Source organism: Oncorhynchus mykiss, chromosome 31, assembly GCF_013265735.2.
Source record: "Oncorhynchus mykiss isolate Arlee chromosome 31, USDA_OmykA_1.1, whole genome shotgun sequence".
Lineage (NCBI taxonomy): Eukaryota > Metazoa > Chordata > Actinopteri > Salmoniformes > Salmonidae > Oncorhynchus > Oncorhynchus mykiss.
The window spans coordinates 34387584-34531021 of record NC_050571.1 but is presented as its reverse complement, the minus strand read 5'-3'; the positions used below and the strand labels follow the sequence as shown (position 1 = coordinate 34531021).

The 143438-nt window shown below is 43.3% G+C and overlaps 1 protein-coding gene across 1 annotated transcript; it reads left to right on the top strand.

The window, feature by feature from the left end:
• The first annotated feature begins 38299 nt into the window (after positions 1-38299).
• Positions 38300-136577, top strand: LOC110505081 (protocadherin Fat 4). Its single transcript, XM_021584041.2, has 17 exons — positions 38300-43910; positions 91428-91559; positions 95179-95440; positions 95777-96127; positions 100052-100974; positions 101745-101919; positions 116465-116645; positions 117647-117897; positions 118125-122471; positions 123660-123764; positions 124037-124344; positions 126622-126707; positions 127257-127436; positions 127829-127953; positions 128062-128279; positions 129622-129883; positions 131061-136577. The coding sequence occupies exons 1-17, from the start codon at positions 38805-38807 to the stop codon at positions 132959-132961; spliced, it is 14913 nt and encodes a 4970-aa protein (XP_021439716.2). The 5' UTR covers positions 38300-38804; the 3' UTR covers positions 132962-136577.
• Positions 136578-143438: the final 6861 nt, after the last annotated feature.

The window sequence follows — 143438 nt, the reverse complement described above, 5'->3', positions numbered from 1 at the left end:
GTTGACCATTGAAATAAAGGCAAAAAAAATAATTACTTTGCAGTTCCAACACATGCTTGCACATTGTGATTAAAACAGTGTTGCTTGTGCCCGGTACATTTTCTCTTGCAGATCACACAGAGTCTAAATTAGTGTTTAAATTTCCTAGTAAATACCTTTCCTTCGTGTAAAAGCGTTGCCTGACTCTCACCACCTGGGGAATGTATGTTTATAGAGATGCCCCCAGCGAACGCGCCAGAGAGAGATAAGCAAATCTATATATTGAACCCAGCCTTTCTCCCATGATCACACATACACGCTCATCTCTCCTCTGTCTATTCCTCCAGTGCTGTCAACCTCTCATTAAAACAGTATGCCATGCAGTTTCTCCGCAGAGAAGTAGGAATCTGCGTATCATCTGGCTGTTCACACAAAAATGACAAACACAATCAAATCCAAAAACACCATTCACTCCATAGAATCAACATCTGCATGGCGCTATTGTGAGAGAACGGGGTTCTTAATGTGCACTGCACTCCATTCCAATGTCAGCTGGAGTTTGTGTGTTACGAGTTCATTCCCTTAAGGTGTGGTAAAGCTGCAGGTTGCTGTTCATACCATTCACAAAGTGCTCAGTGGGGGTATCCAACAATGGAGCCAAGCCAATCTGCGAAATTTGGGTAATTGCAGTGATTTCCCCTCTCTGTGCCAGTTAAATACCAACGGGTTAATTTTTGCCCAAAACACAGGCTTTGGCAGTCATTGTGTGCCATAATAATGATTATCCTTTGTAAATATGTCAAACATATTCAGATGTGGCCTCAACAGTGTAACCCACTTGGTGTGTACTGGTTGGCAGCGGGTTATTTGTTTAGGGAAATTGATGTAGAGCGAGAGCGTCCATGTCTTTGCCATTTTGTATTTCTTACGGAAATGTTAGCGGATGCTCTACTGCCCTGTAAAAAGGTTGTGGGTATATAGGTATCTTAAACACACACTGAGCCCTTCAGGGCCTGAGAGGGTAGGTTAATGGGTTACTGCTGGCTCTTCATATTGTGCCTTCTTGCCTTGCAATGTAAGGCATAAATAATGGGACCTTTAAAATGGCAATGAAAACAAAAAGATATTGGTAATTTGCTGATGCAGAATGCAGATCTAACATTTGTAATATAATGAATCTAAATTACGAAAGATAACAAACAAAGCCCAGTGGACTCCAATTTGCATCCTACATTTGAGTGAATCCACTTCAAGCTTATTCCACTCAAATACTACAGCATGCTTTCCAAAATATATGTTTTTTGCACAATCATGCATTCAAATGTATGTATTTCACAGTAACAATGATGAACAGTAAGGGCATTGAGGGATTTTTTTTACATGCAATATCGCTCGCACTCTCTGAACAGTCTCTGTCTAAAATGCAATTGACAATCAATCCCAGCAGCAGGTCAGCATGTGAATAATAATTTGCAATCACTCGATGTGGCTCCTTGATTTGAGCATGGTCCAAGAACAAGTACTCTTTTTAAGGTGTGTGTGTGTGTGTATATTTATTACCATATTTACCAAATGAGAATATCCCATTAAAGGGACATATTTAGAGACTAATGACATTTGGGTTGACGCTAGCGACATTTAGAGCGTTTGCATAGAAAATAGATGCAACAATTGCCTTTCCATTGAACTGTCTCGTGTCGATAAAAACAGCTGGACGTAATGACACAAAAAAAGGACAAAAAATGCAGTGTTTCCATTATCCATTTAGGCAAATTGTGCGTTAATAAATAGTTGATAGTCTGTGCCATGGTGAAACTCTCCTGCAGCCTAGAGCTGAAATAATTGAATGGTTAAAACATGAATCTGCCAACCAAAAAAGTATGGCGAAGCAATTCAGGCATTCTTGAAAGTCAAGACAATCCTTGGCTTGTCCTGCAAAGAAACACGATTTGTTATAGATGAAAAATGGACTTTCTAAGCAGTGGGTATTTTAGAATAAACTGTGGAGTGGAGCTTTATAGTTACGTGATGATATCACGTGACCCCGCGTACCTTAAAAATGATTTGGCAATCATTTATTCTAAAAACACAGTTTCCATTAACATTTTTCTCAATAAAGAAATTGAGACAAAATAAAAATCCAGCCCTGTCGAATGGATAAAAACTGTGTCAATCTTTAAAACATTTCTCCTATAGCTGACAGTTCCATTACACATATTTTTTTTGCAACATTGCTTTTGTCTAATATACCCGGGTCAATGGAAACCTGCCTATTGACATGACCTTCTCGCATCTTCTCTAATTGTAAATATGAAAAACACTTAGATACACGCATGTGTTTTAACTAACATTTGATCTTCTAAAGCCTTGACATGTTGATGTTGAAATGTTGATGATATGTCGATGATATGTTGACACTAATTCCTTGCTGTTGGACCATTATTGGAGCTAAACATGTTTCACGTGTTACGCTTTCCTCTCAATGTCAGTTAGACAAATCCTTGGAAGAGGAAAGTCCTCAGGGCTACAGAAACCAGTTGAGAGGAAAACTCAAGCGGCATGATTCAACGGAGTCCTACGACCCCTCAAACAATGAGGGCAGTTGGCATTTTCAAGGTGAGCTCCACTCGGTTAAATATCATTGTCTTTCGAGGACCATGATGAATTAGCTGCCATCAGGACAGGGAATTCAAATGCAATAGGCCTACTTTTTGTTGTTCTACGTTGTGAATTCACCTCAACTGACATTATTTCGTTAGACAGGATGTCAGAAATCACACCAAGGCCAAGCCAGGCAATTAATACAACATTTAATAGCATAAACCTATTTGGTTCACATTCATCAGTCTACCTATAGTGAATTTAGTTTTCTCATGGAAAATAAGCTTTTGTTCCTTGCCGTCATTTTGTTTCTGAAAACAAATAACCATCGCTGCCCCAAAGAAATCTGGAATTGGAGAATAATGCTGTCCCACTTGGCACACACTGGTTGACTCAACATTGTTTCCACGTCGTTTCAATGAAATTGAACCGATGTGGAATAGAAGATGAATTGACGTGTGTGCCCCGTGGGGTCTATCACTTTATAAGACAGATTCACCCACTCTTGGACCAAGTTGACTCTTTGTACAAGGTTGTCCAGCAGACTGGAACTAACAACTATTCTCTGAAATATTAATATCCATGGAGTGCGAGTGTGTCGTGGCCATCAGTGGAAAACTGGCACAACATTCAGGCAAACATGTGTGATGCATTACTAGAGGGGGAAGTCTTCTGTCTCTCTCTGTGCCTCCAGGCTACATCTCCCACTATCGATGCTAAATATCCTGTGACTTCCCAGAGCTACTATTTGTCCCACAAAGGCCCTGTTTACTGTGTACAAAATATATCCACTCTTCGTCCCGCTCTTGGAGTAATCAATGATCCGACAGGTTTGATTGGTCAAAGCAAGGGGATGGAAACTACACAATCCATCCACGTACAGATCAGTGATGACTTCAAGGAAGGATACATTTAAAAAGTATTGAAAGGCACTACATTTCATGCATCCCACAGTGGACAATGAATAGAAGGTTAATTCACTGAGGTAATGCTTTTAATGGAGACTTTTAATGCATTTCTGAGTGTGGTTTTAAAATCAGTATTGCAATTTAACAGTCATCCATCATTCTTATTCTTTCCCTATGAGACACAACGTGTGGTAATTACAATGGCTATGTCATTGAAATTGGAGCAAGGGTTGTACGAGTCAACACTCATGTAAAGGTACCCTCATAACAAACAAAACCAAATAGTTTACAGGGATTCTAACACAGCTCTACTCCCAAATGGCGTACCCAAATTCTCATTGTAAATTCATAACCCCTTGAGTGCTGAATTATTAACTCTAAAATAACAGAAGAAGACATCAAACAATAACATGTCATCTTCAGAAATCTAGGACGTGGAAATTGGATCGTGAGAATTGTAAAACAATGCAGATTTTAATCATTTATGAAGACTTGGTGGAATCGAAGGCCTAGTGATAGGCCAACTGACTGGCCTAGTGAAAGGCCAACTGACTGCGGTGGATACTCATAACAGAGTATTAGTTGTCTGTTTCTATGTCTCTCTGACTCCTTTGAAAAAAATAACTGATTTGTCCCTGTGCATTTTGCTTACCTAACCGGCTCATCCAAGAGCTACAAGTTTCACACCTCTCTTTACTTCCGTACTTTCCCCTTATTAGATCTATGAGATCGAGCGCCTGTGGAGGAAAAATATATTGTGCAATGACTCTTTTTCATCAGAGTGCACTAGCATGTCCCTTGAGACAAACCCAAAGAAGGAAAAAATGAAAGAGCACCGCATTCTCTCTGGGTGCAGAGTGATGCCCTCATGCAATCTTTCTGGGTGCAGGGTGATGACATCATACAGAGAGAATAAACTCTTGGTGCTTCACTACACCGTGACACCATTGTTTGCATGGTAATTGACACCATTAGGATTCCTCACATTGCACAAAGGACTAGAACTCATTTAAGTAGTGGTTAGAATATGTAAGACATTCTAGTTGCAAAATGGATCTGAATGGAGGCCAACAGGTTGCGGGTTGAGACCTTTGTTGGCCAAAAACATACAGTAATTACTCATATATTACTAGTAATTATAAATGCATTATGAGCGTTAATGTAACATTAATCATTTGGGCCACAAGGTCTGCAGCACTGCTGGTTTGCATTCTTCCCCACTAATCAGGGGTTGATTCAGACCTATGGCACCAGCAGATTAGACTTTCTGGCCTGCTGGTGATATAAATAAATCAAACCAGGGAGAAATGAGGCATAATAAGTCATTTGATTAGAACTCTTAGAACTGCAGAAGTGATTAGGGGCGGATGGATACCATAGCTGCTTCTCCGTCCAGACAGTCCCACTTCCTTCCCCTTGCAGTGACCTCCAACTGACCTGGAGGTGACATGGCTATCTGTTGTGTTGCCACACTGCTGTCCAGTTTAACGACTGGTTCAGCTCCCAGCACGTTGTGTTTGTGCAGGCCATAAAGTCTGAGGTCGCGAGCTGCCTATTTTTATAGTTTTCCTGGGACATTTAAAAAGGAGAAGGATGCTGGGAAGGATCTTCACTATAAGAGAGAACATTCAAAAATGTGTGAGAAGACAGGCGACAAAGGTTTTAATGTCTCTTGCATTTGTCTTATTAGCATAGTCTGACTATCAAGGTTAGTGATGGCTGGAGAGAGACCACCAGGGATACCTGCACCATGGTGACCCTCTCAACAAATGGTCCAGTTACCGGAGAGGCCTTGGTTGTACCAGGCGTCATGCATTCTCTGATTAACCACACACGCGCACACGCACACGCACACACACACACACACACACACAAACACGCACGCGCACGCACACGCACACGCACACACACACACACACACACACACACACACACACACACACACACACACACACACACACACACACACACACACACACACACACACACCAAGAGGTCAAAGGTTGCCACACTTGCAGAAGTCTTAATATGTTTAACAGAACCTGTGACTAATTTGATGGTTTAACAACCATTGCCTTGCCCTCCACTGGGAGTGAAACTTAAGCATGCCAAATGCCTCTGCAATAAAATTTACATGATAGACATAAAGCAATGAAAAATGTTTAGATTCAGTTGTTGATTTGCAATGTTATGTGTATAACACTTCAATTACACCTCAACAATGTAGACTTATCCTCACACTGTTAGGGTATGGAGTGTTTATTTATCACTACCTTAATGGATAGCATAATTCTACCCTCTACGATTCCAAGGCTCCGCACTAGTGTTGTCGGTGTTTTCAGAAACATACAATTATGCCTACATCGCTTCTCTGTCGTTAACCATGTTTCAACATACCTTCAACAGTGGTTTCAGTATTGCTGAGGAGATTACACTGTCAGGCCCTCGTAAGGTAGCCATTCACAGGGTGGCATTTGATTTCCCTTCCTCACTATGCAATTACTGCCTAAACTGGGCTCTGTCTGAAGCCTTACCAGGTGCTGTTGGAAATTGTGTGTTTGGCAAGAATTCCATCCGTTCAGGCAATACCAACATTATCGTCTCCCTTCCAGGCCTTTTATGGATCTCTGTCATTGATAAAGGTTACGAAACACAGCTGAAGCCATTGAAAAAGGGTCATATTGAATATTCTAAATGCACTGTTAGACCATGGATGAACATACTGTATATCGTCATGAATGTGGCCATGAATCCATGCCATTTTATCTCAGTAGATCCAAACTGCATTCACAGTGTAGGCTACCCATCTGGCCCAGGCACAATACTTCACTGTACAGTGGCGTCAAGAATGGCGTGTTGACAAATGGACCAGGTCTACTGGAGCTCTTCCGTCACTTATTTACCTCCCCCTCAAAAGGGGCAAAAGCATGTTGGCTACAGAAAAGCTCGCTTCATGTCCAGATGGCCATGCCATGTCGTTGAATGGTCTCCATTGAGAGTGAAAGAAGGGTGGTTTCTGTCATCTTTCTTGTGTGAGGAAAATTTCTAATTATAAAATGTTGTGTACTCAACAAAACAGTGTTCACCACGTAAAACAGAAAGAGTCATTTTAATTCAAACATGCTTTTCTTTATTATTCATTTAGTCTTATTGCAGAACCGATCACCCTCATTTATATGAACCGTCCATTCTGAGTGGGAGAGGACGACAAGGGATAGGGGGGCCTCAAAGCTGTGGAACATAACATGACTACGTGGAAGCCAGAAGAAGTGGCAGAGGAAGTGAGGTCCTAGATCCATGTTGTTCTCTGGACCATCTGGAGATACATGGAAGCCAGACGTATGGCTGTGCTCTGCTGCATAGGTGGAAGAAAGAGAACATATGGCTTGTGAACCTCACCAATGGGGGTCTATGAATGCTGCGATGTCAGGCGTTCAAGCCTACTCAAACATGTTCTCCTGCTCGTTAAAAGAGAGAAGAGGTGGAAAATAGGGTTAACGAAGGATTTGTCACCGTTGTTTTGTTCTCTGTGGTGCTGTGAAGAGTTAACAAATGCAAATCGTGTTCATGGATCACTTGATTTCCAGGCTTCATCTAGCTACAAGCCAACAAAATTCCCGGAAAATAGTTAATGTGGCCGAATCTATGTCAAATGCTTCAACTGAAGATCATTTTCATGTTTTGCCACACGATGACCGTTCAATAACGTCATTGTATCTTAAGCAAGCCTAGACGTTTTCCCGGTGTCCACACGTCATTACTAGTTGGCAACATTGTGTCACATGAATGTGGAGCAAGAGGTCGCCTCGACTGGAGGAGTGCGTTAGCGCCAGCGCTGAATATTGACACAGTACAAAAGAAGCCAAGTTTCACCAGCTATCCGTCACATCTCGGAGGCATGTGAACTATGCATGACGAAGTAGGGATCTGTAGGGAGCCGTAAGTGGACGCCGAGCTCACAAGTGTGTATTGTTTAACCACAGCCCAAGTGTGGATGATGGAGTCAGAGGATGTTTGTTTGACTGAGTAGCCAGAGGACAGTTTGGAATAGCATGACCTTTTCAGCATTGCCAATTATGTTAATGTGTTTTTGTCTATCTGCTTGTTGTATAATTCGGTGTTATATCATGCTTGTTACTAACATCAAAAAGCAGTTTTCCGACGTTGTTTGTAACAGTTGTGAAATTTGATTGAGTCTGTTATTTTTTGTTGTTGTTGAGTATAGAAATACATCCTGGAATTGAGACAGATACACAACAGATCCAACAAATGTTTGATAGTAGCCTCAGGGTTGCCTGTGAGCTGTCCTTGTCAGCGCCGGTCGAGGTTAGAAACTTAACGCTTTCACACTTATTTAGTCTGTTGTCACTTTGTTGTTTACTTTACAGCATGCATACTGATATGAGAAAAACAAATCCTTGATGCTAAGAAGCATATCTAGCACTCTACATCATAAAATGTGACAATTTGTCAAATTAAAAGGTTATCTCCTATTTTTGACAAAACCACGTTTGGAGAAAATGCGTTATTTATAGAATTGAGTTTGAATTTCTGAGGCATTCTCAGTTCAATTATGAATTGAGCCCAACCCTGACGCACGCACACAGGCCGTCCCTGTCACAACAAACATACTCGCCCACTGGTAGTGCAATAGGTCAGGCTTCACCTGAGACTGTCCCCTGTGTTACAAAGCGTGGCGAGGGTATGGAATCACCATAATGCACATATATAGATTTTTTCTAAAATGTTTTGCCAGCTACAGCCCAATAATGTTACACTAAGCAGTACCAGTCAAAGTTTGGACACACCTACTCATTCAAGGGTTTTTCTTAATGTTTTACTATTTTCTAACCTGTAGGATAATAGTGAAGACATCAAAACTATGAAACAACACATATGGATGTAGTAATGGATGTAGTAACCAAAAAAGTGTTACACAAATCCAAATATATGTTATATTTGAGATTCTTCAAAGTAGCCACCCTTTGCTTCTACACCTGCATTGCTTGCTGTTTGGGGTTTTAGGCTGGGTTTCTGTACAGCACTTTGAGATATCAGCTGATGTACGAAGGGCTATATAAATACATTTGATTTGATTTGATTTGATGTACCTTGCTCACAGAATGGAACCGCCGAGTGCTGAAGCGTGTAGCGCGTAGAAATCCCCTGTCCTCTGTTGCAACACTCACTACCAAGTTCTAAACTTCCCCTGGAAGCAACGTCAGCACAAGAACTGTTCGCCAGGAGCTTCTTGAAATGGGTTTCCATAGCCGAGCAGCCGCACACAAGCCTATGATCTCCATACGCAATGTCAAGCGTCGGCTCAAGTGGTGTAAAGCTCGCCGCCATTGGACTCTATGTTCTCTGGAGTGATGAATCACACTTCACCATCTGGCAGGCCGACGGAGGAATCTGAGTTTGCGGATGCCAGGAGAACCGTACCTGCCCCAATGCATAGTGCCAACTGTAAAGTTTGGTGGATGAGGAATAATTGTCTGGGGCTGTTTTTCATGGTTCGTGCTAGGCCCCTTAGTTCCAGTGAAGGGAAATCTTAATGCTACAGCATACAATGACATTCTAGACAATTCTGTGCTTCCAACTTTGTGGCAACAGTTTGGGGAAGTCACTTTTCTGTTTCAGCATGACAATGCCTCTGTGCACAAAGCGAGGTCCATACAGAAATGGTTTGTTGAGATTGGTATGGAAGAACTTGACTGGCCTGCACAGAGCCCTGACATCAACCCCATCGAACACCTTTCAGATGAATCGGAACGGCGACTGCGAGCCAGGCCTAATCACCCAACATCAGTGCCTGGCCACACTAATGCTCTTGTGGCTGAATGGAAGTAAGTCCCCTCAGCAATGTTTCGACATCTAGTGGAAAGCCTTCCCAGAAGAGTGGAGGCTATGATAGCAGCAAAGGGGGTACCAACTCCATATTAATTACCATGATTTTGAAATGAGATGTTCGACGAGCCCACATACTTTTGGTCATGTAGTTTATCTGCCTCCCACTTCACAATTAGTGTCCTTTTTCTCTATATTTCCTACATACAGTATTTATAAAATTCTTCAGTATGCAGGTATAAAAGTAGTCTTCAGGTGGTCTCTGGATACATGCCCATCAACCGTAGACAGCAATGAAGCATGTCATTGGCTCACTAATAGGGGGATCATGGATGGCTGTATAATGAGAGCAGAGCCCTGTCAGTGGCCGTCTGCAGGCGTCCTTCCCAACCTGGCTTGCAGCAGTACCACCCAGCGCTGTCGAAGGCTCTAAATCTCGTCTGCTGCTCTGCTGATGAGCCAAAGGCGTCCATCTCCCACAGACAAAAGCTATTAGGTTTCCACTGAATCCCCAGTATACTGGAGGACAGGAGTTTGCCTCTCTCCATCCAGCTCTGAATCAAACTCCATCCTGTCAGGCAAAGGGTGGTGTGTTTGTGTGTGTATGTGTGTGTGTGTGTGTGCGCGTGCGCGCGCTAAGTTCATAGCCATTAAGGGCATTCTCTGTGTTCTGTCATTTCACTATTACGGACAGTAGACAGAAGTAGGGCAACAGGAAGCAAAACATTTTTGGCCAAAAACACTGGTCTGGCTTACAGGCAGAAGTAACGTTTTTGGTTTGGTCCAAAATCTGAAATGATGTATCTCCGAGAGTATTTTCTAGGCCAGTACTCTAAGCCAGAGTCATAGCAAAACACACTAGGCCTGTAAGGAAGCAAATCCATCTTGGCATTTCTCTTCCTGCAACACCAGCACAAAGCCTTACTCTATATGTTCTTGTCCACTCTAATTCTTGCATGTCTAATCGGTTCCAGAAGTTCAGAAACGTCTGCTCTCAGAAGTTAGCTTGTGTCAAACTAGGCTGGCTGCAGTGAGTATCAAACAAAACGTCCGAGTCGAGATAAGCATGGTGCTGGGAAATGAAGAGCAGTAGAGGTCCACCAGCTGACACATTCTCGATCAGAAGGACTGGGCTGTAAACAGGGGTTAACTAATTCAGATCTACTGATAGTGCCCATGAGAAACGCTGCAGCTGCCTCCTCATTGAGGTTGTTCAGAGGGAGAAAAAACATGTCTCTTAACGTTAGACGCTAATATTTGTTGAACATACTATTTTTACATGGTACGGGCAATGCATCACATAGATAACATAATACAACATATGGGCAGCACACCAGAAAGTAATGGACCAGCTTGCATTTAATTAAAACCTCTACAGGATCAGTGGGACAGTTGAGCTAATGTAGGCTAATGCGATTAGCATGAGGTTGTAAGTAACAAGAACATTTCCCAGGTCATAGACAAAACTGATATTGGCAGAAAGCTTACATTCTTGTTAATCTAACTGCACTGTCCAATTTACAGTAGCTATTACGGTGAAAAAATACCATGCTATTGTTTGAGGAGAATGCACAGTTAGGAACTTGAAAAGTTATAAATAAACCAATTAGACACATTTGGGCATTCTTGATACAACATTTTGAACAGAAATGCAATGGTTCATTGGATGAGTCTAAAACTTTGCACATACACTGCTGCCCTCTTGGGGCCAAAATCTAAATTGTGCCTGGGCTGGAATAATACATTATGGCGTTTCTGTTGCATTTCAAAGATGATGGTACAAAAAAACACAAACATAAGGTCACAGTTATGAAAACTTAGGACACTAAAGAGGCCTTTCTAGTGACTCTCAAAAAAACTAAAAGAAAGATGCACAGGGTCCTTGCTCATCTGCGTGAACGTGCCTTAGGCATGCTGCAAGGAGGCATGAGGACTGCAGATGTGGCCAGGGCAATAAATTACAATGTCCGTACTGTAGACGCCTAAGGCAGCGCTACAGGGAGACAGGACGGACAGCTGATCATCCTCCCTGTTGTAAGGCAGGTCCTCACCAGATATCACCGGCAACAACGCCGCCTATGGGCACAAATCCATCGTCGCTGGACCAGACAGGACTGGCAAAAAGTGCTCTTCACTGACTATTCACGTTTTTGTCTCACCAGGGGTGATAGTCGGATTCGCGTTTATCGTCGAAGGAATGCCCATTACACCGAGGCCTGTACTCTGGAGTGGGATTGATTTGGAGGTGAAGGGTCCGTCATGGTCTGGGGCGGTGTGTCACAGCATCATCGGACTGAGCTTGTTGTCATTGCAGGCATTCTCAACGCTGTGCGTTACAGGGAAGACATCCTCCTCCCTCATGTGGTACCCTTCCTGCAGGTACTTAATGCAGCTGGTGGCCACACCAGATACTGACAGTTTTTTAAATATTTTGACCCCCCTTTATTCAGGAATACATTTCTGTTAGTCACATGTCTGTGGAACTTGTTCAGTTTATGTCTCAGTTGTTGAGTATTATTATGTTCATACAGATGTTAAGTTTGCTGAAAATAAACGCAGTTGACAGTGAGAGGACGTTTCATTTTTTGCTGAGTTTATTATCTTTTACCAGATCTAATATGTTATATTCTTCTACATTAATTTCACATTTCCACAAACTTCAAAGTGTTTTCTTTCAAATGGTATCAAGAATATGCATTTCCTTGCTTCAGGTCCTGAGCTACAGGCAGTTAGATTTGGGTATGTCATTTTGGTCGAACATTTTAAAAAAAGGGGCGGATCCTTAAGAAGTTTTTAAGCTAGCTAGCTACCTATCCCGCCTGCTGTGCACCTGAGTCCTATCTTGCTCACTAGCTAGGTAGAACTCAGTGTCCTAAAAGCCTGCCAAACTACTGCCCTCACCAACAGCGGGAGCGAAGAACACTGTTTACCGTTGTCCTAGCTAGCTAGTTATCGTTGTCGCCCCGCCTCTTCTTGTGTGGGATTTATCATGGTTGGTATCCAATGTTATGGTGCATTACCACCACCTACTGTACTTGAGCACCCCTGCCTCTAGCCTGAGTCCTAGCTTAAAAATGGACCAATAGTGTATGAAGAGGGGCTCCTGCAGATGCAGGAATGCGCAAAATTGCTGCAGGCAATTGCACACTTCTCAAATTTCTAGGCAGGACGTCAAAATTGGCATATCGCAATCCCATGTATCCTTTGCCGATTAGGCTATCCCATAACACCTGGCGGCGCAGCAAAAATGCTGAAATATTTTCCAGAAGAATAAGGAATAACTTTGTGAAATGTAAGCAGAATGCGTATTTGTTCACCAAATTATGTTCAAATTACTTTTGTATGAAATTTGAATTCAAATGTTGAGCAAATGGTGTTAATCAGTCCGTTCCCAAGCTAGCTAGCTAAGGCAATCTCATCGTGAAAATTGGCTTTTTGCAGATGAACAACTAAACTAACTAATCAGAGTTTCTGCAATGTGTCAATTGTCAAGATCCGGACAGTTTTTAAATCATGAATTAGTGAACTTGCTAGCCAGCTAAAGACATATAGCAAATAGTTTTTTCCCCATTTGTTTTCAGGGACTAAAGTCGGCACCTGATCGCCTTTCACTCTATTGCATTGGCTTGGTGGGAGAAAACAGTCCTACCCCACTCATTGTTTTAGGTAATGCATTTAAACAACATCTGATGAAAAGCTTAGGAAATGCAGGCAGCTGTGTTCTGTTCAATCTAGGCTTACTAGCCAAGTTATTATTTGTGCATTCTGTTGATGTGTCTGTTTTACTAGCTGCATGCAGTATCTGTTTACCTAGCTAACGTTAGCTAACTTTCTCTTGCCACTTTCCCTTCCCCTATTGTGTTGCAAATCAAATCAAACTTTATTTGCCACATGCACCGAATACAAGTGTAGACTTTACCGTGAAATACTTACTTACAAGCCCTTAACCAACAGTGCAGTTAAAGAAGAAGAAAATATTTACCAAGTAGGCTGAAATAAAAAGTAATAATAAAAAGTAACACAATAAAAGTAACAATAACGAGGCTATATACAGGGGGCAGCGGTACCGAGTCATTGTGCAGGGGTACAGGCTAGTTGAGGTAATCTGTACATGTAGGTGGGGGTAAAGTGACTATGCATAGGTAACAAACAAACAGCGAGTAGCAGCAGTGTACAAGAGGGGGAGGGGGTGTCAATGTAAATGGTCAGGTGGTGATTTTTATGAATTGTTCAGCAGTCTAATGGCTTGGGTGTAGAAGCTGTTGAGAAGCTTTTTGGTCCTAGCTTGGCGCTCCTGTACCGCTTGCCTTGTGGTAGCAGAGAAAACAATCTATATATTCTGTGACTGGAGTCTCTGACAATTTTATGGGCTTTCCTCTTACACCGCCTATTACATAGATCCTGGATGGCAGGAAGCTTGGCCCCAGTGATGTACTGGGCCATTCGCACTACCCTCTGTAGCGCCTTACGGTCAGATGCTGAGCAGTTGCCATACCAGGCGGTGATGCAACCGGGTAGGATGCTCTCCTTGGTGTAGCTGTAGAACCTTTTGAGTATCTGGGGACCCATGACAAATCTTTTCAGTCTCCTGAGGGGGAAAAGGTTTTGAGGTGCCCTCTTCACAACTGTCTTGGTATGTTTGAACCATGGATAGTTCGTTGGTGATGTGGACACCAAGGAACTTGAAACTCTCGACCTGCTCCACTACAGCACCGTCGATGTTAATGGTGGGCCTGTTCGGCCCGCCTTTTCCTGAAGTCCATGATCAGCTCCTTTGTCTTGCTCACATTGAGGGAGAGGTTGTCGTCCTGGCATCACACTGCCAGTTCTCTGACCTCCTCCCTATAGGCCGTCTCATCGCTGTCGGTGATCAGGCCTATCACTGTTGTGTCATCAGCAAGCTTAATGATGTTAAGAATCAGCATGGCAGATGTGTTGTTGCCTACTCTTTCTTACCAACTGGGGGCGGCCCGTCAGGAAGTCCAGGATCCAGTTTCAGAGGGAGGTGTTTAGTCCCAGAGTCTTTAGCTTATTGATGAGCTTCGTGGACACTATGGTGCTGATCGCTGAGCTGTAGTCAATGAACAGCATTCTCACATAGGTGTTCCTTTTGTCCAGGTGAGAAAGGGCAGTGTAGAGTGAGATTGAGATTGCGTCATCTGTGGATCTGTTGGGGCGGTATGCAAATTGGAGTGGGTCTAGGGTTTCCGGGAGGACGCTGTTGATGTGAGCCATGACCAGCCTTTCAAAGCACTTCATGGCTACTGACGTGAGTGCCACAGGGGGGGTAATCCTTTAGGTAGGTTACCTTTGCTTTCTTGGGCACAGGGACTACGGGTGTCTGCTTGAAACATGTATGTATTTCAGACTCGGTCAGGGAGAGGTTGAAAATGTCAGTGAAGACACTTGACAGTTGGTCTGCGCATGCTTTGAGGACACGCCCTGGTAATCCGTCTGGCCCAGCGGATTTGTGAATGTTGACCTGTTTAAAGGTTTTGTTCACATCGGCTACCGAGAGCGTTATAACACAGTCATCCAGAACAGCTGGTGCTCTCGTGCATGTTTCAGTGTTGATTGCCTTAACGCGAGCATAAAAGGCATTCAGCTCATCTGGTAGGCTCGCGTCACTGGGCAGCTTGCGTCTGGGTTTCCCTTTGTAGTCCGTAATAGTTTTCAAGCCCTGCCACATCTGATGAGCGTCAGAGCCGGTGTAGTAGGATTCAATCTTTATCCTGTATTGAGGCTTTGCTTGCTTGATGGTTCGTCTAAGGGCATAGCAGGATTTCTTATAAGCGTCCGGATTAGTCTCCCGCTCCTTGAAAGCGGCAGCTCTAGCCTTTAGCTCGATGCGGATGTTGCATGTAATCCATGGCTTCTTGTTGGGATATGTACGTACAATCACTGTGGGGACGACATCATCGATGCACTTATTGATGAAGCCAATGACTGAGGTGATGTATTCCTCAATGCCATTGGATGAATACCGGAGCATATTCCAGTCTGTGCTAGCAAAACATCATCTGACCACTTCCGTATTGAGCGAGTCACAGATACTTCCTGCTTTAATTTTTGCTTGTAAGCAGGAATCAGGAGGATAGAATTATGGTCAGATTTGCTAAATCAAGGGCAGGGGAAAGCTTTCTTTGCATCTCTTTGCGTGGAGTTAAGGTGGTCTAGGATTTTTTTCCCCCTGGTTGCACATGTGACTTGCTGGTAAAAATTTGGTAAAACTGATTTAAGTTTGTCTGCATTAAAGTCCCCAGCCACTAGGAGAGCCGCTTCTGGATGAGCATTGTCTTCTTTACTTATGGCCTTATAGAGTTGGTTGAGAGCGGTCTTAGTGCCAGCTTCGCTTTGTGGTGGTAAATAGATGGCTACGAATAATACAGATCAGAACTCTCTTGGTAGACAGTGTGGTCAACAGCTTATCATAAGGTACTCTACCGAGCAATACCTTGACACTTCTCTAATATTAGACATTGCGCACCAGCTGCTATTGACAAAATACACACCCCCACCCTTCGTCTTACCAGGGGTAGCGTCTCTGTTCTGCCGGTGCATGGAAAATCCAGCCAGGTCTTTTTGTCTATATTGCACCATTCAAGTTGGTGTTACTAGTTCAAATTAGAGGCTAAATTTTTTTACTCTTACTGTAAACAACTTGACCAAGCCTAAAAATATGCAAAACTGATAACAAAACGATTGAAACTTAGTAAAGGTAGTTGTGGCTTCAGCAACTTCAACCAGCACTGAAATTTGAGCAGTGAAGTGAATTTCTCTCCCCTTGTCTCCGCTTGTTCCAGGTAGAAGGACGTCCCACCCTGACACCCTGTAGATGTAAACAACTTGTTGTGAATCTCGCCGCCACCAGGATAATCCCAGGATATTACTCAGGAATGTGCACCAACATCACAAAGTTAGATAGAAATAGATTCACCCATGTTATTGTTTATCATGCAGATTTGTCAGGACATTGTAACTTATTAAACTCATTCTAAAATACTGACATTATTTCTGTCCCAGGGATTGCACGGTGTGCAAGTCTTCAATTTTAACCACAATTAGTTTAATTGGGTGTTAGTGAAGGGCTAGAACAAATACCTGTTAACTCCTTTCTAGTCTATTAAAAGAAAACTGCTGGTCATGATAAAATTGTGCCTCATGTACCGAGCAAGCTTATGAATGTTCGAGGTTGATCTCCTTGATATACCTCACTTGGGAATTACTTTTTTTGTGCAATGGACTGTGTTTTAAGGACTAATGCACAGATACAGGAAAATCAGTTCAATTATTTTAATTTCTAAAATAGTTGATGTCTCCACATTTTTCTGGTTTTGAGGCTTGGGTATCTGGTGACTGCAGTTCCGAAGCGTGCTGCTCAGACCGATACACTGTGGCAGTTCACAATGCTCTTGCAAGCCACGAGAATACTTGATGACACCTGATGGTATGAGGTCGGTTGGTTTGCAGAGCCTTCCCCAAACCATAGCCCCCTAAGGAGGATACTGCATTGTATAGCCCACAAACACTGCTTCCAGCTGCTCCCTGGCAGCGATTCTAAATATTAAAATGAATTCTCCTGCTGCAGGACTATTTTCCTTCTGCAATGAAATGGGTCATATTAAGATCCAACATCTGTAATGCGTGACTCATGCCTCTTTGATGTCTATTTATGCAGATCATGATCTGGTCTTGCCAGTCTGTGTGATCTATATTTCCATGCCTAGAATTGTATAATTGCAGGCTATGCTGTTTCTATTTTAGATGCCTCTTTAAGCCGTGATGTCCCAGGGAGAACAAATGTAGACCATGCTGTAAAGAACCACCCAAACTGACTGAATAGGGAATATACGGAAATTACTGTACATCAAAACACAGCTTCAACATAGAAATGTGAGAGTGCTTTATAGTGATTGAAATCTTTGTTGGCTGCCATACATTCTAAATCCTTTCAGTATTGCCATTCAACCTTGGATGTGCCTCAGCACGATGTTTGTTTGGACTACAGGGGAGAGTGTTTTGATGTTTGTCTTGACTACAGGGGAGAGCATTTTTAATGGTTTACCCACTTGGCACAGACATAATTTCCATATCTAGTTTTGATTTACATTTGGTTGAGTTGTCAACTAACATGAATTCAAATACTTATGGTAATATATATATATATATTTTTATATACATGTAAATAGAAGTTTACATGTATATAAAGTAGCTATGTCAAGAATCAACGAACATCAGTGTAGTGGTAGTAATACATTTCATCTATAATCATTTTAGCAACAGCATATGTGTGTGGGGGAGCAGTAGTTCTTAGCCAACAGTCTTATGGCCAGGGTTAAGAGTCTGTTGGTCTGAGCCTTGATGCACCGGTACCGCCTGCAGGATGGGAGCATGGAGAGCAATCCATGTCTCGGATGGCTGGAAATGTTGTGATTTTTCTGTCTTTCTCAGACACGGCCTGAGAAAGAACGTCCTGGATGGCTGGTAGATCACCCCCAGTGACGCGCTGGGCCATCTGCACCACCCTCTGTAGGACCATCGAGGGCTGTGCAGTTGCCATACTAGACGGTGATACAACCAGTTAGGATGCTTTCCATGGTGCAGTTGTAAAAGTTCCTAAGGATCTGACAGGACATGCCAAATTGTTTCAGCCTTCTAAGGGAGAAGAGGCACTGCTGTGCCTTCCTCACGAGTGTGCTGGTGTGAGAAGACCATGTTAAGTCCTCAGTGATTTAGGCACTAAGGAACTTGAAGCGCTTGATCCTCTCCACTGCAGCCCTGTCAATGTGGATGATGGTGTGCACCTGCCCCTTTTTCCAGTGGTCCACAATCAGCTCCTTGATCAGCTCCATGGTCTTGAGGGAGAGGTTGTTGTCCTGGCACCACACTGCCAGGTCTCTGACCTCCCCCCTGTCTCATCGCCGTTGTCATGTCATCAATAAACTTGATGATGGATTTGAAGTTGTGCATGGCACATCATCTTATGTGAATAGGGAGTACAGGAGGGTGCTAAGCACACACCCCTGGGGGGGCCCCGTTAGGAAGTCCAGGATCCAGTTGCAGAGGGAGGTGTTCAGTTCCAGGGTCGTAGCGGGACTTTTTGTATGCTTTTGTGTCCACAGCCGTAGCCCAGGGGTTGGCTGCGATTGCCCTGTGATTGGTATCTCTGTCCTTCAGCTAAGCGCGTACCTCTGACTTCAATTGTATATGAACACATGTCTACAGCCAATTGCTGGCTTCCAATACAGGACGTTAGTATGAGCCTCCATATCAACATTGCCTCCGGTTGTACTCTATATAGAGAATAAAACGTTGGCAGTATCCCGTTTTTTTTTTCAGACACCGTGCTATAACTCTTGTTATGATAAACAGTCTTGGTGTGTCATTGTCAGGGAAGATTTCATTCAGCTCCAAATCTCCCCTGGGACCAAAACAAATCTTCATCTTTAGATTTCTACTATTCAGCAAGTTGTTTGTGTTTTCCACCACAAACGGATCCAGTTCTTCTCAGAAAACCGCTCCAGGGCATTTGTCAGATGAACATTCAGGAATCCCATTGTTGCAATGACATAAAACAAAATTCAAATGCCGTAATGTAAATACATGGCACTTGATCTATGTATTATGTATTATTCCCCTTTGTAATGAGCCATAAAGTCAACAGCATCTAGTGAAAAGCCATTGGAATACTAAGGGAACCGGGTTTGTATTCCAGAGCCTACACCTGCTGCTCTTTGCTGAGCTCCATCATGACTGAGCCGGACTCAGACACCACAGGACCAGGCACGTACTGTAGAGATGAATGTACATCTCACACAGTGCATTATCAAGGCCAGACCTCACTCGATTGAATTTCAACTCGGCACTCGCTGATAGTGTCTGTCAGTTTTAATTGAGTTGTTTAGTATCTTCAAAATGGCAATTTAATCCTGGTCTGGATGTGAAAGGCTCGAAATGAGGAGCCTGGCCTAACTCACCGATTAGGAAATGAGGTATCTCAGCTATGTTTTAATTGGATATAATTATAATTACGGGCTGAACTCTTAGGGGGGTCAGGGGATTAACATTTTTGTTGAGCATTTAATTGAAATGGTCACTCTTCGTACGTTCACACAGAGAATAAGTCTAAATTGATTGTGGAAAACAAACAGAACCTTAATCCTTCTTAATTATACAATACTTCTAAATAAGATATTGGCCAGTCAATTTGATTCAGGGCAGTTGCTTCATGCGGTGTTATTCTCTGTGACAGAACCACAAGGCTTTTCCTTTCAAACTGGATTGCTGGTGCAGGATGTTAGCCATCTTATTAACGTGGCGTGTCCAAGCAAACAGTGAATTGATCCCACCACTGCAACCTCCCCAACACCCCACCGACACCCTCTCCCTCTCCCTCACCTCTGGGAAATGTAATTGGCTGGGTGTCAGGTTTGCTTACACTCCTCTGTGGGCTGTGGTAGGTGTATATCAGCTGAGAATTAATAGCACACGGAGGTCAGCCCATAATCACCCTGATGAATATGGAAGAGGACCCTTTGGGTTTACACAGGATGGCTGCCAAAAATGATAATGACCCCCTTTGTGCCTCTTCTGGGGTCTATATGTCCTCATCTCAAGGTTGGGACTGACACACAGCCACTGGCTTAAGAGGAATGGACACTGTTGCCTTTTTAGTAATCTGTTGGTCGCCATTTTGTTAATTTGCTAAGAAAATGAAAGATACCTACCTGTAACAGAATGTGTTCATAAAAGTATTAGCCTTGCAAATCTAATGACTATCTCATGGTCGGATGAGCGAAGTGTAACAGTCTATACATCTCTCATCACAGGTTGGGAGGAAAACTGTAGCATACCAAAGTGGTATGATCAGGGGTCATCCATTTTTCGGTTGATTTTGCCTAGCTAGCGGTAAAGTAGGCGGCTGTGCCAGATCAACTGTGAGTTATACGGGCTAATTAATGTGGGCGGCGTGCTGTGACAGGCTGAGCGATGGTGTCTCTGGGCCCAGTCATTTCCCCTTATCTCCATCAGCCACTCCTGGCCACTCATCAACTTCAGCCTGCTTATTCATGCACCCAGATGAGAGATATATTAGGCTGGGTGAAAGCGGTCACAGCTGTCCCAAATAGCTCCATCAAGATACTACTTAGCTGCTACCATGCCGTCCCTCTGTCAGCCATTTTGAGACGTTGACTTGTTGGAAACTAGAGGGCTGGTCAAACTGGCTAGACTTCTCCTGACCGGGTAAACGGTTCATTTCCTTCCAATTCTGCAACTTCATGAGGTGAATTAGAATTCAGTTTGCTTGCTAGCCATATTCACATATTAAATTGCCTTCACTCTGCTCCAGACTATCAAGAGAAACATTAAAGATGTCGAGGTCAGCACCTGCATGACCCACGTCACTTTCCATTTGAAAAGTATTCTCAAGGAGAATGTACCAAGCTTCAAAGTCCTACAGATGAGACTCTGATGGGAGAACTCATCACCTTCCACTCTGATTAGGGAATGAACTTTATGAAGTATATGGCTGCCAATGTCAATAAATGATGCACCGAGGAATATGACTGTGATCAATATTATTAGCTGATGGAAATGGAGGGTTTGAAGGGCTAAGGTAGCACAGTATGTGCACCAGTGGATTTACTCTAGGATAGCTTCGAGCCAATATTGTGCCAGGGAGGAAGGTTATAGACACAGGAGAATAATTTTGCAGTAGTTGACATAACGTCAAAGCAGTTAGGTGACATGCTGCAAAAGTCCCCATGCTCTTTTGCCTAAGAAAAACATGCATTGGGACCATCTTCTTTGTTTGTGTCTGGTCGGAACATATTCTCACTGTGCTTTCGGGGGTGTCCCATCTGACTACTATCACATGGCTTGGTATGTAATTAGCTCTGAGGAAATGAAAAGGCCTGGCCCCCATCAACAGATGAGATGCCCTGTCAGGGTCGACCACACACAGGCCTCCACCACCCCACCCAAAACAAGCCCTAGTCACACTAACCAGGGTGGTTTTTTGCTTATGTCTCCCTGTTGTGATATTTCAAAACACTTACTCTGTCAATTATTAACTGAAGTGTCCTTGTTGCTGACTATACTGAACAAAAATATAAACTCAACATGTAATGTGTTGGTCCCATGTTTCATGAGCCGAAATAAAAGATCCCCAAAATGATCCATACACACAAAAAGCTTACTCTAAAACTGTTAGTGAGCATTTCTCCTTTTCCAAGATAAACAGTCCACCTGAGAGGTGTGGCACATCAAGAAGCTGATTAAACAGCATGATCATTACACAGGTGCAACTTGTGCTGGGGACAATAAATGTGCAGTTTTGTCACACAACACGATGCCACAGATGTCTCAACATTTGTGGGAGCGCACAATTGCCATGCTGACTGCCAGAGAATTTAATGTTATTTCATAAGTCTCCTCCATTGTTTTCTTTTGAGAATGTGTACGTCGAACTGGCCTCACAACCGCAGATCAAGTGTAACCACTCCAGCCCAAGACCTCCACATCCGGCTTCTTCACCTGCGGGATCGTCTGAGAGCTGATGAAACTGTGGGTTTGCACAACCAAAGAATTTCTGCACAAACAGAAAACATCTCAGGGAAGCTCATCTGCGTGCTCGACATCCTCACCCGGGTCTTGACCTGACTGCAGTTCGGCATCATAACCAACTTCAGTGGGCAAATGCTCACCTTCGTTGGCCACTGGCACGCTGGAGAAGTGCGCTCTTCACGGTTTCAACTCTACCGGGCAGATGGCAGACGTCGTGTGGGCTGATGTCAACATTGTGAAGAGAGTGCCCCGTGGTGGCGATGAGGTTACGGTATGGGCAGGCATAAGCTAGGGACAACGAACACAATTGCATTTAATCAATGTCAATTTGAATGCACAGAGAGATCGTGACGAGATCCTGAGGTCCATTGTCGTGCCATTCATCCGCCACCATCCTCTCATGTTTCAGCATGGTAATGCACGACACCATGTCACAAGGATCTGTACACATTTCCTGGAAGCTGAAAATGTCCCAGATCTTGCCTGCATACACACCAGACATGTCACTGGATCCATGCGCTAGATTGATGTGTGTGACAGCGTGTTCCAGTTCCCGCCAATATCCAGCAACTTCGCACAGCCATTGAAAAGGAGTGGGACAACATTCCACAAGCCACAATCAACAGCCTGATCAACTCTATGCGAAGAAGATGGGTCATACTGCATGAGACAAATGGTGGTCACACCCGATACTGACTGTTTTTCTTATCCACGTCCCTACCTTTTTTTCTAAGGTACTGTATCTGTGACCAACAGATGCATATCTGTATTCCCAAATCAAATCAAATCTTATTGGTCACATACACGTGATTAGCAGATGTTACTGCGAGTGTAGCGAAATGCTTGTGCTTCTTGCTCTGACAGTGCAGTAATATCTAACAAATTAAACAACATATACCCAATACACACAAATCTAAGAAGGAATGAATTAAGACTATATGCATATGGACGAGCGATGTCAGAGCGGAACGGACATAGATGCAGTAGAATAGTATAGAAAACAGTATATACATATGAGATGAGTAATGCCAGATACTGTATGTAAACATTATTAAAGTGACTATTGTTCCGTCCCTTAAAGTGGCCAGTGATTCCTAGTCTATTCCTATAGGCAGCAGCCTCTAATATGCTAGTGATGGCTGTTTAGCAGTCTGACGGCATTGAGATAGTAGATGTTTTTCAGTCTCTCGGCCCCTGCTTTGATGCACCTGTACTGACCTCACCTTCTGGGTGATAGCGGGGTGAACAGGCAGTGGGTCTGGTGGTTGTAGTCCTTGATGATATTTTTGGCCTTCCTGTGACATCGGGTGCTGTATGTTTCCTGGAGGGCGGGTAGTTTGCCCCCGGTAATGAGTTGTGCAGACCGCACCACCCTCTGGAGAGACTTGCAGTTGCCATACCAGGAGGTTATACAACCCGACAGGATGCTTTCATTTGTGCACCTGTAAAAGTTTGTGAGGGTTTTAGTTAGCCTCCTGAGATTGAAGAAGCTCTGTTGCATCTTCTTCACCACACTGTCTGTGTGGGTGGCCCATTTCAGTTTGTCAGTGATGTGTACGCCAAGGAACTTGAAGTTTTCCACCTTCTCCACTGTTGTCCCGTCAATGTAGATAGGGGGGTGGGGTGCACCCTCTGCGGTTTCCTGAAGTCCCGGATCATCTCCTTTGTTTTGTCGACGTTGAGTGAGAGGTTGTTTTCCCAGGCACCACAATCCCAGAGCCCTCACCTCCTCCCTGTAGACTGTCTCATCATCGTTGGTAATCAAGCCTACGTGACTTCCCAGTCATGTGAAACCCGTAGATCAGGGCCCAATACATTTATTTCAATTGATGTATTTCCTATGAACCGTAACTCAGTCACATCTTTGAAATTGTTGCACGTTGCGTTCATAGTTTTGCTCAGTGTAAATTATCATCTGTTTATTTTCACAGCAATGAAACAACCCACAAAGGAAGCCAACTGATCCTGAGAGCATAGGAAATGAATCTGACATCTGTAAATGATCAAATAAAAGTTATACATATGATAACCATGTCATGTCTCCATGTTTGATTATGCAATATTTATGTTGCAGGGTGGATCATTATTCAGCTACTCCAGTAACAACCAGATCGGCACAGCTGTCCTTTTCACGCAATTATCTATTCGACCGCTGTTCAACTGTTCGAAGTCTCACCTGCTCTCCAGTGGCTATAGCACCTGGTATCTTCTTTCATCATGCTACACAACTTGGTATACCCCTCCAACTCACCGTCATTGTGTTGTACAGGAACAATTAACTTGAACGCAAAACCGCCTTTTTCCACGCAAGCCCATTTTAGGGCTCGAAAAATGCCTTAATTCTTAGTGTCATTAATGACTATTTCATCAACCTATGGATCAAATATATTTTACAAGCAGTTCTCTTTGCTCTAAGAAGTCATGTGTCCTCAACAAAATGTATTTATTCAAGTATCTAGAGTCAAAATCCTTTAGCGTGTTTAGTAGGCTGAACGTAAACATATCAGACATACAGCTCCTTTGAGATAGGAAAAAGAGCCATTCCAATAAATCACTCATCTGTATCCTCTCCTCGTCCCTACCCCCCATATGCACAGAGCCCACAGTAGCCTTCCTCTGGGAAATAAAGGAAATGCTAGGAAAATGAAGACGTCATCAGGTGTGCTCTCTGTAGATCAGGCCAGTACCATTGCTTTGGCATTATTTGTACAAATATGTATCTCCCCCCCCCCCCCCCCCCCCCCCAGCTCATTCTACAGTGCCCTCAGAAAGTATTCTTACCCCTGGATTTATTACACATTTTGTTGACCTGAATCAAAAATTGAAAAAATTGATTTTGTCTCTCTCACGCATCTACACACAATACCCCATTATGAACAAGTGAAAACATGTTTATAGAAATATTTACAAATGTATTGAAAATGAAATACAAAAATATCTCGTTTACATACAGTAAATGGACACACCTACTCATCTTTATTTTTAATATGTTCTACATTGTAGAATAATAGTGAAGACATCAAAACTATGAAATATGGAATCATGTAGTATCCAAAAAAGTGTTAAACAAATCAAAATATATTTGAGATTCTTCAAAGTAGACACCATTTGCCTTGGTGAAAGCTTTGCACACTCTTCGCATCCTCTCAACCAGCTTCATGATGTAGTCACCTGGAATGCATTTCAATTAACAGGTATGTCCTGTAAAAAGTTCATTTGTGGAATGTCTTTCCTTCTTAATGCATTTGAGCCAATCAATTGTGTTGTGACAAAGTAGGGGTGGTGTACAGAAGATAGCCCTATTTGGTAAAAGACCAAGTCCATATTATGCCAAGAACAGCTCAAATAAGCGAAGAGAACAGATAGTCCATCATTAATTTAAGACATGAAGATCAGAAAATAGGGAACATTTCAAGAACTTTGAAAGTTTCTTCAAGTGCAGTCGCAAAAACCATCAAGTGCCATGATGAAACTGTCTCTCATGAGGACCGCCACAGGAAGGGAAGACTCAGAGTTAACTTTGTTGCAGGGGAGAAGTTCATTAGAGTTACCAGCCTCTGAAATTGCAGAAATTGCAGCCCAAATAGATGCTTCACAGAGTTCAAGTTACAGACACATCTCAACTTCAACTGTTGAGACTGTGTGAATCAGGCCTTCATGGTCGAATTCATGCAAAGAAACCACTACTAAAGGACACCAAAAATAAGAAGAGACTTGCTTGGGCCAAGAAACATGAGCAATGGAAATCTGTCCTTCGGTCTGATGAGTCAAAATATGGAATTTTTGCTTCCAATCACAGTGTCTTTGATAGACACAGACTTGGTGAACAGATGATCTCTGCATGTGTGGTTCCTACCGTGAAGCATGGAGGAAGTGTGATGGTGTGCTTTGCTGGTGACACTGTCTGTGATTTATTTCAAATTCAAGGCACACTTAACCAACATGGCTACCACAGCATTTTTCATTGATACGCCATCCCATCTGGTTTGCTTTTTATTGATTCATTTTACCTTTATTTAACTAGGCAAGTTAGTTAAGAACAAATTCTTATTCACAATGACGGCCTACACCGGCTCAACCCGGATGATGCTGGGCCAATTGAGCCCCGCCCTATGTGACTCCCAATCACAGCTGGTTGTGATACAGCCTGGAGTGGAACCAGGGTGTCTGTAGTGACACCTCAAGCATTGAGATGCTCAAGCACTGAGACCGCTGCGCCACTCTGGAGCAGCTTAGTGTGACTGTCATTTATTTTTCAACAGGACAATGACCCAACACACCTTCAGGCTGTGTAATGGCTATTTGACCAAGAAGGAGAGTGATGGAGTGCTGCATCAGATGACCTGGCCTCCACAATCACCCGACCTCAACCCAATTGAGGTTTGGTATAAGTTGGACCGCAGAGTGAAGGAAAAGTAGCCAACAAGTGCTCAGTATATGTGGGAACTCCTTCAAGACTGTTGGAAAAGCATTCCAGGTGAAGCTGGTTGAGAGAATGCCATGAGTGTGCAACGCTTTCATCAAGGCAAATGGTGTCTAGTTTGAAGAATCTCAAATATGAAATACATTTAGATTTGTTTAACACTTTTTTGGTTACTACGTGATTCCATGTGTGTTATTTAATATATTTTGATGTCTTCACTATTATTCTACAATGTAGAAAACAGTAAAAAAACAAAAAAAACAACAACAACCTTTGAATGAGAAAGTCTCTAAGAGATTCCCACACCTGGATTGTGCAACATTTGCACATTATTTTTTTCAAAATCCTTCAAGCTCTGTCAAATTGGTTGTTGATCATTACTAGACAACCATTTTCAGGTCTTGCCATGTATTTTCAAGTAGATTTTTGTCAAAACTGTCTTTTTGTTAAGCAACTCCAGTGTACATTTGGCCTTATGTTTAAGGTTATTGTCCTACTGAAAGGTGAATTCATCTTCCATTGTCAAGTGGAAAGCAAACTGAACCAGGTTTTCCTCTAGGATTTTGTCTGTACTTAGCTCCATTCTGTTTCTTTTTTATCCTGAAAAACTCCCCAGTCCTTAACAATTGCAAGCATACCCATATAATGATGCAGCCACTACTATGCTTGAAAATATGGAGAGTGGTACTCAGAAATGTGTTGTATTGGATTTGCCCCAAACATAAAACGTTGTATTCAGGACAAAAATGTTAATTGCTTGTCCAATTTTTATTGTAGCATTACTTAAGTTCCTTGTTGCAAACAGGATGCATGTTTTGGAACATTTTTTATTCTGCATAGTCTTCCTCTTTTACACTCAATTTGGGTTAGTATGGTGGAGTAATTATGCCTAACTATGCCTAGCTAAATAAAGGTTACAAAACAAATACAAAAACAATACAACTAAAATTTTGTTGATCCATTCTCAGTTTTCTCCTCTCACAGTCTTTAAACTCTAACTCACGTAAATGTGAAAGTCACCCAGTAAAATGACCTGGGATGCCCAGGAATATTCTCTTGATAAGTGCGTGAATTCAACAATTTTCTTGTCCTGCTAAGCATTCAAAATGTAACGGGTACTTTTGGGTGTCAGGGAAAATGTATGGAGTAAAAAGTACATTATTTTCATTAGGAATGTAGAGGCGTAAAAGTAAAAGTTGTCATAAATAGTAAAGTACAGATATCCCCCCAAAAAACAACTTAAGTAGTACATTACAGTACTTTTACTTAAGTACCTTACACCCCTCCATCTACCAATAGGCGTCCTTCTTTGAGAGACATTGGAAAACCTCCCTGGTCTTTGTGATTGAATCTGTGTTTGAAATTCACTGCTCGAATGAGCAGCATGTGTGGGGTACAGAGATGAGGTAGTCATTAAAATATCAAGGTAAATGCTATTATTGCACACAGAGTGAGTCCATGCAACTTACTATGTGACTTGTTAAGAACATTTCTACTCCTGAACTTATTTAGGCTTGCCATAACAACGGGGTTGAATACTTACTGACTCAAAACATTTCAGCTTTTCATTTTCAATTATTTAGTAAAAATTCCAGTTTGACATTATGGGGTATTGTGTGTAGGCCAATGGATTCTTAAAATATTTGTTATTCATTTTAAATTCAGTCCTGTAACACAAAAATGTCAAGTGTGCATACTTCCTGCGTTCTACACTATCGACCGAGCTTCTAGAACATCTGAGTTGATATCATAGTAAATCTCACGAAAAATACTGTTGACAAATGACAACATCAAGTTTCAATTAGCTCACAGTTTCCACGTATCATATCATCATATGTTTCGGTGCATTTATGAAGTATGTGTAAACCCCAAACTATGAGACAACTGCAACCGCAACATGTCAAGGATGTTTAATGGATGATTGGTGAATTATGAGATAAAACATTTTTTTTTAAATAATAACTTAACATTTCTAGGATTGTAAAATGGTACCCAATAAAGGGAACTGTAATTTTATTTCCAGCAGTCGACGTTCTGATTTCCTCCCTCTATGAGTTAACGAGGAGGGCGGTCTATCGAGGCAGTTTCTACTACTGCACTTACGTATTGATCCTCTTCAATAAGTACTTAAAGATGTGTCTTTGAGGCAAGATGGACTCAGGTAGCTGTGGGTTTGACATGGACGGGCGGAACTATTTGCTGTGACTGATGAGACATGCTAGCGAATTAAATAACTGCTGGGAGAGATTCGATAGATTGGTGGCAGCTAGGTCAGATGAGAGTAAAACAACGTCTGTCCGTATTAATGTCTTTTAGGATGTGTGTACAGGTGTGTGTGAGAGAAGCATAGCTGGTGACGTTAGCAAACGTGATTTCACTGACAAGTGTATTAACTGGAATATTGCAGAATTGATCAAAGGAGACATTCGTTATTGGTAAAGAGGCAAGAGAAGGCCTTAACATCATAGGAGCATGTACAGCATCCTTAGTCATTTTATTCCCTGTGAATCGACTCCTTGACAAGACAGTTGGTGTTATAGCTGAGTGTCAGTTATAAAATGGGCTCTGTTCTGATCAAATCCAGCTGTTTGCTCGTCTCTAGTAACAGGCGTGCGACATCAATCTTGCGAAAGGACTGAAAAATCGGATGCCGTTAGGGGCTGATTTAAGAAGGGAAGTCTTTGAGCAGCTGTCTTGCCCGAGGTACGTGCTGCTGAGTACTGGATGGGCAATCCTTGACAAATGAATAAAGGATTTGTGCATCTCTCTGTACGCAGCAGTCGGGAAGCCTTTGCATATACAAACTGACACACAAGTGTCCACAATGAAGCACCGCAAGAGAGAAATGGTGGATGCTGTGTTGTCCTAGTCAACCACCACACACACACACACACACACACACACACACACACACACACACACACACACACACACACACACACACACACACACACACACACACACACACACACCATCCACTTCATTTAGACCACTCTCCATCACTCTGAAAGAGGAATGCTTTTGGCAGCTGTTTGAGTAGGCTTGAATCTGAACATTCGACATCTAGTGAGATAAGAGACAAAGGGAATGTATGTGCTGTTGTTTTGAAATGAGCACTTTGTGTTTTCTCTGCCATTGAGTAGATTATTGCTAACACTCTACAATGTAGGCCTGTAGTGTGGGCCTGCACAATGCCAATGTGAAATTGTTCTCTTCAGATAAGGAACAAAATAATACATTCTGTGTGAAACAGAAGGGAGTTTGCTAATATGGTAGTCCAGTCCAAATGTATGTCCTTTTTAATCAAGACATATAGCCCACCTATAGCGCAGAAGGAATATCAATGTTGCTTTCCCCCTACACCTGTTAACTGTGTTTGATTCCTCCAATGTTTGAGGATGTTAAAAAGGAACATGAGCAGGATAAAAGGTGCACTGTTCGATATCTGAATAGTTACCTCTGTTCACGCTGCCTCCGGGCATATGCACCTGGCATTTCATTACACTCGTTTAATAGATGGGCTGCGTTTTCTCTCTCAACCTTAGGTGTTGCTGCCATGCTAGCAGAAGTGCAGAGGTGTCACATTGTTGCGCTGAGGGCAGAAATGATCTCTACACCGGGTTCCAGAGACCACACAGTCTTGTTAACCACATTCCACTTGCAGCGAAGCTGGTTTTGATTGACACCTGAACCTAGTGAGTCACAGGTAGCCCGGGTCTCCCTTGGTCGTCCACACAAAGACTCAGACTCAGACTGCGGTAAGGTAATCCGACAGACATCTACCCAGCCTCCCCTTCTCTCCTCCTTGCGTCACCACCAGCCGGCTCACCTGGGCTGCCAGCTGACCTCAGGCTATCTTAGTCACGGAGGGCTGACAAACACACACACACACACACACACACACACACACACACACACACACACAGAGGCAACTGCGAGTCATACACTTCAGACAACGCGTGTCTCTCATCGCTCCTCTTGACAACACGAGAGATGCAGGAGACTTGTCTTTCTGAGTCCTCAATCAAAAAGCTCTAACAAATGTTGATGCCTAAGGACCCGCACAACGGCCTTAGGGATGAAAGAACACTTTCCTGCTATTCACAGGGGCCATTGTTCCTGAATACTTTATCATGTTTTGTGTAAACAATGGGAAAATCTCTCCTTTAATTAGCAAAGGAGCCTGATTTGCCTTGATGACAGTTGGCTCAATGGACCTAATTGTGAGTAATTTCACAGAGGAAAAATGAGTTGCTTGGCTGATGGCCCGAATGCGTCTATTTTACACAATTATGAACTCTCTGTTCTCTGTAATGGAAAAATGATAATACAATAGTGTTTCTCCGGAGTACACCATCTTGATAATAACCCACATCCTTCTTTCACAGAGAGAAGAAAACAATGCCATGCCATGAGTTCAACGCTAGTCACTTAAACAGTGATTAAGTCACTTAATCGACTCCCAAAGGCAAATGTTATAGAATGGCAACACTGTATCAGAAGATATGCTTTGAAGGACATATTTTTAGCCATTTCATTTGTGTGGTCTTCTTCAGATTGCAATTGCTAAAATCCATGTGTGGGGTAACAAGAAAAATGCTGACTATAAATGTCACGGTATAAAATCAATAAAGAGAGTCACACACACACTATATATATACATACATAGAAACTCCTAGTAATTTATTGAGTAAAACACCAACGTTTCGGCATCACTGTGCCTTCTTCAGGGCTATGTCATGAATGCTTGAACCACAATAGTGAGGGGCGTGTCAAGGTATAAATGTCACGGCAACAACCTAATAAACAGGTAACAACCTAATAAACATAATACTAGGATTACATTTCACCAGTAATTACATACTACACATACTGTACAATATTGGCATTAACCTACGCTGACATATAATGCTACACAAACCCTAGTCCCTCAAAAGAAGTTTAATAAACAAGGGATAATTTACTGAGACTCCATCGGAGCAAATATGATAAACGTCCTTGTTTCAAGAACAATAGCTGAAAATCAAATGTATTTATAAAGCCCTTCTTACATCAGCTGATGTCTTAAAGTGCTGTACAGAAACCCAGCATAAAACCCCCAAACAGCAAGCAATGCAGGTGTAGAAGCACGGTGGCTAGGAAAAACTCCCTAGAAAGGCCAGAACCTAGGAAGAAACCTAGAGAAGAACCAGGCTATGTGGGGTGGCCAGTCCTCTTCTGGCTGTGCCGGGTGGAGATTATAACAGAACATGACCAAGATGTTCAAATGTTCATAGATGGCATTGATATTTCCCAACAGTTCATAATGCACACACTAATGTAGCTACATATTACTATGCAGATGTTTCTCAAAGACGCGCAACAAGAACTTACATCCGATACTTAGTACTATTGAAGCGGGACATGAAAGCTGGAACACTATGGACAGCGCTTTTCTTCAACAGCTTTATTATTACAAGATTACAGCTGTATGAAATGAACTATGAAAATAGTGCAGCGAGGTAAGATATCTTGCTGCATCACTGAGGCGCGAAGAAGCATCTGATAGAGCACAGCTGTTTTCACATTGTTGGACATGAAGAATGGGACTGGAGATACACTCAAGGCAAGAGGGTCTACACCTTTGATCAAAGAGATTCTGCACAAGCAATGCATTCAAGTGATTAGAGGGTTTTGTGTTTGTACAGTGACATTGAATCGCAGTTTAGGGATTTTTCCAAGGAATGTGAGAGAGATAAAATGAGATTTGTTACATGATACCCATCTGCGTTATGGTGGGAGTATTGCATATTATTGCCCCCAAACCAAATGCATTTCTTTCACAGACAGGGGTGGAAATGTGTCTTTAAAATTCTTATCTGTTTTCCAAACGAAACAAAACAGGCTGTCATTAGCATTGAATTATATTCACCCAAATTCACCTTCTGAACCTGTTCTGAGTCACAGTGTTCTCCATTAGCTAGTGAAGTCAGTCTGTCAACGTCATTTAGTTCAGAATAGACATGAGGTTGTTCAACTAAGCATTCAGCCTTATAGCCCGCACTCTACAGTATATAGCTTTTGGCAGTCGTAGAGACAGATTTTGTGCACATAAGTTCTCTATGTCCAGGGGTTTGTCCCTATGTCGACAAACATAAAGTGAAGCTAAAGAGGAGGAGGCCCTCACAGAGGCCATTATTGCACCTTACCCAGTGACTTCTGTGGAGCATGTATTTAATTAGAGACACGACAAGGAGGACATGAGGGAGTTCAAATGCACAAGTTTGTCATCTGAAGTGGAAATCACACCCTCACCACAGGGCAGGCTGAACACATTAGCCGGGGGTCGGAAATTACAGAACATCTCCCAACCTCAATGGAACTCTGCATGCGCTTGCCAAACTCCTGGACCCACTTCCTGGACTCACTGAAACTCCTGTTTCCTTCACATTTGGGTAAATAGAGGGCTTTGTCCAGACATTATTATTGGCTTATTGACCAGAAATGTGATATTTATTTTGCTTCGTACAGTAGCATGCCAAATTTGATTGTATTAATTGATTTCTATCCTAATGGCACTTTTAAAGTTCATGGGATGTTGGCAGAATGTCCCGTTCATTCTATATTTTAAAAAATGTGTTGGGTTGCAGTACATTTGACACCGGTGAAACTCCAAAAATGCTTACGTGGTTGAACATGGCTCAGTGGAGTGCCTCAGGGATCAGTTCTTAGCCCAGCGCTTTTTCACTCTGCCACCAGTGAGGATATGTGATCACTGAATCAGGGGAGACAGATCAAAGGATCCTTTCTTTCCTATGAGACTTGTGTGCTTGCCCCCACAGTCAGCACATTAAAATAAGGCTCTTGGGCACAGATTTTCCATGGGTGTAATATTATCAAAGATATTATATTCCTCCTCGAGAAATATGTAATGCATTTGTTGGGTGATTGTAGAACTGTGGGACATTATGAAAAGGAAAAATGGTGGAATAAAATGAAGCACAAAATAACATGAGGCAATATTTGAATTAGGTGAAGGCTTTTAACCACCATAACACCCACATAGAAAAATACGAATTGCACATTTGAATACGGAAAAGGTGGAAATATGGACACAAACAACACAGCGCTTCCATCTGGGAGAGAATGAAATATTTCAAGCTCACTGCCGTTGATGAATAAAAAGTGCTGTAAACACCAAAGGTGCTGTACTTCTACCATCAACAGTTGAATTGTAGACATAATTGCTCAGAATTATACACTATAACTATAGCAGCCCTGCCACATTTCAATCAGAAACTAAACGCAGCGTTAAGATTACAATCAAAGATTTGCATGTGTCATTAAACAGCCCTAAAAGAAATCCCCTTAATGCAATATCTTTATGGCTTGCAAAATGATGCCCTCGACTTGGCATACTACAGGTCCACTGCAGTTTTCTTCATATCAAATATATGTGGTAGTGGAGGGTAAGGGTGGTGGTTTATGACACCAAGAACTAATTTGTATTCCTGCAAAGTAAAGCATTTACGAGCTGCGACGAAGCCTGAAACCTACTTACAGATGGGGGGAAAAAAAAGACCCTTAAAAATCGATTTACATGTCTCCTGCGATCACTCAACATCTCCAACAACTGATTCAATTTGCAGATACTATCCTCAAACAAAATGAATACACATTAAAGGAAGCATTATCACGCTCTCAACTGGATTGAGAATACTGGGAAGACAATGTCTCTCCGTGTACAAGCTCTCCGTGTACAGTTTCTCGTCTGTAGCGCCTACTGTGAGGTGCCTTTGAAAATGTTACTTTCTCCTTCTTTTTCTGTCCCATTGACTTTGTAATACAATTCCCATTCGTCTCATTATCAAGCCACTATCCCCGTTCATACCTGCCCGCTAACGTGCGTCCTTCATTCTGATCTTGTCCCGATTATGTCCTGATCGTGCCCGTTTTTACATCAAAATCAGTTCACAGTGTGTCTCTCTCAAGTGTCTACACCTGTCTAAAAATGTGGGCACAATCAAAATGTGGGACAGGATCAGGACAAAGGACATATTTAGAACGTGTGCCTGGTCACTGGAGCTGCACACATTAGAACTTGAACATGACAGTCGGTAAAGCTAATCCCTACGCTGCACCTCAGGTTTTTTTTAAACTGAAGTTCTACTCGGGGTTTGAAGTTTGAAAGGACATCCGAGGAGTCCATATTATCCACCCCCCCCAACATGAGTGTGAAAGGGATACGTGCTTAAAGAACAGAACCCCACTCCAACTGAAGCAATTTGTCACTGTCCTCCTAAATCCTTTGAGGCTGGCTTTAAAGTTTCAGATGATTGATTATTCAAAGGGATAACATACTGTGATCTGTATAATCGTTGTCATTATCTTATCTGGAAATGTGATCATTCTTGTGAACGGAGCAATTCAAATTACATTTCTGTGCATGGATGGAGGCCTGATAAAGACGACAAAAACGTTCCAAGCACACCACCCTCTCCGTTATTGTTTGTGGAAGCATGAAGTTTGATTTGCATGGTGATACAATGGTGACATCTGGTGGGTAAATGCAGACATGGTGATTTAAAAAAATACATATGCATTGACCTAGGCAAGTCAGGTAGGAACAAATTCGTATTTACAATGACGGCCTATGAACAGTGGGTTAGGGGCAGAACAACATATTATTAAATTGTCAGCTCTGGGATTCAATCAAGCATCCTTTCGGTTACTGGCCCAGGGCTCTAACCACTGCCGATGTTGGTACGATATGGATTTTCTTTAAGATATGTAAGCCTACATCAAGGGAGATCTACTAATCAATAACATGTATATATGAATGGACACTAAGGCTCTTGCAACAAACACAAAATATCGACACATTTCCATATCTCCTCCAGTCCACAGAACAAATGTCTGTGCAATGTTAGACAACACAAGTGGGATATCTCTCCAAAATATGACCACGATATTGTGGCTGATGATCTCTTATACCTGTAACGCACATGTATTCCACCGAGTTGGCTGATTGACATTCACACGTACAGTATATCCCGGTGCTGAGACCCGCTAAGCACAACCGGCCAGGGAGATGGAAATTCATGGTCGTGCATACGCAACGGGAGAAACCGAGCTTGTTGGGTAACAGAAGGCCCTTACATTCTACTTAGCAACGAGGGGTCCGGGGAAAATCCCTGATAGAGCCTGGATGACAATTTAAAACCTGGAGGCATGGTAAACAAATACAGACACGCAATAGATCCACTGTCAGCGTTAGATCCTTGCCATTCACAAACGGATTTGAAAAGAGGGACTGCTGTTTCACTGGCTCGCACTTCCTGGTTGTACAACAATCTTTTTTTTTGTCATACAGTGCTTCAAAAAGTCAATTAAAAGGACTTTCACTTGAATTTATTCGGCCCTTGCCTGAATAATAAAATAGATTATTCTACTGTGCAACGACTGTGTCTACTTAAAGACTGAGTTGAAAGAAAGCCTTGAAACTATGTTCCATTCATTTGAATGGAAATACTGTGAATAGAATCTTATGAACAACACATTTGCACTGTATGTGTCGTTCTCCCATTGAGTTAACTCCTCGCTTTCATTCCCGTTCTGTCTGCAGTTTTCAATGAGGCACATGTCTGTTTTGGATTACGGCACTCTTTCATCCTCTCATTGACTGCTGCATTTGATCTTTATTACTGGGCCTTGGCTTTACAGTATGTTGACAGATTTTACGATTACATGTACTGCAGGGTTGTGCTCATGCACTTTTTTTTAAAGGGAACAGGCTACAGTATTCCAGTCCTTGAGGGGGTCCAAGGTAATCAGATTAAGGGATTTCACTTTTGATTCTGAGACGATAGCTGGAGAAACATCTGTTTTAAGATGTCTACAAATATGGTGGTAATGTGTTTAGATTCAATAGCCATAACGATCAAACAAATTATCACTGTGATAAGATGATATTGCCAGTGCTTTTACAAAAAGTACACAATAAATTGTGCACATTTGGATTGAAAAGTCACAGAAGCCAAAGTCAACGCTCAAATAATAATGTTGCTGAGGTGTTTAAAAGCATTTAGCTGCCAAGAAATGTAGCCAAATAGTAATATATATTGTCGAAGGAGTACATTTTTGTTGGTTTGTTTGGGTCTTTGAACACTGAGCCATCTGAAGCATTTCTGCTAGGCCGGATTTCCAATTCTACTATGTTCCATTGAGGTCTCAACCATTTTGGATTGAGATGTATTTTACATTAAGAAGGAGGATCACACATTTTTGCGTTTGGAGTCTTTTTTTTGATCGTGGACTAGACTCTGATTGGATTTTAGACTAACTTATTTATTTTAGATTTGAACTTTATGAACTTTATTTTGGACTCTAATTTTTAATTGCATGTTTTACTTGTCTGAAACTCTGATTGGTGACAATATGCTTATTTTGCTCTTCATAACACTTTGTCTGTTTTGTTTTTGTTGCTCTAATATTGACACAGTATTTCCTTGAACTTTAAACTTGTAACTCAGTTTGAGATCCAATCTGATTGTTACAAGAGGTAAGACTTGGGTCAATTGGTCATCTGGTTTTGAAGACCCATATGGATTGAAAACCGGCAACTCTGAAGTAAAAGATGAACACATCAATCCGAGCTAAAAATGTTTTGCAATAAACACAATAATAAGATGATTTTTTTTTAAATATAAAAAGCATCCTGCAAGCTTCAGGTTTAGCATAATCAAGTTAACTGGCTGGCTGGCAGGCAGGAAAGACAGCGTGGGAAGCTAATCTGCCTTGATACGGTTAGTCTCTGTCTGTTAGGCTACTGGAACATTGAATGGGTGCGTGCATTGGCTGTCAGTCCATGCTGTCTGTGCCAACCTTCCCCTGTCTGTAATTCAATTAAGATGGTTGAGTCATGTCCTTTCTGATTCTGCTGCACAGCGATGTCCTGATCACGACCTCATTGTGCAAATGGTCATTGGTCACATACGACTGCCACGATTGAGCAGACAGTTATGGTTCAAAATTAAATGTTTTAGATGTCATTCAGACATTTTGAAGATATATTTAGTCACTGACAAGCTCATTTTTTAAATTAATTAAAAAATCGGTTACACATCATTTACGTGTTGGAGTCATTGCAGTCATTAATCTATTGGAGACATCTATTCCGTCACTTAAGAATACAATTTGAACGTTATTAACCTGCAGTATATGCTATATTTTATCTGCATTTTGCCTTGTATCATCACCCATAGGTGGAGTATCATTGTCCAAAACATTAAGGCTGCTTGATGATTAAATTAAGACACTAGAGGGCGCAACGTACCCACATGTAAAATACACATCATAAGAAGACACATGACACTGATACATTTCCAAATTGCAATCCTGTTTCGCATTTTCATCGTTAGGAGTAACAACAAACATAAAACCGTTTGCGATGCATTACGAACATCTCTGTTTAAAACGTGTGACAATGAGAAAGGCTATTGGTAATCTTTCTATTCAGAGTTTTAAACTAGATACCTTTCTAATCAACCTGGCCTATGGGATTTAGGTGGGTAAATACATTCCAGATTGAAACCTTATAGGCTGCATTTGTTATCAAGTTACCGGAACGTGATAAAGTCAGAACAATGTAAGAAAATGTCGGCCTACATTTAGGCTACTTTGATGAATGACCACATTTTGAAGTAACTATATTAAAAGGAAATACATTTTTTTTTAAGACAATACTTCTACAACACATTTTAAGTAGACCTGTGTTGCAGTTATCCTAAACCTGTCACCTGTCTCACATGCCACAATGACTGATATTTGCTTTGATTGACGTTCTCATCCACAAGCCACGACAAGGGCTCCGGTTTACAATAGAAAGGAATGGCAAGTAGGGCGAGCAGAAGCACTGTTATCCAATGGGATTACAGGTGGGAGGGAGTTTGCCTAACTCTAGTTTTGTTCTAAATTACTAGGGACCTAAGCGTATGGCTGAAGCTCCTGCACCGTTATTCCATGGGACCATGCATTGGTAGCCTACAGCTGAGCTGAGCTTTCCGTATTCTATCAATACAATTATTGAATTACTTTAAACTGTTGGATACACTTTTGACAACTGAGAGGAGATATTCACATGTATGTTTCACTTTTGTATTTCCTATGCATCGGGAACTTTATTGCGCAAATTAACCATCACGAATTGCCGCTAACAGATGCGTTTTGCTACAGGGGAGCGCAGTGGTGAAACTTCATTGACAAGCAAGGGGACAGAGCACTGCAGATTCAATTACTACATCAAGATATTCTAACACGGGACAAAATAAGAGTCCTACTTCAGGGTACTCAAACTGTGGAAATATCCTTAATCATCGCTGGAATTATGAATAATTAGTGAATTTTTGGAATACAATGCTTTAGTGTTGGCCAAACTCGAATAAAGTTGATGCATCTTCGTCATGGACTTTTTCTAATAAAGGTGGACTGGGATTTTGACCATGGCGTTTACAGGTAGGGGCTTAGGCCGGTTCCATTTGATTTTATTAATGCTATGGACTTTGTCGCAATATTCTTCATCCAGTCAAATCCGTCAAGAGTTTCGGGTGTTGGAGGAGCAACCGATTGGTACCTACGTGGGGACGATAGAGACGAAGCCCAGCTTCGCCTATCGCTTCAGTGAAAACCACAAACTTTTTGCAATTAATGGCACCACTGGAGTCATTTACACCTCCTCTGTGATTGACAGGGAAATTTTGCAAAGTAATGTCATCAATGTGGTGGTCCTCTCCAGCCAACCTACTTATCCTACCGAAGTTAGGATTGTTGTACTGGATATAAATGATAATTCGCCAGTGTTTCCCGACTCATCAATTGTAGTTTCGTTCAAAGAGGACGCCAGCAGTGGCAGACAAGTGATTCTGGACACCGCCACAGATTCAGACATTGGGAGTAATGGAGTGGATCACACCACCTACAGAATAGTGAATGGCAACGAGCAAAGGAAATTCCGTTTGGATATTACAGTCAATCCTAGTGGAGAGGGGGCATTCTGTCACCTCGTTTCAACTGGAGGCTTGGACAGGGAAGTAACTCCCTTCTTCCAACTCTTGATTGAAGTAGAGGACAAAGGAGACCCTAAGAAGTTTGGGTACATGCAAGTAAATGTAACTATCCAAGATATCAATGACAACCCCCCTATGTTTGATCATGATCAATATCAAACAAGTGTTTTTGAAGACACAGCAGTTGGTTCTAGTGTTCTGCAAATAACAGCATCAGACCGAGATGAGGGCGCAAATGCAGACATCAGGTACTTTTTAGACGAGGGAACACCTTTTCAAATCGACCCCAAAGCAGGGACCGTCATTATAAAAGAAAGTTTGGATTATGAGCGTAAGAAAGAATACTCTTTGACTATTCATGCTATGGACAACGGGGCACCTTCTCTGTCAGGTAGGTCAGAGGCCACTATCAAACTACTGGATGTCAATGATAATGACCCAGTTGTGAAGTTTAGATATTTCCCCACCACGTCTAAGTTTGCCTCTGTTGACGAAAATGCTCAGATTGGTACAGTGGTAGCCTTATTGACAGTCTCCGATTCAGACTCGCCCACAGCTAATGGCAATATATCTGTCTCAATATTGGGGGGCAATGAGCAGAGACACTTTGAAGTGCACACTTCCCCAGTTCCCAACCTAAGCTTAATCAAAGTGGCTAGTGTTCTAGACAGGGAGCGCATTTCCTCCTACAACCTGACTGTGTCGGTATCAGACAATGGCAAACCCATGGCCAGGTCCTCTTTTGCCAGCCTGGTTATTTTTGTGAATGATATCAATGACCACCCGCCCATATTCCAGGAAGCCCTGTACAGAGTAGATATCAGTGAAGACATTCCAAAAGGCAGCTACATTAAAGGGGTCTCTGCAACAGATGGCGACTCCGGGCAGAATGCCAACCTTCGCTACTCCCTGGTGTCTGGAAACAGTTTGGGCTGGTTTGCCATCAGTGAAAACAGTGGTCTGGTTACCAGCGCCGCTTTGTTGGATCGGGAAGTAGCATCTGAAATAGTGCTCAACATCAGTGCAAAAGACCAGGGGCTGCAACCCAAAATGTCCTACACTAAATTGATAGTCAACATAACTGACGTGAATGACCAAGTGCCCACATTTACACAGAGCACGTATCATGTGTCCCTGGTGGAGCACTCTCCAGCCGGTGCTGAGCTCCTATTGTTGTCAGCGTCAGATGATGACCTTGGAGCCAATGGAACTATCAGGTTCTCTTTTGACCCGGAGACCCCATCTAATGTACAAGAGTTTTTCCGCCTGGATGTTGTATCAGGCAGGTTAAGCACAGCCACAGAACTGGACAGGGAGGACCAGGGGAGTTACTTCCTTTACATCCAGGCTACAGACTCCGGTTGTCCCCCTCTCCACTCCATTGGTAAAGTAAACGTAACTCTGAGCGATATCAATGACAATAGGCCAGTCTTCTACCCAGTCCAGTACTTTGCCAATGTGAAAGAGAACGAGCCCTCTGGCTCATTCGTAACCACTGTATTAGCCACAGACCCTGACCTGGGGAGAAATGGCACTGTAAAGTATATCATAACTGCTGGAGACACATCTAAATTCCACATTAATAGCAACTCAGGTCAAATCACCACCCAGGTGCCGCTGGACAGAGAGGAGAAGACCGCCTACCAGCTGCAGGTGACAGCAGCAGATGGCGGGGGACTCCGTTCACACACCCAGGCCATCGTCACCATTAATGTCATAGACACACAGGACAACCCCCCTACCTTTAGTCAGAACGCCTACAGTTTTGTCATGTTTGAAAATGTAGGCATTGGCACAGTTATTGGCACTGTAGCTGCCACCACTGTCGATCTGAATTCAAACATAACATATTTAATCACCTCAGGGGACCAGAGGGGGCTATTTACTGTCAGTAGTGCAACAGGTCAAATCAAAGCATCCAGTCCGATAGACCGAGAGGAGCAGTCTTTTTATCAACTCAAAGTCATTGCCAGAGGTGGGGAGGTAACAGGCGAGGCCCTCGTCAATGTCACAGTGAAGGATTTAAACGATAACGCGCCCCATTTTATCCACGCCGCCGAGCATGTCAGTGCAGTGGAGAACTGGAGCACAGGGCACCTGATATTCCAGGCCAAAGCCTCAGACCCTGACGAGGGCACCAATGGCATGGTGCTCTATAGCCTCACGCAGAACCCCAAAGGCCTGTTCCACATCCATGAGAAACATGGGCTTATCACACTGACCGGGCCACTGGAGCTCACCACCAGCTCCTACCAGGTGGAGGTCCTGGCCTCTGATCTGGGGGTCCCCCTGCTCACATCCCGTCTACTGCTAACAGTCAGCGTGTACGACGTCAACGACAACTCTCCCGTGTTTGATCAGCTCTCGTACGAGGTCATTATTTTAGAGTCTGAACCTGTCAACAGTCGCTTTTTCAAGGTGGAGGCCACTGACAAAGACTCAGGCCTGAATGGGGAAGTGATGTATGACATAGTTGGCGGGAACACAGGCGATGTATTTGGGATCTTTCCGGATGGGCAGTTGTATATTAAAGCTGAGCTAGACAGAGAGGTCCAGGACAGATATGACTTAGTGCTTGTGGCCACAGACAGGGCAGTGGAGCCACTAAGTGCCAGTGTCAATGTCAGTGTAATTCTAGACGACGTGAATGACAATCGTCCCCTCTTTAACAGCACTAATTATCTGTTCCACTTTGAGGAAGAGCAGAAGAGAGGGTCACTGGTAGGGCGAGTGTTTGCAGTGGATAAGGACTTTGGCCCCAATAGTGAGGTCAGGTACGCGTTTGAGACTCCACAGCCCAACTTTGAGCTGAACGCCATCACGGGGGAGTTGACCAGTACTCTGCAGTTGGACCGCGAGTCTCTCATGAGACAGAGAGGCGCCACAGTGTTCAGCTTTACGGTCATCTCCTCAGACCAGGGGCTCCCCAAGCCCCTGAGAGACCAGGCCAAAGTGCAGGTTTACATCCAAGACATCAATGACAACCCGCCCAAGTTTACCAAAGACATTTACCAGGCCTCCATCTCCGAGTCGGCCCAGAACCTGACGCAGCTACTGAGGGTGTCTGCCGTCGATGTGGATGAGAGCAACAACGGACTGGTCCTCTACCACATAAAGGAGGGCAACGAGGAGAGCCAGTTCACCATCGACCGCAGCTCTGGACAGGTCACACTAGTGGGAAAGCTGGACTATGAGGCGACGTCCACCTACTCGTTAAAAATGATTGCTGTGGACTCTGGAACCGTGCCCCTCTCCTCCTCCTGTATGCTCAGCATTAGCATACAGGATGAGAATGATAACTTTCCCTCTTTCCCCAAATCTGCCATAGCCGTGGATGTTCTGGAGAATATGAGGATTGGAGAGCTGGTGGCCTCTGTGACAGCCACAGACTCTGACTCGGGTCATAACGCTGACATAACATACAGCATCACAGCCACAAACAACCACGGGACATTTAGCATTAGCCCCAACACAGGGAGCATCTTCCTTGTGAAAAAGCTGGATTTTGAAACTCAGTCTTTTTACAAACTGAATATCACTGCAAGAGACAATGGGAGACCACCAAGGTCCTCAACAATTCCTGTGGTCATCCATGTCAGAGATTTCAATGACAATCCTCCTATATTTACCCCCGGTGACATTTTTAAATCCATTCCTGAAAATATGCCCCTCTCTGCATCAGTAATGACAATCACTGCTCATGACACGGATGCAGACATTAACGGACAGCTGGAATACTCCATAGTTCAACAGACACCCAGGGGAGGTCACTTTAGCATTGACCCCAGCAGTGGGCTCATATGCACAAACAAGGAGATTGACAGAGAGTTCTCAAATCTCTTTGAGTTGACAGTTAAAGCCACCGACCAGGCAGTTCCTGTGGAATTCCGGCGCTTTGCCTTGAAGAATGTCACAATATGGGTGACAGATCTGAACGACAATGTCCCCACTTTCATTTCCCAGAATGCTCTGGTCGCAGAGTCCACCATAGTCATCGGCTCCATTCTCACAACGGTGGTGGCGTTCGATCCTGACGAGGGCTCTAATGGCGAGGTGGAGTATGAGCTGGTGAAGGGAGACTCGGACACGTTCATCATGGACCGCTATAGCGGGGATATCCGGTTGGCTTCCCAGCTGGTGCCGTCTTGCCTTATCTACAGCCTGACCGTGTCGGCCACCGACCACGGCTCGGACAGGAAAACCTCCAGGACCGAGCTTACCATAATCCTCCAGGGCGCCGATGGGCCCGTCTTCTCACAACCCAAGTACATCACCATCCTGAAGGAGGGCCAGCCTCCGGGTACCAACGTCATCTCCCTGGACGCTTCCAGCCCCAGAGGCTCCGCTACCAAGGTGGAGTTTTTCATAGTGTCGGTCCGCGGCGGCGGCAAGGCCGTGGGACGCCTGTTCACCATAGGCCGTCATACTGGAGTGATCCAGACCGCAGCCGAGCTGGACCGGGAACTGGGCTCTGACCTCTACCTGGTGGATGTGTACGCCATCGAGACAGACGCCAGTCAGCCCAGGACACAGAGAGCTGAGGTTAGTAGCCTGTTTATTTCTCTTCACTTAATAGAGTTCAATGGCTCCTTCGCATTGTGGTCGATTGCTGCCAGACAGCATAAATTGAACCCGTACAGATGTTGAAGTCGTTTAGTGGGATTAAATGAAATGAGATCAAGTTTTCGACTGGAAAACCCGGGGGTGAAAGGAAAGTGTCCAAGTCACACCTAGTCTACCTAGTGCATTCGTACGCACATTAATTACATTCCTTTTTTTTTTTTTTTTTTTTACTATATTGCTAAAAGTTCTGTGTTACATTACATCTAAATTGCCTTGGACATAAGTAGGCCTTGTTTTTTTGGCAAGATAATTGTATTGTTTCAGTTCCAAAAAGGGCTGGCCATAACAATCCGTCCTGCGTTTTGTCTGTGTTTTCTGGGAAAGGGCCTGCGTATCCTGTGTTGTTGCTGTGCTCGTGCTGTTATGAACTTTGATATTCTAATCAGTGAATAAGAACGACACAAATCCAAATCGAACACTTTTTTTGTTGTTGCTGCTCATTGCTGGCGTTAATCACGCTGGGTTGCTTCTTATGATGGGCTTCCATGATAAATTGTTCTCGGTTTCTATAGATAGTAATAGAACACATCATGAGAAATATCCGGATGACCTAGTGCATGTATACTATACCAGGGTCAGTATTACGTTGGTGTTTGGAGCCTGAGGCAGTTTTGGTTTAAGGATGGTCCTGTTGTACTCTCCGCTACCACTGGGCCAGGCTCTGCAGGAAATAAGTGACCATCAAAATTGGGTGACCTCTTAAGACTGTGAAAAGATTTTTGGGAAGAGGAGAAAGGGGGAAAAATATGGAAGACTGAAACCGAAGCTCTCTATTTCGTATGCATTATGTGATGCTGCACCTCTTGGGCTTCGTTTCGTTGGGGGTGGAGTTAAATCCTCTGAAGTTGAGCGCTGAAACCCGAGACCCAGTTTTGGGTGGCTAAACTCTAGCCACCCCTCAAATGAAAAACAAATGTAATTCTATAGACTGTATATGTGTTTTGGGAAATTTCAACTGGAACCAAGAATTCATGTTATTACAGGCTTGATGACAACCAAAAAGAGTGCAACCAAAAAGGAGCCCACTGCTGCTTTTGACAGTTTTTGTGGATACCATTTCAACCATTACAAATACTGAAATTGAAATCCAATCCAATAATAGGTGATTTGGAGGCAAACTCAGATATGATTCAAATCAGAGATTATTTGCAAAGAATTGCGCTGTCATTTCACTTAATGTTAGTAGGGTCAAATGGGGATGTCATATGCTCTCTCACTTTGCCTGCAACACCACAGATACGAATCTCTTCAATGGAGGGAAATAATACACGTCACATTTCTTAAGTTTACCCTGTACAAATCCTGTTCTCAAAGTCCAGTGAAGTTTTTCACCTTTTCAGTCGCCTGAGCGATGACTTTAACATACCCTATGACTGTCACGCTCTATTGTTCATTCTTATGTGTAATAGCTAAAGCCACTTTGATGGTTTTAAACGGACTTTCCTTTGGGTGAAATGGCCTTTTCGATTTGCCCTACTTTAAAGCAGTCTCAGGTACTGCTCGGCAGTGTGACATAGGAAAGGCTAAGGTTTTGGGCTTAGACTGACACATTTCAAATCAAAACGTAATATTTAAGGGCCCTTTCAAAAGGGTCTTCGTATTGATTGTAAAAAAAATGTTGACCGTCACTTTTCTTGTGCTTTGCACTGTGTACAATGTTTAGGAAAGACTTCAACGGAACAGAATTCTGTTGAGTATGCCTTATCAATGATTGCTATCATAAACAACCTGACATGGCGCTGAGCTTGCTATGAAACAGAAGTTGCCGCTGAAACAGAAGTTGCCGCTGACTTGTTTTGGAAATGCCTCTTGTTATCTGATTTAAGTTAGTATAAATACCATTGATTGTTGATTGGTTTCCGTCTTTTGGGATTTGGAGTTGGCCTTGATAGCAGAACATGATGTAACAACCTGCTCTAGCTCTTAACCTGTCAGCCAATATTGTTCAGGGTGTCTGGCCCGCTCTCTCTTTCTGTCTTTCACTCACTCTCTGAATCTTCCTCCGTCTGCCAACCCCCCCCCCCCCCCCTCTCTGTCTTTCTTTCTTTCTTTCTCTCTGTTTCTTTTCATTCTCTGGCTCTTCCTCTCCCTCCCTTACCCTCTGCCCTCCTCTCTCTCTCTCCACTCCCAAAACCACTCCCTCTCCAGCTCCAGCTCAATTGTTTTATTTTGCTCCTGGTGAAAAATAATGGAGCTTTTAGGAGAGAGCCTGAAGTGCTACATCACTTATTTCCCCTCGAAAGCATTGTTCCTTCTGGAAATAAACATTGCCGACTCACAACAGTCCTTCCTTTGTTTTGCCTTCACAGATATAGTGTTGCTCCCCTCTGGCATTGGTTCAGTGGGCTCTGTTGTCTTATGGTCTGTGCCAGCATCATTCACTGACAGATTTAGGGTTGTGTATGGGACCCCCTCCTTTCTGACAGAGGAATAGGGAAGTGGGAGTTGGAGTGGGGGGGGGGGGGGGGGGACTTGGGAGAAGTTTCGGATCATCTCACAAACTGAGGAGGGGAGCATCAGCCTTCTACCCGCTGGCCTGGTGTTCTTGGACTGGACATAGCAACAGGGAATACAGATGGCTAGATAGATGCCTCTTATTAGTGCTTATCTTACTCTTGACAGCGGAGTTGACCGACTTCTTTCATTTCTCTCTCTCTCTCCCAGCTTTCGCTCCCTCAAACGTTCTGTTCCACCCCCCCCCCCCCCCCCCCCCTGCAAAGTACATTTTGTCCAGAAAACTAGTCACTCCAAAGCAAAATTAAATTGTTGAAAATAACCGTCTACCCTCTTGTAAGCGATGAGACAGTTGGGGAAAGACGGTTTATTTATGTCATGCTGCTGTTTTAAGCAAGCTTATTGGGCGTTGAATGGATTGCGACTCAACCTAAAATGCCTTACCACGGTTGGCGTCACAGAAAAAACTCTTTAGTTTTTTAAAATACTTTAGCTGTGTTCGGTTTGAGGCTGCCTGGCACAATGGAACCAATGGAATAGACCAAAAAGTACAAACCCCGTCCACCTGGCTCTCCCGGCAGGCTTGGTCAAACGCTCAACGTATTTGAAAGAAAACAAACGCTATTTGAACCCATAAACTCCTCTACCTTGAACCCCGAGGAAATGTGAGTAGGGCATTAGTGGCCGGTGGAGTGCTTGATGTAGTGTAGAAGCACTATGAAACACAAAACCTCTACAGGCAGGTCAACAAGGTAGAGCGAGGGCTGCGCTGCCCTGATACCATACGATATGCTTGTTGGCGTGGGGGGGATGAAGGGTTTCTGAGGCGAGCGAGACAGTAAATTCACGGGGTAAATTGGCTGGATATGTGTTTTGTAGCGGCCATCACCAGGGTTCCTCACAGTCTTCATGGAGTTGATGCATATGTTGGTCCTCCCATGGTGGTCCCGTCTGAGGTCAAAGTTCAGACAGGCCAACAGAGGATTCTCTCTAAGTGCCTGTGTCTTTTACGAGACAACCTATAAACCGTTCCTCACATGCATGCAGCGGGAAAAGCAGACACACACACACACACACACACACACACACAGCTGCCCTATTATTTTGTTGTTAATGTTCACAATTAAATAGCTGGATTACAAGGCGCGAGGTCAAGTTCACACACAGTATCTTCCATGCCAGGACAGCAACACTCCAGTTTTCATGCTACCACTTTAAAGCACTTCCCCTGGAAGAATGACTCTAACTGTTACAATATCAAATATCAATGCTGATACAGTGATAGCATCGTGGGGCACGTCCGTGGCTGTCTCTGTACAGAGACCTCACTTGTTTTCTGAAATGTTGAACTTTTTGTTTCTCTATCTCGCCCGGTTTCAAAGCTAACGGCCATCACGGCTCACAATGAGTGTTTGTTTAGCCACGACGACACCCTCGGGGCTCAGGTTGAAAAACAAGGCTGTGGGGTCGTTATCCAGACCATGTGTCACTATGTAGGCAAGTTGTGTCAACTAACGTCATGACACCCCCCCCCCCCCCCCCCCCACTCCCCTCCACAATATTCCCCCTCTTTTCCTATTCTTTCTTCCTCCCTCTCTCCCTCCCGTCTCTCTTTCGCTCTCTCCCTCTTCCTCTACAGTATATACAGCATAACATTTGCAAACAAATCAGCGCATCAAACAAATATATATATATATATTTTTTTTACATAAATTCAATAGTCAATAAAGAAATGTCATTGGTAATGAACGCTCTGAGCACCACATTAGGTCAACTAATGTCGACCAAGAGTCAACCTCAGACGACAGACTGACGACAGACTGACTAATCATTCTCCTTCTCTGTCTGCTGCCTATCTCTGCTGTTTGACTCGGTCGTCTTCCGGAGAGAGAGCACACGTTTTCAGTTGGAATAAGAAATGAATGTGGCGGGAGCTCCAAAGAGCTATCACATGGCCTTTTTTATTTTTAACTTCAGAGATACATTTCTCTGGTTCTGTGGATTTGATTGTCAGGCCTCATCACTCCTCGCATATGTGGTCTGAACACAGAGGCTGAGCTAGTATCAGGCCCACTGGGGGACGCCCTGCTGCTTTGGACTCTGGGACAATTGATCAAACAACAACAGGACCGGAGGCTTAATGAGTTTGTTCTCTTGACCGGAACCTTGATGAGAAATGCTCCTATCGAGTGCACAGGTGGTTGGTGGCACCTTAATATCGGGAGGACGGCTTCTTGGTAACGGCTGGAGTGGAATAGGTGGAATGGTATCAAGTATCCCCCCCCCAGAAGCCTCCACTGATTTGATTGGCCAGCAGTCCAGGAACTCCGGTTTACTGGGTGACTTTGAGTAGAATGTCTTGACTGGCTTTCCGGCGTAGGTGTTACAGGTTGTTAGCATCCAGCCGACATAGAAACGGGTTCAAGCTGATAGGCTGTCGTCGGGTGTTGTTTACTTTATTGACGTTGCATTCACGTTAGTATTGTGTAGTACTAGGATCTACAATATCTAGTCATCTGCAATATAGGTATTGTAATAGCTGTGCTGCTCAAGTCCAGCTAACTTGCCTGGTCTATGAAGGAACGGTTCAAATTTGTTTCCAGCAAAAAGATTCCACTACTTAGGCTAGTAAAAAGTTAGAGGAGTCAGACCCAGAGTGTGCTTGGGAGATTGGGAGGAGGGGAAAGTCGAGAGGGGAGTTGATTTTGGCACATTTTCACTGCAGTAATAATGGATCCCAGCTACGGAATGATTTGTTCTACACGTGACTCACACACACACACACACACATACATAAACACACACACACAACACACACCAAATGTATACAGCTCCCCTGAAGCCTCTATTGTTTTCTCTGGACAAAAGTACACTGCAGCAGTACCTTTAGGCACATCTTCATTTCATCTGGAAAGAAAAACGCTTTCAGGGATTTCGATTGACAGACCCTATATCACCACCCTGTATCATCAGCACCAAGTGCCATTAAAGGAATTGCAGGAAATGGGATGTGCGTTTTTTTTTTTGGCGCCCTCTGCAAAGTCTAAACCCCCTCCTCTTTTCTTTGAGCCTGCGGTTAGCAGAGATGACCCCAAGGCAAGAAGGCTATCTCCCACAGGCAGGCAGATAATTGAGGAGCAGAGAGAGAGAGAGGAGGGAAGGGAGGTGGAGAGGAGGAGGAGGAGGAGGAGGAGGAGGGGGGATTGAGGTTTGAGCTGTGGGAGAGGGTCAGAGCGAGCTTCAGCACCGTCAGGCCTAGAAACAAGGAGGGATAGATTGGCACCAGAGAAGAAAGTTCACGTTATTGTTGTCTTCCCTCTTATTTTATGAGTTTTCCATCAAGAGAGGGGGAAAAAGGGCAGAGCATACTGTATCCTGGCTGGTCAAACGGTTTTGACAGGAAGTGTGACTTATGTTTTACCTGTTTATTTTCAATTATGTATGGCGTAGTGTGTGTGTGTGTGTCTCTCTAGAGTGCCTTGAAGCATCTCTCTAAACTCCGGAGAACACTTTTTTATTAGGTTTCATTATACATGCACACCAGCGTGTAACTGAATAGTTGTGCCTTGTTTGGCACTTGAAAAAAAGAGGAACTTCTCTTGAAAATATGTTGGCCTTTTCATATCATATCTTACATAATGCAGTATTCAAAGTCAACTGAATTGAGCAGGCAACTTTGGCTCATGAGATATTTTCAAATTCCGACAGCTTTTCTCCCAAAACAAGTTTGTGGTGTCCAAGAGTTACTGAAAAGGATTTGCTTGCGTTTTAAGGATGGCAGCACGAGTTCCATTCAAATAGTCTCATCTACATTTTTCTAAATCTAAACAAATGTATTGCATTTGCACGGCAACAAACAAAACTTGCTTTAATAATAAAACAACACTTTTTGTTTACACAATTCCAACAACTGAAGTCTCCAGTTTGAGAGAGAAAAAGAGCTCTCCTCTTTAGCTGGCCATTTCGGTGAGTGCGGCCCCCTCTGGTAGGGCTGCCTAATTGAAAACATCTGGGTGTACATTTTTTTGGGGCAGCGATGTTCTGGCCAGCCAACGTGACTCAAGCTCTCATTTTTGATTGGGTACCTGAGCAGCTCTCTCTGAGCTTTGTTGTCAGGCAAAAGTTCTGCTTTTATTAAACCGGACGATATCTCAAAGAGCAATGGAAAACGTTTAGCTGTTTGTGCTCCGTACATCGGGACACAGAAACAGTTTCTCTGGTTGCCATTACACGCGTTGACATTGTGCAAATGTTACTACTTTTTTTCCCCCTCTCATCTGTTTCTCCTATGCAAATCGCTGGAGTGGCCTAATTAGACCAGCTGTGCTGTATCTGATTCCTTTGGCGTAATTTAGTCTCACGTTGAATGTTGTCATATTTGCCATTTAGCTGTGTGCGTGTGTGCAGTTGTGTGGTTAAGTCAAGATTCCCCTGTATTTTGGCCAAAGGTGCATACAATGTCCAACAAGCAAAATGGAAAATATGCTGGCTACTTCATACTGAAACACTGTGTTCTGATACCCCCCTGGTGATAGGGAGGTCCTCATGAGGTTTGCTCTTTAATGGGAGTAGCTTCCCTGAACATCATGCACTGTAGTCATGCATTAAAAGTATGTACTTATGTACCCATACTGTATGTACTTCGATCTACTCTACAGGTCTGTGCTGAACTTGCTCTGTGGTAGAACACACAGCAAAAACCTACAAGTCCTGGTGCATTGAATTTGTGTCATTTCTCTGCAATGGAGCCGCCTCTCCATTGGAGCCAAGTGATTTATTAAGATCAGGCCAAGAATGGGATTTCCTTCCATATTTGTTCCTCTACCATATAAACAGACACATACTCCCATTGCGGTTGAGTCTTCATTCCGTGTGTTGGCGTGAAATGGATTCCGTAAAACTTTTCACTGACATGATTCTGGTCACGCATAAATGAGAGAGAGATGTATGTGTTGGCTCCGGCTTGGTCTGATAACGAGTTAATTCCCTGAGGGAAGGTGATGAACGTTCACACCGCAAAGGGTCAGGTTGCCAGTGAACGCAGCGACGTTTGACTTGCCCTTGGCAGAGCCTGCAGAATTTGCAGAATTAGCGGAAGCAATGTCCCTTGGCAGCTGAACCACCACACTGTGTGTGTGTGGTCAGTCTTGCATCTGTGTGTATGTGCATCCATTTCATTGCGTGTGTGTGTGTGTGTGACATGGCCCTACAGTGCTGGAGACCCTGACCTCCCCATGGCGTCTTTATGCATCGGAGACGTGTGACAAGGCTGAGACGCTGTTAATAATGATGTGGTTCATCTGTAGGCCGGCCTATGAAACCGCTCCGTGTGCTCCTTTTGTCTCTGATTGGTTGCCCATGGAGCAAGTAACCTTGTCGTACGCACATCACATTATGCTAATACTCAGGCCCAGGTGCTGGGCGGAAACGTTATGAACTTTATAAAGACCTACTCCTTATACATTGACGATGTCACCGTGACATGTGTTTCAACTATGTTGTTTTCTTTAGGGTTTGCCTGTGGAGGCATTTGCAGAAGTTCCCTTTTCGATTGAGTCAAATCACAGGTTTTTACACCTTTCTAAGTCTTCCAACCTTTCAACATTGCATTCTGAGCGTGTGACAACTTAAAGGTATTACAATTGTTTGTGCGTTCTGTAGATTTAATCATTGGAATGTGTGTTACTGCTAGGTTAAATAGTGCACACGCAGTGCGGTGAAAGGCAAGTTATCTCAAAGTTATCCCCAGGTCTCTACTCCATATATCATTCATATTCATTGGCTGTCTATTTCCGAATATGAGGTCTGGCCACAATAGTAAATGCACATCAGGTTCAGATGCATCTTTAAAACCTAATATACCGTCCTACTGTCAAGTTTCTCGTAAGCAGGCCAACAAGTGGTTGCCCTAGCTTGATGTCTTGGCGTTATCGGTCATCTGGAGTCAATCAGAGAAGGCTCGTGTTTTTCCCCCTCTGTCTGTCAAATGCCCTGTCTGACCCCTGCAGTAGGTTTCATAGCAGCTTTAAAGACACTGTGCTGTTTGGCATTAGAGCCATTGGGGACTGTGGTGCTTCTTAAGGTCGGGGATTGTAAACGTGCCTGCCTCTTAAGATTTGCAAAAACTAACACGGGAAATGTTTATCAGTGCTAATCTTGGACATGTGTTTTTGACTATGCTGTTGTCGTGATGTTTTCACCCCGTTCAGTTACGCAACTGAATAGGACTTTAAAAGGAATTGTGACAAAAGCATTCGGTACGAAACTCTGTTGCAATGTAGGCTACTACAATGTTTGGCGAAGTATAAATTATGCAAAGATTATGCAAAGATTATGCAAAGAACAAGCAGTGGATACAGTAGCAACCTTCCACCTCATTTTAGATCCACTTATTTTCAAAAATACTTATTTTTCCTGCTCATTAAGCATGCTAGTCTTCGGATATCCCATTCATATCATTATTACATAAATTAGCCTCTTGGATCATTATCCTGTTGTTGTTGTTGTTGTTGTTGTTGTTGTTGTTGTTGTTTTTCCACTCCGCATACATCATTTCGAGTACCACTTTAATTAATTTCTTACCCGAATCAGCTCTAATAAAATAATCCCAGGATGATTCATTGAGGGTGGTATGATTAGGACAAGCAGCAAAGATCAGAAGCTCTTTTTAATCCTTAGCACCAATGTTAATTCATCCTCCCCCCTCAACCCCCGCCTTTTCTCTCCATAGCTTCATAATAGTCAATTCCGCGGTCTGGTTTTTATTCTTAGCGATCACTAGACCTCCATCGGAGTTGGATGGAAATGAGGCTGGCTCTCTCCGTCGTTGGGGCTTTGCTGGTCGGATGGATGGATGGATAGAGACTCATCTGGAGGTCTCCTCTCCAGGCCTGTGGCTCGTAGGCCATTGAGAGGAGATTACATAGCCCAGCCGGTGGTTGTAAAACGCCGGCCGCCCTGGCAGACACCAAACGGGACTCACAGGAGTCCTTTCAAACATCACTATTGTTAGCCAGGGATTATTCTTTGAGTTGTTATCCCATTAAACACTGTAATGGTAGCTATTTTCTGCTTAGGATCCAGAGATTGTTGGGGAGCAAAAAATTCTGGAATGTTCTTGAATCATTTATATGTCATCGACAATCTGTAAATAAATAGCAGGATTAGATATTCATAAGTAATTATTTTGTTTCCAGTTATAGACCTCAGTATTCCTGCTTGTTTTCCGCCAAATCCAATGAAACATGTTTTATTTGTAATATATGATAATATCGACTGGCAGTTAAACATTGTAGAATTAGCTGTAAGTCTCTTACTTGACATAAGAAGACCTTGTTTATTATTCTTAAAGCAGTGGGAATGGATAATTTGCTTCACTCCAGACTGAAAATGGAATTCCTTGGAAAGTCAAATTCTTGCCATTTTCAGGGTAATCATTTTTTCTCTCTCAAAGTGAGCTATACGACTCTCTTTCTTTCTTTTTTTTTTTATTAAACTCTGCCGTCAACAAGGCTTTTCAAAGTAATGCTCTTAGCAGGTCATTAAGCTTGCCCAAAGTTTGCCCAAACACTAAAACCCTGTGTCTTTCACTTCTGATTAGTGACACTTTAATAAAGTCGTTTAAAGTTCAGTGGACTGAATTTCCCACCTTTTTGGAATGTTTCTATGGTCACAGGGGAACGACCTGCATTCAGGCATCTATGCCATCTTTTAAATGCAAATCCTTAAAAGTAACTGTGTAATTCTGTGTATTGGGAACTCTCCCGACTTGGCTGCGAGAGAAAGTGTTTTTTTTTATATATTTTTTTTTATATAAGGCAACCGCGGCTCTTTTTCTTTCTGTCTTCTTGATCTGACAGCAATTGACTAAACCAGCCCTTAAAGCGTGACAAAAGCTTGGCAAAATCTTTACATTTATTTTCCTTTTTTCACTCTCAACTGCTGCACTTGCCTTGGTCGGCCAAAGGTAGACAAAAGCTGTCTCTCTTCCACTTGATTGGGTCGTAAGGCTGAAGTGAATGTTTGGTTGAAAATCTTCTTAACATTCCCTGCATTTAGTTTTTCCTCTTCTGGGGAAGCCAGGAAGACTATGTCGAATCAGCCACAATCAAATCATTTACGGTGAGCTCACAGAGAAGGAATTAATGCATTTTATATTGGTTCCCTCCGTTGGAAATGATGGCTGTCATCCACTTCACAAGGGGAGCAGGGAAGCAGGTCATTGACTTGATTTTCATGGGAAGGCTGGTTCGGCCATTCAGGGCCTGATAGGTCCAGTATTGACAGCCTCGGAGAGGGGAGGGGAGCACGCCGCCTTCATTGTACCATGGTTTGCTGATGAAAAACAAGAGAGGCCCAGAGACAAAGCGCTCAATGGGAACAGTAGCCCCTGTGTCCCCGCTTCTGACTGCTGCCGGGGCTTGTGTCTCCCATTCGGCTGAAGTGCTACTCTTCCCCCTCTCCCCCCCCCCCTTCCTTTTTCACTCACTCTGTCAAGTGGCTGCAGAGGTGTTGCAGTCGCTCTCCGTGACACTGAGTGTAGAGGTTGTGTTTGCCTTCCTCGTTTATAGGGAACTTGGCATTCTTTAACGAGGTTGTACTGTTCTCTGGCTAGACTAGCCGTATGTGTATCAGTTCTTCTTCTCAGACACTGGCACTAGTTTCCAGCGAGTTACTGTTAGCCACCGCTCACCGTGGCTATATTATAGTTTGGGTTATCAGTTCAGGTTTATCAGGCCAGACTTTGAAGTTAAGTGGTGGCTCTGTTTGCCCTGGATAAATACATTGGTTGGCTCGGGGCTGTGGGGCAGGACTTGCGATACATGAAATACTATCTAGTAAATGTTTTGATGTTTTAGGAAGTATCTTTATCTGATACCAAGATAAGGGTTACATATATTCTCTAATATCTCTAATATATATTGTAGGCAATCAGAATTACTTTATTATTGAAAAATACCTTTTTTTATAATGGCGTACAAACTCGATACAATTGTAAGAAGTTGGTCTACTCTTCTCACAAATGATCGGCTGCATGCCGTTTTCTATTACCAAAGCTGCATCTTTGTTCTTGTCAAACAAAGATTAGGATAATGGTGTTACAGTAAACAAACGGGGAGAGTTCTGAGATTATAAGAGATGATAGGGGATGACAAGAGATCACATTATTTATTTTTTTTGGCGGTGGGGTTTAAACCGAAGGGCTTAAACCTTGTGTTTTTTAACTGAGGAGGATAAATAACCATGACTGTGTGGGATGAACTCTGACCCTCCCTGACAGGGCTTCCGACCTCTCGGGACACTCTTTGACCTTTTTAGTTCTCTGGCCAACCCGGGAAACTGCCCTTCCCACTGACAACCAATCAACACAGACCCTATTCCCTTGCTTCCCTTTCACTCATTTGGTTAAAGTTATTACAACCCAACTGATAGCAATTAGAGGCCATTCAAAAAGTCACATTTTCAAAGAGAAAGAGTTTGGGAGAGAACATACCACATACTATTTCAACATCCTAGGTCCCTGTAAGATTTTTTAGATCTGAGGACCACAGTGGCATTGTGGACTTGAAGGACACTGCCACCCCCCCCCCCCCCCACACACACACACACACATCCCCCCTACCTCCACCTCCCACTCCCACTCTGTCTAAGAAGTGGGTTCTTTTGAAGTGTGGATTTTATGGAGAAGTGTTTCTCACCCCCCAATCTGTCGATTGATGTATTGAGCCTGGCTTTCAAATGGGGATATAGTTCTCTCTATTTGGTCGTGAGCTCTTTATCATAATATACTGTATAAGGGAGTGCTTCCCTCTGGTATGTAAGGATTTGAGAGGGCTGGTCATGTGCTGGACTGATTAAGAAGTTGGTGGTGACCCAAGGTTAAACCCTCCGGGGGGGGGGGGGGGGACACGAAAGCAGAATGAATCAAGCAGTCCGAGGGAGAAGCTAAAAATGGGTCAAACCCAAACTGATCAGGAAGATGTGAAACTTCCCAGGACACGAGGGATTCCTTTTACCTTCCACCTTCACTTTCCTCGCTCTGTCCATTTACTTAGAAAAAAGGGACTCTGTTTTAGATAATACCATTCCAACTAAACCTCAAGCCCCTTTTGAGTTATCAACGAGGCCCATTTTTTCTAAACACTATTACTCTCTTCTTATCAAATTCCATTAATCGAAGATCACCTCTCTTTTTTTGTTATCCCTCCTCCGGCTATGGGTGTAATTCAAGTCACAGCCGGGTTGTGTTCGTAGCTGTTTTATCTCCGCAGACGATTTGGACGTCCTGAATGGTGACAGGTTTGCCAGCCAGGCTGTTGCGGTGCAGTGCGTCTGTATTGAGTCTAGCCTGTTTTTTTTTTTTCTCCCCTTTTCCAGTGTCTGATGGGAGTCAGACGAGCCAGGGCTTGAGTAAGTACAGAGGCCAGCTCTGTGCTCAGGCGCTGCCCGCGCTAGTGGCACAGCCTGGGACGGCCCAGATTATGTGTTACCAGGCCGAGATGTCACAAGGTGATGGGGGCTTTTGTTGCCTTCCAAGGGAAACTTGGTCATTCTTTTGCACTATTCATTATCATCAGCATGAGGCGAACGAACAACAAGGCCAAAGAGAGAGCATCATGGACGTGCAACCTCTGTGCAACTGCAGTTGACATGCTCATTCATTTTTTCCATTCATTTTGTTGTTACTGGCCGTAGACAGGGGCTCAGCTAGGAGCTCTTTTTTTCTTGCAGGATTTCCGCTTTCTTTCTGACAGTTAAATGAGTGCTGCTGTCCTTCCTGGCAATGCATTGGCATGAAAAGTCATTGACCCGTTTTGATGGTTAACGCGACCCAGCTGAGCGACGCTTGTTTCCGCAAGCAGATGTCACGGTATGTTGCGTTTCATTTGGGAAAAAAAAACGTGTTAAAGGCTAGTTTATTTGAACTTAAATCGTTATCGTCAGAACTGGATCGGAAAAACTTATCCAAGACAAAAATGGAACTATAGAGTCACCTTTTTACTGCGTCTACAACATAAGGTTTACAAAACCCGGCATCACACGTGTTGTGTAGCAAAGAAGAATACGTCTTAACGCTGTCTTCATGAGCCGTTTCTGCCATCCAATAAGCACTGAAAACCATGCAAAATGGAGGCACTGTAAGTGGAATTCATTAGTGACTTTTCCCTAGGAGGCCCTTCCCCCTAGCCTCTCTCTTTGTCTGTTAAAGTGAATGTCTTGCACCACGGCCCTTGTGCCCTGGCACGGGCTCGCCAAGCTCTCTCAGGTCCAACAGGTAATTCCCAGGCATTCCCCCCCCCCCCCCCCCCTGTTTGGCTAAGGGAAAAAAATGCTCAGCTTCATCCCTGTGTGTTTAAATCATCAACGGAACGGGGGGGGGGGGGGGGGGGGGACGAAGGAGGTTGTGGTTGCTCTGCTCAATCCTTAATGCTCATTACTTCATTCAGAAAGGACGTATCCATCCTGGGAAATGTTTCAAACTGAGACATGGCGAAGAAGAGACGGATCTAAATGGCGTAGTCTTTTTGATGTCTGTCACGATGCACTTAGCTCTTGGTAATGGGAATACGGTTTACACAGACTGGGAAATGTATGCGTTAATCGCCCAGCGTTTCCATTTGGATTCTGTGTATATTTAGAAATAAACAGTACTTTTGATACAATCAGGCCTATATCTCTAAAGCACTGAGATGGATGACCACTCTTAAACAAAATAGCATTATTAATCCGACCAAAGGCTGAACGTTTTGTTTACAGGATCCCTTGATGGTCCATCCGTTTTACGAGAACCGCTCATGCCGATTTATCTCCTGGACTGAACGTCCCCCACCCCATCGCAGACACACTTTCACCGCAAAGAGAGCGAGAGTGCTCTTCCTTCAGTCTCCCGGTCATACAGACAATATAGATGCACCACCACAGTCTTGGACACTCTCTGTGTGGCGGCAATTGTTTTACCTTACAACCACTGTGTGTGTGCGCGTGTGGGATGCATATGTTTGTATGATGTGTGGCGTGTATGTACGTGTGTAAGGCGGAACAGCAGGGGTCCTATGGGCTATGGCTGGGATCCACCCGGGGGCCCGGTGGTGAGAGGAGGCTGATAAAAGCTCCTTGGTGACACTGAGCCACCGCTTTCGAGGATTTCCAAGGCCTTGAATGGCAACTGTGATAATGCAGGGACAATCCTGCCCCGGTGGTCCCCCCATTGGCACCTCTTAATAACTATATTAGTAATTAAAGGACAGACCCCCACGGACCCTCCTCTCGCCTCCGGGAGACACACATTTGGTTAATGAGCTGTGGGAAGACTTTATCCCGTGTACCACTCCCTCCTTTTCTCTCCGTAACAGATAACCCATGCACAATAGATAATGTCCATTCACTGTGATAATGGATATGTGCACTGTTTTCTTTCAGTCAACTTCAGTCATAGATTGGGGAGTGTTATGTACGAAGGGGGGTGGTGGAATGAAATATTGAAATTGGGTGTGAGAGTTGATATCTTCAACCCCCTGTTTCAACACTTGGAGTCACCATGAGCGATGAACTCTTTGGCCCTAGGGGATATTTTGTGGAATTGTGGGTAACATTCTTTCAATATAGTAACTTGAACAATTTTAACATTGGCTAAATTTGCAAGAGGATCACTCGCAGGCTTAATGCATGCTCAGGCTTTTGTGTAAGTCTACCCTGTTGCACTCAAACCCCTGGTAAACGTCACGTACATTAGCTGTGTGAGCCAAAGTGCGTGTCTAACATTACACTCATGGTGACCCCTTGGCTTAGTCTCCGGTGAATAACTCTCTTGACCAGTCTTTCCCCTCGTGTCTATGTCTACGTGAGCTAAACAGTCTCATTTAAAAACAGTCTCACTTTTATGGGGGTAGGGCCTTCATGTCTCTACTTGTCTGGTTGTCGCGATTCGGTTCAAGGATACATGATGTGTGATTTTTGGGACATTTTCTTTGAAAAAAAAACGACAACTTTAAAAGCTGTTCTGCCTTGAGCGTGAGGGGGATATTGTCATTTCTCCTCTCTGTTGCTCTGACACTTTTCGTCCGCGACCCAGACCCTCTCACGCACTCCCCCCATCCCTCCCCACCACCGCTCTGGTCAGCGAGAGTTAGAAGTTATGGATGAGCATACTGATTATGCTGACAAGCCCCCTAATAGGAACAGAGGATTCTATCCTCCTCCCCTGGGCCCGTGATTGGGTAGGGGAACAGGGATGACAAATAAAAGCTGAACTCTTGAATGGCAAGGTTCTGCTTCCCGGGGTTCTGTTTGCAGCATGGACCCCAGAGGCCATAGCTCTGCCGCCCAGGGGGTTGTCAGTTACTGATGGCACTGTTGTTGGTTCCAGTGTGAAGGGGGCCGAAGAAGCCCCCACAATCCTGCTTGTTAAATAGCATGAATTAATGAAGTGGAGGAGCTGGGAACTTCCTACCCCCGAGCAACAAAAAAAGAGCCACTTCCTTAGCATTTCTATGGGCCCCCCAACTTCTTTTCATCCTGTCGGTGTTTTTTTCCAACCCCAAACTTTTTTTTTTTTTTTTTTAAGTCCTTTAATCCTCGGGATTTATGCTGGGTGGAGAACGGTAACTGATAAGCAAGTTCTCAGTAAGCAAAAATAAAACCGGGTCTTTTTGCAGAGGGAGTCGTATGTAAAATGCTAATGTGAACAGTGGTCATGGCTAACGGCATGAAAAGCTGAGATGAAAGAAGTCGCGGATGTGAGATTTCTATTTTTCAACCGTACGTACACAGCCCACTTCATACTCCTAACTTATTTTGCAGTTCACTAAATGTTCATGCTCAAACTTTAGTTTTAGGTTTTTGTTTTTTTGTGTGTGCATGGTTCTGCTGGACCACAATCCAAGCATCTTCTGGTCATAGTCAAAACAACTGCAAACCTCATGCCCATGACTCTCAATAATACATTTTAAGTTGCTGTTGTAATGCTAGGAGAATTAAAACGAGCCAGGCTCTGTAAGAGATATTCCCATGGCACATTGCTCTCTTTTTTTTTATGGCCATCTTGCTTTCTTCATTTACTTTATTTATGAAAGTCCTTACATTTTACTTGGCAGTTTGCAAGTTTTATGTAACTTATGAGCTGGGGTCCTAGACACCTGATTTACAGACAGGCAAAGACCGTGGAACACTTTTATAGAACTGTAAACTGGTCCAATGATGCTGATGGATTAGACTAGCAGCAGACCATCTTCAGTGTAGCGCTTGACACAGACCTGGTTGATTTAGTGTGGATTGAATGCAGTCAGTATCTAGCACACATACTATCAGGGTGGCAGGTAGTCTAGCGTTTAAGACCGTTGGGCTGGTAACCGGAAGGTTGCTGGTTCAAGTCCCAGAGCTAACAAATTTCTCCTGTAAGTCTCTCAAACTACAATGTATTACGCACCAATGTGGTACTTGAAGGAAGAACACACGACTGAACCAATTCTACCACCCCATTTTTTAAAATGTTATTTTGGTGTCATTTTTATGAAACTGGATTGGCCTGAGAGGCTGTGACTATGGCTGACGATGGCCTGCCACAATGGCCCCAAGTCAAGGGATAACAGAACAGAAGTCCTGCAGTGAATCAGTCCAGTGCAGATCCAGGCGCTGGACTGATAACACAGATCCCTTTGAGGTAATGCTGGTTGGCCGCCAGAGCCTAATGGGATCATGTTTATACTTCGGGTTTATCTCCCGTTTTCGACTGCAACGACCCTCCAACGTACAAAGGCTGGAATTCGCCTCGTAAAGCGGATACCGTGCAAGCAAAATAAATAAATAAATAAATAAATAAATAATCACAAGGTCGAGGGAGGGGGAAACAATGCCGCACGGGACGAAACGCTCGATTGGTATCTCGCTCTGGACACATACACATGCACGCACCGTGCATTTTGCCATGGCGAGGGCTGTAAACATCATCTGAGGCTCACAGCGGTTCGGCTCTAGCAGGGGAAAACACTTCTCCAAGTTTCAGACGCCGATTGCGAGCCGCGATAAGGTTTCTATTATGCTTCCTTTACGAGAGCGCTCTCTAACTGATGTAGACGAGCGGCTGTCTGGCTGCACCAATTTCTAAGGCGCGCATTAAGTGCAGCCATCAAGCAATTATATGTTGTAGAAGGATTGCCTTCGTGCTACACTGTACAGCCATGGTTTGTTAATCATGTGTTATTTCAAGCATATTAACTCTTCTTCCAGTACCCACATGGACGAAATAGCTTGATCTGATACCAAGCAAATATTCAGACTGTAATATAACTGGAAATGATACTACGCAAAGATACAGACTTGTGTGCACATAGGCTATGCAAATTTTCCATTGCAGTGTTCATATCCATCCATCCAACCCACTCCCTGGAACCCATGGTGTCACCTCAGGCTGAAATGACAAGTAAGGCAATGGGGTCTTGCCCCTGGACAAAGCACTGGAAGTGACCAGCTCAGACTCCACACAGACTTCCCCGTCTGGCCTGTGAAACTAGACTCTGGCCATTATATCCTCTCTGTTTCTCTCCAGGCTCCCCCGTGGTCTCTGTCTGACTGCCCCCCCCCCCCCCCAACAAAGACCCAAGGAACTGCAGGTAGCGATGCTTTGCTTCCCCTCAAAGCCCTCGCTATAAGCAGGGCCTTTTTAAAAGGAAGCCTCATTGAGGCCTCTTTTTAAAAAGGTTATGAAATTAGTCAATTAGAATCTGCACAGGGAAGATAGAGAGACAGAGCGAGGGAGGGAGAGAGAGAGGGATGGAGGAGAAAAGCCTCTCTTACTCTCCCAAAGCCCCAGCATGGATTAATCACCCTGTCTGGAGAATGAATGGCCGCTCACATCCCCGGGCCTGTTATTTACAATTAAGTAGTTAGACAATAAAACTCACGCCGCAGAGTCTGCTCAAGCCCTGCCTGCCAGCTCTCTCTTTTAATTTTTTTCCTCCCTCACCCTCTCTTTCTTTCTTTCTTTCTTTCTCTCTCTCTTTCTCTCCCTCTGACTGGCATTCTGACTGCTGAGAAGTAACAGAACCCGTGGAACCAGATAATGGGGCGAGGAATGTCCCGGGCCTGTATGTTTTGACTTGTATACCTTTTTTGTTGTCGTTGCATTTACTTCGAGCCCTGTAAAAGTCACACACCCCCGTGCACACATTTCTACTAATACACTCCTCCTGGTAAAGCTCGAGGGAAGGCGGTGTCAGAAGGTGACTGGTGTCAGACATGCAGGGTCAGTCTAATCCCCCTGGAGGGAATCAGCATTTACTACAAAACAAATAACAGGAAAGCAGGCCGCTCTGCAACATTTCCAACAATCCCAACCGTGGTAGTTCTCCCGCCCCTTCTCTCCTTTCTGTCTCTGTGGTGACGCTTATTTTTAGGACTTCCATAGACTCATATCCTTGTTGTCAAATAATGCACGTCTCAAGGTGTGGTCTAGATGTTTTGACAGGAGGCTGCATTGTACATTGTTTATTGTTTTATCCAGTGCGATACAGTTTCATAGGCCCAGATTTGGGTCTAAAATGGCATAGAAATCAAGTAGTTATATGATGTAGTGTCATCATACTCATCATGGGCAAGCCTGAAATAACAAAGACACTAGGGGGAATGTATAGTGAACCCCACAATCTCAGACTGGTAGCATTGGTTACAACATGAACTAAGCCAAACTCACTCCTGTTTATTCTCCTGATTTGGATGCAGCTTTGCTTTAATTAGCATCAATAGTGGTTTCATTATTCCATTTGTTTTCATGTCAGAGGTTAAGTGTGGCATAGTGCGTAATGCAAATAACAAGTGTTACACTTGTGGAAAATGACCAGAATGTACTACCCTGTAATTTGGAATCCCCACACTCAAGACAAATGAGTATACCCTCCTTGATTAACTGGCAGAAGCAAGTTAATTCTTCTCTCTGTGTTTATCTTACTCTAAATGTTGTTACCAGCGGGCTCACTCGTCTCGGTATTCTAATCATAATACGAAACCCAAAAGTTTTTTTGGGGAGGCCTAATGTTTCATACTTAAACATAAAGCAACATTGGACAATGTCATCAAGCTGGAAATAGACGGTCGCTGCTGGCAAAGCGGAGGCGGAGAGGGTTTGGAAAACTGATTACAGACCTTAGATTTGAGCCCACTCTTGACCAAAGAATCAACATATTCAATGTATAACGTTTCAGGAATAGAAGGAGAGGAAAAAAAGAAAAAAAGGGAAAAAAAGCGAGAAGAAAACGTTCAACAGGAAATAGCATCACTCTTTTCGATTGCCAGTCCAACGGTGTTCGCCAAGAATAACAACGAGGGAGTCTGTAGTTAAGAGGGAGAACTCCTCGCTGGGGGAAAAAAAAAAAGAATAATATTATAGCCTTTGTTGAACTCCACCAAGAAATGTCTCCTCCTTCTGTCGCGTTCTCAATCACGATGGCTCCACTGTGTGAAATGGTTGTGGCAAAGCTCCGTTTATCTCATCTTTTTCACTTACAGAGTCTAGAGTTACCTCTTAAAAACCATATCTGCCATCTTGTGTGTTTCAGAGTTAATGTTTTACAATGTGTGTATATTTGACCTCGGTTTGACTTATAGAAGAGTAATTGCACCTGTAAACAATGGGGAGTGGACCTGGGGGAGAGAGTCAGAGATAATGCAGACTTCTTCTAGACTGAGAACTCAGATTAGGTGGAGGAACCATGTTGAGAGATCCAAATTCTGTGTTGTCTTACGGAATGGGGAATTGGATAGCTGAAAAACATTTCTACATTTCTACAAGACTACAAATGATTCTCAGCATTCCCATTGCGGCCTCGAGTGTTAACAGATTTTGTTATTTGGATAAATAACGTGTACAGCATTGTAATGGACAGAAGTTGTACCCAAAACAAGCCAAGCATAACTTTGAGGTATGACGGTCATTGGCAAACATTCACCGCTGTGCTTTATTCCACTTTGGGTAGAGACTACAATGGATAGTGATGAAATTTGGTCGAGGCTTCAGAAAATGATCTATTGGCCAAAGACAAATGTCACGACTGCTTCTTTTACAGTATTTACAATGGCCAAACTATAATGAACACCTGCAAAAGACAACATCTTCATATCCTTTTCCAGCACGTTCCACCCCATACAGTAGGTGAAATCACCATAACCATTCTCCTTCCCTCCCTTGCGCCATTGTGCCTCAATGACATGTCTCCGTTGGCAGTGACTAGACACAATTCATTAGTTCGCCAGAGTTTCTAGCGGTGTGGAGTCTATTCTAAACACAGAAGATGGAGGGGAAACCTAGAGCCGTTTTCATGGGCTTCCCGGCTGCCAATGCTCGAAATTTGTAGCCGGAGGCCTCCGTTTGGACAGAGTAGCTGTCTCGGACCGGGTAAGTGATGGAGCTCTGCAAGCAGAGCTGACGAGACAACGTGAGCTAGCTGGACCCAGGTTAGAGCGGAGAAACGCCATATATCACTCCCAGTTTAAAAAAAAAACGTTTTCTTTTCCAAACACAGCTGGCTCACTGAATTTGGCTTATTTTTTTCCTTCCCTCACATCCCTTCTACGAAAGCAAAGAAGCAGTTGGATAAATGTTAGCATCCCGCCTGAAAACATTCAGTGGAGCGCAGAGGGAGAGACGATCCAGTATGGGAAGTATTATCGTCCGTGTCCACCTGCCTAACACTTTTTGACCTCCTGATCTGTCAATTACTACACAGTAGTCTAGAGTTTATGTGAAAAGCTCCGAAATGACATTTTCGACAGATAATGGTATTGTTATGGTCTTAAGACCATCTTCCTCTAACTGTCCTCCATTGGTCTCTCTCTGCATGTTGCAGTCGGTTCAGAGGACCTATTTGATGCGCTTAACACATTTTTATTTTCTCACACATGTCCAAAGAACATGGCGTAAGTCTCTCCAGATGTCCCATGTTTGCACTGCATCCATGAACATAAATGACATAAGCCTGTAATTTTCACTGAGACAGATTTTCGCCAGACCAAGGGTGCACTATTACGGCGCTATGTCAGTCAGCAAAGTGTGTTTCTCGCAGTGAGGTTTGTGTGTGTGTGTGTGTGTGCATGTTTATGTGCGTTTCACAGAGGGACACAGCTGTCTTGGCCCATGTCTTGGAATGAAATTGATACCGCTGTGTCTAAATGTGCTTGTATCACTGCCTCTGGCGCTATTAATTGACAGAGTTTGGCAATGTTAGTGACAACAGCTCAATCCAACAATTTGTGTGTAGTAATCACTAATAGACTTTTATTCATGAATGAATACAGTCACACATTGTCCACCCAGAACCTTTCGCACACTGCGCCTTTGTGCACCAGCAAACAAACAATTGCTGAACCTCAGTGCTCACATGCGTCTCAATTTTCTGGTGTTTATTTCCTACAAACTTGTTTGGCCCTACATTTTATGTCCGAAGTAGGTATTTGTCTGAAGCCGAAAAAGAAAGGCAATTCACATGAGCACCACAGTGCCTACTCCACCCATGTTCTACCAAGGTTTTCCAGCACACAGCTTTGACCTACTACAGTAGCTATGTTGATCTATTGTACTTCAAACAACGTTGCTTAGCATTCAAGCCTTCTCAAACAGCCTAGGATTCAAACCTTCTCAAACAGGAGGCGCTCCCACAGCAATGTGACTTGTTCCGCTTGAAAGTTAAAGTATTGGACTCTTCACACACCACACTAATCCCATTCCACTACTTTTTCATTTTTTATTTTATTTTATGAAAGCAAGCTTTGCTTTTATACTTACAAGACCATCATCCTTGATTGAGCGAACGGTTTTGCGGTGGTGTAAAGTACTTAAGTAAAAACACTTTAAAGTACGACATAATAAGTAGTTATTTGGAATAGCTGTACTTTACTATTTATATTTTTGTCTACTTTTACTTAACTACATTCTTAAAGAAAATAATGTACTTTTTCCTTCATACTTTTCTCTAACATCCAAAAGTACTTGTTACATTTTGAATGCTTAACAGGACAAGAAATGGTCCAATTCAGAAACTTGTCAAGATAACATCCCTGATCATCCTACTGCCTCTGATCTGGGGACTCACTAAACACAAATGCTTAGTTTGTAAATTATGTATTGGAGTGTTGGTGTGTGCCCCTGGCTATCCGTGGTATATAAGTATATTTTAGCAATTACAATTACTTTTGATACTTAAGTATATTTAAAACCAAATACTTTCAGACTTTTACTCAAGTAGTATTTTACTATGTAACTCACTTTTACTTTAGTCATTTTCTATTAAGGTACCTTTGTCAAGTATGGCAATTGGGTACTTTTTCCACCAATTTTGTTTTGTCTTGTAGTAATGTAATACCTACCTGTATTTCCTTAAACCTTTATTTTAGCAATACATGTCTTTGAGAAAATTATACAGTACCAGTCAAAGTTTTGGACACACCTACTTATTCCAGGGTTTATTTTTATGTATATTTTCTACATTGTAGAATAATATCGAAGACATCAAAACTATGAAATAACACATATGGAATCATGCAGTACCATCAAAAAAGTGTTAAACAAATCAATATAGATATTATATTTGAGATTTTTCAAAGTAGCCACCCTTTCCCTTGATAACAGCTTTCCACACTCTTGGCATTCTCTCAACCAACTTCATGAGGAAGTCACCTGGAATGCATTTCAATTAACAGGTGTGCCTTGTTAAAAGTTAAGGTGTGGAATTTCTTTCCTTAATGCGTTTGAGCCAATCAGTTGTGATTGTCAATATTATGGCAAGAACAGCTCAAATATGCAAAGAGAAACGACAGACCATCATTACTTTAAGACATGAAGGGCAGTCAATCTGGAAAATTTCAAGAACTTTGAACATTTCTTCAATTGCACTCGCAAAAACCATCAAGTTCCATGATGAAACTGACTCTCATGAGAACCACCACAGGAAAGGAAGAACCAGAGTTACATCTGCTGCAGAGGATAAGTTCATTAGAGATAACTGCACCTCAGAATGCTTCACAGAGCTCAAGTAACAGACACAGCTCAACATCAACTGTTCAGAGGAGACTGCGTGAATCAGGCCTTCATTGTCCAATTGCTGCAGAGAAACCACGACTAAAGGACACCAATAAGAAGAATAGACTCGCTTGGGCCACCAAGAAACACAATCAATGGACATTTGACCGTTGGAAATCTGTCCTTTTGTCTGATGAGTACAAATTTGATATTTTTGGTTCCAACTGTCGTGTCTTTGTGAGACGCAGAGTAGGTGAACGGATGATCTCCACGTGTGGTTTCCACTGTGAAGCATGGAGGAGGAGGTGTGAGGGTGCGGAGGTGCTTTGCTGGTGACACTGTCGGTGATTTATTTAGAATTCAAGGCACACTTAATCAGCATGGCTACCACAGTATCATGCGCCACCCATCTGGTTTGCACTTAGTGGGACTATAATTTGTTTTTCAACAGGACAATGACTCAACAAAATTCCAGGCTGTGTAAGGGCTTGTTTGACCAAGAAGGAGAGTGATGGAGTGCTGCATCAGATGACCTGGCCTCCACAATCACTGAATCTCAACCCAATTGTGATGGTTTGGGATAACTTGGACCGCAGAGTGAAGGAAAAGCTGCCAACCAGTGCTCAACATGTGGAGAAACTCCTTCAAAACTGTTGGGAAAGCATTCAAGGTGAAGCTGGTTGAGAGAATGCCTAGAGTGTGCAAAGCTGTCATCAAGGTAAAGGGTGGCTAAATGAACACTTTTTTAGATTTAGATTCGTTTCACTTTTTTGGTTACATGTGTTATTTCGTAGTTGTGATGTCTTAACTATTATTCTACAATGTACAAAATAGTTAAAATAAAGAAAAACCCTTGAATGAGTAGGTGTGTCCAAACCTTTTGGTACTGTAAGTATTCAAATCAAATGTATTTATATAGCCCTTCTTACATCAGCCGATATCTCAAAGTGCTGTACAGAAACCCTGCCTAAAACTCCAAACAGCAAGCAATGTAGGTGTAGAACCACGGTGGCTAGGAAAAACTCCCTAGAAAGGCCAGAACCTAGGAAGAAACCTAGAGGAACCAGGCTATGAGGGGTGGCCAGTCCTCTTCTGGCTGTGCCGGGTAGAGATTATAACAGAACATGGCCAAGTGTTCAAATGTTCAACGCCAACCCAGACAGGAAGATCACGTCAGTGACTCAAGTGACGCACCCCTCCTAGGGACGGCATGGAAGAGCACAAGGAAACCAGTGACTCAGCCCCTGTAATAGGGTTAGAGGCAGAGAATCCCAGTGAAGAGAGGGGAAGGCAGAGACGGCAAGGGCAGTTCGTTGCTCCACAGCCTTTCCGTTCACCTTCACACTCCTGGGCCAGACAACACTCAATCATATGACCCACTGAAGAGATGAGTCTTTAGTAAAGACTTGAAGGTTGAGACTAGAGGTCGACCGATTAATCGGAATGGCCGATTTAATTAGGGCCGATTTCAAGTTTTCATAACAATCGGAAATCGGTATTTTTGGGCGGCGATTTGCCGATTTTTATTTATTTATAAATATTTTTTTCCACCTTTATTTAATCTTTATTTAACTAGGCAAGTCAGTTAAGAACACATTCTTATTTTCAATGACGGCCTAGGAATGTTGGGTTAACTGCCTCGTTCAGGGGCAGAAAGACAGATTTTCTGGTGACTGGTGTGACCGAAGTGAAATGGCTGGCTAGTTAGCGTTTCAAACTTCACTAGCTCTGAGCCTTCGGGTGGTTGTTTCCCTTGCTCTGCATGGGTAATGCTGCTTCGATGTGGTGGCTGTTGTCGTTGTGTTGCTGGTTCGAGCCCAGGGAGGAGCGAGGAGAGGGACGGAAGCTATACTGTTACACTGGCAATATTAAAGTGCCTATAAGAACATCCAATAGTCAAAGGTTAATGAAATACAAATGGTATAGAGGGAAATAGTCCTATAACAACTACAACCTAAAACTTTGTACCTGGGAATATTGAAAACTCTTGTTAAAAGGAACCACCAGCTTTCATATGTTCTCATGTTCTGAGCAAGGAACTGAAACGTTAGCTTACTTACATGGCACATGTTGCACTTTTACATTCTTCTCCGACACTGTTTTTGCATTATTTAAACCCAATTGAACATGTTTCATTATCTACTTGAGGCTAAATTGATTTTACTGATGTATTATATTAAGTTAAAATAAGTGTTAATTCAGTATTGTTGTAATTGTCATTATTACAAATGCATTTTTTTTTTATTCGGCCAATTAATCGGTATCGGCTTTTTTGGTCCTCCAATAATCGCTATCGGCGTTGAAAAATCATAATCGGTCGACCTCTAGTTGAGACCGAGTCTGCGTCTCTCACGTGGGTAGGAAGAACATTCCATAAGAGTTTTTCCCATTCTTCTCTGCAGATTCTCTCAAGCTTTGTCAGGTTGGATGAGGAGCGTCGCTGCACAGCTATTTTCAGGTCTCTCCAGAGATGTTCGATCAGGTTCAAGTCCGGGCTCTGGCTGGGCCAATGCATCCCTGCATTGTCTTGTCTGTGTGCCTAGGGTCATTTTCCTGTTGGATACCTCTGGAGCAGGTTTTCATCAAACATCACTCTGTACTAAGGCTTCCGTCTGAAAGCTAAGGCTTCCGTTTGTCACCACCATGGTGCCAGGTTCTTCCTCCGAATGCTAAGGCTTGGCCACTCTACCATAAAGGCTTGGTGGAGTACTGATTGGTGGAGTACTGCAGTGATGCTTGTTCTTCTGGAAAGTTCTCCCATCTCCACAGAGGAGCTCTGGAGCTGGAATTATGAAGGCCACTGTGTTCTTGCGGACCTTCAATGCTGCATACATTTTTGGTACCCCTCCCCAGATCTGTGCCTCAACACAATCCTGTCTCGGAGCTCTATGGACAATTCCTTCCACCTCATGGCTTGGTTTTTCCTCTGACATGCACTGTCAACTGTGGGACCTTTATATAGACAAGTTTTTGCATTTCCAAATCATGTCCAATCAATTGAATTTACCACAGTTGGACTCCAATCAAATTGTAGAAACATCTCAAGGATGGTCAATGGAAACAGGATGCACCTGAGCTCAATTTTGAGTCTGATAGCAAAGGGTTGTAATACTTATGTAAATAAGGTATTTCTGTTTTGTACTTTGAATACATTTGTTAAAATTTCTAAAAACTAGTATTTGCTTTGTCATTATGGGGTATTGTGTGTAGATTGATGAGGAAAAACATTTATTTAATACATTTTAGAATAAGGCTGGAACGTAACAATATGTTGAAAAAGTCAAGGGCCTGAATATTTTCTGAATGCGGTGTGTGTGTGTGTACACTACCATTCAAAAGTTTGGGGTAACTTATTTTTGAAATATAAGCAATTTTTTTTGTCCATTTAAAATAACATCAAATTGATCAGAAATACGTTGCAAACATTGTTAATGTTGTAAATGACTATTGCAGCTGGACATGGCTGATTTTTTAAATGTAATATCTACACAGGCGTACAGAGGCCCATTATCAGCAACCATCACTCCTGTGTTCCAATGGCAGGTTGTGTTAGCTAATCCAAGTTTATAGTTATAAAAGGCTAATTGATCATTAGAAAACCCTTTTGCAATTATGTTAGTACAGCTGAAAACTCTTGTGCTGATTAAAGAAGCAATAAAACTGGCCTTCTTTAGACTAGTTGAGTAAATAGTACCTGCAAAACGCCAGTCTCAACTTCAACAGTGAAGAGGCGACTCAGCTACAATAGTCATTTATAACATTAACAACGTCTACACAGTATTTCTGATCAATTTGATGTTATTTTAATGGACAAAAAAAAAAAAAAATCTTTCAAAAACAAGGACATTTCTAAGTGACCCCAAACGAGTGTGTGTGTGTGTGTGTGTGTGTGTGTATTTGAGTTAGGTGGGTGCAGAAAATACTCTGAAAACGAAATTGCTAACGACCCTGTTAGAAATCCGGGTATGTGGTTCACGGTAACAGCCGTACGGCTCATGACGAGAGTTGGAGATTGTTTTGTGTGCCTCCAATCAAGTTGTTTTTCAAATTTCCATCAACACTGCTGTCATATTGGCAGAGATATGGTAGGTATATTTCAACTTAACGTTGAGCTTCAAACAATAATATCAGTAATGAGTGCATCTCAAAGGTTTCCTATTTATGCTGCTTTCAAGGTGGGTGCTTTTGACAATTCCATTCCCCGTCTGGTTGACCTTAATCTGGATTAGTCGTTTCCTTCCTTGGATTACTGTAGTAGCTTTCCATTTAATTGAACAGCATGTTGTTTATTGAGTTTGTATCAAGGTATTGCAAAGAGCCAACAGCTGCATAAGCTTTCAGAGAAAGACGAGGTAAGCCACTTTATGCAGTTTAGCCATCATATTAAATCCACTTTATGCATTTTAGGCATTATATTAGGGTTTGGCGGTATCCAGATATTCACAATGTCATACTGTACTTCTCTCATTCCAGGATTTATGGTATTACTGGTTTAGTACACAAAGGGGAGCCAAAAAACACAAAAAAAACACCATTGGTCGTCTATTACCAGAATGCTAACAAAATTAGTACAAGTAATAGTGAATTTCCATGGAGGCTGCTAGCGCAAAATTAAAATAAACAAATTGCAAAGAAAGGCAATCCAGCTCATAAAGTTATACATAGGTAGGCGCTACCGAATGTCATGTTTGGTGAGTTTGGACAATGTGAACAAGAGACATTGTCAAATGAACCACGTTTGGACACGTGCTTGTCAGAAGGAAGAACAGTACTGGCTCTGGAGCAGTATGTGGACACGCTGTGTCTGTGTGTAGTCTTGAGTTGCTAGGGCAACGGGCCTTCCTGCTCTGCCCAAAGAGGACAGAGGAGGGAAGAGGAGCAGACAGACCGAGAACGGAGAGGAGATAAAACGCAAGGAAACCAAGATAGCAGTGGCAGCTTTACATATAACAAATCCAAATGGCTTTGAATTCTCAAACACGGCAGAAAGATAACACAATATGATGCCCCGTCACCTTATTAAATTCAGCCACTTGGCCTCCCGAGTGGCATACTGGTCTAAGGAATCGCAGTGCTTTAGGCGTCACTACAGACCCGGGTTCGATCCCAGGCTGTGTTACAACCGGCCGTGACCGGGAGTCCTATAGGGCGGCATACCATTGGCCCAGCGTCGTCCGGGTTAAGGGAGGGTTTGGCCGGGAGGGGCTTTACTTGGATCATCATGCTCTAGCGACTCCTTGTGGCGATATGGGCGCCTGCAGGCTGATTTCAGTCGTCAGTTGAATGGTGTTTCCTCTGACACATTGGTGCAGTTGGCTTCCGGGTTAAGCGAGCGGGTGTTAAGAAGCGCGGTTTGGCGGATCATGTTTCGGAGGACGCAGGACTCGACCTTTGCCTCTCCCGAACCCGTTGGGAAGTTGTGGGGATGAGACAAGATAGAAATTGTGGAGAAAAAGTGAAGAAAAGACCTAAAACAATATATAATTTATGCCACTTACTTAAACAACTAGCAAGTTCAACTTCAGGGTTGCGTAAAACGCATGAGAAATATCTTGCTGCATTTGCAAACGCAGATCTAAAATGCTTCTTATTGTAATTTCTGCTCGGCAACTGACACATTTTGTGCTTCAGTTGCACTTGTACACTCGGATGAGAATTCACGAACAAGCATATTATCAGTAGACATTGCTTGGACTATGCTTCAGTACGTTTCAGTGTAGCCTACTTTTCTCCCGAAAATGTGAAAGATTAACTTTAGGCATAACATTAGGATATGTAGCTGGTTACCAGTGGTCTGAAGTCCTTAAGTAAAAATACTACTTAAGTAGTTTCTTGGGGTATCTGTACTTTACTATTTCTATTTTTACTTACTTGTATTTCACTACATTGCTAAAGAAAATAATGTACTTTTAACTCCATACACCTAAAAGTACTCATTACATTTTGAATGCTTAGCAGGACAGAAAAATGGTCCAATTCACTTGCTTATCAAGAGAGCATCCCTGGTCATCCCTACGGCCTCTGATCTGGTGGACTCACTTAACACACATGCTTCGTTTGTAAATGCTGTGGGAGTGTTGGAGTGTGCCCCTGGCTTTCCTACATAGGATCATCAGCTAGATTCAGCCACAGGTCAATTTATTTTTGAGCGAATGGCTGGCACATAATACTAAATAGATTTTTAGACTGCATATTGACCGCATGAAGCCTAAAGAGATATACTATTTGAATAATGTAATGAGTGCGCTGCGAGTTGGGAAGCAAATCAAATTTTATTTGTCACATACACATGGTTAGCAGATGTTAATGCGAGTGTAGCGAAATGCTTGTGCTTCTAGTTCCGACCATGCAGCAATATCTAACAGCAAGTACAGGGAGTGAGTGTTTTAATAAATAAACACGAAACACAAACAACGCACCGACATGAAACAGAGTCAATAACACCCGAGGAAAGAACCAAGGGGAGTGAGAGATGTAGGGAAGATAATCAAGGAGGTGATGGAGTCCAGGTGAGTGTCATGAGGCGCTGGTGCGCTTGATGACGGCGACAGCAGCCTGATGACCTAGAGGCCGGAGAGGGAGTATACGTGACAACTAAAGCATCATTTCAAACCTTGATTACATTTGGGGACATTGACCTGCATCAGGTTCCATCTTTCAGATGGGACGTTAAAACGGGCGTGCTGACTCTTTGTGGTCATTCAAAATCCACAATGTTAAGGCTAAATTCCCAACCTGGCCATATTTCCATCATCGCCACCTAATCATCCCTTTCATGCCTAATTGGCATATGTCACTCCTCACCTCGCCATATGATAGCTGATGTTTTGCGTTCTGGGACAAACATGGTTGCCGTGCATCACTGAGGTGGATGAGGTGAGTTTCTCCTGCTTTGTAAAGTGCTTTGAGTACCTAATTTGGTAGAAAACCATGATTTAAATCCAATAAATATATTATGAATTATTACTATTTGTATACGATCACATACGGTATGTCCCTCTATTAAGCATGGGAATAATTGGGAACCGAGTTTCAAAAATTAAAATAACTTGGAGCTGATTTCCTGGTGTTTTTACAGTCTCTTTAATGTCCAACAGTGAAAATGTTAAATAAATGTTATTTTTCAAGAGTAGGTTTAGTATGCAAACCTTCGTAATAATACGTTGTCGTTCAGTTATGCAAACCTCCTTGTCAACATGTAATGAAAAACCTTTCCACATTATTTTGATGCATTACCAGCTATTTTGTTAAACCAAGGATGAAAAAACCAGGCCCTCCATTGCTGTTGTGAAAGTGAAGGTTTTGCTAGGGATATCCCAAGTGAAAGCGGAGATCTACTAAAGTGGAAAATAGTACAGGGTTATTAAAGAAGGGAAGGGGATGAAGAGTAAAAAGGAAGAGAGGACACTATTAAGGAGAGGAGGGGACAGCTGAGAGGAGAGGGAATAGACAGGAGAAAAGAGGGTTTGAGGACACAAAAGGCGAAAGGACAAGAAATAATGAGAAGGTTTAAGAGGGGAGGGGTAGGGGGGAGGAAAGAGAAAGAAGGCTAGGGAACGAAAGAGGAGGAGGGCCCATGTAAATGTGTCTCTGGGCCTCTCTCCCTCTCTCTCCCTTACTCTCTCTCTCTCTGGCCAGTGCCAAGTAGTGGTTTCGGGCTTTGCGTGCCGCGGTGTGGGGGAGGTGGAAGTGGTGATTGCTCCTGTCTTTGACTAGATCATATGTGACACTGTTAGCTCTTTTACCCCAGCGCATCTCTTATTAAACCCTCTGCCCTCGACTGATTGACAGCGACCAGACGATCGGATTAAACCAAACCTTTTTTTTTTTGTTTCCTTGAATGAATGAAGTGCAACTTTCTGCTTGTGTCTGCATCTTAGTGTCCATAACTTTGGGTTAAATATATATTAATATGGTGTTAATTGTTGCAAAAGTCATTTTTGTGTCAGTACAGTCATGGTTGTAACGCGACATGAACATGGTAGCCATCTTTGATTTGGAGTTCTCACAGTATCTCAAAAACCTGATTTTTTTTAAATATTTTTTTTACAGTATATAATGTAGGGGAATACCCCAGCCTTTGTCCAGCCTCTAAAGACACATACTTTATTTTGTCTTATCTTAAGACCGGAGACTAAGCATAACTCACAAAGGTTGGGGGCAGACAATAATTGGTCATCCTTTGTGTGTACTGCCGTGCAGGTTGAGTAAATGTTGAATTAATAAGTAAATGACCGTGGTCCATTTGTTTGTGTGGGGCGTGTACATAACAGTGCATGTTGGGATATGCTTTCTCTATATCTTGGATTGCATATCCCAAGGAACATTCTCTGTCATTGTCATTGATAATGACTTTCCGTGTTTGTTGCCAGACTAAACAATTCCTTCATTACTAAACACAACTTTATTTATTTGTGACGGATTAGCCTCCCAGCTACGGAGTCACCAGAGGGACAATTGGAATGAGTCTTTTGTTGTCTGAATATTTCTGCTCAAATTCTCTGTAAACCACAAACCATTCCTTTTGTGTAGTTTGTCTACATGCTGAAAGAAAGGGGGATGGTTTTGGTGAATAGCAATACAAATGAACATAACCAGTCCCCCACCCCCCTTTTCCTCCATCCTCTGGAAAACTGGAGAATGGAGGAGTGGACACACAATAGAGACACAATATAGATGTCAGGGTCGGCATTGAAGGTCAACTAACAAATGACAGCGTTTCGCTAAACGGGGGTCCTGACCCCCAACTACCCAGGAGCTCCCACAATGCCACTGCTCCAAGGGATTAATCATCACCTTCTGACCCCCTGAAGTGACCCCAAAACCCCCCAGGAAGCCCATAGGTGTTATGGGATGATAGCAAAGACATAGCGAGGAGAGCGGTAGCTAGCTAAAGCTCAGTAGGAACGTATGGGTGGCTTCCTCCCCTAAGGATTGTTCTGTGGGTTTATGAGTTCACAATTAATCGTCTATATACGTTTCTTGAATGGGAATTGAGATGGATTGTCTTGGGGCCATTTGGCTGCAGTCAAGCACGCCACGAGACAAAACAGGGTGTCTGTGAAGCTGAATCTTTTTGAAACGTTTCCTTTTTGTTCCTCAGACAGGCCCAAAGGGAAGCCCCTACAGCGGTAGTGACCATGTTGGCTAAATGTATACCAAACTCAACATGCTAACCAATGCTAATTCAAATAATCCAACATTTGGCTTCATAAACCGTGTTTTCTGGTTTGAAACCGGTCCAATTGAGTCTGACATGTTTATTCTAAACAGACAGTAATTATATTTACCTATTTGAGGGGTTCCTGATTTATTTATGCTATAGAGACAGTGAGTCCTTCATGCTACAGACAGTAAATCAAAAGGAGAGTCCTTCAAATTAGGGTTACTCAGAATAATTTAGAATGGATGGTATAGTGTAGTGTTTCAGTATGTGGAAGATGTGCATCGTGTCTTTATAGGAACAAGGATTTACATTTTACAAGGCTTATGTATAATTAAAGTTATTGATAGTACTAAACAAAACAAGATAATGAAATGCACAGGCAACATGATGGGGCCGTATACATTTTAATCCGGTAACGATTTCTCCGTGCTTTGAGAGCTCCTCTTTAGCCAGTCAATTGCTTTCCATGCTAGCATTCACTGCGGCTGATGTGCATACAAATGGAAAGTTAATCAAGACGGATGGTATTCCGAGCGAGTCTGTCTTCATGATATTTAAAAAACAAGTGAACATTAAACATGTGAAGCTTACAAATCTTCCTTGTGAGGGAGGTTTGTGAGGGAGGTTTGTGAGGGAGGTTTGTGAGGGAGGTTTGTGAGGGAGGTTGAAAAGCAGTCTTCAGTGGATAGGAGAGGCTAGCTCCAACCCTTAGTCTGTTGCTATGAATGGTCTAGGTGGGGGGGGGGAAACCATCTCTTGTTGTCAAGTTATTTGGCAGAAGTCTTTTTTTAATATATTTTTTATATATATATATTTTACGCAGCCTCATGTTAAATGCATCAACATTTCTCTTTCCTTTTTTTTGCACCTCTCAAAATGTCTTTGGATCAGGCCATCTTGCCAAATGTTTCCTGTCAGGTTTCTAAATGACCGACACAGATGTATGGGACGCGAAATGAATGATAGCTGCATGGCCACGGAAGAGGAGAAAGAAAAAAAAATGGTTATTCTTTTGGATCAGAAATGACAATGTGGGATTTTATGATCGAAGCAGTGTTCAACTCGCGCTAGCTCTTCAGCCGTAGCTGCAGTAGGAGACTAATGTTCCCTCAAACAAAAATTGCAACCCTCAGTGCACATTTCTATCTGCAGTTTTGTCAAAATGCAGTTATCGACATAGCCTTGTTCCGTTCAATGTTCTGTACCTGTGTAGTACTCTAAGTACCCCAATTGATGATGTTAAAGGGGAAATGAATAAATACTTTAAAGATATGTACCCATTTGATTCTTACAAATGGATCATGAGCTTCGTTCAACTGTCGTACCCCATCAAAACACAAAATATAACAAGCTTGTTCTACTTCCATGTTTGTAAACGAAGCAAATGTAAGACTGTATTGCCTAAAAACATGGTTAAAACTGCAATGTTGATATCATGGACGGTCAAACCTTGCATCCATAGTTCTGTCTTTGAATTTGAGAGTGGTTACCTTTCTTTTTACTGAAACAGTGGTGGGGAGAACACTTTGTGTATTGTTTTAACTGCTGATTGCCACTTTAAGTTCATAAGAATACTCGATAAAAATTGCTGACACCATTGAAACAGTGAGGGTTCGGGAACTTTCAAGCCAATTATCTCAGAATCATCTTTTTGCAGATATTACATTAGTGTCCCAAGCTCTCGATGTTATTACTGCTGTCTGCAACATTAGTATAGTGTGAGAATACTATCACACATGAATGCTATGTACTTCAGTGGTATTTCTTTACCAAAACGTTAGCAGCCTGTCTCTCAGAACTGTATTTCATCAACAGTTACTACAACCCATTAGTAGTGGAGGAAAAAGTACCCAATTGTCACAAAGTATAGCTACCTTAATAGAAAATGACACATGTGAAAGTCACCCAGTAAAATTCTACTTGAATAAAAGTCTAAAAGTATTTGGTTTTAAATATAGTTAAACATGAAAAGTAAATGTAATTGTTAAAATATACTTAAGTATCAAAAGTAGAAGTATAAATCATTTCACATTCCTTATATTAAGCAAACCAGAAGGCACCATTTTCTCCACTCCAACACTCAGAGATAATTTGCAAATGAAGCATTTGTGTTTAGTGAGTCCGCCAGATCAGGGGCAGTAGGGATGACCAGGGATGTTCTCTTGAGAAGTACGTGAATTGGACAATTTTCCTGTCCTGCTAAGCGTTCGAAATATAACGAGTATTGGTTGTCAGGGAAAATGTATGGAGAAAAAAGTAGTCAAATGTAAAAAGTAAAGTACAGATACCCCAAAAAACTACTTAAGTAGTACTTTAAAGTATTTTTACTTAAGAACTTTAAACCACTGCCTGTTCGTGTCTAGTAAACACATAAAGGTGCATGTTTATGTTCTTGGAGAAACTGTTGGCCAGAGAGTGTGTGTGTGTGTGTGTGTGTGTGTGTGTGTGTGTCTGCTCAGTCCGACCTCCCTCTAAGGCTGTTAAACAGTCGGGGAGCTTGGAGTGTCGCCGGCATGCACAACCATTCCTGATTAGGTACCGACCATTGTTACTGTTTTCTCGGTTTTCACATAAACAGAGGCTGCAGGGGGTTCCCAGATCTGTTCTCACACAGAGTTGGTCCTGTTTTAGATTTAATCACACAACACACACACATACACATTAATGCACACACACACACACTGCCCTCCATTCACCCGTGTAGAATAAAATGCACACAAGACTTCAGTAGGCTGTCCTTCCTTCCACCCACCCCAAGCCCTTGTCCCTTTTCACCTTCTCAATCACGTTCTGTTAGTGGACCATGGAAAGGTCATGAGGTCAACTCTTGCCTCCCCTGGTGCCCTCGAAGCCTCATCAGGGCCCTTACTTTTTAATGACCTTTTCTTCCTTAATAGTTTAACAGAGTGGTGTACGTCACCGAAAAGAAATAAGCAACCTCTGCAGATTTGTCTGTCTTTCATGCGTAGTTTGGCCAACTCCAGATGAGCATATCACCAGTGCCTTTTCTGCTCCCTGTGCCTTAAAGTTGTACACATTAATCACTGGTGGACAGCTACTATTAAATGGATGCCGGAATAGTCTTTAAAGCCAGGCCTTCTCCTTCCAGAAGACTTGGAGACCGACTTTGGCTTGAAAGAGACAAGCCTTGTATCTGTATCCCTTAGATTTAGTAGTTCTCTTGTTGAAATCCCCTGGGTTGAACTTCAAACTGCAAGCAGGGGCACTCAGTATTATCTTCCACTCTTAAATATTTATGATGACTCTGAATCATACAAATCACATCAGTTGGCAATGGAAAAGACAATTGCATTGTTCTCTCGTTCTTTCTTACCAGTCAGAAATAGTTTTTTTTGTGAGTCTTTTTAAATGATCATTTAGCATAGTGTTTTATTAGCCCTATTTTGACTTGATTACCCCTATTTCCTGCATGCTCGACGTGGTTTAAATGCAGTAATGGACGGTAATGGTGGATACGCTGTAGTGATAAGGCCATAGACTCACGCAGGGCTTGTAGCTCCAAGATGGAGATGGACTCCCGTAAAGGTCTCTTTCCGTTTTGTCAAAGCATACTTTAAAACAAGCAAATCTTGTTTTACTTCTTTTTTTTTTACCTTACCGTTCTCTCTTGGGGAGAAATGAGGTGTGCTTGTTTGATGTTCTTAAATTCTCTCAAACCTTTTTTTTTTTTTACATGTATAGTAGTTAGTGGGCTATGGTGGTTATGAGGATTGCTTTGTATTGGGCTGGAGTCTGGAAGAGGTGAACGTTGTCTCTCATCTGTTCCATTAGCTCTGCTATGGCTCAACTAATAATTCAACTTTCCACCCAACTCTTCCTGGTGTCAACAAGAGGGAAGAAATATTACCACATTAAATACAACGACAATTCATCATGATTTGTTTCAAGGCTTTATGTGGGGAGATGTCAACAAGGAGTCCAGCAACTCCGTGAAGAACACTCTGGTCCAAACAGACTGTGGGTTATTAGTTTTGCAGGGTTATAAATTCCTCCTGAACACATTGAGGGTGACCTTGCTTGACAGAGGCTGCAGGGGGCTTGGAGGACCAACTGTAGACTATCTTTTAGCAGTTCTCCTTTGAGAGGACTGTGATCCCATTTATTAAAACCACTTGTCCGGCATTGTCTCTCCTCCACCCGTTGGTTTCATAAGAACTAGGTGATTTGTGATCGTTTGCAGGCACTCCTATTTTGTTTAGTTTTGTCTCTGCATGTTTTTTTTTTTCTGGCTGGAGAAGATTTGGAAGCTCGGAGGACAGGACCCTATCCTGACTTCTCTCCGGCACTGTTCGTTGGGGTCTGGCAGTGTTCCAGCTTTGTCTAGGTTTTCCCGAGCACATTCCCCATCCCAGCACGGTCAAATTCTCCTCTCCAGAGCGCACACTGCCGACTGCGGTCAGGAAGATTGATTGTTGCGGGGGCTTTTGTTTGACAAATCAAGCGGTTCAATGATTGCGTATGTGTAAAAAAAAAAAAGCAGGTGGATCAGATAATTTATACCTGATCCCATTGCCTTTTATTTTTTTTTGCTTACATTTCCTTTTGCTCTTAAAAACAGAGACTGGAATGGTACTTGGAGTTCTTAAGCCAGCATCACCATAAATCTGAGGCCCAAAAATCCCTGACGTTATATCTAAACAGTTAAATGAGTAAAGGAGAGATGGAGGGAGAGAGAGAGAGAGAGATAAAGATGGTCTTTGTAAGCGAGTCTCAGGAGTCCCAGGAAATGAATAATGTTGAATGTGCCGTTATATCACCCCAGTCCGCCTTTACATTTCTCTGAGCTATAGCAGGACATTCATCAGACTTGCACGGATCATGCCATACGCTTTTCAGATTAAGCAATGCAAACATAGACATCGGGCCTGGGGTTTTCTAGAGGGTTCATCAATTCCTCGAATCAGGAAGATGACAGATCCCTTTAAACAATGCAGTGCCTCTTAAACACTACTGGATCTTATAGAAGGGTATGATTTTACCCACGCATAGGGTTGCTTAGAGCTTCGGAACGTTTATCCATTGTATGAAATGACCAACTTTGTTTGTATAAGTGTCCTGGTAGACCTTAGTGATGGGTGTGGTATAGTTAGAAAGTCTTAGAGTTACTGAAGTGAATGTGAGAAGCTCCAGTGATGGCTCCTTCCTCTCCCTCTGGGAAACATGGCAATAAATTGGATCCCTTCTCTGTAATGTGTTTTCCTGGGGACTACTTGTCACATAGAGTAGTGGTTCCCCAACTTTTTCACTCAGGGCCCCTCCACCAGCATTGGGGAACATCCCGCACCACACATTTTTGCAGCTTTGGAGCTTATTTCTCGCAATACTACACATTTTGCCATGTCTAATGTGTGTTTATGTGATATTTGAGTGACTCAAAAGAAGAAGGAAAAGGAGAAAATCGATAGCTGACATGGGCTAATTGATCTAGACATTTCTGACAAGTTATAAATGTCTTTCTAAGGTATGCAATAACTAACATGAAAAGAGGAACTGATGATGCACTATCCAATTGCACCTTGTGCAATCTACTATTGCAACTTTTAAGAGTAAGTTTAAAGCTGGACTGAGTTTCTTTATTTTTACTATTTTCTACATTGTAGAATAATTGTGAAGACATCAAAACTATGAAATAACATATATGGAGAAACCAAAAAAAGTATTAAACAAATTAAAATACATTTTATATTTGAGATTCTTCAAAGTAGCCACAGCTTTGCACACTCTTGGCATTCTCTCAACCAGCTTCATGAGGTAGTCACCTGGAATGCATTTCAATTAACAGGTGTGCCTTGTTCAATGTTAAGTTGTGGAATTTATTTCCTTCTTAATGTGTTTGAGCCAATCAATTGTGTTGTGACAAGGTAGGGGTGGTACTGTGTACAGAATATGTCTGTATTTGGTAAAAGACCAAGTCCATATTATGACAAGAACAGCTCAAATAAGTCCATCATTAATTTAAGACATGAAGGTCAGTCAATCCAGAAAATTTCAAGAAGTTTGAAAGTTTCGTCAAGTGCAGTTGCAAAAGCCATCAAGCGCTATTATGAAACTGGCTCTCATGAGGACCACCACAGGAAAGGAAGACCCAGAGTTACCTCTGCTGCAGAGGTAACAGACACATCTCACAATCAACTGTTCAGAGGAGACTGCGTGAATCAGGTCTTCATGGTCGATTTGCTGCAAAGAAACCACTACTAAAGGACACCAATAATAATAAAGAGCCTTACTTGGGCCAAGAAACACGAGGAAAGGACCGTTGAAATCTGAGATTTTTGTTTGTCTCTGTGAGACGCAGAGTAGATGAACGGATGATCTCTGCATGTGTGGTTCCCACCATGAAGCGTGGAGGAGGAGGTGTGATGATGTGGGGTGCTTTGCTGTTGACACTGTCGTGATTTATTTAGAATTCAAGGCACACTTAACCAACATGGCTATTACCCCATTCTGCAGTGATCAGCCATCCCATCTGGTTTGCACTTAGTCCCACTATCATTTGTTTTTCATAAAGACAATGACCCATCACACCTCCAGGCTGTGTAAGGGCAATTTGACCAAGGAGGAGAGTGATGGAGTGCTGCATCAGATGACTTGGCCTTCACAATCATCTGTCTTCAACCCAATTGTGATAACTTGGGATGAGTTGGACTGCAGAGTGAAGGAAAAGCAGCCAACAAGGGCTCATGTGGGAACTCCTTCAAGACCGTTGGAAAAGCATTCCAGGTAAAGCTGGTTGAGAGAATGCCAAGAGTGGACAAAGCTTACTTTGTAGAATGTAAAATATAAAATATTTTTTTATTTGTTTTACACTTTTTTGGTTACTGCATCATGTGTTATTTCATAGTTTTGATGTCTTCACAATTATTCTACAATGTAGAAAATAGTACAAATTAAGAAAAACCCTTGAATGAGTAGCTGTGTCCAAACTTTTGACTTTTGACTATATATACAGTGCCTTGCGAAAGTATTCGGCCCCCTTGAACTTTGCGACCTTTTGCCACATTTCAGGCTTCAAACATAAAGATATAAAACTGTATTTTTTTGTGAAGAATCAACAACAAGTGGGACACAATCATGAAGTGGAACGACATTTATTGGATATTTCAAACTTTTTTAACAAATCAAAAACTGAAAAATTGGGCGTGCAAAATTATTCAGCCCCTTTACTTTCAGTGCAGCAAACTCTCTCCAGAAGTTCAGTGAGGATCTCTGAATGATCCAATGTTGACCTAAATGACTAATGATGATAAATACAATCCACCTGTGTGTAATCAAGTCTCCGTATAAATGCACCTGCACTGTGATAGTCTCAGAGGTCTGTTAAAAGCGCAGAGAGCATCATGAAGAACAAGGAACACACCAGGCAGGTCCGAGATACTGTTGTGAAGAAGTTTAAAGCTGGATTTGGATACAAAAAGATTTCCCAAGCTTTAAACATCCCAAGGAGCACTGTGCAAGCGATAATATTGAAATGGAAGGAGTATCAGACCACTGCAAATCTACCAAGACCTGGCCGTCCCTCTAAACTTTCAGCTCATACAAGGAGAAGACTGATCAGAGATGCAGCCAAGAGGCCCATGATCACTCTGGGTGAACTGCAGAGATCTACAGCTGAGGTGGGAGACTCTGTCCATAGGACAACAATCAGTCGTATATTGCACAAATCTGGCCTTTATGGAAGAGTGGCAAGAAGAAAGCCATTTCTTAAAGATATCCATAAAAAGTGTTGTTTAAAGTTTGCCACAAGCCACCTGGGAGACACACCAAACATGTGGAAGAAGGTGCTCTGGTCAGATGAAACCAAAATGTAACTTTTTGGCAACAATGCAAAACGTTATGTTTGGCGTAAAAGCAACACAGCTCATCACCCTGAACACACTGTCAAACATGGTGGTGGCAGCATCATGGTTTGGGCCTGCTTTTCTTCAGCAGGGACAGGGAAGATGGTTAAAATTGATGGGAAGATGGATGGAGCCAAATACAGGACCATTCTGGAAGAAAACCTGATGGAGTCTGCAAAAGACCTGAGACTGGGACGGAGATTTGTCTTCCAACAAGACAATGATCCAAAACATAAAGCAAAATCTACAATGGAATGGTTCAAAAATAAACATATCCAGGTGTTAGAATGGCCAAGTCAAAGTCCAGACCTGAATCCAATCGAGAATCTGTGGAAAGAACTGAAAACTGCTGTTCACAAATGCTCTCCATCCAACCTCACAGAGCTCGAGCTGTTTTGCAAGGAGGAATGGGAAAAAATGTCAGTCTCTCGATGTGCAAAACTGATAGAGACATACCCCAAGCGACTTACAGCTGTAATCGCAGCAAAAGGTGGCGCTACAAAGTATTAACTTAAGGGGGCTGAATAATTTTGCACGCCCAATTTTTCAGTTTTTGATTTGTTAAAAAAGTTTGAAATATCCAATAAATGTCGTTCCACTTCATGATTGTGTCCCACTTGTTGTTGATTCTTCACAAAAAAATACAGTTTTATATCTTTATGTTTGAAGCCTGAAATGTGGCAAAAGGTCGCAAAGTTCAAGGGGGCCGAATACTTTCGCAAGGCACTGTCTTCCACCAACCCCTCGCGCCCCCCTCCCAGTGGAGATGCCCCACAGCTTGGGAACCACTGAGATTGAGGACCCAGTATTAATCTTTCCCAACATGCTCTCTGTCCGTACGCCAGCTAACTCAAGGCCCTATCCAATGATTGGCCAAATGTGATCGCGGATAAATGTCGTTTCCCTGCAAATAAATAGTGCATTCTGCCTATCATTTTTGTCTAATCATTTTTTTTATATAGAATCAGCCTGTTTTAATGGTTTTAGTGTTGAGCTCATTTTCTGGCGTTACAAACATTCTTTGTATTCTTTTATTTAATTCCGAGCCAACGTCTGAGTAATTTCTTGTAATGGCTCGTGATTTTGGCCCTATGCTATGATGAAGTGTTACAGTAAAATAGCTCTGGTGATCCAGGTTTTGACACATGAGATCCAAGTACTCTGCTGCTACGAAATCCTTTTTTTGGTGATGCAGAATGGAATTGTTCAATTTTCAAAAGGCCAATAGATAATTAGTGTTGGAAGTTGATACTTCCCCGAACTTTCACCTCAAGTCGTCAACCAGGTCTAATGACACATGTAATCATTTGGAAATGATTATTCTCTGCATGAGACGCACCCTTTTCCATTTTTTATGATCACATGAACCAGATTTAGCTTTCCGACATGTTGCATCAGCGGTGATAATGTGTTTTGGTTTTGGAACTCTCTCTTAGAAAAGAGACGATACTTTGTTGATGTTTCATTTACTCTGTTCAAGTGGAGTCTTCGTGATCACAGCAATGAGTAGGAGATATTGTGTCGTGTATTACTTCATCTTTAATGCAGACCAGCATTGAGTTAATTAATTGGCGCTACCCACTGGTAGGAAATGCTGACTGACTCAGTAACTCACTAAATATGTGCTTACTATAGGGGGTCATGTTCAAAGACTGCATATCGTTCCTCCATGACCCCCCCCCCCCCCCCATCTCCTCATCTTCGTGCAGTCATCTTGGCATGACTGCGAGTATGATTGGGGGAAAGTGTACGCGAATCACTGCCAGTGCTTCCACTTTTTTAAAATAGGAGGACGATAATAAGGGAAAGGGTATGTGCACCGGGAGGGAGTGGCCGTTTCAGTACATTCTGTCACTGTTAGGGGAAGAGAAGTGAAACAGTTGGGAGTGTTCAGTGTCTGCAGCCTGAGCCTTTTTTTTGCTTGAAGATATGGCTTGTTGAGACGGCAAACTGAGTTTGTGAAGGGTCTCAATCCCACAAATGCCGGTTCCTACTATCAATGGATGACGTGTGTGCAATTCCTCACTTTTAATTGGAAGAGGGCTGGAAGGTTTTGCCAGGAAGTTGAATGCAGTGGTAGACAAGGACGATTTTATGAATGAAATCATCTAGGAGTATATTTAGTCGAAGTCAGAAGTTTACATACACCTTAGCCAAATACATTTAAACTCAGTTTTTCACAATTCCTGACATTTAATCCTTGTAAAAATTCCCTGTCTTAGGTCAGTTAGGATCACCACTTTATTTCAAGAATGTGAAATGCCAGAATAATGGTATAGAGAATGATATATTTCAGCTTTTATTTATTTGATCACATTCCCAGTAGGTCAGAAATGTACATACACTCAATTAGTATTTGGCAGCATTGCCTTTAAATTGTTTAACTTGGGTCAAACGTTTTGGGTAGCCTTCCACAAGCTTCCCACAATAAATTGGGTGAATTTTGGCCCATTCCTCCTGACAGAGCTGGTGTAACTGAGTCATGTTTGTAGGCCTCCTTGCTCGCACACACTTTTTCAGTTCTGCCCACACATTTTCTATAGGATTGAGGTCATGGCTTTGTGATGGCCACTCCAATACCTTAACTTTGTTGTCCTTAAGCCATTTTGCCACAGCTTTGGATGTATGCTTGGGGTCATTGTCCATTTGGAAGACCCATTTATAACCAAGCTTTAACTTTCTGACTAATGTCTTGAGATGTTGCTTCAATATATCCACATACATTTCCTTCTCATGATGCTATCTATTTTGTGAAGTGCACCAGTCCCTCCTGCAGCAATGCACCCCCACAACATGATGCTGCCACCCCCATGCTTCACAGTTGGGATGGTGTTCTTCGGCTTGCAAGCCTCCCCCTTTTTCCTCCAAACATAACGATGGTAATTATGGCCAAACAGTTCTATTTTTGTTTCATCAGACCAGAGGACATTTCTCCAAAAAGTACGATCTTTGTCCCCATGTGCTGTTGCAAACCGTAGTGTGGCTTTTTTATGGAGGTTTTGGAGCAGTGGCTTCTTCCTTGCTGAGCGGCCTTTCAGGTTATGACAATATAGAACTCATTTTACTGTGGATATAGATACTTTTGTACCTGTTTCCTCCAGCATCTTCACACGTTCCTATGATGTTGTTCTGGGATTGATTTGCACTTTCGTGCTAGGAGACAGAGTGCGTCTCCTTCCTGAGCGGTATGACGGCTGCGGGGTCCCATGGTGTTTATACTTACGTACTATTGTTTGTACAAATGAACGTGGTTCCTTCAGGCATTTGGAAACTGCTCCCAAGGATGAACCAGACTTGTGGAGGTCTACAATTTTTTTTCGGAGGTCTTGGCTGATTTCTTTTGATTTTCCCGTGATGTCAAGCAAAGAGGCACTGAGTTTGAAGGTAGGCCTTGAAATACATCCACAGGTACACCTCCAATTGACTCAAATGATGTCAATTAGCCTATCAGAAGCTTCTAAAGCCGTGACATCATTTTCTGGAATTTTCCAAGCTGTTTAAAGGCACAGTCAACTTAGTGTATGTAAACTTCTGACCCACTAGAATTGTGATGTAGTGAATAATAAGTGAAATAATCTGTCTGTAAACAATTGCTGGAAAAATGACTTGTGTCATGCACAAAGCAGATGTCCTAACTGACTTGCCAAAACTGTAGTTTGTTAACAAGAAATTTGTGGAGTGGTTGAAAAACGAGTTTGAATCCAACCTAAGTGTATGTAAACTTCCAACTTCAACTGTAGGCATCCCACTCACAGTATCTTAGTCGATTTGACAGACTAGACTTTGTGAACAATTCCTGTCGGATAAGAAATCCTCTGACCATGTTGTAGGCGTAGACAGGCTTAGACCCTGGCAAATAGTCCTTGATCACTTAAGGTATCATAATCGACAGCACTCAGGAGCCGGTCGGCCTTTGAATCATTCATGTCAGGCATAAATAATGGAGCCTATCAGCCAGTTATAGCAGCTGCAACTCGAAACAGTAGTGGCCTGAAACACAATCTTTTCCCCTGTAAACTAATGTGTTTCACCTGCACCACACTGGGGCGTCTGGGCCTGAGTGACAGGTTGAGCAAGGGAACTAAAAAAACTAATTCCTCCCTCCCTCCCTCCTGACCTTGCTTCCTCTTCCTCCGATGAAATGTTTCACCAAGCCTCTTTGATATCTCTCCCCCAGGGGAGCTTGGGTAATGTAAACTATAAGCGCAAGGCGTAATTATTTCTCATAACCGCACTTCTTCTCTAATTAGTTCACTCCTCAGAAATGGGCCGTGCATTTTTTACACATCAAGAGGACACGGGTTGGAAGATAAATATTCATTGTTTGTTGACTTTGCTGAGTCCCTAGGCTCTGGAAGTGCTGTCGTTTTCCGTCTTGTTTTTACATGGTACATAGCGCCCCGACCGGGATGGCCGGCAAGGCCCCGCGTTAAATCTGATCTGTCTTTTTTTTTTTCCTCCTAATCATCTGGATCCAGGGTCAGATCCACCACATCCTCATCCCAGACAGAGACCACTGAACAGCCCTAACCACTGATTCAGGATCAGATTAGTAAGCGGTCACCGTGGAGACACGTTGTAATCATAGGCTTATGAAAGCTGCTCTTGGTTTTGGACAGTGTTAGTACGTATTCAGACTTTAAAAAATGATTTTCATCTGGCTGGGAATGAAAACAGTTATAGAAAAGCAATTATAGCGCTTAAGTCATCAATAAGAAGGTTCTGAATGCAATTGCCATACATGAATCCCCTCTCTCTCTCTCTAGGCGTCTCAATGGCTTTCCCTACTGGGTCACCTTTAATGGACTGCCGCGCTTGAAAAGGGTCTGGATGTTGGCATTTGTTGGTAGTTCCAGCATGCTGCTTGTTTCAGAGTGGATTTGCAGGAGCACGTGAGGTCTGTTTTTCCTGTCAATGGCAGGCCTGAATAGACTCCTGTATCTCACCCCTCTTGGTGGTCCTGTGGCCTTGAAGCTCATTGTCTGCACGGTAAATGCCTGTGAGGGGAAACTTGGGTTGGTTAAAAAAAACTTGGCCAGTCCCATTGTGGACGTGACACAGCTGTTCCTTTTCCCATTTCCTATTGCGCCTCAGCAACCCACATCAACCCGCATAGCGGCAGAACCAACTGGAGGACTGAATAAGACTGAATAGGCATGCTCAGGAGAAAGCAACTCGCGGTTGAGTTTTTATGTCTAGCGAATAATTACCATAATCACTGTCAACATTAATGGAGATTGCAACGCTGGAGAATTCAAACCTGGCTTTTTATAGAAGCCCTAAACAAAAATGCAAAGGCAAATGTCTGTTGTGATTTAAAGCAAACACTGTTTACTGGCGTTGAAATGCATATTTGGGTTAGGGGATGAGATGTGATTGCGGAGTATGAGTGGAAAGGCAGTATTCCTGGGCTAGACACAATATGACACCGTAATGTGTAGGTCTCTTATCTTTATTTATCTTTCTCTGTCTCTCTTTCTCTGTCTCAGTCTGTCTCTCTGTCTCTCTCTCTCTGCCCCTGCCTCTCTCTCTCTGTCTCTTCCTCTCTCTCTCTCTGTCTGTCTCTCTCTCTCTGTCTGTCTCTCTTTGTCTCTGTCTCTCTGTCTGTCCATCTCTTTGTCTCTGTCTGTTTCTCTGTTTCTGGCTGGCTGGCTGTCTCTGTCCGTCTGTGTGTCTCTCTCTGTCTGTCTCTGCCTCTCTCTCTCTCTCTCTCTCTCTCTCTCTCTCTCTCTCTCTCTCTCTCTCTCTCTCTCTATCTGTCTCTGTCTCTGTCTCTGTGTGTCTCTCTGTCCGTGTCTCTCTCTCTGTCTGTCTCTCTTTGTCTCTGTCTGTTTCTGTCCGTCTGTCTGTCTCTGTCTGTGTCTCTGTCTGTGTCTCTGTCTGTCTCTCTGTCTGGGTCTTTCTGTCTGTCTCTCTCTCTCTGTCTTCTGTCTGTCTCTGTCTGTCTCTGTCTGTCTGTCTCTCTGTCTGTCTCTCTGTGTCTGTCTCTCTCTCTCTCTCTCTCTCTCTCTCTCTGTCTCTCTTTCTGTCTGTCTCTGTCTGTCTCTCTTTCTCTGATCAAATGAGGTAGATGCAAATAAGAAGTGTGTCTCCAGGCAGTAGTTAGACACTGTCTGTACACTGTGTAGACTAAAGTAGGGTTTGGCAAGGGTCCACAGATCCTCAAAAAGTACTGACTGGTGGGCATCACCGGCTGGTATGGCAACTGCTCGGCATCTGACCGTATGGCGCTACAGAGGGTAGTGCGTACGGCCCAGTACATCACTGGGCAAAGCTTCCTGCATCCAGGACCTATATACTAGGCGGTGTCAGAGGAAGGCCCAAAAAATTGTTAGACTCCAGTCACCCAAGTCATAGACTGTTCTCTCTGCTACCGCACGGGAAGCGGTACCGGAGCGCCAAGTCTAGGTCCAAAAGGCTCCTTAACAGCTTCTCCCCCCAAGCCATAAGACTGCTAAACAATTCATCAAATGGCCACCCAGACCATCCCCTTTGCTTTTACACTGCTGATACTCTCTGTTTATCATCTATGCATTGTCACTTTACCTCTAACTACATGTACAAATTACCTCGACTAACCTGTACCCCACACATTTACTCGATACCGGGCCCCCTGTATATAGCCTTGTCATTGTCATTTTAACTTTACTTTGTATTATTTTGTACTTTAGTTTATTTGGTAAATATGTTTCTTAACTCTTTCTTGAACTGCATTGTTGGTCAAGGGCTTGTATAAGTAAGCATTTCACGGTTAAGGTCCACACCTGTTGTATTCGGCGCATGTGACAAATAAAGTGTGATTTTGATTTCAACTGAAGATGACCTGTCCGATTTTAGAATTCGAACCGCGACGTCTATGGTGTGTTCGAACACACAACTGCGTGCTCCGGATGGAACTGTCCCAGTCGAACGCATTGATAAGTCCATTCATACTCTTCTTCGTTTCCCTCCAGGTGGAAATTACGCTCCAGGACGTCAACGACAACCCACCTGTTTTCCCAAACGATCTTCTTGACGTGACCGTCGAAGAGAACGTCAGCGACGGCTTCAAGATAATGCAGCTAACAGCCACAGACGCCGATGAGGTAAAGCCTTTTCAAAAAACATATACATATATATTCTGTCTGTTCCTTGTTTGAGTACAACTCTGGGAGATACGTTCCCTCTGTCCCCTTTACACAGCGATACCATCGGTATCTCTGTGTCACCATCGGCATGTGTTTTCTGATGTACATTGTGACTAGTGTGTGAAGACAACCAGGGCTTAAGGGTGCATGGGTGGCGTACCGACACCTACAGCGCCCAACCTCCCGAATACATTCCAGTGCTCTGATCTGCGTGTATTGACCTCAAAGAGGTCAAAGAGACAAAAGAAAGTGGCTGCAGGAAGATTATTTTTCTTCTTCTGATACCCATCATTTTTTTTTTCCAGTCCAAGTCATGCGCTCTGCAATTCTCCTACCAAGTATTTGACCACGGCTTGAAGTTCTCTTGAAGCAGTCGGAGAACTTTTGCTTTCACTCTCTCACACACACACACACACACACACATACACACGGCCCCCAGTGATCGTGAGTTTTGACGTTGCCACGAGTGTCACAAAGCCCTGAGGAGAGCGGCTAAAGATTGTCTCCTCACAAGGGGCAGATTGTCCCTCCGCGGCCTCTGTAGTTCACATTACATCATTGGCTTCGCCCTCGATTAGAAAAAGGCTCCATCTTTCGCAGCTTAGGCAGGATGTGGACATAAAATCCAGCACTGAGCGAAAATCAGGCCCTCCCAGCATCTCCAAGGCCTGCGGTTACTCAGCCCTGCCAATGAGACAAGGGAACTGAATGGAAAGAACTGGGGCCATTGTGAGGAGGGATTAGTGTGTGAGAGAATATGGACTCATACTTAACGTTAACTTATGAGGCCACACGTTTTTATTGCACAGCTGTTACCTCACCAACCTCGCCAGTTAGAATGTGAGACAAATCATGCACAATCCATTTCTGGAATGGTCATTGTATTCGGAATATAACATTGACTGTAAATCCTAGATTTAGGTCAATATTTTGACTAATAGGGCATTTTAAGGGCATCATTTGAGTACATTGTTTTGGACTCAAGTGAACTTGACCTCAGAGCTCTGATCTTGAAGGATGTGATATATGGTATCGAATTGGACGGCCGGTTTCTGTGCGTTTCCTTCTCACTTTTTCCTCATAGTCAAAATCAAAGGGGAAGAAGGACTTGAGCTGCTTTTCAGTAGTATCGAATAGCTTCCTTGCCTTGTTTCCTCTCCTTCCCGACCACTGATCCAAAAGTATCTTCAGGGAAAAGCAATATGATGAAACCTATCCAGTCCTTTTTACCTATTATGAGTCATGAAGACAATTATAGAAAGGAAAAGGCACTAGTTTAGAGTATTGGGACGCAGCCTCGAACGAGGTAGTTGCACTCCGATATGATCATTAAACAAACTTCGATACAATATGGACTTACTATGGCGAAAGAGACGTTTATCCTGAACTTAAAGACAGAAATGAATAGGTCACTAAATAGTAGGAACATAACATTTCGGTTCCAGCTATTTCGGTCCAGATAGGGCCGGCCAATTTCTGCCCACATCCTAACGCAGGAAACTTAAGTTGCCCTGACACTAAGCGTACGGAATGCATTCGGGCCCGATTCAGAAAGCCACATGTGTGATCCACGGAGGCGTAGCCAAGCGCAGCAAGCTGTTGGCCAGCTGACTGGCTGATTTCAGACATCATAATGATCCCATCCAATTTAACAGTGCTACATGTGGGATTCATGTGTGAGCGTATTAAAATGCTGTTTCTACGCATCCGTTTTTTTGCTACACCCATTTCCACCCTGGGTTGCATTCAGTTTGGAAAATTAAAAAAATGTGAGCGCTTTGCTCGCTCCCATAGTGGAGGCCTCTCTAGGAGAAGAAGAGAGAGAGAGAGAACATTCTCGTTTTATTAGCATTCTGACATAGTGGAAAATATGCAGGTACCAGGAGCGAGCTTAACTAAGAAAAGTATCTAGAACAATGGGTGCTAAAGAAGCAAAACAACAGCGGAACAGCCAAAAAGACTGTTGAAAATACAAATGAGTGTGACTGAAGTGGGTTGCTACAAGACACCGTTACTGTGGCCTTGAATGATGCACCCCAAAATGTAAATATACGAAGACTCATTTCCTAAAACAACAGTTTCAGAGTACATCGTTGGGCTATATGTACATCATTAGATTGATGCGTTGTAAATAGGGGCATTAGTACACATCACCTCTCAACACGTTACTGTGAGTCAGACTTAACACCTGTGTTGTGGCTGGCTCAAACTGCCTAGTCGTGTTTCAGGAAGCTCAGTCTCCCGACAGCTCTATGAGCCTCTCACCTTCCCCTGAGCTGCTGCTGCTGAAACTCATCTGCTAAATGAGTTTCCTTGTGCCCAAGTCTGGCCCGGAACCCTGCTCTTTAATTGGTTGGTCCTCCCCCTCCCCCCTTCTTCCCACTGTGCCTTGGGATGGCTGTAAACTAGTCAAAGTCTTTACTAGGGAAGGTCAGGGGGAGACGATGGACCCCCTACTCCTTTCCCCTCTCCTCCTCTTTTCCCCTGTCCTCCTCTCTCTCCCTTTGAATCCTATACGATAATGAATTGGCAGACGAAGGGTGTCGGATTCAAAATTCAAAACACACTCTCTGGGTCTGAGGATGGGCTCTCTGGAAATGAATCTAACTCACAATTATGGGGTTTTGTCCTTGGTAAACTAGTGTATTGTATAAACTAGTATATTGGCAAGATCAAAAGTATACATGAAATTAAAAATGCTTTTAGCTTTTGACCAGTCAAAACTAAAGACCTCTGTTGAAAAGTAGTAGCTTTTGAAGTGGACTCCCCCCCCCCCCCCCCCCCCCTCACTTAGCATCAGACATCAGGAGATGGTGGTCTGCTCTGGTATTGTCCTCAGCGCCAACCTAAATGTCAAGATCTGTCGCCGCTGTTATTGGGTTTTCATATCGCGTTCAGTCCTCTACTCCAATTGCAAAGGACCGCTATGGCTTTCACATGTGTACTGGGCTGTACTTGTCTAAAGTATCAAGGGATCTATTAGTTGCATTTATAGAAGAACCCTATAGCCCCAGAGTTCAAAGAGTAAGGCCCCAAGAGAATTCTGCCATTCAGCTCCTGTGAGTTTTTCTTTCCTCACCAGTATGACCATTGTATTCTGAGGGGAGCATGCTAAGTGGAAGCTACAACTACAATGTTGTAGTGTTTAAAAAATAATAATATTTCACTCATTGCGATGTATAGTATTAGAATGTCTACTCTGCATTTATCCCTAGAATAAAGTATTTGATTCAAGTGTGAAAGCAAGTAGTGGGTGGTTGTGAACATGAATTTCACTCTCACTAAGATTCATCATATGATGTCCCTCTCCCTTTAGGACTGAACATTGACTCATAATCATAAAAATCTCACGTTAAAACGTCATAATATAGGGGCGGCAGGTAGCCTCGTGGTTAAAGCCAAAAGGTTGCTAGATCAAAATCCCCGAGCTGACAAGGTAAAAATCTGTCATTCTGCCTCTGAACAAGCCAGTTAACCCACTGTCCCTAGGCTGCCTAGTTAAATAAAGGTCAAATATAAAGTCTTTATGGCGTCTTTATACTCTTAGAAAGAATAATTGACGTTTGTATTTCTCCAGGGTCCTAATGCACTGGTGACCTACACCATCATCAGCGGTGCTGATGACAGTTTCCGGATCGACCCGGAATCGGGGGACCTGATCGCCACCAAGAGGCTGGACCGGGAACGTCGCTCCAAGTATTCCCTGCTGGTTCGAGCTGACGACGGGAAGCAATCCTCGGATATGAAGCTGAACATCACCGTCAGTGACGTCAACGATCACACGCCAAAATTCTCCCGTGGAACTTACTCTTTCGACATTCCCGAGGATATGGCGCCAGGTAAAAGGCTTACTGTCACATGGCGTTGCTTGTTGACTACCAGGTTATTTCATGCTTACTCAGCTTGTGAAAGGTCCCAAATGAATTCCTGCGAAACTTTATGCCATTCCTCTTGAATGCCGTGTGTTTATCCAAAAGGCTTTTAATGCAGGACGTTTTCTAGTTAGCTAGGTCAACAGGGAATCAAAATGTGGCACTTTTGAAATATGTATATATTTTTTTCCCAATATGGCAGTTGAAGGGGTTGTTTGGCAAACGTGAGGGAATCCCAATCCAGTCATTCAAAAAGCCCTCTCAAATCCTCACTGTCTGACTGACTGCATATTGACTTGTCAGGCTCCATCGTGGCGGCGATCCTGGCCAGTGACTCGGACTCGGGGGTGAACGGTGAGATTACATACTCCCTGGAGGACGACGACGAGTACAGGACCTTCCTGCTCAACCCCGTCACGGGGGTCTTCAACGTCACGCGGCCCCTGGACTACGAATCCCAGCAGTACTACATCCTGACCGTGAGGGCCCAGGATGGCGGTGGTCAGGCCAGCACAGTCAGGGTCTACTTCAACGTCCTGGACGTCAATGACAACCCGCCCATCTTCAACACCACCGCCTACAGCACCTCGGTCACCGAGAGCCTCCCCCCTGGCTCCAGTATCATCACTGTAGGGGCCAGTGATGAAGATGATGGTATGTTTGTACTTTGTGTCAGTTGCTAATGTCCACAAGTGGGTAATTTGTCACAGCAATGACGTCAATGGATGGTTCACTGAAAACACTATAAAAGCCTGGCCTTTGAGGAACCCCCATTCGAGATAATTATGCCTCTTTTGGAAGTCAACATTCTATCAGTCTAATAAATAAATGGCATATATGCTATCAGAAAAATTATCCTTTGGTTGTGTTTATGAAGGTCTTACAATACAGTATTTTCATTAGATTATGTTACTGTAGGTTATATGGAAAACTAAAAAACACTAAAAACACCACAATTCAAAGGTTAAATCCATCACAAAGAAAACATAATTTAATTTTGGCAGGTCTTAAAGGGGCAGTGCAGTTAAAAACGTGATTCCCCTCCCCTTTTTTGGGATGATATTTCCTCTCTGAGGTCGAAATAACACTCAGAAATTGTGAAAACTATGATAATGACCTTTAAGTGTAGAAAAAAGTGTAGAAAAAAAAATGCCTTGGAATTTCATCCTGTTCACGTGGAATGGAGTTTTTGTCCCACAGCAAAAAAACACAATCTGATCTGATTATTCTGCATAGAGGTCCTATAAAATGACTGATTATTATCATTCCTAATTCTATGTTTTTCTTACCAATGACCAGTCATCTTTTATTTTCATGTGTATCCTGCTTTGAATGGGTAAGGGGGGGGGGGGGGGGGGGGGGGGGGGTAGGCCCTAGAGTCTAGACAATTCTATCTGGGCTGTGTATGTCAATATATTTACAATTGTATCAACTCAACACACCCACACGATCAAACTGAGTATTTCAATGGCCAAGGAAGCTCGGGGAAATAAATGATAAAAAATATATTTGTTATTTTCGTGAGCGGTTATGATTTAAACATACAAAGACTGCATGGGGGCTTTGAGAAATATGGGAATAGGACATTTCAGAAGAACAGAGTAGCATATTTTAAAGTGGCATTCGGCAGTTAAAACAATAACAAAGCATTCTAGCAAAAACAAAACAGAGGGATGGGGCTGGAGAAATGTAATCACTCTCAAATTCAAAGACTATGGATGCAAGGACTTGACCATCCACGGTATCCAAATTCTGTTGTTAGGCTATACAGTGTTTGTTTACATTATTATTATTTATTTTTTGGATGAACATTGGAGTAAAACAAGTTTATATTTTGTGTTCTGATGGGGTACGACAGTTGATGTCAGCTCATGAGGCATGTATATGTTATCTTCTTCAAGAATGAATGGGGCACAAAAAAATGAATTTATAAGTCCAAAAATAGATGTAGCAACTGCTGACTGCCCCTTTAAGTTTAATTACATCACTAGTATTTTCTGACGCATGCTCATGGAACAGCGGTAATTCTTGGAAATGATATTCTGAAATAGAGCTCACCTCTTGAATGTTGGCATTTGACACAGGTAAGTGTTTTAGGGATTGCAGAATCTGCTCTTTCCTATGCTATTTAGACCTCAGAGTCTTACCTGCATTTGACTCTGTAGGAGGATTTGAAAAAATGTATTTGTGGTGCTCTGTTTTCTGCCACTGTGTCAATTCCAAGCAGCGCCCATCTCTTCATATACAATTTGACAATTGATAATATATATATTCTTTCTTTATTTAACTTTGTTTATTCAGGGCAGCCCAATTGAGACTAGGGTCTCTTTGTCAGTAGTGCCCTGAGAACAAACCATTGACAAATTGTCACCCATCAGACAATTGTGAATTTATTATTGGGCTCTATTCAATCCACATAGCGGATGGTCAGCGTTACAGCGTGATGATTGACATTTAAAGGCAATGGTCCCGCTTTTAGCGGAGACTGCATTCACGATGAACACTGAATGTGGGCAGCAGGTAGCCTAGTGGTTAGAGCGTTGGACTGGTAACCGAAAGGTTGCAAGATCGAATCCCCGAGCTGACAAGGTAAAAAATCTGTCATTCTGCCCCTGAACAAGGCAGTCGGTAACGCTTTGGCTATACAGATTGAATAGAGCCTCTTTCCTTTCTGCTTACTAATATTATATATGTGAAACAGGTGTCGATATAGTTTAGGTTTAGTTTCGATGGGCCATCAGCTGTGCAGGCGTACTGCCCGGTGAATGACTGGTGTTGAATGAGGGGCAGAAAACAATGACCTGTCCTCTAAAAACTGCAAGATGTTAAGATTCTATATAGACGTATTTATGAAAAGTCAAGGGCGGAGGGGAGCACGATTTTAAAAATGGCAGAGTAATTAAAAATGTAAATGAGTTTTGTGTCCACATTATGGTCTATGCTTTTGTAACGTTCACATGGTTTTCCAGCATGTTGGTCATTGTAGCTGTGTTACAACATTTTGCGGATGTAATTTCATCCACTCTAGGGGGAAAAATATAAACCACAATTGCATATACTATGCAAGGCCCGCAACTCTTTTTGCATGACATCAACACCTATAATGATAATGCTGTGATGATAAGGCAGTTCACTAAACAAAATCTTCGCCATACATTTATGTGACATCTTTACTTCCTGTCACATTAGAATCACATTGTGAAATATGCTTCATTAGGCCTATAAGTGGCTTGAGGTATTCGCCCATTTCAGGTGGTTACGGTTAGGCTGCTTCATGCTATTATAACAGCCCTTACCGTCCCTCTCCGACTGCAATTACCGCTCCAACCAGACCAGGCCTAATGTGGTTACTGTAACCCACATTCCTGGGGCAGAAGTCTGTCTTGTTTTTTCCCAACGTCAGGCTTCCTCTATTCCACTGTCCACTCGCTCTCATTGACCCTCACTTTTGATAGTCGGTGTTTTCTCAATGTTCTCTCTGTGTTATCAGCACCTCTAAACGTCATTGTTAGCACTTCCTGAAGTTCCTCCATCCTTGACCCCCTGTAGACGTGGTTGTAAACTGGGGACTTGGCCTTTTGATAAGGGATTGCTTGTGTACAGTAAACTCAGCTGGAGTGTGGGAAGGTGCCAGGCCGCTCTCCACATGAATACCCCAATGACTTGAATTACAGCCGCTCAATTTAAGTTCAGTTTTCCCCGGCTCCAGGGGAGGACTGAGGATTAGACTAGATTTCAAGGTCTGATAGTTTGCATTTGTGCAGTTACTGTAGTTAATGATGTAATTGAAATGAATGTTTAGATTGTGAGGAAAATCTGAAATTATAGAATGCGGGCTTTCAGTAAAGGAGATGATTTTTAGTTGCTGTGCTGTGTCTCACGCTGCATTGTCTGTTTGGAGGAAGAAAGTGGAAGGCTGCTGAGCTGCAGTTGTTTGTGTGAAGACAATTTGTGGAAATGCATGTCGATAGCAATTATAAACTGGGTGGTTCGAGCCCTGAATGCTGGTTGGCTGACAGCAGTGGTAGATCAAGCCTTATACCATGGTTATGACAAAATATTTTTACTGCTCAAATTACGTTGGTTACCAGTTTATAATAGCAATAAGGCACCTCGGGTGTTTGTGGTATATGGGCAATATACCACGGCTATGGGCTGTATGCAGGCACTCCGTGATGCGTCGTGCTTAAGGAACAGTCCCTTAGCTGTGGAATATTGGCCATATACCACACCCCCTTATCGATTATTGCTTAAATATACAATTCTAATCCAGACATACAGTATGTAACAGTCCTATCTAAGCAACCCAATATCAGTAGATGCCATTCAAAATGTTCTAGGAACAGCGCAGTATATCACGTGACATGTTCTTGGGTCTATTTTAAAATAGTCTAATCCCACATTTTCCAGATGAATACTTTGTCTTGAAACACAAGGGTCCATTATACTGTAACGACCCCGCTACCATCAAAAACAGCTGAAGCAAGCACACAAAGCCTCTTCAGAACTTCACATTTTCTAGTACAAGTAACTTCAAGATCACTGACTCAAAATCAATTGCTATTGCTTGCCTTCCAGGTCTGAATGCCCAGCTACTCTACACCATTGCATCAGGAGATCCTCAGGGCCAGTTTGACGTCACCAAGGCGGGGGTACTCCAGACCAGAAAGGCCTTGGACCGGGAGGCCCAGTCCTTCTACAACCTGGTGGTTACTGTCCATGACCTGGCCCTCGCCCCCATGACCCGCTTCACCAGCACGGCCCAGGTGTCCATCATCCTGCTGGACGTCAACGACTGCCCGCCAACCTTCACCTCACAGAAGAGGACCTATATCCAGGAGAATACGCCAGTCGACACGGTGGTCTTCACAGCCCATGCCATCGATGCAGACAGCGGGCCCAATAGCTACGTGGAGTACTCCCTGAAAGGCCCCTTTGGGAATACGTTCAGCATAGGAACTATCGATGGAGACGTGAGGCTGGTGGGCGAACTGGACCGGGAGGAGATGTCGAATTATACGCTGACGGTGGTAGCCACAGATAAGGGCGAGCCGCCGCTGTCTTCAGCCATGGATGTGACAATGCTGGTGCTGGACGTTAACGATAATACGCCCAGTTTCTCGCAGAACATCTACGACATCGAGATCGAGGAGAACATGCTGACTGGCACCGACGTCATCCAGGTGTTTGCCAGCGACGCTGATGATGGAACCAACGGGCAGATCCGCTTCTCCATTGCTGGTGGCAACACCAACTCAAATTTCCGTATTGATTCTGTCACCGGGGTGATCTCGGTGGCCAAGCAGCTGGACCGCGAGGTGCAGTCGTCTTATTCATTGGTGGTCCAGGCGGCCGACCGCGGAAGCAGCCCAAGGGTGGACCGCTCCACGGTCAACATCGTACTGTTGGATATGAACGACTGCCCGCCGGTGTTCGAGCTCTCTCCTTACTCTGTGAGCGTTCAGGAGAATGTGGGGACTCTCCCCAGGAACATACTACAGGTCAGTGTGGTCTTTCACTTTCAGTCAACCATTCTAAACTGTTATGGTCAAACATTATTCACATTTCTGGACTGGACTTTTGAGCCATAAACAAAGCACTAATTGATATGCCAGGCCTAAGACCTTCAATGAGCTAATGGCTTAACTACATTTGTAGGAATAGTAACCCAATAAGTATGTGTATGGTATCCATTTACAAAAACATCAAGCATGGTGGTCCTGTTTTTGCGAATTAAATAAATGATATATGATACCAATCAGTTTTCTTGTTTCACTCTTTTGAGATAAAAAAATAATTGCTTAAGAAAATATCATTGGTATATGAAATTGTACAGAGTTAACCTGTTGGACCCATTACGATCTAAAAACCAAATTGAACTAAATGAGTTCTCGAAACAACCTGTCTCCACTTCAGTGAGCAGCCACAAAAAAATGAAGTGTAGTTTGCCTGTATACTGTACAGTACCTACGAGGAAATGAGTCTGCAGCTATGTGGGAACAGCTCCAGTGGGGTGGGTCGCCACCCAAGAACACATCCCTGTGCCAACCTGGCTGTGGCCCTCTATCTGTGCCCCGGCAGCCAGCGCCCATACTGCGCTGGCACTCACTAATGAGTCCTTTCAGTCTCAAGATTTATGCACAAACTCGCAGCAATAGGAGCGGGGGTTGGGAAAGACCAATATCAGATTGGAATGGTCCCATTTGTCAGGCAATATTAGGTATTGTCATATTTTTGGGAATCTCTGAAATAGTGTCTATTTTTACTCTAGGTTATGGCGAGGGATGATGACCTGGGTTCCAATGGCCAGCTGAATTACATGCTGAGCGGTGGGAACGAGGAAGGAGCCTTTAGTCTGTCGTCCAATGGTCAGCTGATCCTCACCCAGACCCTGGACCGCGAGGCGCAGGGAAAATACACCCTCGTCATCACGGCAACCGACTCGGGTAAGAACACAGCAGAGAAACCTGTGAGGGGAGGTCAAAGCAAAATCCTCGTGAAATGTGTCTAGTAACAAGACAACATGAAGATGGATAGCGGCCGCAATGTTTTATTACGTCTCATTGGTGTTCTGAAGTATGGCGCTCCTGTGCAAATGCATCCCATATTCAACATGTTAGTGTCTATCATCTCTTTGAAAAGGGAGCATATATCTGGCGAAGGATGAGCGCTCCTCTTTAGGATGCATCTGTGTTGCATCACATGGTCATAGAGCAAAATATCCTGACATAGAACACATATCTGAACAGTCTGGATTTCACACTAGAAGCTACGCCTTGTTTTTTTCCCCCCAGAGTAAATTAATCTAAACATGCATTCTTTCAGGCTTTTTATGTACGCTGAGTGCACAAAACATTAGGAACACCTACTCTTTCCATGACATAAACTCACCAGGAGAATCCGGGTGAAAGTTATGATCCCTTATTGATGACGCTTGTTTAATTTACGTCAATCGGTGTAGATGAAGGGGAGGCGACAGGTTAAAGAAGGATTTTTAATTGAGACATGGATTGTGTATGTGCCATTCAGAGGGTGAATGGGCAAGGCAAAAAAAAAAAGATATATATATATATATTTGTTGTTGTTGAATTTTACCCCCTTTTCTCCCCAATTTCGTGGTATCCAATTGTTAGTAGTTACGATCTTGTCTCATTGCTACTACTCCTGTACGGGCTCGGGAGAGACGAAGGTCGAAAGCCATGCGTCCTCCGAAACACAACCCAACCAAGCCGCACTGCTTCTTAACACAGCGCGCATCCAACCCGGAAGCCAGCCGCACCAATGTGTCGGAGGAAACACCGTGCACCTGGCGACCTGGTTAGCGTGCACTGCGCCCGGTCCGCCACATAAGTCGCAAGGCAAAATATCTAAGTGCCTTTGAACGGGGTATGGTAGTAGGTGCCAGGCGCACCGGTTTGTGTCAAGAACTGCAACGCTACTGGGTTTTTCACGTTTGGCAGTTTCCTGTGTGTATCAAGAATGGTCCATCACCCAAAGGACATCCAGCCAACTTGACACAACTGTGCGAAGCATTGGAGTCAACATGGGCCAGAATCCTTGTGGAATGCTTTCGACACCTTGTAGAGTCCATGCTTCGACGAAATGAGTCTGTTCTGAGGGCAAAAGGACTGGGGTACGATCCTAATGTTTGGTATACTCAGTGTATATCCTGCATTTGATAGAATAGCGCCCTTCTCTGTTTGTTTGGATACGGTGGTGGAGCTTGTTTTATCCAGATAATAGGTCAGGTTGTCATTCCATAGAGGTCAGTAAATGTGCAGTTAAGTTGGTACATGTGTATCCTTGTTGGAGCCAAATCACATGGTATGGTTAGTTAAGCATATGTTTCTTTGGGCTACTCTGGCATGGTCATCATGGTCAAAGGGTTGTTCTGTTTCATCCCTGGACTGACCATGTGACCAGCAGAAATGCTGGATATTTTTGACTTGGTGTAGACTTTGGTAAGTAATTAAGGTTGAGATTCACTCTCTGTACTCCGCGATAATATGCGTGTATTGGGATATTGGATTATAATAAGGGGCTTTCCTTTCCTATATATGGTGTCAGACCTGGGTGGCATCTTGCCCTCATGGTTGTTTTGGAAGTGCCAAGGGCTTAAAAGCACAATCTGTACCTTTCATCTCCAGTCAAAATGGTCAAAGTCACGAAATGTAACACAAACTTGCTGATTTTGTTTGATTTGTGACTTACTCTCAAATTCAGAGACATTGAATACTATGATTCAATTATAGACAATTCTAAATGAATTATGGCAATTATTGTGGTCCTTTTTGAATGCTCCACAAGATTCTATTACTCAACAAATCCAAAATATTTGATGGAACACTTTGGAAGTTTCCCCATGAAAAAAAAAATGATGCATGAAGAGGGATTTGACTAGAATATCAAAATATCGAAAAACCCATAATCATAGTGCAGTCTAAATTACCCTCACATTTTTGAGGCCGAGACACGGAGGGAAATTGTTATCCCATTTACTATCTGGCCGGACATCTTTAAGGTACAGTAGATGTTGAAGACTTTATCCCATGTTATCACTGTCAAGTACAGCTCATTTTAACACTTTCTTTACTGCAAGAAAAGGAAAAAGGAAAAAGAAAAGTAAATACTTAGTAGTTTTTTAAAGTTTTTTTTATTGCACATTTCAGAGCTAGCCTTCTTGTCAAATCAATGATGTTTTTGGGTGACACACAGTAGGCCTAATAATAGTTGTGTCGTTGAAATATGGTTGATGTGGATCATGGATCATGGAATGAATTCCACTTATTTGGAAGGGCTTGTGTTGCTGCTCTATCCTGTGGCTGCCACTGTTCCAGGGCCTGTCTGAGGGTTTCAACGAAGGTAAACTCGTTAAACCAGTGGCTGAGTGGAGTTTCAGGCCTGACTCTGTTGAGTGAAATCTGTCATGAAATGGATGGAAACAAAAGAGCTCTCTGGTCCTGGTTCTCATAATGGTTCCTGGGCCGGGGAGCAGGGAGTTTGGCACGCTCCTGTCATTATTTGGAAATCTGCGCTCCGGCATGAAATGTGGCACAAATACAAGCTGCATAAAGGTGTTTTACAAGGAGGCTTGTTGAAGGGAAACTTGAAGATCAGATCCGCTTGCAGTGGAAAGTTGTTGGCATAATTTCTGAGGGAAAAGTGTGACCAAAAAAAAAAGAGAGATAATAGAACTGTTGAGTCTCAGGCAACTGTAATAGCTATATGGGGCAAACATCTGGGATCAACTGACGGAAAATCCGATTTGTAACCCACTGCCTACCAGCATACCTGTACAAGTAATTCCCCCACATAGAAGGCTGTAGGACAATAGAAAATCGTAAAAAAAAGGAGGTACACACGTGACACGTGTACACACACACCAAATAAAATGAACATTTAATGTATGACATGTTGGCCTTGTGCATGCATCGTGAACTGTCGTAGCATTGCTTCTCACCCAAAAAAATATTTTAGAAGGGCATATGTTTACAGTGCAGTACGTATATTAACTCTGCAGATGTTAAACATCTCCTAAAGTAATTTACATCAAACTATAGCTGTGTCGTTGGATGCTAGCAGTTTCTAACCATTGATATAACGTGAATGTGTTTTCAGAAAGTGTTCACACCCCTTGACCTTTTCCACATTTTGTTGTTCAAAGTGGGATTCAATGGATTTAATTGTCACTTTTTGTCAACGATCTACACAAAATATTCTGGAATGTGAACGTGGAAGAAAAATTCGAACATTTAAAAAAAATCTATTTAAAAAAAAAGTTGTATGAAAAAAATCATGTTTGAATCACCTCTGGCAGCGATTACAGCTGTGAGTCTTTCTGGGTAAGTCTCTAAGAGCTTTCCACACCTGAATTGTGCAACATTTGCCCATTATTCTTTTCAAAATTCTTCTAGCTCAGTGAAATTGGTTGTTGATCATTGCCAGACAACCATTTTCAGGTCTTGCCACAGATTTATGTCAAAACTGTAACTCGGCCACACTGGAACATTTAGTGTCTTCTTGATTCAGTGTAGATTTGCCTTTTAGGTTATTGCCCTGCTGAAAGGTGAATTCATCTCCCAGTGTCTGGTGGAAAGCAAATTGAACCAGATTTTCCTCTAGGATTTTGCCAGTGCTCAGCTCCATTCAAATCAAATCAAATCAAATGTATTTATATAGCCCTTCGTACATCAGCTGATATCTCAAAGTGCTGTACAGAAACCCAGCCTAAAACCCCAAACAGCAAGCAATGCAGCTGTAGAAGCACGGTGGCTAGGAAAAACTCCCTAGAAAGGCCAAAACCTAGGAAGAAACCTAGAGAGGAACCAGGCTATGTGGGGTGGTCCTCTTCTGGCTGTGCCGGGTGGAGATTATAACAGAACATGGCCAAGATGTTCAAATGTTCATAAATGACCAGCATGGTCGAATAATAATAGGGCAGAACAGTTGAAACTGGAGCAGCAGCACGGTCAGGTGTACTGGGGACAGCAAGGAGTCATCATGTCAGGTAGTCCTGGGGCATGGTCCTAGGGCTCAGGTCAGTTGAAACTGGAGCAGCAGCACGGCCAGGTGGACTGGGGACAGCAAGGGTTCATCATGTCAGGTAGTCCTGGGGCATGGTCCAGGGCTCAGGTCCTCCGAGAGAGAGAAAGAAAGAGAGAAGGAGAGAATTAGAGAACGCACACTTAGATTCACACAGGACACCGAATAGGACAGGAGAAGTACTCCAGATATAACAAACTGACCCCAGCCCCCCGACACATAAACTACTGCAGCATAAATACTGGAGGCTGAGACAGAAGGGGTCAGGAGACACTGTGGCCCCATCCGAGGACACCCCCGGACAGGGCCAAACAGGAAGGATATAACCCCACCCACTTTGCCAAAGCACGGCCCCCACACCACTAGAGGGATATCTTCAACCACCAACTTACCATCCTGAGACAAGGCTGAGTATAGCCCACAAAGATCTCCGCCATGGCACAACCCAAAGGGGGGCGCCAACCCAGACAGGATGACCACATCAGTGAATCAACCTACTCAGGTGACGCACCCCTTCCAGGGACGGCATGAGAGAGCCCCAGTAAGCCAGTGACTCAGCCCCTGTAATAGGGTTAGAGGCAGAGAATCCCAGTGGAAAGAGGGGAACCGGCCAGGCAGAGACAGCAAGGGCGGTTCGTTGCTCCAGAGCCTTTCCGTTCACCTTCCCACTCCTGGGCCAGACTACACTCAATCATATGACCCACTGAAGAGATGAGTCTTCAGTAAAGACTTGAAGGTTGAGACCGAGTTTGCGTCTCTGACATGGGTAGGCAGACCGTTCCATAAAAATGGAGCTCTATAGGAGAAAGCCCTGCCTCCAGCTGTTTGTTTAGAAATTCTAAGGACAATTAGGAGGCCTGCGTCTTGTGACCGTAGCGTACGTGTAGGTATGTACGACAGGACCAAATCAGAGAGATAGGTAGGAGCAAGCCCATGTAATGCTTTGTAGGTTAACAGTAAAACCTTGAAATCAGCCCTTGCTTTGACAGGAAGCCAGTGTAGAGAGGCTAGCACTGGAGTAATATGATCACATTTTTTGGTTCTAGTCAGGATTCTAGCAGCTGTATTTAGCACTAACTGAAGTTTATTTAGTGCCATTCTGTTTCTTTTTATCCTGTAAAACTTCCCAGTCATTAACAATTACCACCATACCCATAACATGATGCAGTCACCACTATGCAATGGAAAGTGGTACTCAGTAATGTGTTGTATTGGATTTGCCCCAAACGTAACACTTTATATTCAGGACAAAAAGTGAATTGCTTTGACACATTTTTTGAAGTATTAATTAAGTGCCTTGTTGCAAACAGGATCCATGTTTTGGAATATTTGTATTCTGTACAGGTTTCCTTCTTTTCACTCCGTCAATTGTATTGTGGTGTAACTACAATGTTGTATTGATACACCATCCAAAGTATAATTAATAACTTCACCATGCTCAAAGGGAAACTCAGTGTCTGTTTATTAAAAAAAAATTAAAAAAATCTCCCATCTACCAACAAGTGCCCTTCTTTGGAAGGCATTAGCAAACCTCCCTGGTCTTTGTGGTTGAATCTGGGTTTGAAATTCACTGCTCGACTGAGGGATCTTGAAAATAATTGTATGTGAGGTATAGGTGATGATGTACCCATTCTAAAATATTGTGAAACTATTATTGCACAGTGTCAGTGCAACTTATTATGTGACTTGTTAAGCACATTTTTACTTAGTCTTGCCCGTTTGTACTTAGCCTTGTCATAACAAAGGGGTTGAATACTTGTTGACTGAGTCTTAATTCATTTATAAACATTTCCAAAAACATAATTCCACTTTGACATTATGTGGTGTTGTGTGTAGGCCAGTGACAAAACATCTCAATTTAATACATTTTACATTCAGGCTGTAACACAACAAAATCTGGAAAAAGTCAAGGGGTGTGAATACTTTCTGAAGGCACTGTACATGCATTCATTTAGGCTGTCCATCGAGCCATGCTCCTTTATGAATGCTTATCGCAATAATTATAATGCCCATTAGACTACTCCCTTTGTGTAATGCTGTATGATGTTGGAAGTTAGCTAGTTGTGCTCACCCTCATACTCAAGAATATCTCCATTGCCTTGAGGATCAAGCTGTCAGTGGGGGCAACAGTGCTGGGAGTTGGACTAGTCTAGTGCATGTGCGTGTGGTAAAACGTCCCCGGAGGAACATTGACATGCACGACGTTTGGTCCCGTTTATTAAAGAGGCACAGTAAATCCCCCGGCCCATGCCTGTGGTGGCGGTTACCGTCGCATAGAGATCCCCTCTTTCACATCTCGCCATTAGGGCCGAAGTGTTTTTACTTTCTCCTTTTCAGGGCTAAATGACGCCTTAGTAGATAAAGGATTGTAATGGCCATCCCATTTGAAGACAGGATCTTTTATGTTGTTCAATGGCTTCTCATGAATCTGGTCTGTACATTTTCTTAGGTTCCAGCATAGGATTCATCCATTAGGAATGAGCGGTCTGGTCGTCTTAAAAATGATCTCCATCTTGGATTTATTTCGAGATCTTTTAAAAAAATGTCATTAAAAATGTGTTTTTTTTAAAATATCCTCACCTTTGTCCTTACCTTGCTTGACCGCATTAGTGTTTAGCTCCTTAGACTGATTTCAACAGAAAGTGAAGCTGACAAAGTCTTGAGAATGACTGATAAGTAATAGGTGTTGTAAAAGCTTAGCAGGGACCTTGCCAAATCACTGTCCAAATCTTGCCACAATAAATCTTTAATGGGACCATTTCTGAAGTCCTCAGCCATGCAGACTAGTGGCAACACAAGACGAGGCCAAATAAAACATCAGCCCCCCCAAATGAACTTTAACAGACCTGTAACATTCTATATCAACTCTTAAAAACCAGCGCAGTAATAATGTGGAGGAGCTTTTTCCCTATGCCTCTTTTTCCAATCATGGTTTATGGTCCGCTTAACAATTTCTGGAACTTAATGTTTGTGCAAAATAGCTTTCGTGTCTGATAAGAGTCTTAAAGAGATGGTGTGGGTTGAATAATTTGTGCTCTGCGGCAGCCAGGAGATCCATGTTTTAAAAACTCTGGCTCTCTGTGACCCTGAGCAGGTCTTTTCAACCGTGATCACAGTTTGTGTTATGTGGTCTAAGAAAATATCCCAATGCCCCAGGGCAGTGATTGGGGATATTGCCCTGTGTAGAGTGCCGTCATTCGGATGGGACGTTAAACGGTTGTCCTGACACTCTGGTCACTTAACATCCCATGGCACTTGTCGTAAGACTCCAGTGTCCTTGCTAAATTTCCAATCTGGTCCTCATACCATCATGGCCACCTAATCATCCTCAGCTTCCAATTGGCTTCATTCATTTCATCTCCCCTCCTCTCCCCTGTAACTATTCCCCAGGTCTTTGCTGTAAATGAGAATGTGTTCTCAGTCAACTTACTGGTAAGTTTAAGGGTAAAAATAAAGAATCAGTTCATCTCAAATGAGCAATTAGCTGCCAAAATAATGCATTGGCATACAATTTATGCCAATAGGCATTAGAAATTAGTGGCATAGACAGATCTTTTTCAGTTGTGGTCACTCTTTTTTACTTTTGGAAACAACAGTCATTGTCATTTGCACTAAGATGCCTTGGTAAGGTTGTGTTACAATAGAATGGGGGGGACCTTTGTACGGGCTTACTGGTCGACAGCAATGTCAGAACCATTGAACAGTTCAGCAAAAACTAAACATGCTATGGTAATAACATCACAAAAGGAAAATCACTTCATAAACTCTTAGTATGTGCCCTGCAGTAGAAGAAAATGGCAATTTGTCTGTGAATGGTCTGTCTGTCTGTCTGTCTGTCTGTCTGTCTGTCTGTCACCAAACCCTATCGATAACATATGAGGAAAAGTATGTCAAACCGTTCAGACTCGGCACTCCATAAATAATTGGAAAGTTCTATAACATTTTAGGTATAATCTGATGAATACGTCTGAGATTGAAATTGGGTTTTTGAAACAGGGAGTGGCGTGTTCTGTTTTATAGCTGGGAATAGCCTTTTAATATTCTCTCACTCATTAGCTGTGAGAAAAATCCCTGTTTACTTTGTTACTTCTGGCAAGCGCAGCGGTGGGATAGCTCGCAACCTACACACACAGCCTCACCATCCCCATTCAGGAGTGTTGGAGCGGGCGCATTAAAAGGAGCTTTGTCGCAAAGCAACAGGTTCTCAGAAGGAGAAAAATGTCAATTTTGGGGCGAGATGGCGGCCAATTCACTGTGAGTAATGATGTGTTTTATTTACACTGTCCCAAAAGAACACAATCTAGCTGCAGTCCATAAAGCGTAATTAACCGTTTAGCCTTAAGCTCCCAGCTACAGATGGCTGTCTCATAAATTTACACATTCATCCATCTTCCTAAGTCAACCTGTCCGGGAACTTCCAACTTTAATGAACCCAAGAGTTTGGACAACGATGCTATTCTTCTGATGAAGTGTTCAACAATAGATCACTGGATGATATTGAAGGAAGAGATTATCCCCAGTGCCAGTAAGACATCCAAAACCTCTCTCTTACCACAGCTCAGACTGGCCAATCCCTGGAGGTTACAACACTTCTCAGGGTGTTGCAGCCATTTCCTCCAAGTCAACCCCCTGCACAGATCTCCATGTGTGGCATATGCTCTCCCACCATCTTCAGATAGTTTAATTGTAATTACCTATGTATTTTGTACCCCCTCCAGCCCCGAAAGTATGGCCCATGCCACCTTTTCCAGGGCTAATGTGATTTGTCCACTGGTAATGTACACTAATAAGGTGCTTAGACTCGGCCATATGTTTATGCTAGACATTGCTTACAGGGGAGGGCTTATGGCCGGCTTACAAGGAAAACTGTCTGTGTGTGTTTAAGGCCGAGCAAGCTGAGCAGATGGAACACAGCACTCCCAGTGAGTCTTCAGAGCTTGTTATTTTGAACGCTGACACTTAGGGTTATTTAGGGTTCTCCCATTCGCTCATTTGACCCCACCAATAACAGACCTTTAAGGAGCCCAGGCTCAAATGGAATAATTGCATATTAGGGAGGAACTGAACATCGTTCTTCTCATAACCATTAGGTATAATTTAGAAATATCAAATAGACAGTTATGTTTTGGTCTCAGCTGCCCACATTTTGTCAGTGAACAAGCCTAGGGGAGTATGCTTCACGCTTAAATGGTATTGCTTTTTTTGATTGAATTAAAGGGGTGAGGAATCCTCGTACTGCGCTTGTGCTTAAGGAATTTAGCTGAGGTGTCGTGTTTCTGCGTGTGAAATGGGCCATAATGACGCAACGTCTCTATCTTTTGTTTCTGTTTTCTCTCCCGTACTGTAATGGCATCTACAAGGTTATCTGAATTTCATCAGTCTGAATTCTTCCGTTGGAAACTAAAAAGTTAACTGTGGAGACAAGTCTCTCGTCAGGACTTAGCTTGGGTTCATCGTGTCTCAACACTATTGCAGAGCTTGCTGACTCCACTACGAGTCTCAGGGGCCAATCTTTGTCTTGGAAACACGGTACCACGAGATGAAATATTTTCTTTGCTGATTGAAAGAGCACATTTCTTGGGTCCAAATACCATTTCCTCATGCTGTAATCTTCAAGACATATTTTGATTAAATATATACACTTTGAGCCAGTCAGCGCTTGCTGGCAAAACATTTTGTAATCACAGCAAAGTCCCCCATGTAGCATATACAATGTGTCGCTGTGTTGTTGATATGTCCCAGTGTGACGTAAATACTGATGTATGAAAGTGTAATCATCAGGACAGGGGCACGTCGGGTCAGAGCAGTTTGTTTTCCTACACAACCTAAGATGAACCCCTATAGAAGATTATGCTAACGAGTCAAACTCGATTCAAATAGAGCAGAAGTGGTGTCAGATGGCTTTATCTGGTACCTTATCAGGCACCTTTCCCACTGCTCAAGCGTACCCATGGTTCCTTTCAGCCATGTTTAATTTTTTTAAATTAATTTCTTTAGTCAAGACATTTTTGGGATCATGTCTACCGAAACAGTGTGTTCCTCTAACTATGCACCATGCCTTTTTTCCCAGTGGATGTAATGAAGTTAGGGCCTACCCTGGGGTATCACCGGAGATGGCAGGAAAAAACATGTTGCGGTTTCATACTAACTCGTAAATAGTGTCAAATACACAGAACTGCTGGTGCAGCAGGAAGAAAGAGCTTTCTGGGAACACGTTTTGCCTATGGAAACAATACTTTTTAACCACAATGCATGGCAGCACAACCGGTTCTGCAGACGTCCCGGTGATACTTTCCACCGGCTTTCTTTCCATGGAACAATGATTGCATTTGTCATGTGTCGGTGGGCGAGACAAGGTTTGCTTACAGCCAAACCTGCTGTATGCCTAGCTCTGCCATATCTCTCCTGCCATTGGTCACAAGTGGTGGTAACGTTCGCCATACAAGTCAGCTGAAAATAAATCATTGACCTTTACACGCTAATGGAGTGAGATTGCCAGATCCCAGTGCAGGCTGTTTGGATGAGATGCTGATATTTTCAACGACAACAATGTTAGGGTGAAAGAGCTTTCCTTTAAAACTGCATAACCTTCTCGCTGTTTCATTCGGCAGTCACAGTCAAACTAATGGAGTCCAATTATTAACTTGCCTTGTTACCAAATATGGGTGAGAATTAGGAATTTAGCGTTGTAAGTATGGGTGTGGGTGATATCTATGGTCTCTTCCTCCCCTGATTCAATGTCACATAAGCAGTCATGGAACGCTTCCTCCTAACCAAAACTATGCATAATCACCATTATTTGCGTACATGTGCATACCGGCTAAGATATTGTATTCCATGATGACTGAATCTGTGAGCCCACAGAATGTAACGAGAGAGATTTAGAACTATGTACACATTTTGACAGCAGATCCAAGAAACAGCTGCTCTTGTTATGTGATCGCAATGATCCCCGGGAGGTTAAGAAGCAGACTCTGGAGAGAGTAAGATGGTGTGAGACTGATCCACACAGAAAGATGTGGAAAATGCCTTCGTTTGAACCCTGGCTGTCAACAAGGGTGAGTTCAGTGCAGTGTCAGGGTCAGAGAGAGGAGTGTTTCATGGGGTTTAAGGCTGGGGGGAGGGGGGGGTGGGCTTCCTTCAGGCTTACCCACAGATTAGCTGGGGTAACAGAGTCTGTCCCTAGCGCCCAGCCCCTGATGCGCTGGGCGCTTGGCATGGGGTCAAGGGTCACACAAGTGCAACGGCTGCTTCGGTTCTCCGGTGGCGGGGCGGCAGGCCGAGTCTTTCTTCTCTCCCGAGCGAGTAAACAGGTTGTGAATTCACATCCTACCAAAAAAAGTGAAAGGTTTGGACGGAGGCCAAAAGTATCCCACCTAAAAAACAAAAACACGCTGCTCCAACCCCATTGTCTTCCGTTTTTTTTCCCAAAAGGGAAACAATGCTATTGCACTGCAGTGGCTCCACTCTGACCCTCAGGGGCCAATTCTATGTGCTGGGAAAACATGCACTCACCTTGGCTTTGGAGAACACGGTGTATTTCAACTTAACATGTCTGCATTGAACTACGTCTCCATAGGTTAAACAGATATCCACGCTTCACTCAGTTAGTGACTCGGAGACAAACGCCAATTGGATTTATAAGCCGTTAAATCGGTCGAGGAGCTGCAGACCAGAACATCCTTAGCCGGCGACGTTGCAGGGCTTCTCGCAAGTTGTCTGTCAAACAAAGCTTGCCTGATAACATTGGCTCAGCGTTCGCTACCTTAAACTAATACAGATACTGTCTGACATGGAATGCTGCTTAATAACCTCCTTGATTAAGAGGATCAGTTGTAGAGTGACGGCCATTTAATCTGCTTCAATCAATCAATCAAATTGTATTTGTCACATGCTATGTAAACAACAGGTGTTGACTAACAGGGAAATGCTTACTTATGGGTATTTTTCCAACAGTTCAGAGTTGGAAATAAAGATTTAAAAAAATACCAAATACAAATTTAAATAGTGACACCAGGAATAATACACAGTGATTTAATGAATAACAATAACGAGTAAAAAATAATATGGTTATATACAGGGAGTACCATTACCGAGTTGATGTGCAGGGAAACAAGGTAATTGAGGCAACTATGTACATATAGGTAAGGGTAAAGTGACTAGGCAACAGGATAGATAATAGACTGAGCTGTAGCAGCAACGTACGTTGTGTGTGTGTGTGTGTGTGTGTGTGTGAGTGTGTGTGTGTGTGTGTGTGTGTGTGTGTGTGTGTGTGTGTTTAGCGTCAGTGTGCATGTGTGCACATGTTATCTGTGTGGGCTTATGTAGTGTGTGTTGAGGTGTCAGTTTAAGTATGTGTGAGTGGAGTCCAATGTATGAGAGTCAGTTTAAAAAAGGGTCAATGCAGGTAGTCCGGTTAGCCATTTGATTAGCTATTTAGCAGCCTTGTTTAGCAGTCTTAAGGCTTGGAGTTGGAAGCTGTTCAGGGACATGATGATTCAGGGCCTGGTGCATTGGCACCACTTGCCGTGCGGTAGCAGAGAGAACAGTCTATGGCTTGGGTGGCTGGAGTCTTTGAAAACCATTTTGGGCCTGGTATAGAGGTCCTGAATGGCAGGGAGCTCGACTCCAGTGATTTACCGGGCCGTACTCACCACCCTCTGCTTCCATAACAACCCGCGAAAACAAAATGATGACTCATTCCTGTTAATCTCATCACGTTGTATGGCATTGGGTCCCGCGTCCTCATCACGTTGTATGGCAATCACATCGCACCACTACTAGGCAGTTTGCTGACTCATATGTTTTGATACTGGTGCCACTGGTTATGTAATTGAATGAGGACAATCTAACTTAATGATATTTATAGTATTCAGTGTTCCATGCATTTCATTTGGGCCTTGGGGGGGGGGGGGGGTCTTAAAAAATCTATTGCCTTTGAATGAGCGAATATGTAAGCAAAGGCTGCCTTATTTTGTACTTTGAAACACCTTCCTTGAAATGATGCACTGTATGATCATAAATTACCTTGTCATATGTTCCTTTCAAAGTCTAAGGCCTATAGTTGGTAATAAATACAACATTGTGAACATGGTCTACTTTACTGAAGGGACAACAACGGATGACTCATCTTTGTAATGACTCAACAGTATAAAGATTAGAGCTTGTGGTTTCTGAGCCCGGTATTTTGGGATAAAAACCTGTTTACTTTTTCCCTGTGTATGTATAATTTATTTTGTGCTGGAATGCAATTTTTGTTTGGGGCGTTTAACTATTTTAAGTGTGTTTGTGCTAACTGCTGTGCTAATCATTGCAGCTGGATGCATTAAGAATTGAGTTGAATCTGCAGGAATTAAATGCATGTTCTTTCTTTGGAATTATTGGGAAAGGATTGTTTCTCACAGGAAGGTTCTATGACAGCAGATATCACCCCACCGCTCATTAGCTAAATATAAGGCTCTTCATTGGACCATAATCCCCTTGTCATCCAAACGAGCAGATAAGTGTTAGTTATGCGGCAAAGAGCTTATGAGCACATGTTTTGAACGATCCTGATCTTTACAAATCAGGAGAGCCCCTCCTGGCTCTAAGGGATGAACTCCATCTTGTCCCTCTGCGTGAGATTCTGGAGTCTCTTGATGTTTTGATTATGCACAGGTTCCAGACCAAGAGAGATTATTCATGGTCACTTTTTCCAAATGTTTTTGATTATATTCTTATTCATCTGTGCCTCCGCACATTAGGCAAGGTTCAAGTATTTGATGCTATTAACAGCTGAATATACATCTGCATGTGAGCCGCGAATTCATTGGTAACACTTTAAATTAACGTGCTATCTAAAGAAGGGTTTGTGAAGTGGCACTTGAAGCCAGCAGATGTTTGAATCTTTTAGAATCTCTGCATTGGAGTTCGTTTTCATCTGCTATTGATTTAAATCCATCCCTCAGGGCCCAGAGAGCCTTATTTCGTCACTCGCTTGGGGAAAGAACGGTTAGATTTCTGCTGAAAATAGCATTTTCTGTTCTCGAATTCCACAGAGTAACTCACCGAGTGCTGCTTGCCTCAAAATAGATACCAGTACCTCAGCAACCAGATTGAATCTATGATATGCAAGACCCCAGGAAGGACACGTTCTGAAGATTCTGTTTCAGAGTTATTGAACTCTTCTGACGTGTTTTGTGTTGATGTGGCAGTATGGCTCAGGAAGTCGGACTTGTGGTGACCAAAGACGTTTGCTGGATTAAATGCAGGGATCTCTTGCTTGAGTCCCTGTAAGGACATAAATTGCTTCAGCATGTAAATGATAAGCCCGCACAATAAGTCATCTCATATGGTACTTTGTTGGTCTGCACTTATCCCTTAGGTCTTTCAAATAAAGCTCTTGGTCTTTTGATATGCTCTCATTCCCTCGTTCTTTTTTTTTCTCTCTCTCTCTCCTTTTATGACCAGGCTCTCCTGCCCTGAGTGGAACGGGTACGGTCACTGTCCTGGTAGATGACGTCAACGACAACGTCCCCGTGTTCACCTCGGCCACCTTCCACACCACCATCCCCGAGGACGCCCCCACCGGCACCGACGTGCTCCTGGTCAACAGCTCCGACGCAGACGTGGGCCTCAACGGTGTCGTAAGGTACAGTCCCCCACCCTATTCCATCCCTAGAGTCATAAGCGGGGCTCCTGTACCCCAAGCCGAACATTTGGTTCGGATCCCCCCTCGCCCTGGTACCCCCAATGGGGAGGCGCAGGGGGGTACGTCAGTTTGCCCCACTTTCCCAAAACATCATAATGAGGATGTTAATTGGCTATGACAGAACTAGTATCAGGGGTGCCATGGGTTCTAGGCCTTAATGGAGAGCATAACCAGTTGCCATCAGTTATTAGTTTCCATTCTCACAGCCCATTAACTTGGGCTTTTTTTGAACTTCTGCTTCTGGACTGTCTGAACCACTTCTGGTTGTAGACAGCTTGGTTGTCTGTGGTCCCAATAAGTCTGTGTTCCATCTGTGTTTACACTTTATTCCATAATTTGTCCCCATTTTATAGGATGCGTTTTCAAAATATGTGCTCTTGTGAGCTGTTTGAATTAAAGCCTCTGTGAGAAGCAACAAAACACAGGAGAAAATGGAATGAGATACAATATTAAGATGAATACCTTAGGAATTGGGTAACGCTTGGCCAATACATTGTACATGGTGCTTTCATCAAACAAAAACCACAGAAAATGTATTAAGTTATTTTATGTCTGTGTTTTTCAATGAAATATACTCTCTGCCTCTTTAAAGCTTAAAACAGTGCCCTCCGTAGGATTATTTTGGCAATGCTGAACAAGATATTTGAATCTGGGCATGTATAGGCAGTAGAAAGCTTACCAGTATGTGTTGCATATTATCACAATATCTAATGTAATGTATGTAGGAAACTGCTCCTCCTGGCGACAGTATAGTAACAGTATTAAGATTGTATTGACTAAAACTAATATTCAAATATTGTCTCGAAGTAGTGTATAACTCATATACATATATATTCCATTGAAAATAAATGAAACATCTCAACTAAAACCAAGCTGTACAAATCTTATCATTTCCCCACTGTGTGTTACTAAAACGTGTCCTCTTCTATGTATCCCTACAGTTACAGTTTGACTGGAGGCAACGGTCAGTTCTCCATCAACCCAGCCACAGGCCAGATCATCACCAGCTCCCTACTGGACCGGGAGGCCAGAGCCAACTATCAGCTCCTAGTTGTGGCCACAGACGGAGGGCAGCCCCTGGGCATGTCCAGCTCTGCCACTGTGTCGGTGGTGGTGGCAGACATCAACGACAACCCTCCCCATTTCCACCACCACCCCTACGTCACACACATCCCCGCCTTCATCTCAGCAGGTGGGTTCAGATGTTATTCATGAATATTCATTTCAAATATTCATGTACTTACAGTATATGTTTAATGATATTATGCTTGTATAATATGTGATTAAATAACTAAAGTATCAACAGTATTTATTTTACCTCCTATGAAATTATTACTTTTGTGGAAAATATTGATGATTAAGCATACATCTGCTGTACAAGTTATTCTGAAGCATTTGGTCTCATTTTGTATTTTTCAGGCAACTTGGTATTCGCTGTGACAGTGACAGATGAGGACGCGGGACCCAATGCTCAGCTCCACTACTCTCTAACTGGCCGCAACTCAGACAAGTTCAAGATTGACCCCTTAAGAGGAGCCATCACAGCCAATGAGAGGTTGACAGGCAGCTCGGAGGTTACCCTCACTGTCCGAGTGAAAGACGGCGGAACCAATCCCAAAACAGACTTGACCACCGTGACCGTCCGGTTTGTGACCGGGGGAGACTTCCCTGTCATCAAGCTGAAGGATACTACTTTCACATTCCCAGAGAGCCAACCCACAAACACGATCATTACCACAGTGACCGGGTCCTCGACACGTGGCGGGGCCCTGTCATACTACATCGCCAGTGGAAACCTGGATAATGCCTTTCACATCGACCAGTTGACTGGAGAGCTGTCAATCAAACATTCACTGGACTTTGAACACATTCAGAAATATGTGCTCTGGATTGAGGCCAGGGACCAAGGATTCCCCCCCTATTCCTCATATGAGAAAGTGGAGATCACAGTGCTGGATGTAAACGACAACCACCCCGTATTTGACAGGGAACCATTACATGCAGAGATACTGGAGAACCTGTCCCCTCAGCGGGTGCTCATTGTGTCTGCTGTGGATCAGGACAGTGGCCTTAACGGCCAGCTGGAATACGCCATAATCGACGGCAACAAGGAGAACAGCTTCAGCGTCAACCGGGCCACTGGTGAAATCCGAACGACCAGGCCTCTTGACAGGGAAAAAGTAGCTCAATATGCCCTTAAAGTGAAGGCCACCGACCGTGGTAACCCTCCCAAAAGCACGGCTGTTAAAGTCCTGATAAACGTGCTAGATGTGAATGATAACGCTCCCAGGTTCTCTAAGATCTTTAGCGCCACAGTGCCCGAAAACGCCCCAGTGGGGTACACTGTCACCAGGGTTACAACCACAGACGAGGACGCAGGTGCTAATGCCATAAGCAAGTATTCAATCACAGACACAAGTCTACCGTTCACTATCAATCCAAGTACAGGAGACATAACAATCAGTAGACCTCTCAATAGAGAAGACACTGACCATTACATTGCCAAAGTCTCTGCCCATGATTCTGGCTGGACAGTTAGCACGGATGTCACAATATTTGTAACAGATGTCAATGATAATGCCCCCCGATTCAGTCGGCCATCTTACTATCTGGACTACCCTGAACTTACAGATGTGGGGTCACTTGTTACTCAGGTGTCTGCGACAGACCCTGACGAGGGCTTCAATGGCAAAATATTCTATTTCATCAGGTCCCAGTCAGAATACTTCAGAATCAATTCAAGCTCTGGAGAAATCTTTATCAAACAGCATTTAAAGTATAAAAACTCAACTGGCAGCAACATAAACATAAATCGTCATAGTTTCATCGTTACTGCTTCAGACCGTGCGCCAAAGCCATTGATGAGTGAAACTACAGTCATTGTAAACATAGTAGATAGTAATGACAATCCACCCAAGTTTGAATTGTCTAGCTACTTTACACCTGTCACTAAAAGCGTCAAAGTTGGCACCAAACTTATCATGGTCATAGCTCTAGACAAGAAAGATTTTGGCCTCAACTCTGAGGTGGAGTACATAATATCAGGAGGGAACAGCTCTAGCAAGTTCAAACTGGATAAACAGAGTGGATGGGTCACTGTCGCCGCCTCACTCACCTCAGATATGAACAAGGTGTTCCTCATGGATGTTACAGCCAGAGACAAAGGCAACCCCCCTCTGACTGCTAGAACCACTGTGAAAGTGGCAGTCACTGAGGAGAACCACCACACACCAGAGTTCTCCCAAAGCCAAGTCACAGCTACCATACCGGAGAGCCTTGCTGTGGGGACAGCCATCAGGACTCTCTCTGCCAGGGACAAGGACAAAGAGATGAATGGGCTCATCGCATACAACATCACTTCGGGCAATGACAAGGGCCTATTTGCCGTGAACAGTAAAACAGGAATCCTGTCTCTGGCCAATCATCTGGACTTTGAGGAAAAGCAAAGATATGAGCTCAGAGTGACAGCCACTGACGGGGGATGGATCGCAAAGACCAGCTACGTCATGGTTACAATCCATGTGACCGACGTGAACGATAACCCACCTATATTTGATCCTGATGAGTATTTCCCTGTGGTACAGGAGAACGTTCCCAGTGGCACCACAGTGGTGAAAATGAATGCCACAGACAGAGATTCTGGGCCCAATGCCGTTATGGCTTACGTGATCCAGTCTTCAGACAGTGACCTCTTTGTAATTGATCCAAACACCGGTGTAATCACCACCCAGGGTTTCCTGGATTATGAGGCCAAGCAGGTCTACCACTTAACAGTGAAGGCCTTCAATGTCCCAGACGAGGAGCGCTGCAGCTTCGCCAACGTCAACATTCAGCTCAAGGGGGCCAATGAATACGTTCCCCGCTTTGTCTCCAAGCAGTACTACTTTGAAGTCTCTGAAGCAGCTCCAAGAGGCACAGTGGTGGGAGAGGTGTTCGCCAGTGACCGCGACCAAGGACATGACGGAGTGGTTTACTACCTAATTTTTGGGAAGAGCAGAAGAAAGGGCTTCAGCATCAACAGGAAAACAGGACAGATCTATGTCACAGGTCCGCTTGATCGTGAGAAAGAGGAAAAGATCTCCCTCAAAGTCCTGGCGAAGAACGCGGGAAGCATCCATGGGGCGGATATCGACGAGGTCTTTGTGAATATCACCATCCTGGATGCCAATGATCCTCCTGTTTTCAGTCAGGAACTGTATGATGTTCAGATCAGTGAGGGTCTCTCCCCTGGCGGCTTGGTCACCTTCGTTAGTGCCCAGGACTCTGACTCTGTCCCAAGCTGGAGCAGATTCTCTTACTCCATAGTCTCAGACTTCAAGAAAAATGTCTTCAACATCAACCCCCAGACTGGCCAAGTGTCTGTTGCAGCTGAGCTGGACAGAGAAACCACTCCTCTGTTCAGCCTGACTCTGCTAGCTGTGGACTCTGGCTCACCCTCGGCAACTGGAAGTGCAACCCTGATCGTGAATCTGGAGGACATTAATGATAACGGTCCTACTCTGATGACGGTGAATGCAGAGGTCATGGAGAACCAGCGAGCCGGGACAGACGTTGCAACTCTTACCTCAACCGACCCAGACCTTTCACCTAATCAAGGTCCGTTCTCATACAGTCTGCTCAGCGCCGGCTCAGCCAACAACTACTTCAGCCTCAGCCCCGCTGGAGTGCTGACCACCAGTCGAGAGATCGACAGGGAGCAGATCAGTGACTTTTACCTCTTGGTGGTGATCAAGGACTCCGGCGTCCCTCAGATGTCCTCCACCGGAACGGTCCACGTAAAAGTCAGTGATCAGAATGATAACCCGTCAGAGCCGCGCTCAGTGGTGATCTATGTCCACTATTTCGGAAACATGTTCCCCGGAGGGTCCCTCGGGGTTGTGAAGCCCCAAGACCCAGACATCCAGGACAGCTTCCATTGCTCCTTGACCCCTCCTTCATCCAGTCTGTTCACCATCCCAACGGGCACCTGTGATCTCAACTCCAAGGCCCGCTCAACAGACGGAACATTCGAATTAGCTGTCCGGAGTAGTGATGGTGTCCATGGCTCTGTCAGCAGTAACGTCCGCGTCTTCTTCATGGGGTTCACCAACGCCACTGTGGACAACAGTATCCTGATTCGCCTCCGTACCCAGGGGGTCACCACCTTCCTCACCAATCACTACCTCAGCTTTGTTCGCATCGCAAACTCACAGCTGGCGGGGCTAGGCACTGGAGTACAGCTGTATGGTGCGTTTGAACTCAACAACCAGACTTTCCTGATGGCTGCCATAAAGCGCAGCCATGGACAGTATGTCAACCCCAGTGGAGTGGCCACCTTCTTTCAGAGCATCAAAGAAGTTCTGCACAGGCAGTGCGGGGTGCAGGTAGACTCAGTGGATCATGACCCCTGCACACGTAACCCATGTCAGAACGGGGGCAGCTGCAAGAAGCGCCTTAGCGTGGGGCCAGATATGAAGACAGAGGAGAGTGTCCCGGTGATCCTTGTCACAAACCACCCCCTCCAGCCATACGCTTGCAGTTGCAGACCAGGGTACGCGGGGGCGCTGTGCGAGACGGATATAGACGAGTGCCTGCCGTCCCCATGCCACAACAGTGGGACCTGCCACAACCTGGTGGGGGGATTCTCCTGCACCTGCCCTGAGGGATTCACGGGCATGGCCTGCGAGAGGGACGTAAACGAATGCCTCTCCAACCCCTGCAAGAACGGGGCGCTCTGCCAGAACTATCCCGGTGGCTTCAACTGCCTCTGCAAATCCGGCTTTGCAGGTACTGTACAACGCCTTAGGAGTCATTTGGATTTTATGAGCAACACAACCACAGATGTTCAGCTAGGCTCAAGTATACACACACTGCACATGAATCCTGCTTGTCCAAGTAAAGTATTTGCCTCCAAACGATTGCAAGAGGTGTTGTAACCCTAGCATACAGGCCTGACTGCCAAACATTTTTGGGTTTTACAATTACTAGTTGGGGGGTATCAGCTTTGATGCATATCATCTTGTCATGTTTACTTTAATAAAAAGGATGATGCGAAATTGAACCCAGTAAGGGCCTTAGTCTCATATAGACTCATATTCCTCTCCATGTCTTTCTTTCTACAGTACTGCATATTTGAGATGTTTAAGGTTCTTTCTATCTTTCTGTAGGTCAAGCATTTAGAGGTTTAATATGCATTGAAGATTGCTCTCCTTAATTTCAAAAAGTGAACTAAATAGTACTAGCCACTGTGTAAATCACCCCCTCCCTGCTTGAATGTAATGCTAAGTTGATGATATGATGAATAAAGTAATATTACTCTTAGTGAAGGGAGAGCACATGGAGAAGCAAAACGAGAGCAGTAGTTTGAATCATGTCTGTTTGGTCAGCTGCTGGCTGTAGTTGCTGAAAGACATTTCCAATGATCAACAGCAGATGTTTTGCCTTTTTTTCACAATGACCTTAACAAATGACCACAAACCTTTTGCGTTTCATCAAGACAAATGGCCCTCCTGAAGAATTGCACCTATTGACATACAGTAGTTTGCATGCCCTCACGTTGAACTCCACACTTCCTGTTTTCCCTGCCTGGTTGTGGTGAAAGAATGTATCTCCTTTAAACTATTTGTCTCATGTTGCAGGAGTCAGTACCTAAAAATACATGACGCTGCAGGTCATTGTCAGTCTCGCCCCTTGCATACCTTGTTCTGTCTGTGTCTATTAATATTGTTTTTCCTTAAGTCATCATATTTTCATCGTGTCTCTTGGCCCCAGAGATCCAATGAAGAGGCTATAGTTGTCAAATCTATATATATAATCTCCCAATGTATTACTTTTTCACTCATCTAAGTTTCAAATAGATTATCCTTACGTTTACAATAGCATAGACCCCCTGTGATTTTAAGTTCCCCCCCCCCCACATTTTCCTTTGTCAACCCCACCTCGTTCATTTGAATTTGTGTTGTTTTGTGAACCCAGGCAAAATGTGTGATTCCATCATCAATCACTGTGAGTGTAACCCATGTTTTAATGGCGGCTCCTGCCAGAACAGAGTGGATGGATATTACTGTCATTGTCCATTTGGTGAGTATTAACGTAGGGGCAACTGCTAGATGATTGAAAACTATCTGGATTGGCAAAAATGACTGTTGCTATCCCCATTGTCATTTATTGTGTCTCCATGTCACATTTATTCACATGTTGTTGAACTGTTTCTCTCTTCTTAGCATGATTAGCGTTAGCCTATGATGGCAGATGGCAACAGATTCCTAGCTATGTGCTGATTTAGTAGATGCAGCATGGTGAATTATTCATGACTTCCCTGTTTGATTTGTATTCATTCCTTTCGTCCTCAGGGGTCTTTGGAAAACACTGTGAACTCAACAGCTACGGCTTTGAGGAGCTGTCCTACATGGAGTTTCCTAGCCTGGATCCCAACAATAACTACATCTACATCAAGTTTGCCACACTGAAGAGCAACGCTCTCCTCATGTACAACCATGACAACCAGACCGGAGACAAGGCGGAATTCTTGGCTCTGGAGATCTTTGAGGGACAGATGCGCTTCTCGTTTAACTTGGGTAGCGGGACCTATAAATTAATGACCATGATAAAGGTTGCAGATGGACAGTTCCACACGGTTATTGCAAGGAGAGCTGGAATGGTGAGAGTCATTTCTATGTTATGTATATGGCTGTACCAAGCTGTCTTTATTTGTTTTTGCACCATAAACGGTTGGGAAAATATATTTTATTGTAAGTTTTAATGGTTTGATGGGACCTTAATTGCAAAAATGTAGAGGGGAAAATCCTAAAGCCACCAGATGTACATAGCAGATTAGTTTATGATTCAATAGCAGTTATGACCTCCTGGGTTTTTATAGCCGAGAGCAGCGTCCACATTTGGCCTCGTCGTCTTTCTTTGCACCAAAAGATGATAATTAAACTGCCCACACAGTGGTAGTTCTGTATAGGGTTTTCACAGTTTGTAATTATATTTGATTGCTTGTTGTGATTTACAATATAACCTCCAGAATAGCGTCAGACACTGAAACTCCTTGTATTTGAATCTAGTCATTTCTCTGCCAGTTTCTCAATGGCGGGGAGAGAAAAAAATCAGCAGCCTGTCCAAAGTTTTATAATGTAAGTCTCCTGCTGGACATCAGATCTGTCATTTCTCACCCTGCACTGGGATTTCATAGGAAACTGGTAAAATCGTTAAATTGTCCGCGTTGAGATGTGCAGAGTGACAGAATGGAAAGGTGTGACAGAATGGCAAGGTACACAACATGCATTGAGAAATGCGATGCTGCCCTTACTGCACTGCAAATATTACGCGTAGGTTGAGGAATGACCATGTTGAGGCTCTTAGCCGAGCTAGAAGAATGGAAGCAGAGCGGGCACGTTTCGTGCCTGAAGTGCCAAGTCCCTGAGGCGGTGTAAAACGAACCTGATCAGTGTGATTGGAGAAGGTGATGTGGGTCATTGAGGTTGTCCCGTGAAGGCCTTTTTTTTTTTCAGATCCTCCACTTTTGGATTCTGAGCAGATGAAAACCAGACACCGTTCGTAGTAATGTATGACGCACCGAGAGTCAAGGACACTGTTGTTTATATGAGAAGCATATTTTAGATCACCCTACTGAAATCGGCACCCCAACAAGCATTGTTTAATTGTTTTTACTCTGTTATTATAGCTTTATTATTACAGCAATGGCAATGAGAATAGTATGACCACTAAGTTAAGAACACTAATGTAGTTTACATTTGTTATACAGTCCTGTCTCAATTTAACTGCAACAATTGTGGTCTCATTCTTCTCAAGGCTATTTTTGCCTTATTTCTGTTTGTCTTGTCATGAATGAGAGTGGTTTTAGGCCTCACATAAAAAAAATCTACAACTGGTTTACACCCTTTAGCATCTACATTCTGTTGTTTTCCTCCTCAACAAGTGTTAAACTTGACCTTTTCACACAAATAATCCAACAATAGTGTGTTTCTGTAGACAATGGCATGTTTCTGTAGTGTTCAACAGCAGCCATCTTTCTGGATTTGTCATCTAGAAGGTTGGTCATGAGAAAATGATGCTGTTCAGTGACATCACTGATTTTGTTAACCCTGTTTCATTTACCTTCTTCCAAGTTAACCAAACAAAAATAATGCTCCTGGTAGTTATTTTTTTTTTTTTCCAATCGTGTGAGACACTTGACAGTGTGTGTATGCTGCGGTTTGGCTGCAGGGACTTTGATCTGAGAGAAAGGCATTAATAAAATGCCCATCTGGCTCTGACGTGTAGGTCTAGCCCTTCAACAATAGCGACAAAGCCCAGAGACAAATTACTCTTGTTTCCCTTGTTGCTTTTTCGCTTCGTAAAACGTTTCTGTGTTAGCAATTACCTCAGGAGACCGAGAAGGGGAGGGGTCACGCTCTCCGCCATCTCTTGGATGATTTGTGCTCACGCTCCAAGCAGGCCGCTCCGTGTTTACCTAAGATCCTGGTGTAGGTGGAGCATGCGGTCATGGTTTTTCAACTCGTTCACACACTTTCCATTTCTCTTGCCACCTCTTTTTTTTCCACATCAGTCAAGCTTCAGAGACACATAGGGAAAGTAGAACAATTATTAGCATTGGTTAAGGGTGAAAGTCATATCTTAGGGATTCTCAGATTAATATTTAAGTCTACTGTACCTCCCATCTTCATAATGATGGTTTCAAATACAGTATGCTATCAAACGACATTGATTGTGACGTACAAAATCAGTCATGTAGTTATCTGTAAACTGGAGTGCTCGTCTGAGTAAGATATGACCGTCTGAGCTGGTACAACTATCAGGAAGGAACAACGTGTGTGGTGATTTGTTGTGTGCTACTACAGTATATGTACTGTACAGTCCAAGGAGAATAACGTGTGTGTGTGTGTGTGTGTCTGCTCCCCTCGTCATGCAGGCTGCGTCCCTGACAGTCGACCTGTGTGGAGACGATCAGGAGCCAGGCTACTGTGCTGTGAGCAACGTGGCTGTGCATACTGACTGGTAAGAACACATAAAGTAGAGCTTAGCACACACCCTGGCAGAGTACACACAGAAGAGAATTTGGGTATAGAGGAAGTATTTATTTCCAAATGCAAATGTTCATAGTATACTGTATCTATAGTAATGAGAGAGAAAAACAGAATTCCATTTGAAGCTGTTTACTTTCAGAGTGGCTTACCACCTTCAATGTATGCAAATATCATCATTAGTCACTATCTAAACAATGCAGCAATATCTCAAATCTCTGCAAAGAATGGAACAATCTGTGGGCACATCCATCACCTTGACTGTTCTCAATGAACCCTTGCATATCCAGCTAGCCTAGTGTAAATCATAGTGTATGTAAACACGTACATGGACATCACTTGTACCGTTTAGCATTGTGAGAGGCCCAGAGTGAAAGGCCGTCTGGACCCGGGGGGGGGGGGGGGGGGGGGGTGTATGCGAGACTCTGTGCGAGCGATCTGGCAGATGAGGAATGGTCCGGGAAGGTCATTGTCATTGTGAGAGGTGCTGACCTCCAGCGGCTTCTCCTTCTCCTTCTCGCAGGATCCTAGACGTTGGGCCCAACAGGCTCTCGGTGGGAGGCGTCAGGTCAGTAGAGCCCGTCCTTCACCGCCGCGGCCAGGTTGCCACCCACGACTTTGTGGGCTGCATCATGGAGTTTGCTGTCAACGGCCGCCCGCTGGAGCCCAGTCAGGCCCTGGTATCTCATGACATCCTTGACAGGTCTGGTTCCCTCCCTCCCTCCTTCTCTTCTTCTTTTCTGTCTTTCCCTACACCCCCTCCATCCCTCTCAATCCCCCTAAAACCCCAAACTCTCCCAGCAGGATATCTGGTCATTCTCTGAAGCTCTCAACCCTCAAGAACAGCTGAAGAGCCATCTTTGATATAAATAGCAGATGTACAGTTTTTGGAAATAGTAATCGTAGAATGGAAATTCTTTCTCTTAGTTGGTTGTGAATAATGGCGAGGATAGATCTTTTAATATGCTAATTCCCTGGATCTTTTATGTTTTTTTTGTATTGTGGGAATCTCATCTGCCGTGTCCTATTGAGGGCCGGCTGTCCACCAGGGGGGCAGACTTGTGTGTGCCTGTCTGACTGTCTGTTTGTTTGTAGATGTCCCAGACTGGAGGGAGCCTGCACAGCCAACCTCTGCAGACACGGGGGCACCTGCATTGACTACTGGTCCTGGCAGCAGTGCAAATGCATGGAGGGCTTCACCGGAAAATACTGCGAGAAATGTACGAATAATTTGGAGGGGAATTTTGTCATACACTTCTGAATTTGACCATCACTCAGAAGGCAGATGGTATCATTTCCTTTGACTTGTGCTTTTCATTCTTTCATAGACATCACGGCCGACACGGCTCTCTCACTGGATGGGACTGGACGCCTTGACTACGCCATGCGCCAGAGCCCCAAACGGGACATCCTGCTGCGCCAGAGCCTCATGGGCTTGACCTCTGACCTCTCTGGGCCCAGCAGCCTCAAGGTTAAGTTCCGCACCCGCAGCAAGAGTGGCACCCTGCTCCACATCCAGGAGAGCAGCAACTACACCACCATCAAGGTAAAGGAAGTCTCCACAGAGCGAAACCCTATCGGGTAACAAGCCACACACAGTACAAATACTGTATGCATGCAGAGATGCGCTTCTAGTGCTAATGTGTTTGTCTGTTTTGCTTTTCCCAAACCATTCTTCTATACTTAGATTTGTCACTCACACGCGTTCATTTGTGTCTGTTTCTCCATCTGCCACTCGGTCCACACTTAAACATGTCACACGTATGCACAATCCTCCCTTTTAACCCCCACCCCCTGAGTCAAAGCTATAAGGGGATCTGTGTCTTTATCACCTCCTCTCATTACCCTTACATATACGCTCCTTCATTCTGCTGATATAGAGTTCAAGGCTTTGACTGATCCGGGGCAGCTGTCCGAGGGCCCAAGCTCTTATTCATCCTTTTCCTTTTTCCCCCAGTCCGCTTCCCTTCCCTCTAGGACACACCGGGTCTCTCTGGTTGTGTTTTCCGGTGCAGTGCGTGTCCCCCCAGAATCCCCCCTACCATTACTACTATACGGCCCAAAAAACAATATTGAATGTACTGCTTGACCCCCCCCCCAAAAAAAAATATATGCATAGGGTATAAATAACGTGATGTAAAAGAGATAAGTTAAATTGGTTCTCCAGATCTCGTTTCCTGTGTTTTTGGCTCGTGTGATTTTATTTTTTTCCATTTCCAGATTTTCGTCGTGGGCCTTTAAAATCAATTCTTCCTGAAGCTACATACCATTGCTGATGTTTTGTTTCTTTGAAGGGGAGGCAAAAGAGGTTACTTTTCCACTTTAGGCTGAAATATATGAGATTACCATATACAATGCCTGGCACACTGTCATTTTGATTAATTACTTCTATATGATTCACTCTGTTTCGTATGGATATAGTTTATGCATATTGAAGGTAATAGTATGAAAGTTCCTGCATGCCTAATATGATCATCATAATAATAGCTGGTTTACTGGTATTTGGCATATGCAACCTTTACCTCTGCACTGCAAGAGTCGTTGTTGTAAAGGAAAATGTGTTTTCAATCAACGTAACAGGTATAATAACGATACTGTAAATTAAATAGATTATTAGTATTACAAAACAAGAACAGCTCTCCAACTGAAACAAAACATCAACAACATCTCTGAGTTGGGAATTATCAGAGCATACAATCACATCATCATGCTTATCACATTTCTCCACTCTTTCCTTCTCAACAAACATGTATAATACAGTATCAGTCTGTCTGCCGGGCCTGCATTCCTGTCTGTCTGTGTCCATCCGTCTGTCCAATCCATCCGTCTGTCCACGTCTGCATATCTGTCCATCCATCTAACTCAGTCTCTGTCTTTTTCCCTCCCAGCTGAAGAACGGCAATGTCCACTACATATCTGATGCTGGTGTGGGGGGTAAGGTGGAGAGGACCCTGGGAGAGATGGTCCTATCAGATGGCCAGTGGCACGTCCTGCAGGTCTTCAAGAACGGCTCTTCAACCTCCCTCCACGTGGACGGGGCACTCCTCAAGCTCATCCAGCACCCCACGCAGGACTTCGGGGGTCTCAACGTCCTGACCATGTCCCTCGGTGGAGTCCCCTCTGGGCCCACCCAGCAGAAAATTGCATCAGGTGAGGTGGTGATGTGTGAAGTTTCTGTTATTGTCATACAGTATGTGAATGGTAGATACCTTTTTCAATTAATATAAGGTCTTCTGTTGAATCAGACCATATTAGGTGATGTTGCAGTCCTGCTCTCTGGAGCAAGTGTAAATTGTGTTTTATTTGACATTGGACAAATTGTAGAAGAGAGTTAATGTTGCTCTCTTTTACAGATCATTTCTAGACAATAGCTAATGTGAAAGTAGTTTGATTAGGTGGGGAGCCCTGCCTTTGATGCTTTCATGTTTTCATGTTATTGCCATGGAATCTTGTCTTGGATTAGATCTAAATCAGATCAGATGTCACATATCAAATGTTTTCGGACTTGAAAATAGTTTGGATAGGGTGAACGAGAGGGCTTCCAGGGGGAAGGGATACACCACTGTACATTTCAGACTTTTAATGGAAAGAAAATGAAAGAAAATGAAAAAAAAAAGCAATTTTATTGATTTGTTGGCCTCTTTCACACAATAAGGTAAAGATATACTTCAAAATAAACGTGCATGCCTATGGCAGGCTGACTTGCCTAGCACAAAGATTATCTGGTCCCGGTTTCTTGGGGCCACACTACACCAAATAGGAACTGACCCTCGCTTAATATGCATGTAGAAGCATTTGTGGTCTGGTGTGCATTCAACTAGTAAGGATCTAATGAATAGAACAAAATGGGATAAATTCAATAAACATGTGTTTACATCTGTGAGGGAACTTTGTGAAGCAAAATGAAAGCGAAGGTTTGAATTAGTCACCAAAACATTTCTTCCAGATGGATGTCTTGAAGCGATACAAGGTCTGAAGATTGTCTGGCATCCACCTCCTATGTTTTTGAAAATAATTATTTGGCTTCTCTCAGAGTTGCCAACGATTTATTTACGTGTTTGAGAATGTGATTTGTCGAGGTGTTTTCCATGAGGACATTTCATTGAGATTTTGGCCGATGCTTAACCAATTTGCCGACTAAACAAAATTCCTCCAGTTCTGATTATAGCTTTCAGTTCCTGTTTACAAGTTGGCGATCCCAGCCACTTGGCACAATCTGAAAAGCGCTCAAACTTCATTCAGAAATTATAACTGTGTTGTCTTAATAGTCGTCCAGGAGTGCTTCCTGTTTTTTGAACACCTCTTCCTCTCCCCATTCTTCCCACAGGCTTTGACGGCTGCCTGGCCTATGTGAAGTACAATGGGGAAAATCTTCCCTTCAGCGGAGATCACAGCACTGTCACCATCTCCAAGACCAGCCCAGCCGTCAAGATTGGCTGCAGAGGGCCCAACCTGTGTGAGAGCAGCCCATGCTGGGACGGCCTGATGTGCGTCAACCAGTGGTACACCTACCAGTGCCTCCCGCCCGGCGAATGCGCCTCGAACCCCTGCCAGAACCGAGGGAGCTGCGTCCCTGGCCCCCACTCTAGTTACACCTGCGTCTGCTCTGAATTCTACACTGGCAAGACCTGCGAGACCCTGGTGGCGTGCCTGGGGGTTCAGTGCCCTCAGGGTACACTCTGCAAGACAGCCAACAACGGCGGCTTCATCTGCAGCCCAAGCCCCACGGCCACGGAGCTGACCTTGCCCATCTGGGCGGTACCGGCCATTGTGGGCAGCTGTGCCACAGCCCTGGCCCTGGTGGTGCTCAGTCTGATCCTCTGCAACCACTGCAAGGGCCGCAACAAGACCAACGTGCCAAAGGAGGAGAAGCAGCCCAAGGAGAAGAAGAAGAAGAAGAAGAAGAAGAAAGGGAGCGAGAACGTGGCGTTTGACGACCCAGATAACATCCCGCCGTACGGCGACGACATGACTGTGAGGAAGCAGCCTGAGGGCAACCCCAAGCCAGACATCATCGAGAGGGAGAACCCCTACCTGATCTATGACGAGACAGACATCCCCCACAACAACGAGACCATCCCCAGCGCCCCGTGTGCCCCTTGCCAGATGCCTGAGGCAGATATCGAACACTATGACATAGACAATGCCAGCAGCATCGCCCCGTCCGACGCCGACATCATTCAGCATTACAAGCAGTTCCGCAGCCACACGCCCAAGTTCTCCATCCAGAGACACAGCCCTCTGGGCTTCGCCAGACAGTCTCCCCTGCCCTTGGGGGCCACGAGCTACAACTACCAGCCCCAGTACAGCCAGGCCCTGAGGTCCACCCCTCTCAGCCACTCAGCCTGCCCCACACCCAACCCCCTCTCCAGGCACAGCCCGGCTCCCTTCACCAAGCCCTCGTCCTTCTACCGCAACACCCCCACTAGGGAGCTGAACCTGGCCCGCCGGGATGGAAGCCCCCTGGACCTGCACCACAACGAGATAGGCCAGCCGGGTGCCATGTTCAACTACGCCACCCGGCTGGGCCGCCGCAGCAAGAGCCCCCAGACCATGGCGGGCCACGGCTCCCGGCCGAGCAGCCGGCTCAAGCAGCCCATTGAGCAGATCCCTCTGGAGACTGGACCCCCTGTGGGGCTGTCCATCGAGGAGGTGGAGCGGCTCAACACGCCGCGGCCCCGCAACCCCAGCATCTGCAGCGCCGACCACGGCCGCTCCTCATCCGAGGAGGACTGCCGGAGGCCCATGTCGCGGGTCCGCAACCCGGCCGACGGCATCCCCGCCCCCCCAGAGTCATCATCTGAGAGTGACTCGCACGACTCCTTCACCTGCTCCGAGATGGAGTACGACCGGGAGAAGCCCGTGGCCTACAGCTCCAGGGTTCCCAAGCTGTCGCAGGTCAACGAGTCGGACGCCGACGATGAGGACTACGGTGGGCGACTCAAGCAAAGGCGTTACTCTAGCCGGTGGGCCGAGGGCGGGCCCGCTGCACAGGCGCCGATGACGGACCATTACACTTTGCCCCACAAACTGGGCCAGCAAGCTGGGGGCTTCAACTGGGACAACCTGTTGAACTGGGGCCCCGGCTTCGGCCATTACGTGGATGTGTTCAAGGACCTGGCCCTGTTGCCGGAGAACGCAGCTGCAAAAGAGATGGACATTGAGATGAACAGTGGGGACGGGTCAGTGACCATTCTGAATGAAGGGGAGGCCGAGCAATATGTATAAGACTATTTATTACAATCCCGTACAATATGGTATGTTCTCTGAAAGACAAACTAAGACAATGTATATAAGAAGAAGAGAACATTGGACTAGCAGTCTCCATGAATGTCTTTGTGCAGTAAGGCAGAAAGGGACACCTGTAATATTACTTCGAACGGAGTGTAAACCTCCTGGAAGAGTTTACCAGTCCTTTCCAGACCTCATACTGTAACTGTACAATCATTCATCTCTTTAAGGCGTCATTATGCGAAATACATTAACACCAAATGGTTGGAACAAAGAGCCTGTGTCTGAATTCAATTTAGGTACTGCAAAGCTCCATTTTATCTTAATCAAAATGTTTCTGGTCTGTATTACCAATAATGCCACTCCTTTGCAAGACTTCTGTTACATTCATTGTGAGAGATAAGCGATAACGTTGAAACACTTTGCAGGAGAAATTCCAAAGGCCATAGCAATAGAAACCCAGCCGGGGTCTTTTTTTTTTTGTCCCGATTCTCATTTTTAAAAGGAAGCATGTGTGTTTTGATCCCACTGCACCTGTAAGCATCAAGATACAGCCCTAGGTGCGAAAATGAGCGCACCACTTTGTTCGCACGGTAATCGAGGCCTGCCGATGTTATGACACGAGCACAAGTAACCACTTTCTCTGGCTGTATGTGCTCACAGATGACCGGCTAAGCACTCCAAGACCTAAGATTAATCAAGTCCCTGCCTTACCGACATTTGAGGATGGAGAATGGGGAGGTTACTGTTGGTTCTGTTGGCTGGGGGTGGGAAGGTTCTGGGGTGAATAGTCTGGGTCACAATCCTCCGAGCTGGAGTGTTATTCGACCAGCCAAAAGGTTTGGACAAGGCTAGCTGATCCATCCGGTCTTGACATGACCCCGCCCTACTAAGACTATGAACTTGTGTACATTTTTTTTATTCATGGGAAATCATGGAAGTTATAGTTGTCAGTGTTTTTGTCCATTCTTTTTAAATGTATGGTTTCTACTTTTTGTACTGTTTTATTAACTTAAGTGACTTAAGCAGTGTTTTATGGATATGTTCACCTGCTCGAGTGTATGTTCTTACTTTCAGGGAAAGTAAGATCGAAGACTTATTTTTTACATTTGTTACGTATGTAACATCAATATTTTCCACTTTTGATAAAACTATAACATGCTTTGTAAATGTAAAAAGCCAATAACAGAATAAAAAGTATTTATTTAAAGGGTCTCTTTCAATACAAGGTGAGCACACCATGCGGTAAGCAATCTCACTGCAATCCTATGGGGGCTGTCTAAAAATAACGCAAACTTAAAATAGGAACCTTTGAGCTTATATAGCAGCTCAATAATGTGGGTAGTAAGGTATTTTATACTCTAAGGACTCTAAGCCTGTTGTGGGCTGAATTGAACAAAACATTTCAAAAGGCCATTGAGTACCTAAATGAAACTGAGCCACGGTGCTGGCAGCCAAGCACAACATCCAGCGGACTTTGCGACGCAGGGCCCTTGTATTGCTTTCAACAATTATTTACATCTGGCTTATTCAGCAGAACCATTTTTTTCGTAGCCTGGTGATCCGGTATGCAACATGCTTATCTTCTCTGTCATCGAGAAAGAGAGAGAGAGAGAGAGGCCATGGAAACAAGCGAGGAGTGACAACTCAAATCTGGTGGATTACTGTGGGCTCCTGGAGAGGTTCAGTCCTGCCGAGGCCAATGTTGACGAAGCCTGCTTGGGAATGCTGTACCATGCTGATGCTGAAATAATAATAACACGCATAATGACAATGACAACACGTGAAAAAGAACCTGGAGTAAATACAAGAGAAGATTAATTCAAAATGAACCTCACAGCATCTCTCTCTCTTTACTGTTTGTGAGACTGGCATGTCAGGGTATCAAATTGAATAGAGGGGTCAAAGATTGCGTAGCAATGCACTCCAACTATATGTGAATTAGAAAGGGAGACAAACGCCTATAGGTGAGAGGGAAACAGGGCTGCATTAAGGGAGTATTGTCCTACTAAATAAAACTAGAGAAATGGGTAGACACTGTATACTTGTCGTAGAAGGATTTGTTGTAGTTGAAAAGTTGACAAAATTGTGTTGTTGAATTGTCTTATCGTAATAATTGCCACTAGCTGGTTATGAAATGGAATTGCTACAGTGTATACCGTATATTTCTGAGGAACATAAGATAGAACACTGGATAAACACCGTTAATGTTATTTCAATGGAGTCAAATGGACAAACACTCGTAGGGCTTTATTCAATCCGTATCGCAGAAGTTCGGCGTTACAGCGTGATTGAAAATTAGGGGGTCTCTCCAACGCTTAACACGCGTTACAGATTTCGTGACAGAAATGTGAAAGATAATTTCCGATTGAGGTGACGAATGCAGCGTTTACTGTGAATGCCGTGTCCGCGGGAACATTGACTTTCAATGTCAATTGGGCTTTACGGCTGAATTTCCGCGTTAGCGGAGGCCGCGTTCACAGTAAGCGATATATATATGTCGGCTCAATCTGAAATGACCTTTACATTTCTAAGGCGCAATCCGTAACGCTTCAGAGATACAGATTTAGTAGAGGCCCCTAGTCAAGCACAACTTCACATGATTACATTTGTTAGTTTAGCAGTGCAGGGTGACTTAAGTTATCAACGTTCGCCACATGAAGTTATCAACGTTCGCCACATGAAGTTATCAACGTGTCAAGTTAAAATTGGAACAAATTGTTTTCCAAGCGAGTGATAATGACGGAGATGCCAACAAGGCGTTCCTGATGTTCTGTATCTCCCCGTGCCAAAACTTTTTTTGTCTTGACTGAAGGCGCGAAAGGAGCTAGAGGCAATTTCCCATGCAGCTTAGTGGTGAGCGAAACCATTTTAAAGTCAACAAGTGTCATCGAAATAAAACTGCCGTTAAAATGCTTCACTATTTTAAAATCCACAAGTGTCATCGAATGAAATTGCCATTACAATGGTTTTGATCTACTCTGTTTACTTTGACTTGTCCTCAATGTTTATAAGAGGATGTGGTGTGGCAATATTATTGACTTTCTTAAATCATCCAGTTCGTTCAAAATCCTCCCAGAGCTTGTTTATAAAGATTGATTATTCCTAAGACTCCGGCGTCATGAGGCACGATGAAACTATAACAGCTTTCCTTAGGCTTAAATGATGTGGCTTTTAATTAAAAGCATTGTCAGAGGAACATCAGCCTTATTCACTAACAAGACTCAGAGTTGTTGGCTGATCCTAAAATCTATTCTGGGAAGTGGCCTGCCTATCTTGCATGTAGTTAAAGCGCAAGAGGATAATCTACTGACTGGAACATCATACGAAGAGTTTAGTTCCAAAATGCTATATCCATTCACTTTTCACATTTGTTTGTTTTATTATCAGAAATGATTGCTTTTGGGTACCTGTTTTGTCTGTGAAATATATTACTGTTCTCAGATTTTTAATTCCTAGATTTTGAATGTGTATTAAAATGGATTTTGTTGCAGAACGCTATATGCTGTATACATTGCTTAGCTGGAATGGAATGTTTGTTTCCTGTATACTTTTACATACATAACTCATATTACTGCATTGATTCATTTAAATAAATTATTTTGTTAAAATATTGACGTCACAAATGTATCATTTGTACCGGTCTTTGTTAAAAATGTGACTATTTGTCTGACTATGTCAAAACTATAAGTGCAAAACATGTCTCAGAGTGAGGGCATATATGTAGCGTTTTGCAACAAAACATAGATTATTTATCTCTCTGAAATGAAATGATCTAGTGATACGTTTCAAACTAATACATGTCTGTCATTGAACAACACCATTGCCACGATTAGAAAGTGAGGTTATTTAAACAATAAAAGCTCATTTACCAACATTTCCTGAAAATGGATATATAGCTTTTTGCAATTAAACTCTTCATTAATGACTAGCTTTTTGAGGCAGGTGTTCATTGATGCTTACAGAATCTTAAGGCCTTGATGGATAAAATGGAGGACAATCGCTGGCTCACTGGTGAAATACTTGCACGTGAAATAACAGCAAAAGAGATCTACATAATGAGGAGTGTTCAAGTTCACATCTGCATCAAAGCTGTGTCGTTGCCTTCAGTAGTGTTCCTCAATGCTGTGCATTAACGCAGCCAAGTCGATGCCTTTCAACTGACATGAAAGCATCAATGAAATAAACTGTGGGTAAAGAGAGAAATGGTTTACATACTTTTGTATGTCTGCATCTTTGGAATATAATATATTGTTTCTATGACTTACTGGCACATTCTCTCGTCCAAAGGGAAGGATTATGTAGGCTTATACAGTACGCAGGGGTGTGTCCAGAGGGCGGCTACGTCCACCCCTGAATTCTGATTGGCCACCCAAGTGCCCCCTGCCAGCATTCTGAGATCTGATAGATTGTCTATGAATATATTGATCATTTTGACCAAGGCGTTAAAAAAAAGAGTACAACATGCCATATTGTTTTTGGCCAGACAGCACCAGATACATGGGCTACAGATACCAAGAAAGAAATCATTTTTTACGTTTACGTTTCTTTTTTGTTGTAAACATTTCACTGGAAGCCTAGCTTCCCTTGGCATCCATGGATACATGCCACTTTGTCGTGACACTGACGGCGTTCGTAATTGATGTCCCTTTCCATTCTTATGGCGGTGGCAAGGAGCGCTGTTGGGATGCTGGACTTATTTTGAGGTAGATGAAGGTGCTACGGTAGCCTACTTTTTGAAGTGATTAGTTTGACAATCAGATGAAAACATCATGACTGGTTGTGTTCATGACACATGAAAAGGTCATGCATTTTTACAGTTAAATAACATCTTTACTATAAAGCCCATGAAAAAAAGATGGTGCACGTGCACGTATGGGAGGTAAATAAAATAAAAAGTCACGGTAGAATTTACACTTTGGATGGCACTTTCACAAAGTGAATTTACTCCTGTATGATAATGCCCTCATACAAAAATCCTGACCTTGAACGCAAACACTTCAACAAGACTTTTCAAGTTGATTTATGATTTACCTCAACAGGGAAATGTACCAAAACTAAGCATTTAAAGCGTCAAACTATAACAATTATATTGAAAAAAATCCATCTTGCATCGATTAATGTTCAAAATGTTATGGCCCCCCTAAACTGGTTCTGTGCCCCACCTTGGTCACCCCATTCAAAATGTTCTGGACAAGCCACTGCTTATATGCCACCCTCTTGAAAACGCTACCAGAAGCGTCTGATAAGTGCTAAGCAGCAAACATCAACTGGTATCAAACGTCCCGTTGCAGTGCCACTACACGCCCTGTTTCATCTGCAGACGCTAAAAGGACAACACTTCCCATCTGGTATGAGTTACGACGTTAAACTGCTGGCTCAGCATTTTGTTTTATTTTGTTTTGTTTTCTAATTCAGGGGGATGCTGACTTAATTGCCGCCTAGCTCTCTGTGCTTGGCTAACGGTTGAACTAGTGTCCTGTCCCCTGGGGAAAAAATAACACACTTGTCTTAGATTTGGAAAGATAGTCTGGTTGACATTGATTTGGGGTGAGATAAAGGCACATTTGACTCCAGTAACTACAGTGGACATTTACAGTGCCTCCAACCTAAATGTTTGAGTTCAGAGGTTTTACTCAGAGTCGGCTATCCATCAGACAGAGAGGTCTCCTTCAAGACATCCATGGTCTCAGCTTCAAGACACAAACATGGAAAAAGTGATTGTCTACAAGCAATGGTCAACAAGTAATCCCCAGTCAGGCCAAAGCCACAGCACATAGCACTACACACACAAACATCTGCATGGGCCAAGTCCTTACACTGCCAAGTATGCATCTGTGGGTGGGTCGCCTATCTAAATGTTTACTCACTCTGCTGGCCACCACCTCATCATATAACATTGAATGCATACTGATAGTCATTCCTCCATTTATGGAGTGTATGCTAAATCCCTTTTCATGGAATCTCTATAGAGCAAAGAAAGACAACTGAGACCAAATCAATGCTGCTACTGGTGCCAAGACCTGCCAAAGTTGGCAAAGAACACAGAACTGTAGAAACTGCTCCATAAAAATTGCTTCACAGTTCCCTAAGTAAGTCAAGAAATTACTCGGAATGCACTGTGGGAATTGGTTTGTTTCATTAATCGTTGTGCGAATTGAAAAAGACACGTGTCAGTTATCGCACTCACAGGTAGTAATTTCCCCATAACTATTTCCACACTAACACTGGGGAAAGAAGACACCCGTTTTAAGTTGAGGTGCACACAGTCTCAGTGTATTGCCAATCTTTACAATATTCCCCTTTTTCAGTGATTGTGAAGCCCAGACCCGACAGCTCTGAATTATGTGTTGCTGATTCCTTCTCTCAACTACAGTAAGAAACGTAGAAACAGCTGCCTTCTATGTAGTTACCACATATTTCAGCATGGCTGTTATGTTTATGAAGTCATTCTGTAGGGGGATTTTACACACAATGACCTGCTGGCCAGCAACTATTCCAGAGGACCTTTTCAGTACTTCCTGTGCACTTGTATTTTATAGACTTGTAGTATTGTACTCTGGATGAGGATCATAATGTAAAATACCACCACGGATCATTTGTTTCCTGCGTTTGAATTTGACTGCACTGGGTTGCATCCCAAGTTGACCTAATTCTGTACCTGAGGGAATTTTGTACTTCTGTAGTTGTCTACTACTTCATCAGTCCTTCTTTGACAGGCTTGCATGTATATATAGAGGGGGGTAAACAAAAGCCATGTCCAAATAAATGCCTCTCTTTAGTATGGAGGAGTGCACAGACACTTAACAGCTGTTTCAGGCACATACATTTTCACAATAACATTCATTGCCTAATTGTCGGCCTTCACTCATTGGGCATACTTCAGTCGCTCCGTATCCCCTATGGACTTTCCCATGCCCTCTATATCTTTCCCCATGTCTTAATCTTTTCATTCTGTCAAGCGAGCTCTCGGCAGCCTCAATGCCATTTCCAAGGTCTGGGCTTCATGCTAATTGTGTGTGAATGGTTTGGTTACCTCCCACCTACATAATGCACCTTGTTTCCTCAGCTCAAATCTGGACTGGACCATTTGCGGTCTCATTAGAACGTAGGGGGAGACGAAAGAGACTGTATAAGCCATGCCCCGAGCGTTTGATGTAAACTACGATACAATAAAAACGTGATTAGGGAGGTCTTGTTTTTCAGGGAAACGGGTAGCTTAGTTTCGGATGGGAGTCAGTCACTGCATTGAATTGAATGACTTTATTTCTCCAGAAGGAACTTCAGTTGGGGCAAGTCAGATATGATACAGATAAAGATATATAGTAAACATATAAACAGCAACATTCACACATGATGGGGGGGGTTACTAAGCTAACAAATGGAAATGTTTTAAGATGGTCATAATATGGATCATTTAGCTATTTTAATTTTAATATAAGGACCCCTATAGGTATATATAAAAAAAACTAAAACATTATTTGATAAAATATTACATTTGGCCATTACTACTATAGCCCATAGAAACGCATGGAATAATACATTCATAAATGGCAAATCAGACAGTCCAAAAATAAATCATAAGAAACAAGGTTTTGAAGTGTCTATGCTATATAAAAGAAAGCTTTTTGGTTTTTTTTGACACATATTTAACCATTTTTTTGTTGGCACAAAACTACTTCCATTCATTTTTTTAACCTGTAACGGTTACCTTCAGACAAGACACTCGTAGAGCAAAACGGAGAACCCCATCGTGTTAGTGAGAGTCTCCTATTCCCATAGTAGGGTCATATTCATTTGCAGCCAAATCGGTTCAGATGCTACAGACTCCTGGTCTGACAAACAGCGCTGTAGCTCTGCCTCTTTCGACAACAGATGCAGAAGGCCTACATAGGCAAATGGATTGAGACGAGGCCCATGCAAAAGAAAAACATCTCTCTAGCTTAAACGGATGGATTTCGACGGGGATTATGCATATTATGCGGATTCAATTTACGCACGGTTGAATTAGCATAATTGACAAAACCCGTCAGTTCAAATGGCAGTGCTGTCATGCAGTTTCTTTTGGCATTATCCTCAATGACATCTTACAAAGTAGCACAACGACTCTATTGCTAGCAGTGTAATGAAAAGACACAAGAGGTTTTAAGGTTATGAAAATCATAGCTCAGAAGTGGATGCTTAGCCCCTTCCGTGGGTTTAGTGAAAGTACCTCGGTGAAAGGCGCACATAAATTGTGCTAATTGTGTCCACGTAGACCCCAAATTGGCTGTTTTTCAACCATTCGGCACTGAGACTACAGCCACGCACCATTACCATCTATTCAATTGGAGTTCCTTTGATCTTCGCAGAGGGAACAATGGGGAGCACACAGCGATAGAACCAATAGAAGAGAAAAAACATCATCAACAATTCAAATGTGCCCAATTATTGGACCACAAATAAAAGCCTAATTAGCATAAATTGCTCCCACATTATTGCTATTTTTAAATTATATATTAGTTCTTGTTTTTTTTTTCTCAGAATTTTCGGGTTAACGTTCACTTTAAACAATTCAACGTTGGTGTAATGTTTGCTGTGTGATCATGGAGATGCTTAATTTCATAGCGAAATAGCGGCCTAATTAAAACTGGTGGGTAAATATTTACTTTACTGCAATATCCACGTCTGCTTTTGTTTTTTTTGGGACACATAACTCATGCTGTCTCAGTTGCAAAAACCAGATGATTTTGTTTCTTTGATTCATGGTCAGAGTGCTGTCGGCGAGGGCAATTATTACAATATGAAGTTAGGTATTGATTTAGACTCCTATCAGGGAGCCCTCAATGAGACATCAGTGACTATGATGTATTTCTCCTCTGATGTAATGAGCATCGAGGCAATTATAGAATGTTATGAGAGAGTCTGTGTTGACTCAATAAATGTTCCTGATTGTAGCTCTTGCCAATTAATTAATGGAGCACAGGAGACCTGACCAAATATAGATATGGAGCAATGGAAAAATACCTCTCTTACCAAGTAGACTAGAAGTAGGTGTGAAGTTAATTGTAGGCAGCTATTGAGATGAATGTGTTCTGAGCATGATGTCAGGACCATTCTAGGAGAGGACAGTAAGAGTAAATGAAGGGTTACTTGTTTGGGATGTGAAGATACCCATTCTATTGATTACCAAAATACCATTGTAATAGATGGGTTGTTTTTTTTTTTTTTTCAAATACAAAAACCTGTCCAAACGTAAATGTCCTCAGTCAACCTCTTGTTTTCACAGACTAAACTACGTATCCAAAAATGGATAAAACAGCTTTGAAAACAGCTCTATTTCCTGATGATTAATTGACCTGGATATCATTAATGATAGGGCTATATTGTTGGCTCTCCTCAAAAAGCGCGGAGAATAGCATTACGTTCTATAAAGACTTCCTTTGACGCCTTTCGGTTGAAACCTCAACCTAAAAAGACGGTCAAATGTCTACTCCCACACAATTAGATGGAGTGAGCTGAAGTTTGAGCCTTTGACTTCCAGTCTCTTTTGTTCTCTTTTGTGGGTTTGGTTTAGTTTTCATTACACACTCCGATTCATGTAACTCCAATTTATAATAACCAGTTCCAGCATGGAAGGTTACAATAATAAACCGTAATTCTTTTCTCAAGTTTGAATGTTTTCCTTGGTCACTGTTGAAGTCACCGTGCCATTAAAACGCCAGAAATGACTTCATTGTGATTTCTATCCAACTTTGGCGGGAAAAAAAACATATTGTTGTCTATTGCTCTACTGACATGATAATTCAGGTCGTTCTGTGGTGTTAAAAAAAAAAAGAGAAAAAAAAGCCTTTCTAAATTGTGGGATGTGTTTAAATGTTGCATGAGGATGTTGAGAATGCATATCATACAGTGCCTTCAGAAAGTATTCACACCCCTTGAGTATTTGCACATTTTGTTGTGTTACAGCCTGAATTTAAAAGAGATAAAATGTTGTGCCACTGGCCTACACACAATACCAAATGATGTGTGGAATTATGTTTTTCCAAAATATTCCTAATGAATAAAAAATGAAAAGCTGAAATGACAGTATTCAACCCATGTGTTATGACAAGCCGTTCAGGATTAAATGACAACTTACTTCACCTCAGTTGAGCAGTGAATTTCAAACACAGATCCAACCACAAAGGCAAAGGAGGTTTTCCAACGCTTTGCAAAGAAAGGCAACTTTTGGTAGATTGGTTAAAATACAAGAAAAGCAGACATTGAATGTTCCTGGTGAAGTTATTAATTACACTTTGGATGGTGTATCAATACACCCAGTCACGACAGAGATACAGGCGTTCTTCCTAACTCAGTAGGACGCACCAATTGGTATCACCTTGTTAGTCAGTATGTGTTACACATGTGCTGGTTGCCATCTCGTTAGTTGGAAGGCGTTTCACCTGTGCTGACCCAGTTGCTATTTAAGAGTGGCTGGCCCAGTGCTCCTGTG

Coding starts and splice junctions, on each gene's coding strand:
- LOC110505081 (XM_021584041.2), top strand. CDS start 38,805: ATGGCGTTTACAGGTAGGGGCTTAGGCCGGTTCCATTTGATTTTATTA. Junction 95,441..95,776: donor TCCCGAGGATATGGCGCCAG/GTAAAAGGCTTA, acceptor TTGACTTGTCAG/GCTCCATCGTGGCGGCGATC. Junction 117,898..118,124: donor CCCCGCCTTCATCTCAGCAG/GTGGGTTCAGAT, acceptor TGTATTTTTCAG/GCAACTTGGTATTCGCTGTG.